Source organism: Amblyomma maculatum, chromosome 1, assembly GCF_055883805.1.
Source record: "Amblyomma maculatum isolate TAMU_Amacu chromosome 1, ASM5588380v1, whole genome shotgun sequence".
Classification (NCBI taxonomy): Eukaryota; Metazoa; Arthropoda; class Arachnida; order Ixodida; family Ixodidae; genus Amblyomma; species Amblyomma maculatum.
The window spans coordinates 189,137,177-189,281,355 of NC_139344.1; the positions used below are offsets into that span (position 1 = coordinate 189,137,177).

Here is a 144,179-nt window from a genome sequence, read left to right on the forward strand (position 1 = left end):
ATGAGTTGCTCGTATTATTTTTTTTGTTACAAATAACTAATGGCACTTAATTAGGACCTGCAATTAGTTCAATCGTAATTGAGATAAGGTATATACATCGATATATGACGTGAAACTGCAGCATAAAGTTCAGTATCAAATCACAAGTAACTTTTTTGGCAACTAATTAAAACTTATAGTTTGCCCGCAGCACTGATACTCAACAGAAGCTATCCAACATGACGATGTTGGGGCTTAAAGTTAAAGGAGTATAGACACCATTTTTTGAAGCGTCGGAAGGAATACGATTGCTTTCCTGGTTATACAGAGATGCTCCCCAAGCAATCCCAACCTTGCACGTTTCCGCGAAGATATTTTAATTTGATTTTAAAAACAAGCCAGGCAAGTACTCCGTTTTTCAAAACCCATTGGCATCGACATCTCTGTGACGAAAACGTGTACATAGGTAAACAACATGACGTCATCAAACAACTCTGACGTGGAGTCGGCAAAGCAAAGAGCAGTGACGACACATGGCCGGACTCGAACAGCGCCGCCGCCACTTCCGGCCGTGCCCTGAGAAAGAACTCCGCTTCTGCTCGCTTTAATCGTGACTGATAGTCATTTGTACAAATAGTTATGTAAGCGAATGAACAGCGATTAGCGATAGCTAGAGTACCGATAGCGGTTTGAGGCAGCTATGACTTGGGAGCCGATCGCGGCGGCCACGGCTTTACGCATCCAGATTGCCTTGACTGCGCCAGATGGCGCCACATGCTTGGACGGCGGCACGCATGCCTGCCGCGTCGGGACCAATCAGCGCGTGAACAGGCGTGAGCACGGGAGCCATCGGGAGAGCTTACGGGTTACGGTGGCTGATCGCGTCATTACTAAAACATTTTTTTTAGAACAGCTTGGCTCACAGAGTTGGTCAACCGGACTGATAAAGCAGCATCTTTACGGTTCCTTTGTTCAACATTCCTACCAGTTGACATTTCCTGCGCGTCAACCCACCAAGCTTTCGTGGCTGCTGCTGATTCCAGCTTCGTCAATTGAGTCGCATGCGAGCGCGTCAGGATTAAAGTGCCCGGCAATGTTAGCAACATCCACGCTATTGGGCGAAGCAACGTCGCAGTACTAATTATGCTACGCTGAAACGCTGCTCGACGACATTTTCGTGCACGTGCGACAGTAAGCAGACGAAAAACGCGACCCGAATGCGTCATCAGATTTTGTGTTTACGTGATCACCAACTTTGCCAGTAAGGGGCGCTCGTGTGGCGTTCTCGTATCTTTGACGTCATCGCGCGCTCGTGTCTGGAGAGATCGAAACCGAAACTGGCCTTGATAAATGCACTGATAACAAATTAATTGGTTTGTGCTGGGGCTTTTGGGTCGCAGTCCCTCTGTTTTGGACCACTGTGGATCGATTAAAGCAAAAATACCGGAACAGAAAATGTACGTGTCTATACTCCTTTAAGTATTTATTCCTAATTAACGAATTAAGCCTGCACTATAATACAATGATATATGACGATTGCATAGAAGAAAGTTCAGTTTTATTCACAATTATTAATTAACATATATATCCCAGACGGCCACTGACGTCCGACGGACAGCCGAACTCGGCCGCAACTCGGCGGCCGATTTCGGACGTCCGCCGGAATTCCGGCGTACGTACGAAAGCGGATGGTCGAATCTGTTCGCCCAGCGGACAGCCGCCGTACGTCCGCCACTGGATTTGCTTTTACACAGCTATGATATAGTTTGTAGTCGTCGTGCTCGTCTGAACTGCGTATAAATCAGTAATGCCGTCAAGTCTGCATTATATGATGCCAGAGCGAATCGATGCGATAGAAAGCGTTTCCATTAAACAGTTTTTTTTTTATTTTCCGCATGTTTCATCGTTGAATTCTTCCATCAAAAATTTTTGATTAAAAGTTAAATGACCATTAAACATTTTTCTATCATGATGCTTCGGTGAAATTTTAATCAGTGGCTGAACAGACGCAGCAAGCAGCAAGCTCAAAAAGAGTGAAACCGAATCTATCCTCAAAAAAATCTGAAATGAGCCAATCCAATCCACCTGACAAGTTGACGTTTAGTCATGGAAGATGGCTTCACGTTTCCGTGTTCTGCATTTTCTGCGCAGTTACAAATACCTACGGCTGTAATGCACTGCTAGCATTGTTTTTGCTGTGGCTTGGTGCGGCTGGCACACTTTGTTCACCCGCCGATTCCAAAGTAAGTATTTCACCCAACTTTTGTTTCTTTAGTGGAACTTTTCGATGCACCGATAGTGGTGAGCTTTTGGGCAGCCGAACGGTCGAGTGTTTTAGGCGAGACTGACAGGATGGCTCCGCGCCGACTAACTAAAGTGCAGCCTCAAGTCTGAGGGCCATCTTTCTCGGCATTACTGGACGCTGCGCCAGTAAGCCGCGCAACTTCTCTGTCTCTGATAAAGGAGTGCCTGCCCGAGCTTTAAATGAGTTAATTTGTTAACCATGCGCAACGTGCTGAGTTGTAAAAACTATACGAGAAAACTTTTGCACTCCTCGAGCCCATCGTGCGACATGCCTACACTTGTGAAAACGTCGCGAGGTTTTTTTTTTTTTTTTTTTTCTCTTTTTCTTTTTTTAATGGACAGCCGCTGATCTTTCTCTCTCGAGCTTTACGGCAACTACAGTTTCTAGAAGGAACGGCTGTAGCTACTAAATAACTAAAGGTTTAGTACTCTCCTTCAGCTTTGACAAACCAGGACAGCACCTTGCGCATGTTGGTTATGCATGTGGGACCGAACCGCGCAGAACAACCAAACAAGGAGATGAGAGAAAAAAAAAAAAAAAGTCAGCACTTGTCTTTTTCTTGACCCGTTGTTCTGCGCGGTTCTGGCAGGAATTTGACATACCGCCGCCGCGATACAGTTGGGCTGTGAGCTCTGGTGCCTGCAACGCCTTCTTTTATGCAAAACAGGCATACTGGGAGGCCATGCAAGCCGCGGGCTCAAAAAAACAAAACAAAAAAACAAACGAGTTGAGCAAAAGTGAGATGAAAACAAAATTGTTGTTGCTTTGTCCTTACAGATATTCAAAGGCTCCTCAGAACTTCATTGCATTATTGACAGCGAGATAATGCCAAAGCTACACTAGAGCCATGCAGCACCTTATAGTGCATGATACTGAGCTTATGTCTTGCACTGAAAGCTCTTACCATGTTCTTAGATTATCATATTAAAGTAGCTTTAAACCCATGCTTGTTAATACAGTGATAGCCATAAATTGAATCTAGGGCATCATGCTCACATACAAGGCTTCTGATAACTGCTGGTCACATGATGTGGGCTATAGCAGAAACCTGTACCTGGTCATCTTACAAGCATTTGTGCAATTGATGCTTTTAATGTGTTGTAAAAGTTTTTGTGTTCTGTTTCTGTATGGGAATGCTTTCCTTATTGAAGGCTAACATTTGGCTTGCTACAGCAAAACCTCTACCTAGTCATCCTAAAAACAGCACTGCAGTTGGTGCTTTTAGTGTGTTGTAAAAGTATTTGTGTTCTGCTTCTGTATGGCAATGCTTTTCTCGTTGAATACTAGCATGAGGCTTCCAAAAATTTTTCAGATGCCATTTGCTGTAGCCGATTTCGTAAGCCAACAGGAAGCAGCACTTTGAACATGGAAAACTGTCATCCACGGGGGAAAAACAGCAACATCCCTTTGCATTCTCATTTCTTTGGTATGGCTAAAAGTGAGTATTGTATCATTATCTATATTATTAATATTGAATCATGATTGTCAGTGTTGAAGTTGTTTGAGTGTGATGATTTTAAACACACAGGACATCCCTTCGACATTAAGGTTTTAGCTTGTTTACATGTAGGATGTAGAACTGGTTTCAACAAACTTTATGCAGCAAATTCTTTTTACATTGTCCACCATGTTACTTTTTGTCATTGTCCGTTGAAGTAAATAACCAGTATTTTACGTTTACACAGTCGTCCACTCTTAGCTTGAATGGGAATGTGTGGCATGCAGTTTGCAAAATAGCAATGCATCCGTCACAGCCATGCATCAAGGCTAAGGGCTTGTGCGTAGAGGGACTAGCCGCTCCAGCTTCACGTCATCTGCCTCTTTGCTCCGGTGTGCAGACGTGCATTGAGGCAAAGTGGTTTATGTGTAGAGAAACCAGGAGCTTCTTTGTCACATCTGGCTGTTTGTTACGGTGTGCAGATGCACATCGAGGCAAAATGGCTGATGTGTAGAGGGACCAGGAGCTGCTGCTTAACGTTCTTCGCCTCTTTACTACAGTGCACAGCCGTGCATTGATGCTAAGTGGCTGGTGCATGGAGGGCCCAGGAGCTGCAGCTTCACGTCTGCCTCTTCGCTCAGGTACGCAGGTGCGTATTGAGGCAAAATGGCTTATGCATAGAGGGACCAGAAGCTGCTGTGTGGTGTAGTCTGTATATTTGCTATGGTGCGTATTGAAGTACAGTGGGGGGGCTCATGTGTAAAGGTACCATGAGCTGGTGCGTCATGTCGTCTGCCTCTTTACTATGGTGCGCAGGCATGCATCAAGGCAAAGTGGCTTATGCATAGAAGGACCAGGAACTGTTGCTTCACATCTGCTATGATGCGCAGCTGCGTATTGTGGGTGGTGGTGGAAAACATTGCCATCAGATACAAATACAGGAGGTTACTCACTAGCTGACCCTGAGGGGGCCTGTCCTGACAAAAACAAGGGGTCCCTAGTTTGGGACCCCAGTGGTGGTAGAGGGACTAGAGGCTGGTACTTCACGCTGTCTGCCTCTTTGCTACGGTGTGCAGCTGTGATGGATGCAGTGGCATCTCAAAAAGTGCATGCCACGCACTCGCATGTTCAGCCTGAGTGGACGACTGTGTACCTGCTATAGCTTTGTTATTCATAGAATAAACCTAGGCCAAGTTGGATAAATTATAGCTCACCTCATATGTGGTCAGCAAAGAAAAGCCACTCCAGAAAATCTGATGCATTTACTGTCATAGGATTCTTATTCATATACATGCTACTGACAAGTCAGATTCTTCACCCTCAGAAATGCCAGAAAAATAACCAAGGGTGCGTCTGCAATAGTCTAGCTTGCTCTTTCCCTGCAGACTTGAGTCAGATGTGTGTTCCATTGCTGTGGGTGGGACAGGTGTGAATCTTTGATTTTAAGCTTGCAACAAGTATGTTATTGTAGTTTAAAGGCAAAACGGTACTAATAATCGCAGCCCCCCGTGGCCTTTATCCCCTTTTAATAGTGTTGCTAGACACTGAATTATTAGTTTACTCTGCACTGTTTCTGTCTAGTTAATGTGCGGAGATGTACATATATTTATATGACTTGGAGTTGTCGACTTTGCACTTAGAAACATTGTAGCGTTATCTGGTGTGTTGCTTTCATTTCTTTAATGATTTCTGTAAGGGATCGGTGGGTATGCTAGGCACCATTATTAGTCTGCTCTTTTTGGGTCACCTGTTCAATGCCCAGCTGCGGCCGTCTCCCACTTGCCCTCGGACAGGAAACGGAGAGACGCGCACAGAGAGGCAGCTACAGCAGCTACAGTGCTTAACGGAAACGTAGGCAGAGAGGGAAAGAAGTCCCCTCTACCGAGGACTTTGCTGTCGCACTCGAAGACGCGGGGACAGGCAGTTTGTTCTCGTTGCTGTGTCATGTAGGGGGCTCATTTTTATTTAAGGAGCTTTACGAACAGTATACAACTAAGGGGTCCTTAGTACTAAGCGTACTAAGGGGTCCTTAGTACGCTGACTGGACCCATGACCCGGAGGCAGCACAGCTTTGAAACGAGCACCTCTTTTGGAACTGCTTATCGTTCAAAGAAAAAACACTGTCAGGTTGAAGGGTGTAAGGCCCGCTTCCTTGTTGGGGAGCCCATAAAAGTGACAATTATTCAGTGCAGGCGCGCTGAGTGGGGTCTCGTTGAGGATTCCAACCCTGGATGTCAACAATGGTGGGAGATGGCGGCGTTGAAAAAGGGCAAGTGTGTAACAGTGACAGTATGATGCGGAGCGGGAGGATGTGGGTTGGCTCTTCTGATGTGGTCCGCAATGGTGCTGACTCGGACGCCAATAATTGCAATAATTGCCCTGTAAAAGGAGCTGCCAAGGATGCAAGCTTTGGGCAATGGTTGCGCACGTGGGACACCGTTTTGATGGGTTCTAATTTTTTTTTTTTCTTAGGGGAGAGAGTTTGGCATGTGACCTAGTGAGCCAATCATTTCGAGGTCCATTCCCTAAATTCTGTTTGTTGTGAAACGAATTTGTTGTCCCTTTTGCATTGCTTGTATTAGGGAGAGGGTGAAGAACTCATGAAAGTGGAAAGACATGCCAAAATGTTTGTTAGCCAGTCATGTGTGAGTTCGTTGTCATTGGGGATGAGAAATGTGGGCGGAGTCCCGAAGTTAATGAAACGGCCCCGCGGCCTGGAGAACTCGTTCTGAGCTAAATTTTGATCTCTTTCCTCTTCGGCATAGATCATGGTCATTGTTTCACCTGTTGTAAATACGTACATTCATGTATAAAATTTTCAGTTCATCTTCCTCTCCGTGTGCAAGTTGTTGTGGCCAGATGCAGTAAATTCACTATTTTCATTTCTATATAACGTGCCTTTCTGAAGATGGTGAGCTCTTTTGTCTAGTCCTGTAAGAAAGCAGCAAAGCGCTCCCAAATCTTCCACAAAACTGTGCGATATTTTTAATACTAACTGCGGCTTGGTGTCACTCAAAACATGTAGTTGAGGTAGATTTCTTCCCCCCCCCCCCCCCCCCCCCTGTTTTTGTTCGTTCAAATGAGGACCAGCAGACACTAACTCTTGCTTTTGTAATGCCCTAGGCCCCGCCTTAAGGCAGTACTCCAATGTCAATACCATTTTTATAGCTATGGCTGTCCAACAGCACTAATGTCTTTTATACACTTCTTTTACTAATCTCTTACCCAAGTGGTGGCTTATACTGCGGGGGTGAAAGTCTCTGGACAGTATGTGTAGATTTTGGACTAGAATCGCGATGTAAACGAATTGTGGCCTTATTTCTCTTGCACACATGAAAGAACTAACGTTCAACTTTCACATCGACAAGTATGGTCCGAGTTTCCTGGTTGATGTGAAAGTTATGTGCTTTGATTGCAGTTTGTGTAGTCCACACACTTGTCCCCGATATTACATAGGGGCAAATTAGGCGCCTTTACAAAGGCAGTTTCTTTGGCGCCCACTACCTTCCCCATAAATAAGCTACAGTGTTTCTTGTGAACAGCTGGCTGCATTTATAAATACCATTATTTTTTTTGTAATTTGTTGTGCGTCTTTGAGAAATCCATGACATACATGCGCAGCTGGTTGCCAGAATTGTGCAGCCATATTTCGGTAACTAACATCCATGCTGCATGCTGCCGGTAATACATCAGGAGCTTGTGGTTGTCAGCTTTTTGTGTTTTGTGTGACTATAAGCCTTGCTATTGTAATGTCACATATAGTGCTGTGGGTAAACAAATAACTTTACTTTTAACTTTACTTTTAACTCTTGTAGAAGCATGAACACTGCGCAATCGCTGCGGCGGGCTATGCTTCCACATTGGGCTTTAGCCACATGTCAAATGTCTATCTTTATTCTGCTGCAGCAGCTTGCATGTTATCAGATAAGTTACTTCGTCGCAGCTGCTCTAAGGAGACGCTTTCTAGACGCTTGTAGCCTAGATGTTGATGTCGATATACCCCCGACACGCCCAGGGAATGTCTTCGGTAGAGGGCACATGGAAACCAGCGAAATGTGCAGTTTACAGAACAAAAAGGTAACTATTTTAAATGATGTTATTATTGATCACTTCTTTTCAGAGCAGGAACAATGACTTTAGAAATCTGCCTGTTAAACCGCTCAAAATGCAGGTTTCTGCCGCCAATGCATACCTGTGTAATACTGCAATGCTCTGGCTGTGCTTTATGTTCATATACAGCATCCTTTATGCTTAGTTTCTCTGCATGTGCACTCCATGTCTTGGGCATTGCTGAGGGCGCATAGCAGCAAGCATAACATGCCATGTTTGGTCAGAGTGGCATGTTCAAAAAGACGACATAAAAACATTAAAATACTGAATGCCAGGTTCTGGTCAAACTACGTTTGTATCTTTTGTTATTCTGCATGGGTTTTGCTGCAGTTATATGACCTTTCTATATAGTATGTGACAGTTCTGAATGGAGATGCATGCGTACAGTGCCACCTGGAAAAAGCAATTGAGAGAAACTGGCAGTTGCCCTTGGAGATGTGTAATCAAAGTTCAGCACAGATAACTTGAATTTCATTTTCCCTTCTATTGCAGGAGGAGCCCAGCCTGCTCTTTCCATCTTAGGCCTGAAAGACCAGCAACAGCTGATCGAGCAAATGCACAGGATAGTAACTGCTTCTGGAATCCTGGCCTGCGGAGGCCGCCCACAGAGAACTCGATCATCTCCTCGCTAATTCCGAAATATTAGGTTTCAATAAATACCTTTTCCTCCACCACCTCCCCAAGGGAAGAGCTGTCACGGGCAAGGATAATTAAAAAAAAATTATTCAAGCAGATTCTTAATACTCCAGTTGGCCTGCATTTTACCATGCCATTCCTTAACATCGATATTTTTTTAGTGTAGACTATTTATGCATGCAGTTTTTGCAATAAAGCAAAAAAAAAAAGCTTTTTTACAACCTCGCATGCTGGTATGCCTATGCACTTAGCATGTTTTCAGGAATGGCGCATTTGTGTAAAGCTCAGCTAGCATATGTGCCTCTTTGATGGAAGTTTTAATTGCACACTACTGTTCAGTGCTTTGTGTGTGAAAGTAAAGCAGACAACAGGAAACTTGAACCTGTTGCATATTCTATTGTCTGCTTTACTTTCACGACAAAGGCATTGAGCACTAGTATGTGACTGAAATTTCCATGGCACATGCTTGCTGAGCTTTACACGAATGTTATTGGCAAGTTTTTACACCAATAGCGGGCCCTGCAAGCATGTTCCGGGAAACGTCCGAATGTCCGCCTCCGGCTGCCCGTCGGACGTCCGTGGGACGCGATCCGGATCCACGAACGATAGTCCGACGGACGTCCGCTGTACGTATATCGAACATAACCGGACTTCCGTCGGATGTCCGAAGGTCCGAAAAAGGACGTCCGTTGGTCGACCGTCGGACGTCGATGGCCGTCTGGATCTGTGCAGTGCAGTTGTACTTGACACGAGCTATTAAAAACTACATGACGATGCTGTAGCAAGTTGAATTTTTATTCACAGGTATGTAATTAATACTAATTTTAATTGCCTGCAATCAGTCCAGTGCAGTTGCACAAGTCCGGCAACATTTGCCTATATTTATCATCCGTCATTGATCCCTTGCAAATACAAGCTGCTTCGACATCCTGCAGTACAGCTGCAGCGTCACAACTGTTTTTCTGTGCATATCACTCAGCTTTGCCTCCGACAGGCTTGAAAACCACAGCTCGCTCATGCGTAATCACAAGATATTGCTTGCATTTTCAGACGTAGCAATAATAGAAGAAACGTTCGTCCTCGATGCGGCACCAGCTCGGCGAATGCCACGGAGCGCCTGAAGCGAGAAAGGCGATTATTCTGTAGCAGCCAGCTATCTCGGCTCTTGATATGTTCGTTTGTCAGCGCTGTTCACGTCCTGACACTGCTTCTTGCTTCGAGGTGGAATTGTTTCACAAGCAGATATTTTCCTTTCGTTCCTCCGTTTAAGTGTTTTAACTGAGAGCTAGGCTGGACACCCCGGAAGCAGCGTCGGTATAGCACCGGGAGATATAACGACTTCAATTGCTTCAACCCTCGATTACATGAACGTAGTCGCACAATATGAGGTGTGCTTCAGAACGGTGCTCACGCACTGCTGATAGTTCGAGACTCTCATCGTCCCTTCGCATGTTTCGCGTAGTTCCGCTCAAACTTTTCTCCCAACTCGTCGTCTCCTAGTGCGGAAAAAACAATGCTTTTGGCGCGCCCGGACCCGCCGGTGCGCCAGCCTGAAGCAAAACAGTGGGAATCAGTTCTTTTCGCCACAGCTTCGTTAAATTCCTTGTCACTGGTGCTACATAGTTTCTGCTCACTGCTATCACTACTTAACAGCAATATACGAAGGCTAAAGTGCAATTAATTTCGTGACAGCGCGCGCGTAAAGCGAGAAAAATTCCACACCGCATTGCTATGTACTGCTAACGCGCGCGCCGGAGGCTAGGAGAATAAAGGGGCGAGACTAAAACCCGCCATGAATAGGGTTTTTTCGGCTAAAAGTTTGTCCCTAGATTTCCCCAAACGCATTGAACGCCATGTTTTTACAAAGTACCTAAATGCTGACTATTATGTGCCTAGTTGAGTCTGAATTTGTCCCCAGATTCGTGGCGGGCTGGCGGGCTTTTCGGCTCTTTCCTCGTTGTCGCCGACGGCGTCCAGAGCTTTTGGATTGACGAGCTCTGGACGACGGTGTCGTCGGCGCATTCGGGCAGTGTTTGTAAAGTCTCTCAGTTTATTGGCGTGGGTTTGCTGCAGCGGAGGTAGTGCAACGCACCCTTAACATTAAACCATTCAACTGCAAAAGTCGGACGTTCGATTCATGGGTACCGAGCAAATTTGCGATGTCTGCGTCAACGATCTGACATCGGCCGTCGCTTCTCATGTAAGCCATTGTCATTGCTGTTGTGTTTTGACATAGTGCGCCGAGTGCAGCGGTAGGTGGGTGTCGTGTCCATTTTTGTCCTCGAAATCAATGCGGGAGATGTCATTCAGCAGTGAATTAAGCTAAACAGCAACCTGGTACTTAATTGTTTTTGAGCTTGCAGATATGACAGATCGAAATTAGCGTGCAATTTGTCAATTACTTATATCTCTGTGGCATGGATGCCACCTTCTAGCTTTGGAAAGCAATCTGGAGACGGTGCGAAACTCATGTGTTTTATCAGAACATGTATTGATATATAAGCAGTATAAAAAAATGACTTTGGAAGGAATGAAATTCTTTCCAACAAAGCTTTGCGCAAATACATTTTTTTTTTCTAACAGGAACTTGCAACAATGCTACACGACAACGTAGGCACTATACTGTGTCAGCTTGCTGCTTATCTGATTCTAATTTAAGATGATTAGCATTAGCAGCATTTGTTGTTTTAGTGGTTATTTTATTACATATACAAAAGGAAAGAAAAGATGTTTGCCAGCCCCGGTATCTGATATCTGAAGCACCTGAACAGGGGCGGTGGAATTGAAGGGATAGCGAGGAAGGGGTAGAGGAAATCAAAGAGGTGAACGATAGGGAGAAAGGACAGGGTAGGTAAAAATAAAAAAAATATATATACACTATGACACAATATACAGTAGTTCGCTTGAGGCCAAGAGTAACGAATGCAGCGAGCTGCCAAAATGCGGCCAGGGTAGCTTGCTTAACTTCCTTCAGGTCACTTGCAGCTGCCTTGTTACTGTATACGTGTTAGTAGACTATAAACTTGGACTGATATCTCATTATGCAATGCTGCTTGGTAGAGCACTCACTTCATTTCAGTGTTTACATGTGTCTATGCCATTTCTTGTTTTTACTGTCAGCAGTCTTGGAGACACAGCCGCTCGTTTATTCTGGACAACTTTCGCATCCTTGGCTCCCTACATATACAGTACATATGCAGTACTGAATATATGTGTATTATATTCAGTATTTTCATTTTATTTTTCAGTGCATGAGTATTGTTTCTGCTATGAATAGCAATTTGTTAAGTGACTGAAAAACATTTATAGCAGCAATTAAAACATATGAGTGTCAGTCTGTGAGGCCACATTGTTGCCATTGTCTTTGGTATCGTCTGGACATGCCACACCCTATACCCAATGAATTACCTGTATAGTCATTCCACCAAACTGAAATTGAATCTGGGTTGCAATACACACTTATACGCTATAATACCCCAGCACTCAACCCAACACTACGTCTCGTAACTGCCACACTTGTTGGCTGCTTACTGCACCGAGCTACTCCAGCACTTACTGTTAGCACTACACACCCATATTTATTTATTTATTTGTTTATTTATTTCAAATACCCTAAGGGCCTTTGCGGGCATTACATAGGGAGGGATTCATCAAATAAACACAAATAATTTACATTACAAGCAAAGAAAAAGCTGTAAGCAGAAATAGGTGCACAAAAAACCATGAACAATTTATGCAGTGACATCTAGATGCTAGAATCCAAGAAAGAAGACATCTAGAATGGGAGCAGTTAGGGATAAGAGTAGATGGAGAATACCTCAGTAATCTGCGATTCGCTGATGACATTGCCTTGCTAAGTAACTCAGGGGATGAATTGCAAAGAATGATGACCTAGACAGGAAAAGTAAAAAAGTAGGCTTGAAAATCAATATGCAGAAGACTAAGGTAATGTTTAATAGCCTATGGAAGGAAAAACAGTTTACGTTAGGTAGCGAAGTACTGCAAGTAGTAGGCGAATATATCTATTTAGGACAGGTAGTAACAGCAGATCCGGACCATGAAAAGGAAATAACAAGGAGAATAAGACTGGGATGGAGCACATTTGGCAAGTACTCCCAGATTATGACTAGCAGTTTATCGGTATCGCTCAAGAGGAAAGCATACAACAGCTGCATCTTACCTGTACTTACCTATGGGACTGAAACGTGGAAGCTAACAAAGAGGGTTCTACTAAAGTTGAGGACAACGCAGAGGGCTATGGAAAGAAAAATGGCAGGGATAACGTTAAGAGATAGGAAGCGTGCAGAGTGGGTCAGAGAAATAACTCAAGTCACTGACATTCTAACGGAAATCAAGAAGAAGAAATGGGCAGGACATGTAGCGCTAGGAAAGGATAAGTGATGGTCGCTTAGGGCAACAAACTGGATTCCAAGGGGAGGAAAGCGTAGCAGGGGGCGGCAGAAAATTAGGTGGGTGGATGAGATTAAGAAGTTTGCAGGGGTCAAGTGGATGCAGCTCGCACAGGACCGGGTTAATTGGAGGAATATGGGAGAGGCCTTTGCCCTGCAGTGGGTATAGTCAGGCTGAGGATGATGATGATGATCTAGATGCTTAAATTAGCATTACCTCATAGTATAGACATCCGCTCACTTGTCCTTGTTGTCATCCATGGCTTGGGCTTGCAACCTCCGACTGCTTGCGCCTTCACACCCTCGTAGGATAGTCGTGCATGGCGTGTGAGTGCCGTAGATATAAACCAGTATCCTTCAATGCTCTTACCTCACCCAGTATTATTGAGCACTAGACTGGCTTCAGCATTTTGCGCTGCCCTAGCTTAAGCATCTGTTGCGAAATTAAATATTAGCAGCCACATTCTCCTGATGTTATTCTTGCTTTAAATGGACATCAGCATACAGAACAACAGAATGATGATGGGAAATCGTATTTCCACAGATACAACACAAATGGAGTATTAGGCCTCAGGAAAGCTTTAGATAAATATTTAACTTGATCTCAAACAGTTCAGGCCTGCCATAGTCAAGCCCCCACTTCGCTAAAAAAAGAAAAGCAAACAAACGGCAACTGCATGCTAAAATGCAAATGCATATGGATACATTGACGTCATTTGAGAGGCTACACATTTCACATTTATGCGACGCAATCGTGCGCAGCCACTGTCACTTCCTTGATACTGTCCAGACCTGTACGTGCTCATTGTGCCTTACGTTCCCTATTCCTGTGAACTGTTTCAAAGCTTTCTCCTTGTCAGCGGCTTGTGTCACCTCCTTCCCACGCTTACAACCACTTTTGCCCTTGCATGCAACATGCTTGATTCCATGATCTTGAAAAGGCTATAACAAGTTCCTGCATGCACATGGAAGCAAATTTGTAAATATGTTGTAAGGCACAATGCTTTGGTGTTATACTGCTACACTTGTCTGTTTATTTGTTTATCTGTTATGTCTGGGCAAGTTCTGTTATGTCTTTTTTTTTTTTTCCTACTGTTATATGTGCTTGGTTTTTCCATAACCACTTCTCTTGATGTCATACGACTCGAGATGCTTGGGGCATTAAACCCCATAAACCAGTTACCAACCAACCGTCTCTTGGCACTAGCCTGATTTCTTTTATTCCGCAGTTTTTCAGTGGCAAGAAAGCATGCTGTCATCAGTCTCTCCTTCCTCCATCCTTTTGATCGCTATGTGGTTATTTCTTTCCCTGTATCATATAAGGGGGACACTCTCCTATGTATAGATAAATCAGCAACCGTGCGGTACCCGCTTATTGCAACATTCTTAACAAAACATATTCACTGCAGCTTAAATGTGGTGCTGTCATTATATCATATCATAAGTAGAACAGGCCTCTCGGCACCCCTGCTCCTGACCTGAAGCTCCGGATTCTACACGGCCCCGACGTGAAGCAACTTTGCTGTGCTGCCTGTGGGTTGGTGTAGCGTTCACAAATTCTCATTCGTTTGTGATAGGTATGGCTAAGCCCTGCATGTGCAACCTCTGGGTCTGACGAGACTATAGGCCACATTCTTTGCGAGTGGACCACATACAATGCGGAAAGACAGTTTCTCTGCCCTGCACTAGAGTGTCTATATGGACACCCGCTGACAGAAATCAAGATTATATGCCATTGGCTGCGGCGATCGTCTGCGGTGAAGACCTCCCAGGCACTGCTCTGCTTCATGAAAACCACGGGTCTGATCGGTAGACTGTTATTTTGCTGCGATGCGACGTGATATGGCTGTGATGTGACAGTACTGATTTCATATTTCTGTAACTTTCTTTTACACATCACTTTTATATCCACTTACCCCCTTCCCCCAGTGCAGAGCAGCAAACCGGTTTCTTCTTCGGTTAACCTCCCTGCCTTTCCTCCTCTTCCAACACCCCTGCCTATAGTTACACTCAGAACTTGCCTGTGCAATGAACCTAAACCTGAAATTGCAAATCAAGATGTGGTGAAAAGCAACATAAAGTACTGCAGTTCATGGTCAAGACTTTTATAGAGACTCCAATTATAGTTTGATTCAACGGCAAATATCCGAAGGCTGTTTGCTATGCAGCACGCACGGTGTGGATGTTCTTGATTGCATACAGCTTCCAAATTTATTAAACTGTCACCACATAGAAACGAAAAATTGCGTCATTCCAAGCATTTAGTCGAGTATCGAGCACACTGTGATACGTTCATGTTCTCCTTCTTTCCCCTGGCGGTCCGCGAATGGAATGGTTTAGCCGATGAAGTGGTTAATTGCTCATCACTAGATGGGTTCAGTTCACGGCTGGCAATTGTTCCTTGAGTACCCTATATATGTGTAGCCTGACCTCTGTACAAATATAGTGAAACATGTGTCTTCAGCGTGATTATATTGTATCATATCCTTCTTTTCCATTTCTTGTTCCACACTGCCATATAGAATTATATAAAAATTAGACAAGTGTGGATTGTCAGTATTCCTGTCATTTGCAGTTTCTATATTATGCCCCTAACCTGCAACAGCCTCCAAAAGGAGGCTAGCAGTATGTATGAAATAAAATAAACCAGTTTAGAAAGCTTGTGCCTTTCCTTGCTTTTTGAACGGAACACAAGTTCTCGGGCCATACAGGATCTGCAACTGCTATGGAGGGTCGCACGGACAAGCTAGGCGCTGCCCGATCAGTTCATGTTTCATTGTCAGTATATTTTATGTATATACTAAGGGATACCCCCCTTTTTTTTTTCTTTCTCACTGTAGCCAAGGCCAGACAGGAAAGGAAAGAGGACAGGCCATGGTCCTCTTGCCTTGTGGAAGGCGAGGGGACGGGTGAAAGGGATAAATTGAAGATAAAGTGTAAGGTCACTAGAGGTGAGTTGGCTCCTTTTCCAGGGCTAGGGAACAGTGGCCTATCTTACCTTTTCTGCCTAGTCTTGGCCACACTGCCATAAGTTGTCTCCGAGTGTAATTGAAGTCGAAAATTACTATTAGTGGGATTTGTTTTTATGCTATGTATGGCGTAAATTTTTTTCGTAGCTAAACTGAATCTCCCTTTCATGCCTGGCGTCTGCCTATAAACTCGTCGAATTTGCGCCTAATTTAAGCGAAAAACGCCACCCTTCCGCGCAAATTAAATTTTCAAAATTCGCGGCCATTATCATCATTATCGTTTTTGTAGCGTCTCGCGCCATCTGTTGTGTATGTACACCAAAAAGAGAAAAATAAAACATTCAAGATGGCTGCCTTCATGTTTTGCGCTGAGACGCATAAGTGACCGTCTTTTTTGAAGATTTCTCGTCCTGAAGGTTTACCCATAACCAAGTTTCACGGTACTCGCTAATAAATAACACGTCCCACATCCAAGGTGCTGCTTTTTCTTGCAGGTAAGGACATAAGACGTCAAAGGGCCGCCGCACGTCCTCGCGACGGCGCGATTGTTCCCGCTATACGCGATGTTGCGTTTTGTTGCGCCGGTTGTTTTGTGCTTTATGAAAGTTATATCTTTGTGCTTAGGTTCAGAAGTGTGCACCTAAGTGCTTGAGGAATGGGTGACGCCGGGACTAAGGAGGTTGAATCAGGACAAAAAATGTAGGCTTTTCTCTGGCTGTCCAAACTCTATTCTGATCTGCTTGCCGCTGTTTTTGCCCGAATTCCGTCGCTTTTAATATACTTTATTAACCTTTTTTCCTCGCCCAGCACATTGATGAGCACTGCGGCTACGTAGGGCCCATCGCGCGGTATTCGAGGGAACTGCTCTTGATGGCATAGAATGCCACCACGGTAGGGAAGATTTCTCCTTTGGCTACTACTCTTGTCTGCACCCCTCGCTCTGTTGATGACATTCGAAATGCCACCACATTTTCATTTACCTTATGGAATGAAAAACGCAAGCGGTTTAACTACTACCGAGGCACTTTTTTGTGCGACTTTTATGCTTCTGAGTGTTCTTTGCTAGAAGCTCTCCGGCACCGATGCTTGCTGCTTGTGCTAGTGGAACAGTAGAAGTAGTGGTGGTCACGGTTTACATTGCTTGAAAGCAGTTTGTCTAGTGAACACTTCGCAGACTTGCAGCTTGTGTCAGCAATACGGCTATTTAATGCAGCAAAATAGAAAAATATTAATGCCATTGTTATGAGGCGAGCCATTGCACCACCCCGGTGGGGAAAATTTTCAAAAAGGGCTTCACAAGTTTGGATCGACCGGCGGGAAGAGCGCCGGCCCGCGTGTCGTGCAAGATTGGATAAACGCTGTAGCTGCGACTTAATGAAGGCTTGTTATCTAGTGGTTGCATAGCGTTTGACCCAACAGTCAGACAGATGACTCCACAGGCTGAGAATATTTAGTCAGCCATTTCTTTTCCTGTCCTGTGTACGTACCCTCTCTCTATTTTGTAATGTTGGTAATTTCCTACACCTAGAATAAAGCAGCTTGTGCTCTGCCCTGTGAACCATTTAACATCTCCTATTCTAGACCTGCTCAGCACGAGTGCCAATGCTTTTTTGTGGATAGTGCACCAATCAGGCCAAGAATACTTTACTGCCAAACAGTGTCATAAGCTTGAGCTTATTGAAGGCACTGTGCAACTGAAAAAAGCCATTTAGCAATCGCCATTCCTTGCAACTTTCAGGCACCAGGGTGTTTCTGAAATGCAAATTTATTGAAGAACCCTGGCTAGTTTTGGTCAAGCTTGGTTGCGGGCTAGAGTGCATCATTTTAAATGATGCACATTAGCCAGCTGGCAAACTTGCACTGCAATAATTTGCACAATGCTAACAAATTAGGAACAGCCCAACAGCTTGAGTAAGCTTGAAGCATGCAATAAAAATGGATTCCTCACAGTTAAGCAAGGTGCGAAACTTCTGATTATCGGTTTTCAGATGGGCATCTTATGCTCAACAGCTGTGCAGGAAACATGGATTTCATGTTTGGCGAAAGGAATTTTGGCTTTGTACACATCTTTGAATGAAGCTGAGCATTGGGCTTTTCAAACTGCATCATTTCATTTTTTGCATGTGCAGCTTTGTGGCCAAGCTTTACCTTAGCTTTGGAAACAGGTGCCGGCTTTGTCACTGCAGCCTCCTTGCACACAGCGCAGGTTGTGCACAAATGTTGCTTGTTTGCAAGGCAAAATCTTGTAGAAAATGTTTCTACACCTGAACTTAAGCCTACAGGTACACCAGCTGGGAAAACTTTTCATGCCGTGGATCTGTTTTCAGCCATGTTCACTTGTACCCTGCTGCGGTGGCTCAGTGATAAGAGAGCTTGATTGCTGATCCCAAAGATACAGGTTTACTCTCAGCTGCGGTGGCAGCTGATGGAGGCGAAATGCAAGGCGGCTTTGTACTTTGCGATGTCAGTGCACATAAAAAACCCAGGTGGTCAGAATTTTCTGGAGCTGTCCACTACAGCATCCCTCATAGCCAATAGACATTAAACCCCATAAACCGAACAGAACACTTGTCAACTGTAAACTTCCATGAGGAGAAAACAATCTATGCAGCTCAAAAGCAGGCCCTGTGGCTGCATACAGTTCACCAAAATGTACATGCGAAATTAATTGCAAAATAAAGTACAATCCCTTTGTGCACGTTACATAAGGCATTGCAATCCAAGGAAAGCACAGATGGTGGAGGTAGGTGCAGCGTATGTCGTTATCAAAAGGCAGTATTTCTGTGCATATGAGCAAAGTATATGGGGTTTTATTTCCGGGCTGTTGGAGGGCCACAATTTTAGCCTCTTGGGAACCTTTATTGTGCACTACTAATACTGCTGCATATCATACGGGCATTTTCGCATATTGCCTCTATTGAAGCAGCATCACTTTTTTAGGTAAAAGTGAATATTCTAGTGTCTCATTGCAGGTCTGCAATAATCATTGTAAAAATGGTGAGAATCTTTCAGACGACTGTGTACAAACTTGACTAACTACACATAACTTTCTGCATCCACAAAACCATATGCTGGCTTAGTCCTTTATCTCAGAGCTTCATTTGTCATTGGCAATTGTGCCAGTATTGCCAGTGACAAGTGGCACTTGTCCAACCTGCTCTTACATTGCTTGCACTGCCAATGAAAAAGGAATAGATTTGGTAAATACATTGACTGCATTTTCAACTCTACAGAGCCATAGTTATCCATGGAAAAAAATGCGCATTTCAGTCTTTAGCACACATTTTTGGCATGACAAAAGTCATTTTATGATAGTGCCACACACAAAGAGTGCCGGTGGCACCTCAAAAAAAAAAGATCTCTTTCGTAAAGTAGTTCAGACAGCAGCTTCGCTGACAATCTAGAATTTGTACCCGACAGTTACTCGACCCCGTTTGCGATGTGCATAAACTGGTAAAAAAAGAAAAGATGGCGAAGTGACAGCATGCTTACTAATGAAGGAAACTTTTTAGAATTAGAATGGTATGAAAAACATTACAACTAAACCTGGCGATGTTAGTATGTTTTTCGGGAGCTAATTTGGCGGTTACAGGGTTAACGTGCAGCTAACTTCATATAATTAGCATCAATTAAATGCTGTGTATCTTGGGGACCATCATTAACAATATCATGCATGTGAGCCATCACATGCTTGAGTTCATTAAACATACAAAATACGTAGGCACCTTTTATTCAGATAGCATTTGTATACAAAATCAAAAGCACCATGGCAATGTCAGAAGCAGCTTAGGCATATAAGCACAGCCTATTTTGAACATGATGTGGAACAGGTTCCTTAGCCCTCATATTTTTCAAAGTCGGCTAACAAACAGATGTGCATTTGCAAAAACCTGCATGGTATGCAGATGAGCCATTCCTGCCACTAACAAAATGAGCCACTTCACAGATTTCCATATGGTCCTTCCAGGCTTTGAACTCTGCAAAAAGAAAGATTTTCCAAGTTGTCAAAAGTGAGTCTCAAAAAAAGACAGTAAGAAACAGAACTCTTGTAGACTGGAAAATACAAAATACAAAAAAAAAAGTACAGGTATTGCCAACACCAGCAAATTGCATAAGTAAACTGCATATGTTGACATCAATTTTTGGAAGCAGATTTCAGAGGCTAGGCTACACTGCCATGCAGTCAGCCATAACTACTGCTAGATGAATGTCAACATATCCAAAATGAGCTAGATAACTTGTCAAGTTGTCTTTTGTGTGCCTTTATAGACGCTCTGGCTAGGCTCAAACATGGCAAATAGACTTGTCCTCCGCACTCACCGGTTCTTCACGATGCCTGTCACTGGCAAGGCCTAAAGCTTTTCCCATTGGTTCATTGACTCGAACGAGAACATCTTCGGTGTAACTCCGCCTGGTTGGGTACTTGAAACAAAAGTTAAAGAAACACCATCACCAACCAAATTTTTTATTAGAACCAGACGTTTCGGGTCCAACTCGGTCCCTTCCTCAGGGGCGACTAAAGTTTGAGGCCCGCAGTAGCAGGCACACGTGGCGAAGTCCAATTGTGTAGCAGAGCCAGGGTAGCGTCCCCGGATTCCAGTTCACTGCTGCAGCTGTCAGCCGGATGGATGAACCGAAAAAAGACGTGACAACTTTTGAAAGGATTGGTCTCCACATCAAGTATGTTCACCTCGTCAAAGGCGATTTTGTGGTCGGCGCATTCGCAGTGCTCGGCGAGGGGGGTTGCTTTTCGAGTTCAATTGCCGGGCGTCATTTTTGTGCTGCAATATGCGCCGACAGAGATTTTTTGTTTCGCCGATATACGAGGCAGAGCACTCTGAGCACTAGAGATTTTATAAATAATGCCTGGTTATTTTTCTCTGGGAATACGATCTTTTGGTAGCGGCAGAAAATGGCAGACTGTTGAGGTAGGTTTGTGCGACATACAGACGTGTTTGCGCAGGATGCGTGCAAGCGCCTCACTGGTGCCCGCCACGTATGGGAGCACAATGCGAGGGCGCTTTGTCGTGTCCGTGCTGACTGACCCTCTTGTCCTGCTAGCTCGACGGCAGGAAGCACATCGGAATGAAGGCGCGTGTACAGCCATTCTTCTTCAGATCGGCTAAACATAGGCCGCTGCCTGCTACTGCGGGCCTCGAACTTTAGTCGCCCCTGAGGAAGGGACCGAGTTGGTCGCGAAACGTTGGGTTCTAATAAATAATCTGGTTGGTGATAGTGTTTCTTAAACTAGTGGTTCATCACACCGATTAACAAGCTAATGGCAGAAGGAGCACAGGTAACTTCTTCAAGAGCCTACATATGCTCTTTGCAACCATGTGTTCTTATCCCATCAATTACTATCAGCCAAAAAGAACTCAGTACTCTGTTTGACAGCATTATCTGCACACTGGATTCACTTTCAGAGTTTATTTTGTTCAACAAGGTGGCCAATCACGACAAAGGCACTGGTCATCAAACAACAGAAAGCCCAGTGCTCAGTTTAAAGGCAACAAGGAAACAGAGGTAAACCTGCCAAGTACAATGATCAAGAACAATGTAGAAGCAGTGTTGTGTTGTGGCAATTATTCGAGGTAAATCTCTGTGCATCATCATTGTACAACAAAAAAGAGTAAAAGCTGCGTCCAGGTGGCGTAAAGTGTGAAAAAAAAAAAAAAAAAAAAGCTTTGCGGTATGACTTCCCCCTCAAAGAAGCATCGGCCCAATGCTCTACATTGAATAGAAAGGTAGGCAAAAATAAACATCAAGCAAAATATAAACAGTGTCCATCAGTTATAATAGGGATAGGCACACAACATACAATTTCTGGACATGTATCACCCCTGGGGTGCTGTCAGCAGCATCTGGGGACAATTCCATAGCCCATTTCATCTAAATGAGTGAACTTGATTTGCGGAAACAGCAGCATAAAATTTATGGTTTTCATTAAATCCACGATGGCGATTCAGCATCCAAACCTAGAGTCTGTCTCCTGGCTTGAAATTTTCATTGTCATTGTAGGTTACGTTAGGCATTGGTGCCTTGCTGGCTTTTTATGCGCAGCTGGGCGAGTCGTCGGGCTGCTTCTGCACGTTGAAGGTAGGCAGTGACACTGAGGCTGTCCTTTTCCGTTACATGTGGCATCAGCATGACATCGAGTGCTGTATTAAGGCGAAAGCCTTTAAAGGGAAACTGCACCGGTTGTAGATCTTGATGAGTTTCAAGGAATCAAATGATTACAGCTTCCAGGTTAAGCATGCAAGATATCTTCGCGCTAGCATTTCAAACAATGGCGCAAATAGCGATTTAAACCGCTTCAGCTATCGAGCTTCTCCTCACCACACAGCGACGCGTGGGGGGCACATAATGACATCATTGACGGCACCGGTATGTTTCCCGCATAGAATGGCTTGCTTGGAAGAAGTAAAAACAAGGCTACCAAAATTGAAGGCCCAGAAACATTGTTTGATGGCATCAAAAAAGGCACCGCATGATGTGGGCGAAGGTAACGAAAAGAAAAAATATTACCGTCCGTGATGTCATCATTGAGCCTCTACGCAGTCCTTCAGTGCTGTGAGGAGAAGCTCGAATTGTAATCGTTGATTACTTCATCAGTTTTAAAGACAGCACAATTACCGACAGCTTCATCATCATCATCATCAGCCTGATTATACCCACTGCAGGGCGAAGGCCTCTCCCATATTTCTCCACTTAACCCGGTTCTGTGCTAGCTGCATCCACTTTACCCCTGCAAACTTCTTAATCTCATCCGCCCACCTAACCTTCTGCCGGCCCCTGCTACGCTTTCCTTCCCTTGGAATCCAGTTTGTTACCCTCAGCGACCATCGTTTATCCTTATGTTACCCTCAGCGACCATCGGTTACTGACAGCTTATGGAGAGTCAAATTCTTGAATGTCGCAGAATTCTCGAAAAATGATGCAGCTGCGCTTTAATGGCTCATACTGTCGGCGTTCGTTCGGTCACAATATAGCTTTCAATCAAATTACATCACCTGAAACCGAAACTAATGTCACTGGAAAGATAAAAATCCTGCATTTACCGGGAATCGAACCTGCATTCCTCGCATCGCCAGCCTAAGCTTTAACCAACTGCGCCACGCCCGGGATCGTGAACTACACATTAATCTCGTCTACAGTGATTTGGTTTGGTTTGGTTTGCGGGGTTTAACATCCTAAACTGACTCAGGCTATGATAGATGCCGTAGTGGAGGACTCCGGAAATTTTGACCACCTGGGGTTCTTTAACGTGCACTGACATTGCATAGAACACAGGCAGCCTTGCTTTCGTCTCCATCGAAAAGCCGCTTTCGTCTCCATTTTGCCGCCGAAGCCCGGTTACGATCCCGCATTCTTGGAAACAGTAGTCGAGCGCCGTAACCACGGCGCCACCCCGGCAGGCTCTTGTCTATCGTGAGGATGAGTTAAAACACACATCATAATTCTCCTTGTCTGCATGATGCTGATGCGGCCACTCCCCTTTGTAGCGAGGGATCACAGAGTTCTTCATTAGGCTAATATATAAAGGAGTAGAAAAAGAACAAAAACTCTACCAACTGCTGTGCATTGGTCAAAAGTCCAGAAAAAAGAAAAGGGGAAGGAAAAGAAGGGTGGAGTCCTTCAACAATCTGCTCGTTTACGCCACCAGTCAAGGCGGTGCTTTGTCACCTCTACTGTCCTACACAGGGTGTGCTCTTTGGGTGGTGACATAGACTGCAGACCAAGTGCTGTCGAAAGAGTCTCCATCAGTGCTGATATCGCAGTTGTAGGGGGGGAAAGCCACAGTTTCGGGCACTCGATCACAACATGCTGTATGGTTCTATTGGCTGCGTCGCACTTGGAGCACTTGTGCGCAGAAAACCACTCCGTGCCTCGCAGAGTAACCCGCTGCCGTCCGCTGTCTCGTGTGTTATAGATGTTCTCATTAGCGATCGTGTGTTTTGTGCTGGAGTCCACCGCCAGGGATGACTTCGCCCGTGCTTCGCTGTGCCATCTCTTCATTTCTGCTTCTCAAACCTGGTTATGGATCTGCTCTCTCCACGCAAGCTGGAATATCTCCAACAGGCCGGCTTGTGTTGTGTTGTGTTGTGTTGGGTTTTATGGCGCATAAGCAACTAAGGCTATCATGCGCCAAGAGCGAGGTTAATGTATGTTCTGGTTGCAAAAGAGGAAATGGATATGTTTAATCTATAGTTTATTTAAAAAGTTTCCTTCTTCTAGGAAACTGAGAACAGAGGCTAGGTTTACAAGTGCTCTTTCTCCTAAAAGCAAGGTGGGATGAAATGGGATGTTATGATTGTAAAATATAGTAAAATGTTTTCTCCGTAGTGTCTCAAGTTTTGAGCATGTAATTAGAATGTGGTTTACAGTGAGTATCTCGTCGCATTCTTCACAGGTCGGTTTGTTATGTTTCATTAGCAGAAAGTTATGTGTAAGATGAGTATGTCCAATACGAAGACGGCATACTATCACTTCCATAAAACGTTGTTGATGTGTGCTCGATTTCCATTCTCCTAGTACAGGCTTTATGAGACGCAACTTATTATTTTCTTGGTTGTTCCATCTGGACTGCCATTTATTGATCTGTTTATGTTTTATTAATTTCAAGCAATCACTATGTGGTATGTTTACTTTCTGAATCAATTTGTTGTGGGCAAGTGCAGCACATTTGTCTGCTCTTTCATTGCCGTCAATGCCTACGTGACTAGGGACCCAACAGAACACTATGTTGTGTCCTTGTGTCGTGATCATTTTTACATTATGTATTATGTCACCGATTAGAGGCATGGCAGCATTCCTGTGATTTAAAGCCATCAGTACACTCAACGAATCGGTGTAGATGACACTGTTCCCAATGCTTTCATTCACTATTTTTTCTACAGCTGTCAGGATAGCATAGGATTCAGCTGTAAAGATTGATGCGCACTGAGGAAGCCTAATTATTTGTTGCCAGTTCTCTTCAACTACGGCACAGCCAACATAAGTAGAAGTTTTTGATCCATCTGTATAAAACTCTGTATAATTACTGTACTTTTCTTTTATTGTGCGAAATTCTTGTATTATATGCTCTTTAGGAGTTTGGCTTTTGTTGAAGTGTGTTAGAGTGAGATCACAGACATTTGGAAGTTTGTACCATGGGGGTAGGGGGCTGTTTTTTGGTGCAGTGTCGGGCAAGGTGTCCAGAATTTCTAACTCACTGCAAATGTTTTCGAAACGCATTATCAGTGGCCTCGTCGCTTGTGGTTTATTTGTGAAAATTACTCGTGAGCGGCATGTTGAGACTATTGGATAGCAGAGGTGTTTTTTCTGTGACCTTATTCTAAGGACATAAGCACATGTAAGTGAAGCCCTTCTATCTTTCAGCGGAGGCTCATTCGTCTCTGCATACAGACTATCAACAGGGGAACAGGCCGGCTTGTGGAATTCCGTACTCCTCTGTCAACCTTCGCGTTCAAAGCATCCATCTGGTGTTGGAGCACTTGAGTACGATGTACTTGTATACCTCGCTGGACCATCTATGGTAAAGTGGTCAGCCGGCGCTGCAAGGCAAGCTTGACGGTTGTCTCACATGCGACGATAGTAGCGCTGACAATAAAGCTGCAATTAGTGATAATGACAATGAGAGCAAACGTGATGCACCGTGTGCACCAGCAACGCTCAGCCTTTCGCACTTCTGCAGTGTAGATTCCACAGTGCTCTTGGAATTTTCGGGCTCCCTGCCATACACAAGGTGGAATGGAGTTGACCTGCTTCTCCGCTCCTAGCCGGCAGCAACAGCGTGGCGGGCTACTGTGCTGACATTAAAGCGAGAAACTAGTTACATTGGCTTAACTTTCAGGCTGACTGACTGCTAATGCATGCAAGGAGGACAATGCCACGGACAACGAGAAGTGGGGTTTTTACACGACGGATATTATGATGTGCTTCTCGCTTTCTACAACGATAATTAGTCTGAAGAAGCCTTTGGCCCTTTGCTTCGGCGTTGCGAGTCAGGTAGTCAGTTGCTACTATTATCCACTTGTTGCTAGATGTCAATGTCGGGAAATGACCTAGTAAGTCCATGCCGATCTGTTGGAATGGCCTCGCAAGTGATTGGTTTGGTTGTATATCCTGCAGTCTTGTTAGCAGTGTTCGGTGGCGTTAGCAGTCGCAGCAACTCCTGACATAGTGCGTGACATTAGCAGATAGACGAGACCAATATGGGCCCATATTATTCAACCTGAATGCGAATGAGAGTAAAATAAAGTTTAGACGCCCAGCTGTGGGCTCATCATGAGGGGCCTGTAGGATTTCATCGAGAAGGCCCACAGGGACAAGTAAGTAGGCGGTCAGGGTGCGAACGCCATTATAAAGTGCAAGGGAGGCTAGTCCACGTTTGAACACTCTAAGCGGCAAGGATGACTTTCCTTCAAGGTAGTCGAAGTCTGAGTGCTGAAGTTGCGTGAAGTAGGCTCCAAAATAGCATCGTTATTGTCTTCTTCCAGCACTTTTGGACAGGGGTTTGTGAAAAGCAGTACCATGTGTGCGTGGCCAAAATAGGTGTTTAGAGCAGCTAAATGGAGCAGAAAGCAGGACAGACGTTCTGAAACAGCTAGGGAGCAGAAATGTTAATGTTTTATAGCAGAAATATTGGCTTTTTGAAGAAACTTCAGAGCACGTGGTCAATTAAATCTCCAATAAGTCATAAAGGCCTTTCTACCCTTCTTGGCAGCAGAAATTGTGCTGCTTACAAACAGGCCCGCTGTGTTCCGAAGATGTTTTTTACTGCGGACTGACTGTAACCAACATGTGACCAGCGTGCAGTTTAAAGGCCCATTCACGATTGAGGATTGCAAAGGGTGTGCGATTAAGGAACCGCTCAGATTGACCGATGTTCACACTTGTAAAGGCAAACCGTGGGTCGCTTTCCCAAACTGGCCTCGTTCAGAATGAGACTTGTCGACCTTGACTGCTCATCAAAACAGAAGCCGGATGTAAACCGAACATCGACTCATATCAACTGTGTTGCTGATTGGTAACCGATTTAAGATCAGGAAGGAAACGTTGGACATGTGCCTTTTCATATATAGGAGCGTTTGTTGCTAAACAAGCTAACTCTCAAAACGTAAGAATAATGTGCTTCAGATTGTATGTTTAAATAATGCAGCATGAGCACATCTATTTTAGCCTTCTCGACAATCTCTAGACAAGACAATCCCAAAACAAGTCCAAGGATCGCTAAGGTTGCACACTATAGTGAAGGCTTGCCAAAGTAAAAAAAATATGGGAATGAAATATTTTTGCTGAAGAAAGAAAAAGGCTCTCAGTGACCACAATCCATGGCATGCATGCAAGAGTGCCGCAGTCACCATGAATAGCAGAAAACATGGGGATGATATTGCCGGGAAACCTTCAAAACTGTATTTGTTTTTTAACAGCCGCCGGCATACAGGCATATCACTCTGATTCTGGATCGCGTATCAGTTCCGTAATCTTTGTTTGTTAATGCTTGATGTCGTGAGTCACACCTTTATCAGTTTTGTTGTAGCGCAAGATGCACAGAGATCTGTCTCGAAGGTTCCGGCCACTCGGGTGTCTTTCCACAATGTTCCAGCCCGTGCTGGTAGCTGTTTGCGACGTTATCTAGATTGTTCTGTGCAGCCTTTAAATTGATCGTTGACGAGTGTGACGAGCATTCTTTGTTCGACGATCGACGAGCACGTTTCTATCGCCGCCGCCGAGTTGCTTAGTTCTTTTGCGGGCGCAAGTCAGCCCAAATAATGAGTTTCTTTAGTGCAATTATCGACCCTTCATTTGTGTCGTCGACCTCGTCACCACTACGCGACATCTGGTGGTGGTGCTGCCTTTGATCCTTCAAGCGAAGACCCAAGCCGTGTTGCTGTCACCCTGGAAGACCAGCCTACAGGTCACCGAGCCAGCCGCCGACTTCAAGGCCTACAACCCGAACACGGTCTGCTGCCTGACCCCATTCGATCTCGGAAGGCATCGACGCTGACAATGGCCCAGCCTACAGCACCGGTTGTTTTCGTCCAACCCCGTGAGGCCCCCTGCTTCCATGGACGACCGGATGAGGATGCTGGAGACTGGATGGACCTTTTCGACCGTGTGACAGAATTCAACGGCTGGAACGACGCTGTGAAACTCAGGCAGGTCTACTTTGTTCTTCAAGGACATGCCCGAGTTTGGTTCGAGAATCATGAGGCAGCTATGAAGGATTGGGACATTTTCAAGGAAGCGTTTTTGACTGCCTTTTCAAGCGTCGTCCGAAAGGAAAGAGCCCAGGCCCTCCTTCAGTCAAGACTTCAACTTCCTAACGAGCCTGTCCTGGCGTACGTTGAAGAGATGAAGCGCCTCTTTCGCTACGCCGACCCTAACATGACTGAAGGTGAGAGAGTCAAATTTTTAATGCGAGGCGTCAAAGAATCGCTTTTTGCAAATCTGTACACCCGGATGCGCCACTACGAGCGACCACTTCAGCCAGACTATTCAAGCCACCACCCCAGCACATCTGCATGCGGAAAGAACGTTCGGGACCTCATCCGGGAGATCGTGCGAGAGGAGCTCCGCCGATTGATGCCATCATCGCAACAACCCCAGGTGGCGACGCTCGCGGACGTCGTCCGTGAAGAAGTCCAGCAGGCGCTGGGCGTTCCTCAAGCGACGGCTGCGGCTGTTCCAGCACAAGAGGCAACAGCAATGAACTACGCTGGTGCATTACGTCGCCCTGCGCCCCGACGTGATGACTTTCCGAGCCCGAACACACCCTCCTGGTGTGTTCAGGCGACATTTATCATCCTTCACGTTAAGCAATGGCCTCCTCGTGAAGAAGAACTTCGCACCCAACAAGACCGCGCAGCTTCTCGTAATGCCTAAAACCCTTCGGCAAGAAATTCTGCAGGCGTTGCACGATGAGCCCACAGCAGGCCACCTCGGATTTGCGCGCACGTTGCGTCGAATCCAGGAGTATTAACTGGCCGCGACTGCCTGCCGAAGTTGCCCACTATGTGAAGACGTATTGTGAGTGCCAACGACGCAAGACGCCACCGATCAGACCAGCAGGACTACTAAACCCAATTCCGCCCCCAATCCTTCCCTTTCAACAAATTAGGATGGATCTCCTCGGCCCCTTTCCATCTTCGTCTATGGGTAGCAAGTGGATCATCGTGGCCACTGACTACCTTACCCGTTACGCCGAAGCAAGAGCACTACCAAATGGTACCGCGGCAGAAGTCGCCAAATTTTTTGTCGAACAAATTCTCTTGCGACACGGCGTCCCAGAAGTGCTCATCACGGACAGGGGAACGGCGTTTACGGCAGAGTTGACGCAAGCCATCCTGGAATACAGTCACACAAGCCATCGACGAACAACTGCGTATCATCCCCAGACCAATGGCCTTACGGAGCGCCTGAACAAAACGATCGCGGACATGATCGCTATGCACGTCGACGCTGAACACAAGACCTGGGACGCCATCTTGCCGTACGTGATCTTCGCGTATAACACGGCAGTCCAGGAGTTGACCAGAGCGACCCCGTTTAAGCTTGTGTACGGCAGGGAGCCCACGACGACGCTCGACGCAATGCTGCCGCACGTAACCAGCGAAGACAACCTTGACGTCGCCGCCTACCTGCAGCGTGCAGAGGAAGCCCGACGACTCGCACGGCTGCGTATTAAAGACCAACAGCGCACCGACAGCCGACGATACAATTTACTACGACGCCACGCGGAGTACAAACCAGGAGACCAAGTGTGGGTTTGGACACCAATTCGCCGTCGCGGATTAAGCGAAAAGTTGTTGCGTCGATACTTTGGGCCGTACAAAATAATTCGCCGCGTCGGACCACTAGACTATGAAGTCATTCCCGACGGAACCTCAGCATCACAACGGCGATGCGAACGCCCAGAAATTGTACATGTTGTACGACTGAAGCCATATTACGCGCGTTAAAGAATCTGTGGTGTTTAAACTTTGCAGTGTTTAAGTTTCTTTGTTTTGGAACATCGAGGCGATGTTTTTTTTAAGGGGGGAGTAATGCCGCGAAACCTTCAAAACTGTATTTGTTGTTTTTTAACAGCCGCCGGCATACAGGCATATCACTCTGATTCTGGACCGCGTATCAGTTCCGTAATCTTTGTTTGTTAATGCTCGATGTCGCGAGTCACACCTTTATCAGTTTTGTTGTAGCGCAAGATGCACAGAGATCTGTCTCGAAGGTTCCGGCCACTCGGGTGTCTTTCCACAATGTTCCAGCCCGTGCTGGTAGCTGTTTGCGACGTTATCTAGATTGTTCTGTGCAGCCTTTAAATTGAGCGTTGACGAGTGTGACGAGCATTCTTTGTTCAACGATCGACGAGCACGTTTGTTCCTATCGCCGCCGCCGAGTTGCTTAGTTCTTTTGCGGGCGCAAGTCAGCCCAAATAAAGAGTTTCTTTAGTGCAATCATCGACCCCTCATTTGTGTCGTCGACCTCGTCACCACTACGTGACAATATCGTGTGACGTCAGCGCCCAAGGTTGCCAAACCATAAAGCTGCTTTCGCTATTAATAATAAAAATTTATTTTAAACTATCCACTGTACTGAAATCTCAAATTTCAAGGATTTATAATCAACGTGAATGGAGTGAAATGCAATAATCAGTTTATGCTCAAATTTTAGCTGTCATGACCCCTTTCATCATCATCATCAGCCTGATTATACCCACTGCAGGGCGAAGGCCTCTCCCATATTTCTCCACTTAACCCGGTTCTGTGCTAGCTGCATCCACTTGACCCCTGCGAACTTCTTAATCTCATCCGCCCACCTAACTTTCTGCCGCCCCCTGCTACGCTTTCCTTCCCTTGGAATCCAGTTTGTTACCCTCAGCGACCATCGGTTATCCTCTCTTCGCAATACATGTCCTGCCCATGTCCATTTCTTCTCCTTAATTTCCACTAGAATGTCGGTAACTTGAGTTATTTCTCTGACCCACTCTGCACGCTTTCTATCTCTTAATGTTACCCCTACCATTTTTCGTTCCATAGCCCTCTGGGTTGTCCTCAACTTAAGTAGAACTCTCTTGGTTAGCCTCCACGTTTCAGCCCCATAGGTGAGTACAGGCAAGATGCAACTGTTGTATACTTTCCTCTTGAGCGATACCGGTAAGCTGCTAGTCATAATCTGCGAGTGCTTGCCAAATGCGCTCCATCCCAATGTTATTCTTGTTATTTCCTTTTCATGGTCCGGATCTGCGGTTACTACCTGTCCTAAGTAGACATATTCGCCTACTACTTCCAATATTTCGCTACCTAATGTAAACTGCTGTTCCGTCCCGAGGCTGTTGAACATTACCCTAGTCTTCTGCATATTGATTTTCAAGCCTACCTTTCTACTTTTTCTGTCTAGGTCATCAATCATTATTTGCAGTTCATCCCCTGAGTTGCTTAGCAAGGCAATGTCATCAGCAAATCGCAGATTACTGAGTTATTCTCCATCTACCCTTATCCCTAACTGTTCCCATTCCAAGTCTCTGAATACTTCCTCTAAACAAGCCGTGAATAGTACTGGGGAGATTGTGTCTCCTTGCCTAACACCTTTCTTTATGGGAATTTTGTTACTTTCTTTATGCAGAACTATGGTTGCTGTGCAGCCACTATATATATCTTCCAGCACTTTCACGTACGGCTCGTCTACCCCCTGATTTCGCAATGCCTGCATCAATGACCCCTTTAAGTGAATATAAATAGTTCAAGCATATGGTACCAACCTAAGAAACACTACAGGATTATATGAAAATGTCACTGAACTACGAGCACGTGAATGAATTAAGCTGCTAAATTTGAAAATACACAAGATGCGGGCAGAGTCATTAAATAGAGCCCTAGAACATAATTTTTTCCAACTCCTCACCTTCAGGTGCATTATCTGCTCTGGTTTAGAGCTCTGCTGTTAGTCTTCACATAAAAACAGAACCTCATCTGGACGTAGAACTTCTCTATGCGAAGAGTAATTTTTCTGTCATGGGCAGAATATCCAGGCTCGGGAACCTCTGGGCTTTTCAAAAACATCGCAATATTATGAATGCTGCTTGTCTTAATCTCAATTATTGAAATGAAATAATTTAAGAAAATCGAAATTTCCAGCGTGTTTACGAGCTTTGCAAGCTCTGCAGACGTATAAAGAAGACCTTGGTGGTCAAAATTTGAGATGAATTCGTTTTCTTTTTTTTTTTTGCACACATAATTTGCTCAAAATTAGATACAGAATAAGTACTGCATTTTGATTTGTGCCTGAACTTTCGAGCCACATATCTTGCAATATACCGGGTGCAATGTTGGCTTCAGGCAGAGAATATCTCCAGCAAATATATATATATATTCACCAAACTTTAGGAGATATTTCTCTTACTGTTTATTTTCACATTACTCAATGAATGTGCCACTTGTAGCAGTAACCAATTCAATTCGGCTTCGGAAATGGCTGCGTGCACGGATCAGGTGGTTCTTAGAGGTACTGCCCATTGAGTTCGCAGTGGCGACCTTCAGTTTTTTGTATTATGTGGCCTTTTGTCGGCTTCTCTCTCAACGACGCCGAGTGGATTCAAATCTGGACAACTAGGAGGCCACAAGTTGGGAGTGATGTGGTTATTGGAAGTTGTTGGCTAGCCACTCGTGGATGACGCAGGCGGTGTGGGCGAGAGCCGAATGTTGCTGAAAGACACAAGGTTTTCCTTTCGAAACAGTATCAGTCCAGGGCTTCACAACGGTGGCAAGCACCTCTGCGTAGTCGGCAGCATTAACGCGGAGTCCTTCTGCAAAACAGTGTGGCAGCATGACATCACCCTTGTTGCTGACGGCTGCTGACACCATCACAGACAGAAATTTTGTGTGCAACGCTGTCGGCACCTCATTAGCGCTTCCGTAAAGCTATCTTTCATTATGGCAATTAGCTTTTTGGTCTTGATCGAAATTCTTTTCATCTGAAAGAAAAAAATGAGCGTTCCAGGCTCTTCAGCTTGCCTAGCAAGCGCTTGGACCAGAGCAGAAGATTCTCCTGAGCTTTACCAGAAAAGAATTGCGCCCTCCTCATGACACAGAAATGGTACCTCACGTCCTCGTGCACAGCAAGCCTGACAGCCGATTCTGCGACATTGAGCTCCTTTGCAATGGCCCGCATTGACTTCTCTGGGTTGTCACTCACGATGACTTGCAGCCTCTGAAGAAAATCAGGTGTTCTGACGACGTCTGACCGCTGACTGTGCTTTTTCCTTTTCGCCACAGATGCCACGTCACCGTCACAGCACATCAGTTCTGTCCGCACTTTGTTAACGAAACACTTCGCTACATTCAGAAAGTTGGCAATTTCCAAGTCGCTGTGGCGCGCGGCCAGTGCGATGAGGACTGCATGGCGTTTCATTTCCTGCGTCAACTTGTACGCTTCCATTATTCAATAAAACTGAGCAGTATAAATGATAAGGGGTCAACCAACAAGAAGCCGCATGCCTAGATACATATGCTGAGCCTGCTGGTGGCTATGCACCCAGTGAGCTACGAGACTGCTATAACTGTGCCTAGTGACGGGCAATCAAAGTAGCTTCAACGTCCTCGAGCCTTGCCTCGTGAAGCAAGTGGTCAAATTCATAATTCGCAAAGAACACGCAGTGAGCAAAAAAAAAAAAAAGAGAAATTACAGGCTCTCAATTTGTGTTTAAGTTTTCAGGTGCAATCAAATCCATTCACTACAACCCATCATGCTTCGAAAATCTTAATGAAAAGCATGGGTAAAAAATTGTTCAGAGTGCAATACGAAAGACCTGCAGTAGACCTGCAAGTAGTGCTAAAGGTACACTGAAAGAAAAAGTAGGCTTGCAGCTATGGTATACTGGCTCCTAATCACAAAAACACCACTTTCACTGAAAACAAGGCTCTTATAAGGTAGAAAAAAGAGAACAGAAATGCAGGCATTGCAGAAATACAGAAATCACAAATGCATGCACAATGACATGCAAGGGATCCCGTTGCATGTTTGAATTGTTAACTTTTGTTTCAAAAATGGCAAAAGGACAGGCTAAATATTGGAAGCCAAAAATAAATTTGTGCTTGGCAGTGCCATAGGCAGTCAGTTTCGTTTTGGTATGTTTTGGTTCTTTGAAGTCACAGCTATGCATTTGGCATGCCCACATGGTTTCATTTTTAATATACATGCTTTGGTTTACAAGTGCGGAGCAGCAGAGTTTTCCTCTGATGAAGTTCATGCCTCAGTAAGCGCTTCTCTATTGAAAAATCTGGTATGAAATGCACACAGGATTAAGTTATAACTTACTGGGCAGAATAAACCTGCACAGACCCGAGTGGAGCTGGGAAAGAAAAGAAAGGCTGGAAAAAGTAAGATTTAAAAAGGCATGGGTGCTTAAGTAAAAAAATTTAGTCTCGAACGGGATTTAATCCTAAGTCCTTTGGAGTTTTAACTGAATGTCTTAGCCATTGTGCCACACGAACAGCTGAGACCTCTCGCATTACATTACTTGTGTAGTGCAATTGCATTTTTTACACATATTTTTCACTCACCGCTAAACAATTGCATCCCAAGAGTGCTGAATGCTTTTGCTGGCTGTTAATAGTGTCACCGATGTCTCATATCTATGATAAGCATAGGAGTTTGCCAAACTATCTCGTAATATTTCTATTTCTCTATTTTCTGCTGTCCCAGCGTGCATGCACAGACCTTACTGGCACATCGGTTTGCCATCTGCAGGGCAGCGACGCTAGAGTACACCACATAAGGTGTAGACACGCAAGGAAGCATTGAACGAAAGGGAGCTCAGTTGGTTCATATTAAGAAATACAATTGTGAAGGAAACGAAATAAATTGAGCAAAACAGGCCCTGTGTACCCCTTTTTTCTTTTAACTTTCTGCCACAATGCATTGTTCACCCCTTGCTGCTATTCAAAAAAGACCGTCTGTAGCAGTCTTTACTCGTCACTCGTGATGGTAGCTCGGCAATGTCAGTGGCCGCATCCATAGCTTCGCTAGCTACAAACTTTGCCGCCACGTCGGCGCTCGTACATTCTATCCTGTTAGTCAAGTGACCTCAACTCTAAAAAGCGCCGCATGCTCTGTGGGTGCCAAGGTCAAGATTCACTGCGAGAACTTTGCAGTCAAGCTCAGGATCTATGCCTGGTGCAAACAAATAGACTGCTTTGACGAACTGCAGCTTTAATTTCAGCTGCTGCTAGATTGCACTGCTCGCTATGCATCAAGAATCATGGAGTCTATGTTTACACCATCATTTGCGTCATTTTCCCAAGTCTAAATCCCTCAGAAGGAAAACAGACCTCTTCAACTTCAAATCGAAATATCTCGGCAATAAATGTCTTGCTGCCGGACAAGTGACAAAAAAGTCACGAAACACTGCACTATTGGATTCTGGCAACAAAAAATATTGTGATGGGTCCCATACTGCAGAAAATCTGGCATCCATGAAAAATTATGGGCGTGTATCTAGCAAGTGGCAGGAAGGTGACGCAGCACTGCAATTACTGTCGGTAGGTTGTGTGACATCACAAGGCCACATGACATGACCAAGTCAGCAGGTGCTGCCACACAGGGTGCTTTTTATGGTATCAAGTTAAAAAGGAAAACAAAGAGACCATCGCTTGAAGCAATTACGTGCCACTATTTGTTTCTTGCAGGTGTATCCGTGACAAAGGTTTGTGCATGCAGGGCTACCTGGAATCACTTGAGGCAAATCCTTGAAGCCTTTGTTATGAAATATTAAAACTTTTAGGGGTTCAGCTCTCTTTGAACCAAGTCAAGAGCATTAGCCATCGGCCGGTGCCGCATTTGTAGCTGCCGCTTCAGTCTTGGCTTGATTCCGCATTTGGTAAGCTTCTCGGCAATAGGCTAGTCTGGCTTCTCGTTCGATGTCTTGGCAACCTGTCTGGCATGGTTGCAGTCTCTGTCTTTGGCACAAGTAGATTCCTCTACACCACACTGCCTCCTTTTGTCATGCCGCCTGGTGAATTCGCCCAACACTATGCTCGCGGTCTCGACTGCACTTACCCAGAAATGTTTTAAAGCAACGAACAGAATATGGGTGCACAAAACACAGACAAAAGAACATGTTGGTGCCGCTGCAAATGAATGAACAACGAAATAGCTATTAGAAATGACAGCAGTGCCCACTCTGCTGGCAGAAATCTTGAGCAAAAATTTCTCGTCAATTGGCCCTAATTGGCTATACAAGGCCATGCAACATTTTCCCATGAAAATAGCAGTGACTGAAATTTTTCATACTTTCACAATCATCTTTTAGCAAATAATGACCTCCTTTTGTTTCGCACTACATGCGCCATAGTGTCAGTAAATAAATTGCAATGCTGTTTGTACAGCAAGCGACTGCAGGCAAGGGACACGTCTGGGTGATATTTTTGAGGTAGTCGTGTAAGCCAGATATCACCCAAGTTTCCAAGGCAAAAAAGTTATGGCATGTAATTTCTTCCTAACAAAGATTACCAAAGTACTGCCTGCTGAGAACTTATTCTCGGCAAATAATTTCAAGTGTTTGGAGCAGAGCATGAATTCGGGCAGCCCGAAAACCTGGGCCGGGCTGGAAAATTGCCGTTTTTATGGGTCTGGACCTGGCTCGGGCTTGACATGCAGGCCTGGGCTCGCAGCTTGCAGTGGTGGAACCAGGCCAGGCTGGGTAAAGCTGTGTATGGCTTCTTTTGGAGATGGAATTCCAGCACTAAAATCATTCCAGTGGTTTATGAATAAACCACTACTAGTACATATGTTGACAGAGAATGAGAGAACGCTCGTTTGTAAACAGAGTTTAATCAGTGCCGCTCGGTGTTTTGTCCAAGTAATTTAGTATGAACATGCCGGGCTGCATTCAATGACACAAGTGAAAAAAGTTAAAAAGGAAAGGCTCAAAACTCGATAGCGAACTGTACTACAATGGAGGTGTTATGAAGTGCTGTAACCTGTCATGCATGACACAGCCCGTTTGCATACGCACGTGCCTACTGAAGTACTCAACACTATCAGCTTAGGATTTCTCGGCAATCAGTGAGCAAGAGGGTAGCTTCTAACCTTTGTGTTACCGCTAACGGCTGGACATTTGAAGCCTCATAACAGCCCCTGGACAAGGACCTTCAATTGACTGCTCGGCAGGCAGCCATCTGTTCATAAAAATTCTGACTGTCTGCTTTGCCCCCCCCCCCCCCCCCCCAAAGAATGTCTCTACGCTACAATAAATGCTTTAGGATAAGAGCTTATTGCTTTAGGAATCTTTACATATCCAATAACATATACATGCACAATAAACAGACACTACCGCTTTTCGTCTCCACAGAGATATGGCAATGTGGCTGTGATTTCTTCAATGAATATGTAAATTTTGGTTTTTTCTGCCCTTGCCCACTCATGTTCCTGGGGCAAAGTTGCCAGGGGCAGTCTTTTTGTAGGTGATTAAGCAAAGAACTTGCACCAAGAGCCAATTGCTTATAAGGAGTCATAGTTAAATGCCCGTAATCCATACCTTTTAAATGTACATTGTGCTAGATAGCTTTACATAAAATGTCTTCTCAAAATATTCTTCACCGAGCCTTTGCTTCTGTAGGTGCTTTAACTGTGTCCTTCTCTACCAAGAATATTTTGCAAGGTTTGTCTCTCATCTTGATTTATTGTTATGTGCTAGTTAAGCAATACATTTTTAAGGCGTCTGCTCAGACTTACTTTGCAGGTTTGGCACGGGTCCTGTCGTGGAAGCGCAGGCCGGGTCCGGGCCATGTAATCATTGCCGATGGGCTTGGAACCATGGGCCCGGGATGGTCTTCAAATGTGGGCCAGGGAAGGGGCAGGAAAACCCAACCCGTGCAGGGCTCTATTAAGGAGTGTAAGAAACTAAAGGTACAGGAAAAAAAAAAATCACACACACATAATGGGAGTTCAGTAGCGGGTTCATTACTTCGAAGCACCGCTACGTGGTCTCCGTGCTACAATGGAGTTGTCTAAACGGTATTTACGTTATCATTTCTGTTGTCTCAACAGAGCTTATCCTTTTGTCGTACCCGACGCAAACTAGGTAAAATTTCATCAAGGGTACGCAGAATATCATCCATATAGCTGCCGCTTTTGGCTGTAAAAGGTTCAGTGCTAGTTTCGAGCTTTTGGTGCTCAATATGTATCACTAGTTTCAAGCTAGTGATGCTCGAGCGATATCATAGGCAAGTACTTCACCCGGATGTGATCAAAACGAACAGCGTATGGAGAATCGGGGCCAAGAACGAAAAAAGCATAAAATGAGCTTCGTCGCCCTAAGCAGCTAATCACTGACGAGTGCCGTGAGTATCTGGTTGATAGAAGACAATGCATCAAGCGCCAGTTAGCAGCATCATAAGACAGTGCAGTGCTCGCCTTCAACCGTGCTAAATTGGCGCGTGCTGTAAGTGCATACCTTGGCACAAATCCCTGCAGTATGTGACAAATAAGAACGGTAAGCGGACAGCATATAAACACGAACATTGCACGCAAAAGGGGCAGCTAAAATTTGAACATGGCGGCACCTTCGTTGGCGTGCTTTGTCCACAACTAAACAAATCTTTTCACAGACCGGGCACTAACCTTTCTGTACCGAAGCCGCAGCAGATGTGCCAGGGTTGTTCATGGCGCGCACACCAGTCAGTTCGATCGCACCCGTCCGTGCAACAGGCACAGTCTCGTTTACTACAACAAAAGCCACGGCACCAAACCGCCGCCGCGTCACCGGCGGCACCCCCAAGCAGGGTGGGTGGTGGGTGGCGGGCAATGAGCGGTGGCCCGCCGGCACGCCGTGCCCCCAACTAGGGACAATCTGACCTAGGGATTGCTAGGGATTCAGGGCGGCTGTCCAGCAAAAATCCAGGCAACACTGGCATTATTCATGGCGAGTTTTAGCCGCTCCCGAATAAAGCCCCTCTATCCTTAGGAGAAGGCGCAGCGGCGCCCCTGCCGGCCGTCAGTGTCAACTCGCTTCACTCCAGCTGGCCCCAGCCGCCGCCGGTCGCGCCACTAGAAAGTATTCTAGTTCACTGTAATTCCGTGGTTTCGGCTGATGGCAATGGCAATCACCGAGGACTGGAGATCACCGTGCTGGAGATCAATCGATCATGTGTGGAGAACACGTAAGGTAGAGGAAAAAAAATCAAGGCATTTAAAGTTAAAACCAACGTATGGTTAAGACCAGCTGACTGGAAAAGGAAACCAACAGCATGGACAAGACGGCTAGCATAGAAAAAATAATTTCTATTTTTGTTGTATGCCGGCCTTAGAAAATGTAACCAGGCAACGGGATTTGTTTCCTAGACGTGTAGTGAATTTATGACAACTTGCAAGTGTTTACTTGGCAAACGCGGCCAACCTTGGTCGCCTTGGCGTCATAGAGTTCCGTCGTTCCGTTCCTTACACTAGGAAACTCTATGCTTGGCGTCGAAACAAAGCTCCCACTATCATCATCGGGCCGCGCAAACGCTCAAGCTACTCGAGCGCACTGATTGGCAGGAACTTTCTTGGCGCGTTCTTTTTGTGTGTTGGTTGTGTTTGTGCTGGTCGAGCGGCGGTTTTTTTTTCAGGCCTTCAGGATTAGAATTTTTAGGCTGATTGTGGACACCTTCTTTGAGAATGTCGGAGTGGGACTTCGACTGTCCCAAGTATGTTGATTTGCCGAAAGCCAGCGACGGAGAAAATGACTGTGCTCCAGAAAACTATTTCGGTTTGTTATATATTTCTTCCTCTGTGTTTCAGTATTTGTCGAGTGCTGTGCATGCAATGCTGGAACTTTATGGACTGATCGTTTCGCGAAATCCATTTTTATTCGAATGTGCACAGGTGACGGAATAGTACATACTTCGTTCGCTGTGCAGTATTTTCTATCTGGTAAGTCTGTAGTTCAGCTAGTTGTTGAATAGCAAACGCGACAGTTACAGATCACGTTCTTACGCGCTGTTTTCTGTCATGTTTTTTAACCGGTTTGCGATTTTGGTTTCTTGCAGACAACCGAAAAGAAGATGGCGTATTCAGGTGTGTAGACGGAAATGAGGCGTGTCTTCCCTGTACGCATGCATCTGGAGTGTCAGGGCGCGGTATGAAATGGCGGGCCTTTGTGGTCGAGCGTTTTGGAGGTAATCGTGAAGCGGACAAGGGGCTGAAATGGAGCTGGCTGGTTACGAATCTAGGGGATATGTTTGTGTTTGTCCTTCAACAACACCCCGCTTTGCATTTACACTAGACAAGCTGGGGGACAAAATTGCAGCATAGAGTTTATGCATAGTGAATGTCTGATTAAGTGCAGTCGACTGGACATGTTCTCTTATAAAGGTAACAGTGAAGCACAAAAAAGACTAAACGAGGATGAGAAACACCGCACAAAATTGATAGGCTCACTTGGCAAGCTTGACACCTCAAGGTTCATTCTTTTACAGTCTTTTTGTCGCATGTATCGCAAACTACCCTTCCCTAGTTGCTTCCATTTTCAATTGTCTTGACCATGTGAATTGAGATCCTTTAAGCTTTAAACTGTGAAGTTCTCAGCAGCTGATAAGAAATACAAGAACCCTACTGCCTGAACTACTGTTCCCTTCTAGAAACTGATGCTAACACACAGATGATATTTGCCAAGTATGGCTCCCTTAGTGGACTGGTCAGAGCAATATGATTTGAGTGACGACCTGTGCAAACAATGGAGATTCTGCCTACTCCCCTTTACCCCCATCCATGGCCATGAGCCTTCCTATTCAATAAAGGACGTTCAATCAATTACAAGAATAGCAAGGAAAGTGCCAGGTTAATGTGGTGCTTATCCCGCATGTTTTCTCTCTTACCTTTTCAACGTGCGCGCTGCCTTTTTGCCAGGTTCATAGACAGCTTTCCTTTTTTTTTTTTGTTTTCCTACGCGTCACATCCTTTGCCTCACAGCTGTGACTTCTCCTCACAGCTGATGTGGTGGTAAAGCCATCTCAAGGAAGTGCCAATTTATCGTTTTCTTTGAGAAGATAAAAATTTGCCTTGCAATCCTGTGTTGCATGCATTCAGGGATGTTATTTTGTGGGAAGTGTGTCACTGGCCGGATGCACTTTACTATAACAGTTCTTTATTAAAAATGTCTTTACTATAAACAAAAAAATATGTCGTCTATTGAAGACGAACTGAGACTGCAGTTGCACTTTACTATATTATCCGAATTTTCACGGTATTCTTTTCTATATTGGGGCTCTGCTGTACTAGGTTTGAACCTAAGTACCCTGGTCAGTAGGTAGGCGAGTGCCATACCACTGAGTCTCCATGGTAGGCTCATCCTGTCGGCCTGTGCTTGTGTTTTCTGTTTGTGCTGATTGGCTGAGTGAGTGTAATAACCCCCTCCCCCTCTTTTGCTTTATTTGCTGCACACTGTTAGGTAGATGTGTCGGGATCGATGAAATTGAGTGGTTTTCTTTGCTCAGAAGGATGACCAGAAGCGTGACGGCAGCGCTTGGCATTATGGCAGCATATGCTTCACGAGAAGTCCCAAGCAGTTCTGTAGTGAAGCCACTGTCAGATGCCTCAGCTGCGTCAACTCCTGCAGACTGCCCTCCTGCCAGAGCCTCCACCTTGCCATTCAAAGAGAATTGCCACCCTGAAGAAAAAAAGCCTACATACGAGCAGACGGTGAGCATCAGCCAGCTGAGGCATGCAACTTATCAATCGTGTATCAACACCTTATGTACTTCGTGCTCTGTATTCATAGTGTGCAACGCCTGAGAAGCCATGCCATTTCCTTGCATGACTACCATATTTATCTATCTAGTGAATCTAATGCAACCTCTAGTCCAAGCCGACACTCGAAAAATGAGAGCCAGGAAAAAAACTTCCTCGAGTGTAAGCCGAGTGAAAGGTGAAAAAAAAAAATCGAGGAAGTGGCAATTACGAAATGACAAAATGACATTTATTTTCCATGAATCTGCTCCTACCCGCTTGTCATCATAGTCTCTGATCTCTCTGTCTATTCCATCAAGTGCATTCGAAATGCAGCACATTCTTATCGAACATGCGGTCAAAGCTCCTGGCATGCCATTTCAGGCTGGAGTAATCAAGCTTGCTACTGCTACTAGTGACACGGGCTATATTGAAAATGCTTGTTGGGTTTAGCTGGTGTGTTTGAGTGAACCATCTACACAATAATTTCGCAGCTATTCTTTAGAAGGCTGGTTGATGCAGGCATCAGTAGGCTGCAGCTGGCTTGTAATTGTGCCACGTATGATCTACTAGCTTTGGCGAGCTCATCTTTCGCTCTGTAGGTCGGGTCACCATGTTTGCGAATTAGGGACAAAGAGGGAGGCGGGCGGGTGGCTTTTAACTTTACGCGTATCGATGGAAATAATTAAGTGCGGACTGTTGCGAAGTCCTTAAAGAATAAAATCCTTGTGCCCATGGCTCACAGACTTGCAAGCGCCTTTCATATTCAGCATGCAGGCTGCCAGGTCACGTGGCAGGAGGCAGTTTAACGACTTGTGGTATTCCTGCGTGAAGTCAGAGCCACGCCGTCATGTACTTTGGCTATACGGCTAAAAGTACTAATGAATGTAATGCTGCCTTCTGATGAAGTTTGATTTTGATGGACTTGATCACGATCGGAAGTGCCCGTGTGACAGCGGTATAATACAACAGGAATTTGTGCTACACCAGTTAACATGTACCTACCACAACATACTTGACGAGTTTGTGTTCAGTGAAATTTATATATATACATCTAGGTCTTTTTCTTCCTGTTGTCTTCTTCTTTCTTCAGACTTCTGGGTTTACAGATATTTGAGAGAGATCAATGGCAAACTATTTATAAGCAATAAATATGTTCAAGGTATTTATGATTTGCAATGCACAATCTTTCTGGCCATCCCCACGGACCCTCTCTGTGGCTGCTCGAGCATGGGGTCTGCTCACCTAGGTCCACACAGTTTAAAGGCAAACTGCAATTGAACTTTCTGGCTGCCTCACGAACTCTGAGCGTCTACTCAAGCGTGGGCACTGTCCGCCTAGCGCCAGACAAGTTAGCCATTTGCAGTGGTCAAACTTTCTGGCCGCCCCGCACGTATTGCGCAGCTACTAGAACATGGGGACCCCACCTAGCTCCATACAAGTTGACAATGAAAAACAGGTGGTGCTGATAGGCAAATATCTCCCACCCTCTCCGCACATAAAAGTAAATGATATTAACTAGAGCTCTCCATGACATCAGTTTGCAGATTTCAAATTCGTCAAAAGTGATTTCAGGGGTTTTTCAGTCTCCGTTGTATTTTCCATCCGATTATATAACATCGCGTAGCCCGCAACTATGCGTAAGGCAGACGCGATCAAACTGAGTCAAATCAAAGCAAACTAGATGCCAATCTCCAACATGAGAGAATTTGAAACCTCCACTGCTCTCAATGGCCTTAGTAGTCGTTCAGTTGCCATGCCCCAGCCGTTCACTGGACACGCTAGAAGAATGCTGTACATTTCTGCGCAGTGAAAAATGTCTTGTTTTCTGTGCTATTCGCAGACAATTTCCACAAAAAATGATGAGACGCATAAAAAAAAAAAACGCCGGTTCGAACCTTACAGTACGGCACTTAACTTCTTGAGCACAGATACTGTTTTATGAGGAACATGTGATGACAAATTGATAAATGTAGTTGTATGCATTAAGCTACTATTCTGAAATGCCTCTTCTCAGTAGAGTAAAACCATATCAGCCACTTTACAGTCTGCATTGTGAATACTGTGTAAGTGTATTGGGTATAATGCTCACCACTTGCAAATACCTTTAGCTGCTTTTGTTAACAGAGGTCGAGTCACTTCAATTTGGTCTGAGATAATAAAACAGTAGTTGCAAATTAAGGCCAACTAATGAATACTGGAGCTGTTTTGATGAAATTTCGAAGATTTCTAGCTGTATATGCTTGCCACTAATACATATCTCTTCACATAAGGCATAGCTATCCAGTCTCGTGTAATATTATTTATTCTGTGACGAGGGCTAATAAAGTAGAACACCACTATAATAAACTCCGATATAATAAAGTGAAACTCGAGTCCTTTCTCGCCTTCCATAGATGACTGTACAACGCAAGTGGTGCTCGCACCATTAATGCTTGCTGCGGACGCCAGAAGGAGTATGTACAATGTCGTAGCATATTGATTCCAATATACTACTGCAATGACATCCACTGCTAGCAAAGTTTGGCCACTTTGTCAGATTTGAAGCATATAGTAGTAAAATGAGTGAATCTGGCAGTTGCAATTACCATTGCAAAATTTTAGTATCCAGTGTGCCACAAAGGGTAGCAAATATTCAAACAAAGGTCCACTACTTGCATTCTCACTATGACTAAGTTGTTTTTCTACTTCCATCAATGAAGGAAATGTACAGGAACATGTACACTCACTGTGTAAGAGACTTTGTGTAACTGTGCCTTTTACACACAGCAGTTTTTGTTTTTAGTTTCCTGTAGCCTGCCTATTGTGCCTGTGCCTTTTTTTGGATTTATGGGTCCCTCATTGAGGTGGAATTGTGTTAAGGGAGGTCCCTTTTAATCATGTACTCAAGATTTTGGTAAAAAATTGGCAGATGATTATGATACTTAGTACTTAGTCAGAGGAAATGTTTGAATTAACAGAAAGTTCTAATTCCCCTCAGGGGGGCATCTGTTAAAGCAGGTTTTTGGTGTGCTATGCGACATCATGGACCCTGAGCACCCACGATTAGTTTTGCATGGGAGTGCTGTGTTTGAGGAAAAGGGGATCCTAGTGGTTGAGACGATGCTGAGTGCTTACACTGTTAAGGCCCCTCGGCGGAGGCAGCACACACCCCTTTGGCCCCAGCGTCCTGCAAATGGCACCTCTGGACTGACCCGATGGGGGGAAATTGACAGTCGCCTTCTCTTGTCCTCCTCTGCATCTTTACTTTTGTGAAAACTCTTCTGTGTTTTCCTTCCTTCTTGTTTTTTGAAGCGAAAGCTTCACTACACCAGGTAGTTAGTCTTCAGCGTGGTGCCGGTTTTCACCTTAAAGTGGCCTTGACGGCCTTTCCTTTCTTGTAAACCAGTTTATAATGGATGCGAAACCATCACTACGCTAGGTATAGCAGGTCTTCATGTGACACTAAATTTGCCCTTTAGATGACCTTGACCTAATTAAGTGTGGGTGTTCATGATTTCGCGATGTTCACCCAAATGTATACTGCCCCTTCCTTTCCCCAAAACCAGACTTAAACGGAGAGGCAGCCCTGGGTTGCGCAGTGTGACCTTGAACAACCTTGAAGGTCAAGGACAGATACTGTACCTTTCCTTTCTTATAAACATATGTACAATATACAAGAAAAAAATATGAAAACATGATCTTGACCAGGTTAGGTGTAGGTCTCCACAATCCATGACGTCCACTCAGAAGTATAAGGCTCTTTCCTTGCCCCAAAACCTAATTTGAATAAAAATGATGAAAAAACTGTGGATTGAAAAGCGGGTGTTGAAGAGGCTATCGCTGCAACACTCACAGCTTAAACCCCCGCAATTTTTCCCCATTTCCCCCTTTTTTTATCGGCAAGGGTTAATTTTGTGTGTCTAACTACCCTGAGTTACGCCATATTGGGTTATAGTTAGGGTGTACAGCTATCGTGGGCAGGACTTGCATATCAATTGGTGCCCCATTCCGTTGTTGGACTCCATGGTGAGTGGCTGGCACTGTAGCCGAAAAAACACAATTTTTTTATGGCTCTTCTTTCCCCACAAAAAGATCGCCTTAAAGGAACCCTGAAGAGAAAAATGAAATAGGCTTGCATCTATAGAATGCCAGTTCCTGGTTACAAAAAAAACACTCTTACTGAAAACAGAGCTGTTATAAGGCAGTAAAGAGGAAGAAGAGGAATACAGGTATCGCTGCCACAGCCGAAACGGCCGAGACTCGCAAAACAAATCGCGCCACGCTAGAGATCCCGGAAGCTGACAAATACGAATTATGTTGCCCGTTTGAATGCGGTAGTAGGTTTTGTCTCGAATGTGATAAAAACATAAACGACGGCGAAAGGACAACGCAAATGTTGCAAGGCAAATATAAAAATATAATTGGCAGCGCCACAGGCGTCCACTTCAGTTTCCGTTATGTTCCGGCTCAGGCACTTCGTGCGTGCTCGGATAGTTTTGTTTTGGACCTGCGGCGCCTGAAATATGAGCTCGGAGCAGCAGATGCGCCTACCCTAAGTGCGTATCGAATGAAGATCATGACTCAGCACACACCTGCAAAGCATTCTCTGCTCCCCATGCCAGCAATCATGGAGTCTCCTCTTGCGTCATAGTGTGCGTAATCCTACTCTACTACGTAGTAGAAGAAAACAGTTTGAATTCGACCGGCGGGAATAAAAAAAAAACCTCAACTTCTTTCGCAATATCTCAGCAATAATTCGATTTTTTGCTGCCGGATATGCGACGACAGTGTCACCAAATGCTGTTTATTAGATTTTGATAGCATATTTAGGTATCTTTAGTGTCCCTTTAAGCAGAAATCCTTTAACCTTCTGACAGTGTGCGCAAAGCGAAGCCCTTGACAAAACTGGGAAAAACTGTCATTTTCTCTTAGTTTTCATCTCAAATGCATATAGCTGTCATGCTGATAAAGTTACTGTAATGCAAACCGTTTTTGGAAGTTATTTTGAGCCCATTCGGTAATTTGAACTTTAGGTTAATTTGAACGTGTTTACTGCTCCATTGGAGGTGAAATTAAATAGAACTTACTGTAGCTGTGAACAGAAAAATGTGTTTGTCATTTAACGTCGTCAACTTGTTCCGAAATGCTCATAAAAAGCCCTTAAATTGCTTCAAACATGCTTCAAAATCAGACCTTTGCTGCTCCCATGCCTGCTCCACAAAACTAGAGCCTGCTTCCATCCCTGTAAGCTTCATAGTGTTATTTAGTACTTGAATACATACTTTTTTGGTTCTACTGGTTTTGGGATCTCTTTGGTATTGTAGGTATGATGAAGTAACTTCACACATGCTTACTATTAGTTTAGCATCAACATGTTGCCAACCAAATGGTTCCTAAAGTGCTTTTGTATTACCTGCTCATCATTATGCACCTAGGCTCTTGCTTTTTGTTCTGGCATCATACATATTCCAATGAAGTGACTGTCTGTTGTGCATTTCATGCATTTCAAAACTTTCAGCCTCTTTATTATACATGCACAGGTTGAACATCAGAGAAGGAGGCAGCCTCTTCGAGCACATAATGCCAATGGTTCACACTGCCGCACACCACAGACCGAACCTGTCATTTCTGTAGCAACAAAAACGCCTGATACTCTCATGACTGTAAAGAAGCCTGCCATTGTCTCTACAACAAAGAAGCGCCCGATTGCCTCAGTAGCAAAGAAGCCTCTCCATGCCACATCAGCAAATATCCTTCCCACTGCTTCAGCAGCAAAGAAACCTCCTCATGCCTCAGCGGCGAGGAAGCCTCCCACTGCCTCAACAGCGAAAAAGATTCTCACTGCCTCAGCAGCAAGGAAGCCTCCTTATAATGCAACTGCAAAGAAGCCTTCCACAGTTTCAGCAGCAAAGAAGTCTCCCCGTGTCCTGACAGCGAGGAAGCCTTTCACTGCCCCAACAACGAGGAAGCCTCCCACTGCAGCAAGGAAGCCTCCTTATGGCGCATCTGCAAAGAAGCCTCCCACTGCTTCAGCAGCAAAGAAGTCTCCCCATGCCTCATCAGTGAGGAAGCCTCCCATTGCCTCGACAGTAAAGAAGCCCCCCATTACCTTGGCAGGGAGGAAGCCTCCCACTGCCTCGGCAACAAGGAAGCCTCCTTATGACGCATCTGCAAAGAAGCTTCCCACTGCTTCAGCAGCAAAGAAGTCTCCCCATGCCTCGACAGCGAGGAAGTCTCCCCATGCCTCGACAGCGAGGAAGTCTCCCCATGCCTCGACAGCGAGGAAGTCTCCCCATGCCTCGACAGCGAGGAAGTCTCCCCATGCCTCGACAGCGAGGAAGCCTCCCATTGCCTCGACAGCGAGGAAGCCTCCCATTGCCTCGACAGCGAGGAAGCCTCCCATTGCCTCGACAGCGAGGAAGCCTCCCATTGCCTCGACAGCGAGGAAGCCTTCCACTTCCTCAATAGCAAGGAAGCCTCCCACTGCCTCAACAGCAAGGAAGTGTCCCACTGCCATGGCAGTGAAGAAGCCTGCTGCTGCTGCCTCAAGAACAAAGCCTGCAAGAAAACCAGCTGCTTCTTCAAAAATGAGGGAGCCTGGTCCTGCTCCAGCTGCTATGTGCCAGAGTTTGGCTGAATTTGTGGGAAAGTTTCAAACCAGGACACCAATAAGGTTTCGAAGGAATTTTATTGCTGAAGGTAAGTGGCATGCTGCACACAGTTTTTTTTTGTTTGTTTTTTTCCTTGAAGTATGTTTTTTAAAATATGCATAAAATTCACCTCAAGAATGAAGCAACAATCTTTCAAAGGAGGCCTTTACCTGAGTGGCATCAATATTTGGGATGACATCATGGTCAGCCACCTTGCACTTGCCGGCCACGTGCTAGGGGCAGTGACAGGTGCATAGAAGTTGGCCATTATGTCGTTATAATGGGCCAACTCATTGGTTGGAGGGCTTTCTTTGAGGGGATAGTTGCAATAAATATCATTGATCAGTTTCAACAGTCCTTAGTTCTGCCAGCTTTCTTACCTCTTTCACGTTGCAAAAATCTTTTCTCTTTTTCAATGTAATTTTATGGTGGGACTGCTAGATTCCTGCTAATCTGCTGACCATCCTGGTTAGCTCAGTCGGTAGAGTGACTGCCCCAGATAGGCGGTAGTCCTGAGTTCGATCCCCGGATCAGGACGAATTTTTATTTAGCTATGAAGTTTTTGAGAAAGCTGTATAACTTTCCCTTGTAGTCGTATGGCTGAGCTTGGGGGGATGTCAATGAGTAATTACTCCCTTATTACAAATCTACCTTGGTGGATTCTCCTAAATATTTGACCATCAATACACATACCATACAAAGATGATCGCGAAAACCCCAAGTACGAGAACGCTTCTCAGGTGGACATGTCGTGTGCCTGTGTGCGGTGCTAAATGTGAGCAGGCGCGAGCACGGTTTATAGTATTTGGCAGCTCGTGCCATGTCATTCCTCGTCTGAACTGTAAGCGACCTACTGGTTTTAGCACAGCCAGAGGATCATGTGGCTTCTGTGATTTACCATAGCGAATATGCTGCTCGTCTCCTTATGGTGCGTGAAAATCTCCGATCAAGCGTTCTGGCATGAGAAGGGAGTGGCCCAATACTGGCACATGAAGGTTCATGGCACTATTCGATGCCTGTTGCAGGGTTACATTGGACACGAAAATGTGGAGCGTGTATAATGCGAAATGTAGTGCAAATAAATACTTTTGTTGATATTTCCTTGCTCGCATTATACACAGATGAAAACTTTATTTTCGCTTTTGCTGTCCCGAAATTACAGCTTGCTTTATATGCAGGTCCTTATTGTACGGGGGTTTTTATGGTACAGTCAAACCCACTTGTAGCAATATTGAATTGCCATGGAAATATTATTGTTATAACCTATAATTATTATAACTGGGTTAGGCCGAAAAACAAAGAAAACATTGTAAACTGTACATTTAATGAGGACGAGGTAGCTTACACTTTTAATTCATAGCTGGAAGAAATCTGTATGCATTTTCTGTTTCGCGGCAATCTGGCCAACATCTTTCTATAGGGCATTCAACTGCTGAACATAGTACAGTGGAAGGCTCTTGGCAAAAAATTACAAGAGTTCAACGCTGCTGAACCAAATATTGAGCGAAAGCATTAGCTGCGGGTGACTGAGCGTTCTTCTTTTTCTTCTTCCTGAGCCCACATATAAAGCCCTGCTTTAACCAAGCCATATGATTGTGCCTTAGTGGCCTATAGAGATATTGTGAATGCCAGGGTCCTAGCAGGTTGATTCTGACATAACCGTCCCATGTGAAATGAGAGACCCAAGTTGGCAGCTCCTGCCAACTGAGCCGCGGCTCCGACCGCGCCACGCCGACCGCTTAAGTTGGCAGCCCATCTCTCTCTTTTGTGTCACGTGGGGTGTGATGTTACAGCGTCACGTGGGTAAGACTTGGCTACCGCCGCGCTACGCCAACCGCTTGAGTTGGTAGCCCAGCTCTCACCCTAGTGTCACGTGGGGTGACGTCACAGCGTCACGTGGGTGAGACGTGGTTACCGCCGCACTACGCTGAAAGCTCGAAACCTAGAGTAGTATTGCTTTCGCAATAAAACAAAGTCCCGCTGGGAGTCAATCATTCTCAAAGCCTCTTGATGAGACGCAACCTACACAGGTTCTGGTTCACCGTCGTCGTCGCTACTGTAACCGTCTTCTGCGCCAGTGACTGCTGCAACAATAACCTCGTCTGTCAGCTCTTCATCTGTCGCGACTGTATCGTTGGCATGTAAAAATTCCTCAAGTCCTGACGCGTCACCGTCACTACCACTTACTGTGGACCAAAGTTCGATCATCGCTGTGTCGGCAGGAGCTTTTCGACCTTCCGCATCGCTAGCATCTCTAGCGAAGTCCGCTTTCCTGGAGCGTTACATGATGGTGGAGGAGATTACTTCTGCCCATGTTCCAAAAATAAACTGCATTGCCATCAGGAGCGAGATCAAGTCTGGCGTTAGTCGGTGTTCTCGAACAAAAATGTTGAGGTTCAGCGCGAGCCTGCTCAAAACATGTTGGCGATACAGTGCCTTGAAGCAAGCAATCACGCCTGCATTCATAGGCTGCAAGCCTGCAGTGGTATTAGGTGGAAGGGAAAAAAACTTCCACATGCGAGAGCTTCTGAGCTGTTCGGTGTGCAGTGCAATTGTCGAGCACCAGTGACACCTTCCTGCCTTCGCGCTGCATCCGACGATCAAACTCGTGGAACTAGTCACTCGTGTAAAAGTACACGTGTCACCCATGCTTTCTCGTTACGATAGTAGCTAACCGGATCTTCGCGGCACCACGAAAACTGCGGGGATTCTTAGATTTCCCTATGAAGAAGGCAGGGCACTTGTCGCTGCCGTCCATGTTGGCACACAAAAAAACGGTGACGTGCAATTTGCTTTGCTTGCCTCCCTTACAGGGATCGCTTTTGACAGCGTGCGTCTTCGACGGTAGCATGTGGAAAAACAGCCCAGTCTCATCACCATTGTACAAGTCCCTGTCTGCGTATGCTTCTCAGATGCAGAGCAGTGCTTCAAGCCACTTCTGTCTAGCGTAGACATTGAGCGATCCTGCCTCGCCCACGACTGCCTTGTAGACGATTTCATGTCTCTCCTTGAACCGTTGAATACAACCATCACCAGGCTGAAAATCGGTGTACGAGAAGTATGCGATGTTCTTTGCCTTCTGTGCTAAAATCGAGCCACTAATCAGCAGGTTTGCTGTACGAGCATTCAAAAACCACTGGTAGAGCACCTGTTCTACGTCTTTGTAGGCCCCGTGTCGAACCCTTTTTTGGCCGTCTATTGCATGGACAGCGCTGGCATCACTTTCATTCTCAATCTTGAGTGAATTGCGGATGATTGTCAATACTGTCGGTTGCATCAGGCCGTACTTGCGCACCAAACTGAACATTTTTACGCAGTCTTTGTGCTCACATACAATGCTCCTCTTAACTTCTAGTGGTACAGTCGAACCTCGCTATAACGAACATGGACATAGCAAATTATCCAATACAATGAAATAAAGTTAAAGTTTGGTTGGTCTATGGTTTATTTCTATGGAAGTTCTTTCTGTATAACGAAAGAAAAATTTCAATATTTGACACTAGATTGGTTATACCGAAGCAATTCTTCTACATTAAAACAACAAAAATGCCTAAAGGAGCCTGAAAAATCGTCAAAAACGCAATTTTTCAATGAGTTAAATCGGCCGCCGGTCGGCGCAGAAGTTTGCTTAAATCACCTGCGCTTTCGCGTGCCGAGTCGTTTACCGGCGGCAGTAATAACTACCGCCAACGGCTTATCGTCTTCAAGATTTCACCCCCGCGCGCGGTGATCTCTGAGGTCATGAACGCCATGGTGCCATGGTCAGACTCAAGCGGCACCGCAGTGTTTAAATCGCCCGCGCGTTCTCGTGCCGCGCCATCTAGCGGCGGTGACAAAAACTATTGCCAACGGCCCATGGCCTTCGAGATCACACCTCCACGTGCGGTGATCTTGGAGGTCATGAGCGGCCATGCAACGGCTGACAGGCATGCCATCACCATTGCCTCGTCATGGCGTGAGCCCCTGCCGCGCGTTAGCCACTGTGACCGACCCGTGCGCGTGCGCTACACTCCCTGAGTCCTTTGGCTTCGTCGCGCAAATTGTGCACGGAGACAACATGGCAAATTGGCATTCATTTTTGCTCCCGGGATTTTGCGCTTGTACCCAGTTTTTAATTAAAAAATTGCGCGTTTTCGCTTTGTGTTGTCCATATTAGTACACATTTTGTTTTGTTTTATTACCAAACTTATTTACAGAAATTTGGGCGTGCACTTTTATAACGAGTATCAGATATAACGAACAAATTTTCATGCCCCGTATACTTCGTTATAACAAGGTTCGACTGTATTGCCGTTCGCTGCCGCTTCTGCGGCGATTGCGTCGCGCTTCCTAAAGGGGAGCCTCCACTGCTGTTCACGGAAAATCCAGGGCCAACAAGGTCATGGAAACGACGATGGCACACACCCGCCGGGGTTACGCAGTGGTTACGGCGCTCGACTACTGTTCCCAAGGATGCAGGATCGAATCCCGGCCTCGGCAGCCACTTTTCGATGGAGGCGAAAAGCAAGTCGCCCTTGCGCTGTGTGATGTCAGTGCACGTTAAAGAATCCCAGGTGGTCGAAATTTCCCGAGTCCTTCACTACGGCGTCTCTCATAGCCTGCGTCGCTTTGGGACGTTAAACCTCACAAACCATACCAACTGACGATGGTACACTAGGAGAACCACGGTAGAAAGACATGTGCTTGAACACTGCTGCATGCCTGCCACAAAACGTGCAACCATGAAGTGGGGGCCTGGACAAAGCAAATAGGGGAGGATAGTGCAAACCACGGTCAGCGCACTCTCAGAATGAACTGCTCCACCGTGCAGAGGCAGAGGGGAGCGCTCAAAGCTCTCCCTCAGAACGACAGTGCCTAGCAGCGCCTTACGCCTGCCCTCCTCTTCGACGTGAGGAAGCGCTCCGTTTTCCCTCGCATCTCCTTACCAATGCATTGGCTCGAGGCGCTCTGTCCCGACTTTTTTTTTTTGTCTGCTGCATCGGCGTTGCCGGTGTCTTTGCGTACGCACATGCTTTTGTGGTCGCCACATTTCGGCGTTTTTGTTGACCTTCAGTGACCATATTTGATTGTTAGACCAATAATGTAATATGACACCATTGTAATAAGCAGTTTATTTTACCATAGAACACATGGCAAATCTGTCGGTGCAGTGGCTGCCCATTGTTATATCCGATATATTGCTAAAACCATTGTTATAAGTGAGCTTGACTGTATATCATGTTCAAGCATTTTGAACAATGTTTTTGGTTGGAGGCATGTTTGTTTATAGCCCTGCGCTTAGAATTTCTTCTGCAGAAACTCTGGAGAATGACATTTTCCTTGCAACACACGTAGCTGTGACTGCAGCAAACTCTTCCCAGTGAGCACATAGTTATGGTCTTCTTGCCATAGCCAAGTGCACAAAAAATTCAAGACAGTGGACCAGTGCACTGATCTGCAACTTCAGTTGAAGAGAATGCACGGTGCAGTCCTGTTCACTCCCTATTCAGTTGCCGATTATAAACGGCTGTTGTTCTTGGTGACATAGTTAAGTTACTAAATGGTCTTTGTCTGACGAGACAAATTAATAGGGATGTGCGACTATTGAAATTTTTGAGTATGAATCAAATATGAGTATGGGAAGAAAATGTCTGAATATCCAATATTTGATCAGTTAAGTGGAGACCGGGTTAAGTGGAGAAATACGGGAGAGGCCTTCGCCCTGCAGTGGGTATAATCAGGCTGATGATGATGATGATGATGATGAAGCATTGTATGTCTTGTTTATTTTAGAATAGAGGCTTTACAAAAGTTAGCGCCATCTAGTGAAAGAAACAGAAACTGTGCTCGGCGGCCATGTTTTGTTCAGTCCGCCCGCGCCTCCCATCGAGTACGCTGTCAACGTGCGCCTTGGTAGAACCCGTGCATGCACCGAAAGGTGCATTGGAATGCTCACAAGCGATTGTTTGATTTTTTAACATCACTGCAGTCGCTGTTAGCTCCAAGCTCTATTCGGAATGATGCCAGCATGTTGTTGCGTGCCCTTCTGCAGCCAGCGCACCGTCGTAGACGCGCACGGAATCAAGGTGTACGCGTGTATGTGACCGTTCGTTTGCAGTCCTAATTGGCTTTACAAGGGCCACTTGCATCATGTAAAGCATTACTGCACATCCTTCTGACTGGGAGCTAGCTCACAGAATGTGCTATCACCTAAAACAGCAAGGTTGTTTTGCGTGCTATGGAGCCTAGTGAACTTGAAGGATACGCTTATGTTGCGATGGAGGACACGGGAGAAGGAGCAATGCATGTATAACGAACGCTATTGTGCAAATACGTTCTTTTAAACATTTTGTACGTAGGTTGCATTTACCATTGTGTATTGGATTTAAGACACGGGCATGATTACCGAAACTACTTTTCACAGTCGTACGAAATGGTAGCGCTTGGTGCAGAGAGCAATACGGTTGTCTAGTGCGCCCGAGGTGCGTGTTTCACGCTGCAAAAGCAAGCGGCTGCCAAACCCGCGGCGTCTAGAAAACCAGGAAAAGATGGCATCCCGCTAGTGTGTTGTAACATGCTCACGTGCAGCCCGTTTCGACCGGTCCACGTCCAGAGCGCGCAGCTCAGGTTTTATACCTGCCAGCGCGGCCGATAAAATAACGAAGCGTGCGCTTCACTTTTGTGTGTTTTTTTCGAGTCACCCGATGGTTCGCTAATTCACAGCTACCTGAAATTTACTGTAATTTTTAAATAAGTCGATTTCTTGTTTATTCCCTCTGTCAGAAAGTAAACATTTGAAGCCGTAATCTCATATGAAAGCGCTGACATTGGAAGCTTCGAGGAACTCTGAGAAGGAGGAACTCGGCTGAAACGAAAAGAAATTTGAAAAGTCAACTCACATTACTGCGAAGTGTCTGTGCTTGGTGCAACTGGCTGTGTTCATAAAATCAGATTTATATTATATCATATCGTTATAGAAAAATTAGGAGGTCACTTAAGCTCCGCCATTAAAGGTATAACGCGACAGTGTCTCTCTCATACACACACATGCACAATGTTTTCTTTCTTCACGTGTTATAGTTTAGCTCTTTTATTTATTTATTTTATTTACCAAATTACTGCAGGCTCTAACTGGGCCCTAGCAGGAGGGGCGAAAAGAATACATATTTCTATGTTATGTATGCTATGTTATATTTCTATCATTTCTTTATTTGACGTTTTATATTTTTATACACCAATACGCATGCGTCAGCAACAGTCGGCTTTCCATTCTGAGCAATTTGACACTTTTGAACACATTCTTCAATTATTTAAATAAATTAATCAATTACATATTCTAAATTTTCTTCCTTAGCATCACCAAACACTGGTTTTTCATTCTGACACCTTTAAACCCTCACTTTCCAACTTTTCCTGTTTTTTCGTTTCTTTATTTCATCAATTGATCAATTAATTACAAAGATTTTATTAACTCGTCATCGCCTATTGCACACCAATCAATATTCAATCACTGGAAGCACAAATTACCATGGCACTTTTTTTTACGCAGCCCCCGATTATTTCAGAGACCCGTGCCAACTACTGCGTCGACGGCATGGGAAGGAAAGTGCTAAGCGCCAGTCCAACTTACGTCAAATTACGCACGATCCTTTTATCATAAAATAAAATGCATCCTCGCTCATTTCACTAACCAAGTAGCTTCCAGTGGGATGAGCGACGGTGATTGCGCAAACCAAGCAAACAAACTCGCGATGATCTCTCATAGGCGTTTAAGTAAACAGCAAAGGCGCACAGACAAAAAAATCCACATTACAGAACTCTGGATACTGTACCTGGATAGGGATGACGCTGCGGATTGCCGAGAGGCCCATGCACGACTCGTAGAGCAATTTGTAAATGCGCTCGGCAGCGCGGCCGGTGGGCTCCGCCACGTCTCGGCTGTCAAAATACACTTCTAGGCGTCGCTAACAGAAACCGCCAGGGACCGAAGAGAGGTCCAAGCACAGCACACTAGGTTAAAATGTGAAAAGCGCAAACAGAACGGCGAGCGCTGACGGACGGACACGAAGCGAACGGATGGAGCGAACAAAATATGGCGGCCAGCGCGGGATCAGCATGCCGCTCACGGTTGCCAGACATACTTTTGCAAACCCTCTATTCACATTGTATTTGTCAATAAAATCAAACTAGAATTTCACTTCATCATGATGGTGCAGTAATTAGGGTGCTTGACTACTGTGCCCAAGGATGCCGGATCGAATCCTGGTCGCGGCAGCTGCTTCTTGATTGAGGTGAAAAGCAAGGTGCCCATGTGGTTGAAAACCCCAGGTGGTTGAAATTTCCGGAGCCGTCCACTTCGGCGTCTCTCATAGGCTGAGTTGCTTTGTGACGTTAAGCCTCCCAAACCAAACCAAACTAGAGTTTCACAGAAGTGTACACTCTGCTGTAAAATCCTGTATAAAATTTATACAGGATTCCATAAAATGAATGGTTTTTGACACAGAAAGGACCTGCATGAAACCAGATGGAGCTGTTATATTGTTGCTGAATACAGTAAACTCGTTGGTTCTGCCTTCAAGGGACCAGACAACGTTTGAATTAACTGAAAGCTCCAGTTATTGAATGGGACTTAAAAATATGCGAAAACCATTTGTGTCACAGTAATTTTAGTTGATGGACACCTGCACGATGGTTTTCTGCATTTTTGAGATGAAACCAAAGTGAGAGCAGTGTTTCTTCTCGATTTCATCAATTGCTTCGCTTTGTGCACACTGTTGGGAAGGCCCTCTTCACAAAATGGCCCAATTATGTTTTGAAGATGCTTCACTGTGCAGTCCACATGGTCAAGCATTGCTGTGAAGTGCGCAGTGCAGTCAAACTATGGCGAGTTCGAAAATTTTCGGTGTATTTGGTAACATCCAGATATTCGAAAAATTCCGGATATCAATTTCTCGAATATGAATCGAAAAGCAACCATATTCGGTTCGCATTTAAAATTTCAAATAGTCATACACATGCATACACGAGGAATAAACACTACAGCAACACAACACGCGACCGACCATGGCGTGGGGTGGGTGCCTCAGTGAGTGCGCTTGCCCACGCGCGCATCGGGCCAGCCTAGGTGGGTGGGGGTAAGTTGTGGCGCCACGGAGAGCAGCAGCGCTCCGGTGAACTAAACAAGCAACAACAAATCAGAGGCTATTAGCCTCATAGGCATTGGCGACAAAGAATACACTGCGCTCGAAGGGCCGTCTGGCATACTCTGACAGTGTGCTGATGGTATATGTCAATTTGATCGCAGACAATGACTTCCAGGTATTTGTACTTCGTGCCTATGTTCACAGGTTCCCCACAAAGCGACAGACTCATGTTATCTCTGGTGCCAGCCAGTTGTACAACTATTGATTTCAGAGTGCTGAAATGAAGCCCCAGATGGTGCTGACCAAGACGATAGCTCACAAACTCTCGAGATGAAACAGCAGATTCATCGGGATTTCCAGCAGGGTTTCAAGATTGAAAGCCTCACAAAAAATACTGGCATTCGCACTCTCGAATTTTTAATAATCATCAAGCCTGGAGATGTCCTGTAGTTCGTACATTCCGTGGTTGGTTTTGTGCATGCAAAAAAGGACTACCTCCAGCCTACGCGCTACTGGTAGCGATGCTCACAGCGATTGTCAAGCGGCACCTGCTGCTGAAGCGAGTGCTAATTTCCGACTTTTTTAAGCATGCTTAGGTTATTTTGTGGCTATTTATGTATCCTGTAATAAAATATTCAGTGCTCGCTGGCAAATGGGAAAGCCTGCATGCATGAGAAAATAGGTGGGCGTGCTTTCTTTTTTTTGCCAGTCTAGATACAATGCTAATCAGTTAAAGCGATCGGATTTTCCAGTTTTCTCAACATCGTTATAAGTGGACTGCACTGTACGTCAATGACAGCGCAGGGGTTAAACTACGTGCTACCACTAGCAGTGGCTGCTATCTCGTTGCAGTGTGAGCAATCCGTCAGAGCACTAGTCTTTCTTCTGCCATCGCTCTGAACGCGACAGTTGGCATCCTTTGATCTCGGCACCTATGACCAGGCATGGATAGATAGGAGGCTATGACACAACTGACATACCAAAGTAGTCAATGCTGTTCACAGAATGAGAAAAAAAAAGTCTTCATTGTCCACAGTAAGCTTTGCCATAGCAACAAAACACACTACCCAGCCAGCCACTGGCAGCCAACTAAAATCAAGCCATTTCCAGAGAGCGCGACCCGCAAAGTTGCCTTACGCGCTAACAAAAGACTAACCCTTCTTCTGCCTGGGTAGCTTTTGTGCCTGTCATCAAAAAGACCCTCGTGTTAGCAAATTGTAACACCTTTAATGCAATTTTTTTTTTACATGATTGGGCACTTCGTTGTAGTCTGTGTTTGATGCCATAATCTTTTTATGGGACAGTTTAGGAAGATAGAGTATATCACAGTGGCATAGATACTATCATCAACTTCATTACAATAAAAAGTTTAACTTGTGTATATAATAACCAGTTATCCCACTAAGTAACTAAAAAGGTGACAAAAAAATTCAACAAAAGCTTCTCAGTTGGGTTAATTTCACATTTAAATAAAAAGTGCTCGGAAGAGCACTGAACCCAGCTGGCATTCATACAGTCACTCATATGTTGCATAAGGTCTTGTCTAACTTCTCTGTAATTTATAACTTTTCTGGAAGTCCAAAAACAAAACTATGGCTGGGACAAGCACTAAGTTTTTTCATCAGTTATGTCAAGTCAGCTCTGTTATTGTCTATGACGCCTCGGTGGACATGAGCTATCGCCATGTTACAAAAGCATTCCCCCCTCATCAAACTCCGAAGCCGCGTCTTCAGACTTCTTAAGGCTCTTAAGGATTGTTCTGCTTCACATGAAATTGACATTGCATTGTCAGTATAATCTACCATGGTCTCCACTTCCTTAAAATACTACTAGTGATTTGATTTGTGTATTTTTCTGAGTATTTTCGCGATGGCCTCCATAGACTATAGACAGGGATAGTCTTTGTGTAGTAAGAGTCATCATCATCATCATCAGCCTGATTATACCCACTGCAGGGCGAAGGCCTCTCCCATATTTCTCCACTTAACCCGGTTCTGTGCTAGCTGCATCCACTTGACCCCTGCGAACTTCTTAATCTCATCCGCCCACCTAACTTTCTGCCGCCCCCTGCTACGCTTTCCTTCCCTTGGAATCCAGTTTGTTACCCTCAGTGACCATCGGTTATCCTCTCTTCGCACTACATGTCCTGCCCATGTCCATTTCTTCTTTTTAATTTGTAGTAAGAGTACCTGATCCATTACTTTGCCAGGATTGACTGTTCTGTAGAGGCAGGTTTTGTCTCTGCTGGCTTTCGGAGGCTCTTTTTTCAAAAGCAAGCTTTCAAGTGCTTATTATGATGTAGTATCCTTCGCAGCAGAGCCAAATCATCTTTCGATTCCATATTGACAATTGAAAAAAGAAAAAAAAAAATTAACCAAAAGTGTGCCTGAGTAATTCAAATCTCTTTCTTGGGATCTTGAGAGCTTGGGCATTATAAATCTAATATCTCTGCTCAAAGGGGAGCTCTCTCGCTATTTGAAAATGATTCTATATTTCTCACTGCTGTGCGAAGTGTCCTCACCTCGAAGCCAGAACGCCTGTTAATCAACTCCTCGACCTGCAAGCCTAATTAACCTTTTGATTGTCGAATATTCAAAAAAAAAAAAATCACCCCCAGTGTCAGATTTTTTTAAACACTATGCGTTTAGCGCAGTACCTGTACTGCAAAAACAATGCGGGACGGAATGCGTCCATAGTACCCGTACAGCAAAAACAGTCGGAGGGTTAAACCCTCAGCCCGCAACAATGTGCTTACAATGTGCTTGTGAGTGGAACAGGTTGCGCTTGTGCTAAAGCCATTGCTTTTAATGTTGCTTCCCCTGCCATTGTAAAAAATGGTATTCAGTACTGCTTTTATAACCCCATATTTTTTTTTTATTATTATATCCAGCTTGAGCAGGTGTTGCTGTTGCGATCCAGGGGTTGCATTTTTTGCCTCCTGCAGCTTTTTCAGCTGCTACACAGATTCTGTTTAGTGGCTTTTTTTTTCTTTTTTTTTTTTTTCTGCAAATGAGATGTATCGTCGTCAAAAGCAAATGGCTTGTGGCTTGCGTGGGCCCGACCAATTGTGCACTAATCCGAGCTAATCGTTAAAAATTGATAGAGGTATGTGGTAGTGTCCCTATCAAAGTGGTGGCGAGTAACGCCAAGCCCTGTCTAGGTACCAGCCAGTGCAGACTATTAGCACCGAGCGTAAAATTAATTTGTAGCTTCCATCAAATGTGGAGCCTGCATTTTGTCTATTAAGCATTCGAGTTCAGCAGTTGTGCTATTTCTGCAGCATTTAACAAGCAGCACTTTGTCACTATATATTCCCAGCCTCCTTGTTGTTTCATTTTTTGGCTCATAGGAGGGAGGGCATGGGTCCAAGATGGTTGCAAAGATATTCGAAATTTATCGATTGGACCGGCAGTTTTAAGAGACTGAAAATAATGGCAGTCAACATCACTTTGAGTGTTTTACTTATTTCCTATTTTAAATAAAGATGACCAGCTGAAATGAGGTACCTAGCTTTATCCATACCTCCAAGGCGAGAGTTTGCACCTGTTAGCACCTGTCTCGCGCACTGGTAAAATGTTCGCCAGGTCCGAACAAGGGAAAGTCCGGAGGGGTTTACGTGGTGCTGATTCTCAAACACACAAAGTCTAAGGGCCAAACTTTAGAAGGCTCCCTACCTCAGTAAGGATGCCTTAAGAAGGGTGTGCCCTCCTTCAGTCAGTTTTTAAATACGCCCTAAATAAAAGCGTTTAGTGATGTGCATTTAAAAATTCTCTGAAGTCAGGTCACCACTCTTGAGGCATCCTCACTAAGGTAAGTAAAGGAGCTTTCTAAAGTTGGGTCCTAAGTCTCAATCATTGATTGATTGACCCAATGCCAGAAAAACATAGGTCCGAGGCTAAATTCATGGCATGCTCTTTGGTCGTTGGCAGATTTAGAGATGCAAAATTTCAGGTAATATTGAATGGCTTGGAAATTTTGTAAAACGTGAAATGCATACCTAGAACAGCTTAGATTTATTCACTGAGCAGCACAAATATCAATAATGGCTTAGCTTTATCAGATCATTCATAAGCTAGCCTTAAGCCACATATCCAGTGCATGTGATATGCACAAATTGCACCAGTAGCACCGGCTGCTTGTGGGTTGCTGGTGTTGTCTGCGACTAACACCACTACCTTGTCGCTTTCAAGCGTTTCTGTCACTGCACATCTCGCCTGCAACATACACCACAGTGGACGATCCTTGCCCTGTTTCAACTAATCAGTAGATAACGATCTTGTTGTAGTCACAACCAATTCACGAGTTGCTCACTTTGAACATTAATCCATTCTTTTGTCAGAAGTGTCCAACATATTTTTCAAGGTCTTCACTTGCATGCACATTGAGTCGTGGAAAGCTTTACTCTGGATGTATTGAGAATCTTGAGCGGACACAGCATCAGTTTGGCTTTGCACCTCTGGAGTAATACAGTCCAGGAAAGCCCCCTTGATTTTTTTCAATAGTGAGTGCTGCTCTTTGCCTCTGCAAAGTACTGGCTTGTTTGACTTGATGACTGCGCTCATGTGCTGTGTACCCTCTCATAATCTAAAGGGTATCCCCCTCCCTCCACGATTTGCACCACTGATGGAGTGGTTGCGAAATCCTCCTGTAGTAGTGTAGTGCTTTGGAGATTTCCATATAGAGAAGCTCCTGAATACTGCCATAATATGGTTGTCCTTTTGGTAAATTGATCAGAAGGGCTGCCATATTAGGATGGGCTTCTACTCGTTCTTCTGTCCATCAAACACATCATTATTTACAAATGCAGCCGCACAAAGATATTAGCACCACTGTCTACCATTGTCATTTGATGTGGGAAGCTTAAATAAAATGGTCAGGGAAAACCTAAAAGATCACTGTCACGTTAAAGGTATACTGAATAAAGAAATTGCCACCGAGAATTCTAGCTTAAATGGTAGCTGTCGCATTGAGGGGGACCAAAACAACACACTATGAGCGGAAAGTAAGTATTTTAATCAATATTTCTCAAATCACCGCACCTAGTGGCCTCCTGTGAAAGCTCTGACAAAACCGGATATCACGTCACTTTTACCCGCCGGATATCACGTCATGCCTTCCTAGCCACCCCCATCGCGAGCGATCGCACCCGCCAAAGGCATCCGCTCATTTTTCCCTTCCTCCATGGCACTCACAAGACGCACAGGCGGACATTTTCTTTTTTCTTTTTTTAATGAAGTTGAACGCACTCTAAAACTCCTTCTCGTGTTCCTACGGGACAGTGGACTCAGCTTTCAGCCACGCTGCGCATTATTCATCCTTCCATATGCGCCCTTCGCACGCGTCCCCATCGACCTTCCTCATCAGCAGCATTCCACACTTTGCGTGCGCAAAGCTCGCAGAAAGAGCATATACAGGAACACTAGCATAAAGCCTTGTGCATCTCCCGCACAGGCCCTATCACTCGCACGCCAAGAACAACGCGCTCTCTCAAACAGCGAGCATCTTGCCCCCTCACCCCGGCTTCCTGCATCACTTGCGCAGGCCCTCTCTCAGGTGCGATGGCGGCGGCAGAGGGGCCGCGGGGCCACGACGTTGCTGAGGGTAAATTTGATGTCGTATATGTCGGGAACGCGCTGCCTGGGGTCCAGCGGCCGCTCAGTAAATGTCAAAAATAAAGCCATCCGTGCAAAACTAACCCAAATTATGTGTCTGTACTAGTGTAATCATGTCTTCTCATGTAATGCATTCATGTAATGCAATTGTGGTGTTTTCTCAATATTTTTGGATATTTATTCAGTATACCTTTAATAGTGGGCAACTGGACGGTTGGCCAGTGCTGAAATTATGATTATACGAGCCAACTTGCTCATCGTTGCACTCTCTGTACGTGGGAGGGGGTGGAGTGAGCAACTTTTTCTTGCGCATGCGAAAGAACAGATTCGGGCTGCTGACTGGCAGTAGGGGCCATGCCTGATTAGTTGTTGGCCGGAGGCATGAGGCGTACTCAAATTCAGTGGCAACATAATTTACTTACCTACACACAAAAAAGGAAAAATTACAAAGCACAGTAGCAATATAACAAAGGTGCGATGTAAGTATCAAACAGAATGATAACGCAGGGAAACTATTAGCATTAAGCGGGAAACAACAGGGAAATGACTCTACAGCTTTACTAGTGGGAAGGACTACAGCACTAAAGAGCAAGACAAGTAACCAAAGAGCGAAGAGATAGAGAATAGTTAAAGGGAGTGGCAGGAAACTGTCGCTGATGTGGGGCGGTCTGAAAGCAAGGTCCAATCGCAAGGAGTTACGGATGCCTGCTGCGGAGCCGAGGTAATGTCGTGGGCACAGGTGATCTGGGGCCACGGATTCTCCGGGCCGCCGTCACTGCATTCACTGTGGCAGACTCCCGCCTAAGGCTTGCTTGTCGACCACTGCCCTGGCTCACTTCGCACACCCCTACGCACGCACCAGTTTCTCCAAGCTAACTGGCACACGTTTTTGTTGCCGCCGCCTTGTGGTAAAGCCCACTGTAAACTGAGACCAGAGCCTCAAAAACGTAAACATGCACCCGCAAACCCCGTGGGCATCCTGACAGGAGGAAGTCTTATATTATCTCTCCGTGTAACCGACAGTTGCGGCAGCCCGCGTTTGAAACCAGGCAGCCGGGTCCGAGTTCCCCTCCCTCAAGGTCAAATCACATTATTACTACAAAAGCAGCTTTCCAGGCAAAACCAGCAGGAAACAGATGAGGAACACGGTCAAACAACTCAGCTCCACCACACCTGGGCCCCCACTGCCTCAAAAGTGAAGAAAGGAACAGGGCAGGCACAAACATTGGGGCAATTTGATTGTATGAAAATTTCATTTTGAAGGCACCCTTTCTTAATCCTGGTCTTTTGGTTTTTCTTTCACAGAATAAACATTGCAGAATTAAGGGATGTCCTGAACGTGGCTGATATATTGTGTTTTACCTTAGTGTGTCCTTGATATGTGGGCCTTTGTTTACACAGCCAGTTCGGTTTGCTCAAAATTAACTAAGTACTTGATATTTTTATTTGCCAGGTGGACAGCGCCGAAACATGGAACCTAGAAAGCCCACAATTCCAGTTACCCCAAATCTGATGACAAGATTGCGATCACGGGCAGCTTGTGGAAAAGACCAAGAGGAGCAGTAAAATAAATCTTTCAAATTTTAATTTTTACTCGATGCTGCATGCAGAACAAAATTGCAAAGAAAGGAAGTAGGGAGTTCTGGCATGTGATATAATTTTACATAGAACAATTCCTTTAGCACTTTCTGCAATATGTTATGTAAGCTTTTGTGAAGAGCTTCCAAGAAATTTCGCAGCAGGCACCTTGTTCAATTGCAAGCCACTTGTTTCTCTTGATGTCAAGGCATGCAACAATTGTAAAATTGTCAATCTACCTAAAGTAAAATTTCAATTATACAATATCGAAGGTTTCTCTTGAGAAACAGGAAAAGTTCATATTCCTGTTTCTGTAGTGGCAGCTTCAGTGTCTCAAGTTCTGCTATAAGTGTGATGATTTTGCTTTGATTGCATTCCTCGATCTCATGAGAAGCAAACGGAATTGATTTTAATGGGTTGCCTGCAGTGAAGTTTCTTGCAAGTTCTTTGCAAAAGAACACAGCATATTGCATATTGTGCAAACTATTCCTTTACGTAAAATTAACTGGCATATTTAAAATCGATTTACAAGAATATGTGTTCCCTGAGACTTCCGCGACAGTAACTTCACTAATTAAGCTTTGTAAGACCCAACTACTTCTTTAAAAATACTGGATGTTTAGCCTCCTAAACTTGTGGCTTTTATCATTTAGATGTTATTCTAGACGTTTGCAGTAGACATGACGATATAAATGGCATGTATTTTACCGAAATTGCAGTAGAACCATATGAATTGATACCTGCTGTATAATGTAAAATATATAAAATATACGGGTTAATCAGGTTTCCAGTTACTTTAGTCATTGTCATTAGTCATTTAGTCCAGTTACACTGCCATTGCACCAAGCAAAGCTTTGTTATGCTTGGGGTCAGTTCCTATGTTAGGAGCTAGTTTGTGTTTGTCTTGGTCACCATGCCACTGTTGGTTGCTCAAAATACTAATTCTAGCCTTTTGTCATTCATTGATGCTTTTATACTCCGTTGCTCTTGCCCAGTTAAACTTTAAGGACCACGTGCATAATGGCTTACAATAGGAGCAGTTGTCAGTTGAAAAGGAGCAATAAGAAGAGTTTGTGTGTGGTATATGCTGGGAATCTAGAGCTGGCACCATGCACTTTGCTTTGAGGAGTCTGGCACGTAAACGCTTCATGTTGGCATCGATGCAGTATGCTGGAGTCTGTCAAACGCATTGATCATGTATTTAATTACAGAGTAGCTGGCATAACACCAGTGTGCCATGCGCTAAGGCAGTGTCATCATAGTCTGCATAAGTGTGCAAGAAGTACTCAAGAGTCTGGTTATGCATTGCACTACTATTTGCGGGCTGACATGCCAATTATAAGCAACACAATACAGCATTATTGGTTGTACTTAGGCACACCCAACTTTGTCGCAAACTCCAGCATTCCCATACAGCATCGTGTATCAAATCTAGTGCAGGCTGGGGGCTTGAATTATTAGGTAAAATTTGCAGTCAAAGTATAGTACTGCAGACATTCCAGGAGTTATCCAAAATTTTCAGTTAATCGATACTGAAGTCTCAAGGTTTTATTGTAAATGCTTTAGTGATCACTGTTATTAAGCACTTCATTCTTGATCTTGTTTTTCTTCTCTCCAGTATATGCTGAAATAAACGACCAACAAACTTTCAGATCAACGCTTTCTTATCAGTGATATGCAAAGCATGCCTCTCTCTATGTTATTGGATACTGAGTGAAAAACTGTGCATAAGTACTCCTCTGTATGTTTTGTTTGTGTAGTGTTGATGTCAGCAAACCAAAGAAAAGAAAAGTAACTTCTGCTCAAGACGTGCCTTCGGCAACAGAACCAGCATCATCTATGAAGCCAGAATCCAGATCCATGGTTTCCATGCTCTTATTGGAGTCGCTGTCAACTAAATCTCTCAAGATTTCTGTTGTGAGCTTTTTTCTCTGCTGTCTTTATTTGTGTCTAGACAGCTGGATGTTTTGTTCATGTCAGCATTGTCACTTTTTTAATACCATCAGATTTTTTTTTTTTTATGCTGTTCCATATGGTGATGCTCTTAATTACTCACAAAGGGCAATGAATGTAGAACTGCACATGGCACTAGGAACGAACTGCCTCTCCTGTCTATTCATCTCTTTGTTTCCTTTTTATTTTTCCATATAATTCTTCTGGATGAAGAGAATTACTTCATTTTCCTGACTTTTTTCTGTTCTGCTATGTACCTGTTTGCTTTTACATCTTCAACTTATCCGCACATGTCCTCATTAATGGCTGTAAACAGCATGTCATGGCTCTGAAACATTCTGACTTCACTTTCAGCATTGTAGCCATACTTTTTCTACATGCTTCTTTCGTACCTCACTTTCTTAGGAAAAGTTGAAACTACCTAGGATAACAGTTGCCAGGTCTCCTGCATTTGCACTTAAGATGCGAAGTGAAACTTGGAAGCAAAGGAAAGAGAAGAATGCTCTGCGCCAGGTGAGTTCTACTTTTTATGCATTCTTTTGGTGTATGTTTATTGTAGGAGTTGGTTTATACATTTTGAGCCTAGTAGGGCCCCCTTGACTGCAAAATCATTGTGCTGGGTGGATATGCTCCTCTAAAACTTTTTTTTAATATTAATGCTACGACTTATAGAGCCAGAGCCGGATCTCCTGTTTTCAAATCTGCTTTCATTCTGATATTGCTCAATGCTTTCCACTTATAAAGGCCATGCATAAGTGAAAAACTGTGCATGCTTGTGCAGCTGCTGTACATGTTAGTAACGCGATAGAGCGGTGCAAAATCACGTACTCTCTTATGTGGAGTACACTCAGAGCCATCTTGTGGCTGAAGTCCGTACAAGGCCAACAATTGAGGCAGCCAGGAAAGGAACATAAAATAACAGAGGTGCACGGGAATAGGGAAAATAAAATAAGAAAAAAAAAATAGGTTATTGTTACTGACAGAGAGGTAAAGAAAAAAAACTTGAGGGAGCTGGCTTTCGCCCTTATTGTTCTCGTCTATTGCAGTCAGTAGTGTGTCAGGTTCATGAGGGATGTGATTGTTGACACAAGCATCTCGAGACGTTTATTCTACTCTTGCCTTGTTATCCTGTTCCTAGCTTTGAGCCTGGTGAGGCGCTGCAACTTGGAAGTGGAAGGGCTCTCCAAGAGTTGCCTTAGCCAAGAATTCTATGGGTGGCTGCAGAAACAAAATTAAAAAGAAATTGTATGCTTAAGCTCCACTTTTGAGGGTATGACATGACGCGATAGTTTTAATGGGTCCTGTCGGCAGCTTTCCTTGTGGATCTTTTTTCGCGTACATGCAGTTTCTGCTCATTTAATCACTAAATCCTTAAATTATACCTCATGAACACTTATTTGCTCACAGTTCTAAGCTACTTCATTATTCAGCTACCGCATGTAGGTAATCACCTGACATAAATATAAAGCCTCGCTTTAACTAAAACGTATGAACATGCCTGCGTGGCCTAGGAATAGTATGCCTGACTTCAGATCGGAGAGCCCTTGAAGGTTGATTTCTATCCCACCCTCCAGCATCAAGTGAGCAGCCAGAGTTCACAGCTCCTTCCAACTTTTTCGGTGGTGCAGTGATTACGACGCTCGACTACTGTGGCCAAGGGCGTGGGGTCGAATTCCGGCTGCAGCGGCCACTTTTCAGTGGAGGCGAAGAGTAAGGTTGTGCGATGTCAGTACGTGTTGAAGAACCCTGGGTGGTTGGAATTTCTGGAGCCCTCCACTACGGCGTTTCTCATAGCCTGAGTCGCTTTAGGATGTTAAAAACCCCATAAACAAACCATAAGCCAACCTTCCAATTTTGTGATATCATGTGGTCAGATTACATCTCACAACCCATCGAGAAATCAATGCTCGGCCATATCACCTTCCCACTACTGCCTGCCAGAGCCGTGCCTGTGATTTTTCACTCACATTGCCAACAATGCTTGATTTTCTGCAGAACGGAGTCTGTAATGCTCCCATGTAAAAAACCAGTGTATATGGATTTTGCAGCATCTGCTGTCCTTCAGTGTTATGGGTGTTGTGGAGCCATCAGAATGTTGGGAGGCTCGACATTGGCATCAACTAGGCCATGTCTTTTTTATTGACGAGCATCAAGCTGGTCGGCGACTTAGCAAGGCTGGTATGTGACACAATGGGGGCTGCAACTTTTCATTGTGTTGTGACTTGCTGGTTCTCGAAGATACTCTCTAGAATGCACAAATTTTGAATAATTAATTTCAGATGCAGTTTAATTATTTCAAATATTTGCCATACTAATCAAATGTTCAGAAATCCTGAAATTTCTTACTCATTTAAACTTGTGACCACCGTCTCGGCGATATGTTGGCGCTCACTGGTTGCACCTCACACTTGTGACGTCATTTAACTTTCTGTTCTGTCATGACTGGAATGACTGCTTGGAATGTCTGTCATGGAATGACTTCCAGCACACTACAATAAACAAAGCTTACGTGTGGTACTCCTAAGGCTTTTGTAAGAACCAATCCTTTTGTGCCACGCCGACAGCTTGAAAACCTACCGCAGTGTAGCTTTTGCTACAAAAACAATTCCAGGAACAAAAGCCATGATCCAGTATTCTCAACCACGTCTCATGCTGTGTGACTTCCGTATATACACTGTACAGCATAGTTTCATTTTCACGCCTTTGGTTTGCGACATCATATGGGTCCGTCTTGCGACTTGCAGTGTTGTGAAACCGTTACTCTGGGGCTAAGAACTTTGTCTCGTTGAGATCAGTGCGTTAAAAACTGCATTCCAAAGATCTCGCCAGGAGCATGTAAAAGGTGGATGCACTTGTGTTGTGCAAGGGACCAATCTGCATTTTCTTAAGTGACTCATTTGTTTTGCCAGCACTGTGGCACCCCTTGAGCCATCACTAAGGGTGAACTCGGTCTGAGGTCACTGGTGAAGGTGTCAGAAAAGCAAGATAAAAGAGCAGAGATGTCCGGCCATGAGGAAGAGAAAGACAGACGTAGGAATGCAAAATCAGACACACTCTGCAACAAAGAGATAGAAAAAAAGAGAGAAACAAAATAAAAACAAATCAGAAGCAAAATGCAATACAGCTTAGAGGTATGAAGGCTACCGAACCATCTATTCAGTAGGTCTTCTATCAAGAGACCTTTATTCTATGACGCTACAGTTTGGCTGCGCTCTAGGCTTTCTAGACTTGTCCAGGCTTGCTGCTTATCGTACATCACTTTATTGTGGTATAACGCCACTGGAATTTTGGTTGTGCTTCCAACACAGTTATCTCAGTATTCAAAGTAACTACAAATTTCTGAGAAAGCTTTACAGCTTTGTTTTGTAGCTGTATGGCTGCACTTAGGTGGATGCAAATGAGTAATTCCTCTCTTATTACAAGTTCTACTGCACCTTGGGAGTTTGCCGTAAACTTCGGACTAACACACTTCCCACTTCGGGTTTCTGATCAATTTGCTCTCGCCCTACCATCTGTTAGCCTTCCTGGTTAGCTCAGTTCATGTAGCGATTGCCCTGGATAGGCGGTGGTCCCGGGTTCAAACCTAGGACCAGGACAAATTTTTCCTTAACTATGAAGTTTCTGAGAAAGCTCTATAGGTTTCTTTTGTGGCCGTATGGCTGCACTTAGGTGGATGCTGCCAATGAGTAATCACTTGCTTATTACAAATTCTACTCCACCTTGTGGGCTTCCCCTAAACTTTCGACTAGTATTAGTCACGCTAGCAATGGGTCTCAATCATGAGAACAAGCATTTAGGCATCTTTTGGAAGTGATTTAAAATATATATATATTGAATGCTTGTTGTGTCGAATAATTGGCTGTGAGTGTCCTTGCATACAGAGGAAGCCCACAGCGGGCCTTTTATATCCTGAGATTTTGGTGTCTTAACCCATTTAGGACCACCTTGAAATGACAAGAAAATTTGTTTATTTTGTGAAATGTTTGAACTTTGTCAGGTCAGGTGCAGCTTTATTAAGCATAATTATGCCAAAACTTTATTACTATGTGCACTCAAAGCTGCACTGGATTACATGAAAAATTTATTGTGTGGACTTTTAACCCCTTCACCGTTCTTTTATATCAACGAAATTCTTAACAAAACTGCTTATTTTTTTTCTTGCTGATTTCGGTTATTATGCTGCCATACGTAAAAGACGTTTATGTGGTAGACAAAAACGAAGTTAACAGGTCAGTGCTGCCATCTGTCGAGCAAAATGCCATCTAAGCCACAAACGAGCGCTGCTCGTTCGAAACGCTGAAGGGAAGAACCTATTCAGCGAGGACGAGCTATAGTCGTCCAAAACGGTTTGGGGACGGCTTTGCAGGGACGAGCGCAGCTCGTCTGAAACGGTTAAGGGGTTAATGATCGCAATAAAAAAGCCTTAGTCAGAACACAAGCACGTTTTCTGTTCTAGGACAGTAATAATGCAGGTCGTCAAAGGACAGAAGGCCCACGTCGTAACCAGTGTCGGGAAATTATGGACAGCCAGAAAAGGGCAATTCAGCAGAAGGAAGCTGCAGCAGTGAAGCAGGTAGGAGCATTCATCCTGTACTGTAGAGCTTATTCTACATTGGTTTGGAGCGTTAATCATTTTTGTTTGAACTTCCATCATTGTGCTCATCAGGCAGCAGTCCTGCGCCGTCGGAGCCTGTCACAGCAATTTTTGGACAGGCAGAGAAGGACATTGCAACGTAAGAAGCCTACAGTAGAAGCTACTACAACAGTTAAGCAGGTAGGACCACACTGTGCACTAGGAGGATGTGTTTTAGCCGTTACCATATAGTCAGTTTTTTTTTAAACAGAACTCTTTGTTTGTTTTGTTCGTGTAAGGTTTAAGAGCATTGCCCAGGTGTGGAACTGCTGCTCCATTTAGCTCCAAATGGCTTTGCCTGCTCCACAGTGCATTATTGCACCAAATCTTCCTCCAATTGGCTGCCTCGACGTTTTGCCGTCACTTTAGTGAAACACTAGACTTTTGCTAGATTTTGCAGCATAGTGCAGAAATTAAAAATTAATTCCTGATGAGCATTTTTTTCTCTATTGTTTGGGCAGAGAGTGGCAGTAAATCTCTAATACCTTTAGAACTAATTGCCCTAGAAGATAATTTTTTGCATATTTGAAATCAGTAGAAAAAACTGAATAATTCTGCGAGGTTTCATAAAATTTGGGCAATAAATAACAAAACCAATTTTAAGACCCATGTCCCCCCTGAAGTAAACGAGCTGAAGGAATAAAAGGTTACCCCTCTGTGCTGTCTATCTTCCCTGAAGGCAGTTCTGACCAATGCCTAGGAATTTATCAGCACACGCATAGGATCAAAAAAGATATGCACAAGATAGAGTGGAAATATGCTTCTTGTTGATCTGAACTCCAAGCTAATGGCGGTGCTTGAATTGCTTGGATCTGTCAAGTGAAAATGGGCAAAAGCTTTTAGTCATATTTGTCATTATGTTATGATATGCCCAAGCAAGCATTCCGTTTGCTGCTAGCCTGTTCTGAATTGTTGCTCAGGTTAGCTGTGCTATTTTAAACATCTCTACATGTTTTATCCATTCTCTTGCCTGGTCGAAGATCAGTGCATAGTCAGCAAGGCATTGAACCTTGAATAAAAAGGGATCAAATCAGTTCTCTCTCTTTGTTTTTTTTAAGGGATAGAAAATTGCAATTATTCAAGCTGTTTCACCCTAGAAACATGTTCTAAACCATCAGAATTTTAGAATGCTCTGCAACTCCTCGCTTTATTGCTCTAAATCTGCTCCAAAATGGCATTATTACTGCTCCCTGAGCTGCTCCAAATTGCTTGAGCCTGCTTCCACCCCAATTGCCCTCTGTATGTCTAACTGTGCCTTTCATCACGAGTGCCTTGACTGAACAGTGCAGTAATTTGAGGGATAAAGGGAATGCTGCACTTGCTCTTTCATGGTAATCGGAACTTTTCTAATAGTGAGTCGAATAACCTTTTGTTTGATTCACATTCGAAGTAAGAAATTATTCTGAATACTAAAATATGTTTTGATGCATTTGTGTAGCTTAGGAATACAGTTAAAACACGATTTAGCGAAGTGATGAGCAGGCTCGTATTAGCTCGTAAAATTAAGAAAGGGATATTTTGGTTGTTCAAAATTTAAAATTGTATTGTTAAACCTCTATGTAACGAACCTCCGTGCATCGAATTTCTTGATGTTATGAAGTTTTTCAGTTCCATTGAAGTGTGTGTATTTGAAAGCTCCATGTAATGAACATGTTGCGGCAATTGACCTTGGTGTAACGAACTCGCTATGCTGGCTGTTTCTTAGCTAATGGTGAATTACTAGAAACTTGGTAGAACCGTGCAAGTTTGAGGATGATGAAACATGAACTGACACGAGAGGAGCGTCTACTGTCGCAATGAGCTGCCACTGTTGATACAATGCGCCACGTTTCAGTGCCAACAGCGCATTTACGTAGCAAATAAAACACTGCATATTGTCATGGAAATTTTTTCAGCTACTTTGAAAAGGTAGTGTGTCATCCAGGCTTTGGTGTTCAAGGTGTACTTCATGAAAATCGTGCGATATGCTTGGGAAAAGAAGAAACAAACCACCTATTTTTTTTTTTCGTGGAAACGTTGAACCCTATGGGTACCTGTTCGGGAATTAAAATGTGGTTGTTAGATCTGAAGCAGAGTAAAATTGGGCTTTATTAGATGAGTGTTGATTGTAATTCGAGCAGAAAAAGAAAATTTTCTACCGGTGTTTTGAAAATAGCCCATTTTGACGCCTCACACGTACTGGCTCATTCTGTCAGCAGTTGAACACAGATATATCAAACTCAAAGGGACTGCAAAATTTGCTTGTTTAAAGAGAAGTGTTCCTAAACAAAGATATGTGGCCACGCTGGGTGTAGGCAAATATGTTATATGACAACAGTCAATAAAATAAATTTCAAGGGAGCAAAAATTAAAATAAAATAAATTCAGACAGGATTTTGGCACTATAAATAGACTGAGAGCGAGAAACCAGCTCGTTACCCTACTTGAAAATGGCTTCGGTTTAGTTTTATTTTCCACCATCTTGTCTCATCCTCTTCACTGCATCTCTTATCTTAGCTTTCCGTCTTATTTCGTCCAGTTGGAAGGTGGCAAGCAGTGTAGCAGATGTCTCTTTGATAGCAGTCCATCTGCTGCATAGCTGTTATTATCTCCATGATCAGGCATGCACTTTTCCATTTACTGCAGGCATTGCACGTAGCCCATATGCTGGGCCATCTTTGTGCTACGATAATATGTACTGGAACACCATGTTGGCTGAAATGCGGTCCTGAGTTCATGCATGCACGCTTTTTTGTCTGGCATTATTTCAAGAGTAACCCCCATATTCTTGATTGGGGTTACTCTTGAAATAATGCGCTACAGGGAACTAGACGCTGCAGTCGCCTTCTAGCCTCGGCGTTCCAGCCCTAACAGACAACTGTGATCTCCAACCCGCGGTGCGAGAAGTCGCCAATGTGGTGGGTTCGGGCCAGAGGGGACAAACACCGAGTTACATACTCAAACAGGCTTTATTATGCCCGAGTACACGGCAAGACACAACACTCAAATGCAACTGCCATAGCGAGCGAACACCAAAGTGTTACGGTAAGCGCATGCGAAAGGGGGTGAGGAATGTTCTGCTCACCATGCGTGGCTTCGCGCTCACTGCCCATGGTGGTAGGTGCATACGATGGCCAAGCGACTCGGTGATGGCGGTGGTCTCCCTGGTGGAAAACAGAACCGCGCCCGTGTGCAATCAACCGCCGAAAGTCCCAAGAAAATAGCGAGAAGCATGCTTGTCTCAGACCGTGGAGAGAAGGTCTCCGGGTTATGCTGGGCGAAAAAAGGGAAACCCGCGGCAGTGTCGCTGCAGGAGACTGAGAGGCAGTGAGGGGGGTGCCCTCCTCGCCCATCCTCCCCAGCAGCGCATGCATAAACTCGCGTTATGCGCGGTCATTTTAATGGGACAGGGGATTCATGTGTATACCCACAAATGTTCGCGACTCTTTCATATTCTGAAATCACTTTGCAAACATGGAGGTGCTTTCAAAACAGGCCGCCTTGCTTTGAAGTCGAGGCATCATTTTTACTGTGTTTTTTGGCACTTTCATTGGTCATAAACAATCCACCGGGTATTAGTTCGGTCTCCTGTTACCTGCAGCAGCATCCATTAGTGTTAAATTCCTTTTGTTTTATTTTGGGTGACAATTTTGCCTTTCTCAGGCCTAAGCAAAAAAGTCGGTTAGTTGGCAAAAATGGTTTGTCCAGAGAACCAGATGGTGCCGCTCGGCTGAAGTTGCCACTGTGGCTTCGTTTGCATACCTTAAACTAAAGGTGTGGGTCTGACAAACAACGTAATCTCACTCAAAAAGCCATTCTGAAATTTCGGAATGTACTTTCAAGGTCTGCTATGTAGACAACGCCCATTTACACTCTCTTGCAACCATATCTGCATATGTCACAACCGGACAGTGCGCTGATGACGCAGTGGGGAGGTGCATGCATGACTAAAGAAGGCTCTTAGCTTCCACACTGCTGCAAGTAAGTGTTGAGATAAATTTATGCATGCAGTCATATTATGCAGTCAAATTTTTCAGACCAAAGAAGGGCCAGTCACTCTTGTAAAGTCCGTTTGTGAAAATCTAATGCAGCACGGCTGACAGTGAATACAATTTCTAGGCGCAATCTGACTGCTCAAATGAGTGCTGGAGCTGCTGTGTTTGCAATTCACCATTCTGTTCAGTTGTGCAACATGGTGACCCCAGCACTCTCTTGTTGTTTTAAAAAGTTGGAGAGGGCTTGCCCAAAATTTTGCACACTCCATGCAAAATTGCTATGGCTAACACAAGAGCCTGGTCATGACTGGCCTGTCTAACAAGGATATATTGGTGAGCTGATTGATTGCCTCTGCTTCTGGGAAACGTTGATGCACATAAAATGGGACTCAAATGGCTGACATAAAGGAAAAATATGAGAGGTTTTAATATCAAGGAGATTAAAAGTATAAAAAAAAAAAAAAAAAAGAAACTGAAAACCTACACATCAGCACATTTGAGCAACTGTGCTCGTAAATGTATGCAAAGCGTCTGCTTTTCAAGTTAACATTGTAGTATGATATTTATTCTCAGTGTCTCCTTTTTTAGGTTTGGTTTAATTTTGAGGTTTAACATCTCAAAGCAGCTAGGGTGAGACGCAGTAGTGGAGGACTTTGGAAACTTCGACCACCTGGTGTTCTTGAATGTGCACTGACATCGTACAGCACACGGGCACCTGGCTTTTCGCCTCCATTCGATCCCATATCCTTAGGCACAGAAGTCGCGCGCTCTAACAACTGCACTACTGCAGCGGGCGGTGTCTCCTTTTTAATTACACAGCATAATACTTACAATGGCACAGCACAGCTAGTCAGTTCTGTGTCAGTAATGGCAATCTGAATGGAAGTATAAAATAAAAAAAAAAGAAACTGCAAATCTACACATCAGCACATTTGAGCAACTGTGCTCGTAAATGTATGCAAAGCGTCTGCTTTTCAAGTTAACATTGTAGTATGATATTTATTCTCAGTGTCTCCTTTTTTAGGTTTGGTTTAATTTTGAGGTTTAACATCTCAAAACAGCTAAGGTGAGACGCAGTAGTGGAGGACTTTGGAAACTTCGACCACCTAGTGTTCTTGAATGTGCACTGACATCGTACAGCACATGGGCACCTGGCTTTTTGCCTCCATTCGATCCCATATCCTTAGGCACAGAAGTTGCGCGCTCTAACAACTGCACTACTGCAGCGGGCGGTGTCTCCTTTTTAATTACACAGCATAATACTTACAATTGCACAGCACAGGTAGTCAGTTCTGTGTCAGTAATGACAATCTGAATGGTTTTAGCACTCTTTGCATTGCATACTGACTTTTCCAGCATTGTTTGTCAACTGAAAATATTTGGAAACTAAAAAACCTCATGCTTCAGGGTTTCAAAATCAATTTTTGCTGAAAAACACGCAAGATTGAAAATGTTAGGGCTGCAAAAATATCTCTGAATTTCAATTTTTCAGTTGCATCACTGATAAAGCTATATTTTGTTACCCTTTATTCTGTGCTCCACAGGCTGGTTCTAATTGCTTTCATTACATTTTGCAGGTCGAGCCGCCAAAGTTTCGAGCACAACCAGCTCCTGACCCCAAGCGTGTCTTCCGCCCGCGGGGCTCATCAGCACAAGCAACAAAACCTAGGCCTTTCAGGCTAGCTTCTGTTGAGAGGCATGAGAAATGCCAAGAGGAATTTAGACGAAAGGTATGTGCCGCTTTTTGGTGAGAAAGCAGTTTCTCTAGGTAGATTTAGTCTCTGAATACAGATGAGTTATTTTAATGGTGTTTTACATTTTAATATGCTTGTATACTGGACCTGTGTATTTGAGTCAAAAATATTATATTTCATCATACTGAAATTGTTTTCTGCAGTCAATATTTTGTACCGCTACGCATTTCAAATTGGCACAAGCTTCATTTGTAGTAGAAGTAGTAGCAGTAGCACTCTAGTTCATTTCATACATCAGGTGCAACGCTGTCAAGGCTAGAGCCATGGAGGAAAAAAAAAATCTTTGGGGGAGCACGACATCACAAGTGCAGCCTCCGGAGACCAACCTCCTCTGATGCCGCTGCCTTCTCTCTCTTTTGTGCAATGTATCTTGGGAAGTTTGCCAACATAGTTGCCGGACGGTACACAGTGTTTTTTAGTGTTTTTGGATACCCCAGCAGAAAGCCTACTGGAGTTTTCTGCTGAAATTTGCACTGTTGTGCATCTTGTCATAACACATCAGTTGCTTTGTTTACAAATGCTGCGTTTTACTCCATGGTTATAGGCACGCTGGTAAGAACTGCAGGTAGATTCTAGTGGAAAGCAGCACGAGAAAACGGGACGCACGAAAAAGACACAACACAGGCGCTGACTCACAACTAATTTTATTAAAAGAAAACGGTCTTTAAATGCTTTCGTTTGCAGGAAACACCAAAATAAAAGAAGAAAACCAGTACTGCTTATCACACATGGCGGTGACAAGGCACACACACCATCGCCCTGGTGCATGCCCAAAACACAGTTAGATGTCTTAACATGATAAATAGAAGGTTTCGTTATTGTTGAGAGTGATAAAAGGGCATGTGATAAACTTGCATGGGCAAAGAAGGATGATAACCCAAAATGTAAAAAACAAGAAGGTTGTGGAAATGCCATACACTCATGGTATAGCGCATGGTTTAAAGAACGTTGCTGGGACGTACATTGACCTTGTTTTTTCAGCACAGAGGAAACTTCATGCTGTATGCAGGCTAGTGGAGATAAAAGCAAAGGCAAAAATCTATAAAAGATGTATGGTTGCCAGATCAATCATCAGATTTTCTTTGTACCATGCAGTGCGGGGGTGGTGTACAGGATACCTTGTACTTGCGGAGCCCTTTAAATAGGCCAGACACTGACTATGAGTTTTGAGTGGGCATTACAATATCCGTTTTAATGATTCTTCATCTAATCTTGGCCGCACTGCATGAAAGGCACATTTACTCCCCTTTTTTCTTACAACATCGCCCTTGCCAAAGATAAAGACCAGTTAACATGTAAAATTAAAGAGGCATTTCATATTCCCAATAACAATGATGCGTGCATTAGTGATCTTTGTATCACTCTCAACGATAAAGAAATTATCTATTTATCCGGTGAAGACATTTAACTGTCTTTCGCTCATGCACCACGACGATGGTAAGGAAAGCATTTAAAGACCGTTTCTTCTAATAAAATTCAGTTGCGACTGAGCGCTTGTGTTGTGTCTTTCTTCGTGTGTCCCGTTTTCCCACACTTTTTTCCACTATGAGTCGATAGCAGCTCGCTCAAATCGCAGCCTTAATTAACTGCAGGTAGCCTTTTCATCTATGGGTCCTTCAGGAAGACCACTAATTCGAGCTATTGTTGCATGCCTGGGAAACTGGCTGCAACAGTACATGATGGATATTGAGGTCTGCAATTCCTAAATGAAACAGGCGATCTTTGCCTCAAACAGTACATGCATATGCCCTGAATCGTCTAGCTTGCAGCGTCATGTTTCTAGCGCAGCCGTTGTGTAGTAGAGCCATTCCTCTATGAGTGTAGCGTGCAAAACAACAACCGAAATCATCTACCGCCCACTGCTTGCCATATCACATGACGGCCCATTTCCCATGATGCTTTCCACTATATTTTTTATAACCAGGCTGCAACCATTTCCCACGGCTCTCCCTCCTAGTTTTTCCACCATGGCTAGAGCTCTTGTTTGCGCCGCTTGTGTCTGCAACGAAAAACAATGCTTTGTTTGTGGTGAGTAAAAAATAATAATGCTTTGCATGCAGGCTCAATACAATGCATTTGTCATCAGCTTGACTAAAGTGTTCGAATTTCTGGAAAAACGACCAAAATCTGAATTTATATTTTGCCTTTGTCATCCTAGTTACCACAGATGATCTCTGCATGGAGAGTAGGGTCCATATTCCGAGTTTGTATTGGCAGCAACTTCGAGGTCACTTGTTCGTGTACTGATGTCGTGGCACGCTGTTATGATGTCATTGGCTGCGGTGTCACTTTGAAGTCTGGGCGCATGATCGTCGAGGATGTCATAAGGAGCGCTGGTAGAAAAGCAGCGTCGTCATGACGAGTCGTCGGCTGCGGAGGATCTTCATTTTTCCGCCGTACAGCAAACTCACCTCCAAAGGTTGCTGTCTTCATTTTCCCCTATAGGGGCTAGGGGACTTTACTTGCACGTAACTGCAGCCCGGCGACAGGAATCGTGCGCTGAACGGTGATGGGGATCGGTATTGGCTGGTTGACGAAGCATACTCTGCCCTGCTTAGGCCTTGCCCTGGGTGTTCACCAGGGCAAGGCCGTGGTGTGTCAATAGCAAAGCCGCTCAGGCCAATCCATCTGTACGGTCAGTGGCATAGAATGTTGCCAGTTTCCCCGCAGTGGAAGCATAGTGGGCGGTTGTTCGTTGTCCTCCAGGTGTTACATTTCCTGGGACTTGAATAATGCTCATATGCTGCGGCGGCATAGTTGAAGGTTGTTTTTTCAACCGCGTTTGTCGCTGTTGGCGTTGCACCGAGCGCCTGCTGCAGTTCTTCTCGGACTATGACTGAGAGGGGTGCTACTTGTGGCTGTTCTGATGATTGTAGCAACCGACGCAGTTCTTCTTGGACCTCAGATATAAGGTCCCGAAGCCTGTCACCGCTCGCAGATGTGCTGCTGTGGCTTGCGCTGGCCGGTTGAAGTGGTCGATTGTAATGGCGCATCCAAGTGTCCATTATATTCTCGATGGTTGACGGTTCGCTTTCACATTCTGCCACTGTTTTGGACGGACTTCTTACAAGTCCGGTAAAAAGCGACTCTTTAACCCCTTAAGTGTTTCTTTTTCTTTCTTTTTTTTTTTTTTTTTTTCAGACCAAAAGTGCTAATTGTTTTTATTACTGATTTTGAATGATATTGTAATAAAAATCAACTACTCTATGTCACCAGAACAACTGCACCACTGGACCACATTAAGTCAGATTAGCATAATGAAGTTTACTTGACAATGCTGCATGCAAAACCAGCTGCTTGCTGGTAATACCAGTAAAAAACCACTTAATAAATACAACATAAACATCTTAGTATCTACTTCGCTAGAAGAAGATGACGAAGAAAAACTTCTTTTTCGGGCTGACGGACCAGCTGAACATTCGTCGCCGCCACCGGGTGCCATGTTTTCACTCAACAACCATGCTCCTCATGAAGAAAAAAACAGAATCATTAAGCAAATGCTTTCATCTGGTGTAGAAAAACAAAATTATCAAGCAGGTGCTTCCATCTGGTGGCAGAAACCAAAAAGAAGCTGCGGACGAGTGCTTCTTGCCCTGGACACACAGGAGGAGAATTTGTTCAGGGAGAACGAGCTGGGCTTGTCCAAAACACTTTGGGGACGGCTTTGCTTGGACGAGCTGAGCTCATCCGAAACATTTAAGGTGTTAACACCTTGCATCAGAAGGTTCACTTTCTCCTCTTTGGTCATGTTAGGGTCGGCTATAGAGGCGCTTCATTTCATCAACATAAGCCAGGATGGACTCATTGGGGAGTTGAATTCTTGATTGAAGGTGTTCCATGAAGGCGGTACTGCGCTAAAAAACAGACAAAAGAAGAGGTGGTGGACAGGACTTGCGCAGACTCACTGAGTTGTGAGTCTGCGCACCTCCTGTCCATCACCTTTATTTTTGTCCGTGTGTTTTTTAGTGCAGTACCCCACTCGTGGAAAAGATGAACGTTAACCAACTAGCCCAGATTACCGCTCTACTACAGAGATGTAAGGAATTTACAGGGTCGCAGCGGAGCACCAGAACAAAACCACCAATGTGGCAGGCTTCTCGAACCAAACAACCCATGCTGTGTGTGCGCACTGAGCACGCACCGTTCAATTTTATTTTCTTCTTTCACCGGCTGGGAACGTCAATGTTAGCGCCTCCGCTTTACAGCGTCGCTGTGCGCTGCAGGGCCTCTCGCCTGGACGGAACGGCGAAATGTATGTGCCGACGGGGCAGAGAGGGGTGTGCCTCGGTGGCAGGCAGGTCAGCAGATAAGCCAGCAACATCCAAGGGGAGGTCCTGGGGAGGTGTCTCCATGTATGTGGGTTTGAGGCGATCCACGGAGACTATCTCTTCTCGACCATCCAGCAGGATAGTTGCCGGCTTTGTCATCCCACGATGCAGGATGCTTCATCCCACAAGGGGTGCGGTTAAGTATCCTCAATATGTGGAGGTCCAGTGTCTTCAAAAAGCAGAGGAAATAAGTGGATGCAAAGGAGAGAAGGATGCGTAGGCATTAGAACGATGCAATACCATCCTGGAGTAAAACGAAAGGACCAGTGACGTGCACAAGCGGTATCCGAAACGGCATGACTGGTCAATGTACGCACTTGATGGCAGTGGCTGGATGATGTGAATGTAGGGAAGCAAAACTAAAACTGTGCTGCTGGGCTATATTTTGACAATGGAGGACTTCCAATTTTCATTGCACCTGCCATAGTGCACTTGCCTAGGGTGAGCGGCCCCTCTGCTCCATGCGAATCAGGTTTGGGAGGCCTATTTGAACCATCGTTGGCTTCACAGGTCATACCTCGTCATGCCCTCCTGTCAAAATTAGCAAGCATCCGATGCCATAAACTTATATGGGCTCTGACCCAGATCACATATCTAGTTCAAATTATCTGAATTTTTCAAATTGAAGGAGGTCGAATTAATGATTTTATTGTACAATATCCAAAAGAACTTGAGGTAATATAGGCCAGTTGTGTGCGTATAACTGCCAAAACAGTGGATGGTCGATGACAGCACTGACTGTGCACTGGTAGTAGCTTTGGAGCACTCATCATGCTCTTTTAGGCTGTCCTTTTTCTCACATTACGAGTCTGTAGATCAATTTACTTTGACTTTCACCTGCAACAAATATCGCTCATACGGCGGTCCTTGGCCAGCAGGATCATAGCTAGAAACACATTTTTCATTTTTGTCAACTTCTTTATTATTATAACCATTAGGTGTTTCTCAGTGTTTATCAGTTAAATCTGAAAAGTCCACCCCTAAGTTAGTTATACAAGCCAGCACTAAATAGCACGACGGACGGGACTAAAGAAAGAGGGACAATACTATGAAGGACAAATAACTTTCATCACCAAGCCCATCAGTGTAGTGATGACGTTCTATTTGAAGCCACTTTGTGCTACTTGTGGTTGGACAGTATAGATACAGCCTTGTTCAGTTTTAACGCTTTCTCCTAGATGTGCAGATATGACCCCATCTCCAACGCCATTTTTGCAGGCCAAGCTGTTGGAGACTGAGCGTGTGAAGATGGTGCAGTTTGTTGCTAAGCCAGCTCCTGCGTTTTTAAAAGGTGAGTGACAAAAATTACTGTCTTTTCAATATGAAGCTGTCTCGTTATAGTAAAACCTCACTAATTTTGATTTAATGGGAGCAAGAAAAATGTGTGAATTATTTCAAAGGGTGAATTAATGAATAGCATCCAGAAAATTAAAATGCAATAAATGCATTTGGTGAAAATGAAGGGTGTATAAATATTTGAAACTTGCAATAGGGTTTGTTTAGTATTAACTATTAGTTTTGCTTCACATAGCATTTTTACTATTTGAGCATCCCATACAATTAGAATTACCAGTTTATTGTTCATTAAAACTTGCTGCCAAACATAATGTTTTCAAATGACAGTATCTTGCACAGGTCATATCGGTTAACTTGCTCATTCCTTATAGAATCGACTACCAGCATATAGCAAAGGCCTATGCGCAATAATGCTAGGCTCTGCCTGACTTTCATCGAAAGCCACAGCTGCTGGCTTGCAGATTGGAAAATGAAGTCCTGTACCACTCTGTGGTTGACTAAATCGTGCTGGGATTTGCAGTTGGCAACGGGCCATAAAACCAACTGGCAGTGATGTTCTCATTTTAGATCATTACGATAGGAGAGGCGCAAGCACGGCAGCACTGGCTGTGGCGACCGACCATGCTGGAGAAACGCAAACTCGTGTCTTCACTCTGTACCTCCCAATAAGTTGCTTTTGCCCATGCTAGAATGGTTTTCGTGAAACTGGTATCGTGGAATCCGCAGCTTCATCATAATCACTATCATGGAGGAAAAAAAACTAGGAGGGAGTGTGATGTCATATGCACGGCCTCCGCTAGCTGTCCTCCTCTAATGCTAATACTGTTTCCTTCTCACCATCGGGGTCCTTGCGCACACTGAATCTCTGGAATTCTAGCATAGCTTCAAGACTGAAAACCAGCCCTGTATGCGGTGTTTTCTGGAGCATGCGAAGCCGAAGCTGGGTCAGAGCTGTTGCATACTGCTTGCTATGTCACGTGATGGCCAATTTCCCATGATGCTCATATTTTTTATGACGTGCTTCAGTGATGTTTCATGATGCTCCCTCCATGTTTTTTCCTTCATTGACAATCGGTCATGCAGCCAATCAAGGCCAAATCAAGCCAAAAATTTTATGTTTGCTGTTGCAGTTTTGTATGTTTACGGTTAGATATGCCACATAGGTGTGGTGCATGCTAAAGTCAAAATTATCATGTGTTTAAAGTCATGGTGCTCTCATAGCCCAAGAAATGTTTGCAGAAGTTTTTGCGCTTATACTGCTGAATTTCTGTGGCTCGTGTGCGAATGGTTTGTATTTTGCAAATGGGTACAGAAATCTCATTGTGACCATTTGCCGGCCAATTTGTCAGTTTTGCAAATGGCCAGTGGGCCAGAGGTCAGAGATGAAATTATTATTTTTTTTTTCCTTTAAGAACTTATGGTGTCCACTGGTCCAAGCACATGCCATTTGCAAAAATGTGTTTTCATTTCATAATGACACGGTGCAGTCTTTGTCTTCGCTCTGCACTGATCACAAGCGTGTGTCTCCTCAAGGCGAAGAAACCGAAGTTCTTCCTTTGAGGCGCTGGTCCTGCCCAGTTTGCTGCTGCTCTGTGCACTGTGACTTCTGTGTCCTGCGGTGACTTCTGACCAGACTTTTACTTCATGACAATATATAAAAGGTCTCAGTCAAACCTTGACGCATATCTTCAGGAAGAAAAGACTGAAATTGTCTCATAATCCTGCTTCTACCGACGTTTCCTACCCTGCCCAAAAGGCCGCCACCTGAAAGAGAAGACTCAAGGCGTGGTTTACAAGATCCTCTGCTCTGTATGCATGGATTCTTACATTGCCAAAGTTAAGAACTTCCCAAAATAATGAAAGAGCGCAGCGAACATCAGACAAACGAACAGCGACCATAGCACGGTGATTGATCTTTGCAAACCATTCGACCACAAGATTGCCTTCGAAAAAATATTTATGCATGCTTATACCGTCTATGCGGGAAAACGTAAACTGGTCCCGAGGATCCCTACCCCCCTTTACATCCACGGGTTACATTGTCACTTGGTGGATGGCTAATCGAGGGATTAAAAAGGCAAGCTGCAATTCTCCCGAGGTCGTCACACCTGATGAAGGAACTGAGTAGGTTCTGTAATGTAATGTTTTTTCTTTTTGGTTAACGTTCCTGTTAATCTTAGGTTGTATTCCTTTCTGAACCAAGCAGACTTCTGTTGAATGTGTTCCCCCCCCGGCATTTTGGAAGCTGAAGCTGACGCTAATATATCGGGAACCGTGGCCATGGAAGTAAAAAATCTGTTATGTGTAACAACTCACCTGCCGAAGCAACTAGCCCCGAAAAAAATGGATGGCACTCTAGCACCGCGCCTATCCCCAGCCGTCGCTGGCGAAGTAGCATGAACTGTGGGGGTGCTAAGCCACGACGAGTAGAAAGGCTGCAGTGGTGTGCATTGAAGGTGTCGGGCATGAGCCTACCTGGAGTCGCCGCTGGTGCAGATCTTGGTGGTAGTAGCAAATACTCAAGTGAGAACCTTAAGGACAGAAGTGGAGGAGGGTTCCATGTGAACAGCATTTGAACATGGGTCAGTCTGTCCTTTGAGAAAGGAGAAATAATTTCAGAAGTGGCCGCGTTTATGCAACTCTGTCTGTCGAATTGGAGACACCCCGCTGCAACCGAAAGGGAATCGAGTTAACAGTCCCGAACCCGGCTACGGAGATCGGGTCCTTCGGGGCCCAGTGTGGCAACGCAAACCAGCTCGGAGACGCCGATGGGAGCCCCTGGAAGAGTTTTCTTTTCTCTGTAAGGAGATAACGTCCCTGGAATGGGTTCACCCCGAGGTAGGGACGGTGGCTTCGTAGAGCAGTGCGGCTCTTGCGCTGTCTGGTGCGTTCCTGTCGGCCCTTGAAAATCCCAGTGAGGGAGTGTGATTTTCATGCTGGACCATACCCACATCCGCAGCTGTCCAGTTGTGGCAATTATGTAGGCATGTGCAAAGACATTTTGAGTTCAAAGCTAATATGAATCTCTATGTTCTTGTTGAAATAATTTTAAAATGAAGCATATAGTGTGCGAGTTGTGACTGGAAACGTGGTACTTAAAACAAGAAGCATTTCATTAGAGCACAGTAGCATGCGCCGAAAGGTGTAGTGACCTTAAAAAAGAATCACTGTGCAGCAAAAAAAAAAGTGGCTTCAAAAATTGTGAGCTTCATTGTTTTCTGCATTTCATTTTCAAACAATAATACAAGGCAGCTACAAGCTTTTGTCGTGTCCACACCACCTCCTGTCTCCAATTCCAGGCTGTGTGACGCGGCCGTGAATGCAGCGTGCAAAGTGAGAACAATGTTTTTCGAGCAGTGACGCTTGCGAAGAGCAAGAGAGGAGAACCCACTGGAAGGGAGACAAAACTAGCACAACTGGCTGCAGCCTTCCCCAAAGTCAAGCCACAGCAGATGTTCCCGTTTCCTTGTTTTTAGTGCAATTGCACGCTCTTCTTTGTAGGACTCCTGGATGCCACTGAAGAGCTTCTTATTAACTAAGTGGTAATAGTGAGGAATAATAAGCCATCCTGGCTAACCCAGTCTGCCCGATTGCCTCCATATAATTCCAAGATGGCACTGTCGTGGCATCTAAGGGTTGGTAGTTTGTGATGGTGACATCCGAGTTTATGTTGGAACGAAAAAATGATTGCCACAGCACTGCTAGCGTATGTTTCAGGGGTAAAAAATGGAACTTTTGAACCTCATAAGATTAAAATTTCTGTCACAAATAGGTTCATGTGCCTCTGAGGTGTCCAATGGTTTCTTAGTCGAGTTTTAAGTATTGTTAAGACCATATTATGGGAGGTCGAGAAATCTGTCGGCTACTGCAGTGTTAAACCTTTGCCATGAAATTCTTCATGTATGGTTCATTTTTAACAAAAAATTTTCAACAGATCTTGTAATTAGTTGTGGTCAAATTTTTAGCTGGTTGTGAAACTTGATTCTACTAGCAACCTGTAATTAGCACAAACGTCTAAATAACTTTTTCTCCCTCTTTTCACAAGGGCGCAGGAAGAGTGCTAACGGAGCAGAGCCAGCCACATCAGGCCATGTTAGCCGACCACGTCGCCGATGAAAAAAAAATGAAGTTCTTGTATTCTTTTACACTTGACAACTTGCATGAGACTTCACGATAAAGTGGATGCCAGTAATAAAGGGCAACTCATACAAATGTCTGAATTTCTCAATGGGCTTGTTGTTTTGTAATCATCCTAATGTAGTACTACTGTGGTAGTCGCTCAATGCATGCTGGATCGTTTTTTTTTTTTGCCTTTGTTTGTGCCACTAGTTTTGCAGCCTACATTTTCCGTGTAATCAGTTGTTTGATCTCATCAAAGTATGTACTTCAGTATACATTGCAGTGCATAAACTAAAATGCGTATGCAATAAAATCATTTGCTGGATTAAAATTACTTGCAGTAATCCTCTGATCATGCCGGTTGCGTCTGTCGCGCCATCTTTAGTGCATTGAATCAAAACGAATAAGGGCGCATTTAAAGACCGCACTACCCGTCGCTTCTGTGGCGCAATGGATTAACACCATGTACAGGGTGATCCACTTCTAGCTATAACATGGTCACTGCTTTCAAAGCAGCATTGCGTCGGATGCAGGCGCTTATCGAAACACGACATATGCACAGTGGGACGCGGAGGTGATGCTTCGCATGGCTTGCCGCCTAGCTTTATGGAATGGCCGGGTCGTACGCAATGATGCTTTGAAAGCAGTGGCCGTGTTATAGCTAGAAGTGGATCACCCTGTACCTGATTGTAGGACATATGTTCGATTCCTGTAGGTACAATTTTTTATTTTTTTAAATTCACAAGATTCAAATAAATTACGACCATATTTCCTGGGGTATGTTCCTCTTTAGGTTGCATAATACCATATTTTTTGTTCTTAACTGCACCAAAACCAGCTGCGAACGCAGCCAGGATGTGATGGTATGACAACGATTACACTATTCAATTACCTTCACCGTAATCAGTTCCTGTCTTCAGTGAGTGTATGTTACCTTTAGGTTGCGTTCAGAGACAGCTCTCAGCAACAATCGCCTTTTAACATTTTTTTACGGATTTACGCTGCAGCAATTTTTTAAGTTAGCTTATTCAACGTCGCACAGATGGCGCAACGGACGCCACCGATGTATTACGCTCTTTACAGTAAGTGATTTTGATCTATAAAACTATTCTATTAATATTGCATTTCAGTTTCCGTACTGCGCTTCATGCTCGAACAAAACGTAAGGTTAATTTATTTTTGAGTGGCGCACCTGGCACTTCCGTTGCTGCAGTTCTCAGGGAATGGCAGTATGCGGTCATCTGATGGCTTGGTCGAATATTTAGGGTAATCCCCCAAGGTGGAGTAGATTTGTATAAAGGGAGTAATTACTCATTGACATCCACCCAAGTGCAGTCATACCGCTACAAAGGAAAGCTCTACAGCTTTCTCAGAAACTTCGTAGTTAAAGAAGCTACAAGTTGTATATCGTTGGATCGCTTATACAGAGTAGAACAGCACTGGACTAGTTGCACATCTCACCTTTTTAATTATTTAGCTAATCTTAATTATGACATGCAGTTCAGTGAAATTGTACTCGGCGTAAGCTATCCATCGATATACGACTTGTAGCCAAAGCATATATTTATTTATTCACAATTATCTAATTAGCAGTAATTAATTAGGACCTAAAATAAGCACAGTGCAATTATACTCGACATATGCTATCTTATGACATATGACTCGATGTCGCATAAAATCCAGTTTATTAGCAGTTCATTAATTCACTATGTTTGACTTGTAATTAATGCAGTGCTGTTATACTCGCTCGCTCAAGCAACTATGTAATACTAACGTTGCTACGGCTTCACTCAAAGGTCTGAAATCGATGTTGAGCTGAGACTTCTGCACTAAGTAGAGCAGGAAAAAAAGCCAATACTTGGATATCATCGAAATGTTTAAAAATCCAGGTGGTTGAAATCGATTTCGAGACGTCCAATACGGCTCACCTGATGGTCCAAAGCATTGCATCAGACCTTAAAAATCCTTTAAGCACTTGAAACACACTGGCGATCCGCCTTTTTCACAAGATGTGGCGCTCTCTGGGAGTGGTTGAAAATTCGTCTGCTACTGGTTGAAAAAACGTTCTTGGGAGATGCAGCCGCCAGCGAAATAACGGCATGTGTTCTTGACAGCTACCGCCATCTATCACATACGCCTGTCACAAACTACACATGACCTCCGAGATAAGCTACGGCTGCGCCAATCACAGAGGCCAAGAAATGCTTATGTGCAGCTTGGGTTGGTGGTTTGTTTTCAACCAGGGGAGAGGCGTGCATGCGCAAAGCGGCCTTGTGAAAAAGGCGGATGCCCGCGAACAGCGCTTCCAAGCGCTTGGCAGGCCACTTTTTGCCCACCACAAGATAGCCGTTTCGAACTTCACCCCATCCCATTGGCCGGTATAGGGGACTTCCACTCCAGCAAGCAGTTTTTTTATATCCTCCTTGATGGAACCTCATAGCTATTGACACAGCTGATTACCCCACTATCACATTGCCCTCTTAAGGTGCGTTAAAGGTGAGAAATGGTTTGACTAATGGACTTTGCAAACTCCCAAAATATGGGCAGCCCGACCCAAAAATCGCATTGACCCTCGTTCAGAACAGACTAGCCGAAACCCAAAATTCAAGTGGCCTATGCATTCAGCAGGTTTAACGCAATGGCACTGGTTGGCACAGAATTTTCACCACTAGTGATGTCATGAGCTCCAGACCCATAGGTTTTCGCTCCCTTGCTGACAAAAAAAAAATTGTACTTGGTTACTTCAGACAAATAATGATCGAAAGGTTGCACGTCAGCTATTGGCAATACACGAGGTTTTGTTACAGTGTGTACAATATGTTTTGGTGTCCTGGTTTCAGCTACTGTATAATTCTTTTCCTCATTACTTTAAAAAACTATTCATCAGAACTAAGATTCGTAGGTGTATGAAGAATACAGTCGTGCCCTGCTATTATGACCCCCGCTAATATGGACAACCTGAATTATGGACAGTTTTTCTGGGGACGAAAATTTTTCAATGTATTTATGCCTCAATATGGAAACTCGCTGTCTGGACAATGGACAGAGGAAGAATGCACACAGCCCACTTGGGCCCATGTATTTTTGTCTCGTTAATATGGACATCGTTTGAAAAAAAAAAAAAAAAAGTAGGGGAGTCCGAACGAAAGTTACAGAAGAGCGAAAGGAACGTACACAGCAAACCGAGGGTCAGCTAAGAAAGACCCCGAATGGAGGGAACAGGGAACTTCTGGATGCAGCAGCAGCGCCCCGAGAGGCTGCAGTCGAGAAAACGGCAACATGTGGTCACAATAAATTCTGCTGAACGTAAACAGAGGCGCCGGTAAAAGCTTAAGAAAGAAAGAAGAAACAAGCGCCTAAAGTGGCAGCGGGAATTGAAGTTTTTCTTTCCCAAAGCACAATGTGTGTTCCAAGAAGCCGTTAACACTTTTAGGTCAGAGTTGACACACTCACGAAGTAGAGCGACAAAAAAAAATAAAAAGGTGACGACACCCTTCCTTCTCATGCGCCTTTGTTGCACACATGCACATTCTCATGCACATTTTGTACCCCAGGCGGTCTGCATGTCGGCTTTACTTTGAGTCAACGATGCGGCCTTGACAAAGTCTGAGCTCTTCGTAGTCGGCTAGCCATTGTTCTAATCTGTACTTCAGCTTATAGTGTTTTTTTAATAGAAACACATTCAAACGGTGCAGGAAAGGGCTGTTCGATAGCTCTCTGCATAGCATGCCAACTTGACTCCCTCGTTTCCTTATAGAAACAGTACAAGGCAAAAACAGAGAATCAGAAAAACGGAAAGGCAGGGAGGTTAACTAGGCAAAAAGAGTGCAAAGAATTGGGAGCCTGTAACCCTCAACATTACTTTTGGCATGGCGGGAGTAAATCAATGGTAAAAGAACGCAGCTGAACGTAGGCGTGAAGCGACCTGTGAATACAGGCGGCAAAAGCCATCTCGGTCAATCCAAGGCGTGACGGACTGGACCCAAGTTAAACTACAGGCCTCAACCTTGCCAGGTCGACGGTAGCATCGATACTACAGGACTCCCGATAAATAGCTCAATGTCGGCATCGCAGCGTCAGCCACAGTCAGACTGCGCAGCACAGTTCAAAGAAATGGAGTCAGCCTTGTTACTGTGGTTCGGGAATGTGCGCGCGAATGGTGCTGTTGTGAGCGACGAAATGCTTCAAGAGAAGGTTCGCTGCCTCAGCAACATTATGGGTACGTACCGTTCCTTCTCGTCAGTCTTGATAGGTTTTAGCCAATTACTTATGGAATATTTTGTTCAGTAAAACAGGGTGATCTTTACCGAAAAAAATTATTCTACGCTCTGTCTAGGCATTACTGACTTCAGCTACTCAAGAAGATGGTTGAGGTCGACGGATTCATGGAGCAGGAGGTAGCATCGACAGCTCGGCTGTTTTTAATTACAATTCTAATTACAAAAGCAGTCATTAATTACAATTTCTTTCTCAATAAAATACTTTTCGTTTTTATTTATGACTCATTATTATGGACGACTCTTTTTTTAGACAGTTTTTGTCGGAAACCAAAGTGTCCACATTAACGAGGCACGACTGTATAGGATAGCCAACTTGAAATCTTAAAAACTCCTCCAAAGTCTCCTTTCAACTAAATATTGATAGAACTTATGTGTGCTCTGTTTCAAGCACAAAAATGAAAGCTGAAATGGAATGTCTAACCTCAGAGGCAATGAAGTATATGCATGGTCATGATCAGTTCTTGCAACTGCTGCCTCCAAATTTATCTTGAGCAAGACAAGCATCAATTTCATGATTGAACTACTGCACATCCTTCTATAGAGTGGTTAGTCTTCTTCCATGCCATCTGGGTCCAATTAATAACCATAATTCTGCAAAGGTTTTATGACTCAGCACTACTCCAAGCTTGTAACCAAATATTTAAAACAAGCTATTGAAGAAAAAATTGCATAAGAAATTCAGTAGCACCTTGATACTTGGCATTTGTAGTGTGCCATGAGAAAAAAAGGCCAAAGAAACCAATGCGGATCTTCGTTCAGTGCTAATTAACAGTGCATTGCCAAACGACAGTGCATTTTTAAAATTGTAAAGGTCACAGCACATTTTTTCCTATTTTATTTTATTATACATAACACTTGGGCTGAAAAGGTTTTGTAACATACAACCAAAAACCAAACCAAAGCTTTATGGGCATCAATCAATAAAAAGGACAAAGAGTTACAGGGTGCAGGGCCTCTGGAAATATGCCGTCAGGTGGTTCATATTTTACAAACAGTCTGTGTAAATATAAAAGACAGACATGCAAAATTGCATAAGGTTTGCAATACAGTGAAAGACATTTTGTCCCACCAAGTTTGGAAGTGTCTACACAATAAGCACCAATAACAACACAATGGAAAGCAGCACTCCAGAGCATTTTGGAAAGGGCTACATGCAGCCACATCATGCAGTTCCACCAAATACATTAATTACTGATGTGATGAAAACTAGGGTAAAGACTGTGAATATCTTGCAGCGGAAAAACAAGGCACGAGCCAAGAAAGAACACACTCGAAGTTCTGCTGCAGCAAAAGCTGATAGGAAAAAAAAAAAAAAACAGACCTGTACATTACATAACAGTGTTGTTTCCATAGGATACTAAAAAGCACAAAGTGAATATAGATACAAATACAAAACTTCTCTGTCTTGTTTGATCAAAGTCCCTTTCCCATTATTTCAATGGGAGAAAAAAAAAAACTGTGCCCTATCACCATGCCTAAAGTTCACAAAAACAACACATGCAACAAGTTTCCATCACAAAGAACTAATAGCGGCAATGAAAAAAAAGGAAGCATTGCTTTGTTCCAAACAGTTTCACTTCCAAGAGAATCACAAGAGCTATCACAACACGAGTGGGAATGTAATGCACAGAAGAAGATTAACATGACACATATTAAAGCCAACTACCATGGGCAAAACATCCGCAGCCTTGTTAAGAAACTGTATCCAAACATAATGCACACCTTATATGAGCATCCACAACCAAAAGTGGCCAACAGGTCATAAACAACCCAACAATAGTACAAGGTAATAGCAGCAAACCGTTGGAATAACATTTTAGAAGAAACAACAAAGCAAAAGCTTTGTGTATTTGCTTTAAAAGGGAACAAGTCAATTGCAGCACAAAGGCAAAAGAACACAGGCTCTATAACGTACTGAAATATCAAGTAGCCAGAAATATATAGTATAAAAAAAAAAGGAAAACAGTAAGAAGTGCTGAACCTAGAAGAAATTAAATGTAGACCCTTGGTACCCTTCTGTGGCATGAGTAAAATTGTCACCTGACTTTAGAGCTATGCAAAAATTAATGTGCAGTGAAGAAAATGGATCCAAAAGCACAGGCTGTAAAAAAACTGTCCTCGTACAATGGAGCTGAGTAACGTCAAAAACGTGCATGACGTTGCTTGTTTTTGGTTAGTGGGAGCGACTATGAAAACAAAATCAGCACTGGTGGTGCTCAGCATCAGGTTTAAGTAGTAAGAATTAGACACGGACAGAAGACTTCAACAAATTAAAATTAAGTGTACAAGTACAGCATGCGTAGTACTTATACAATAATGCCTCAAACAAAACACATACTAAACAAAAAAGCTGTTGACTACTTGTGCAAAAGACGCTACAAGCAGACACCTAGAGTCCTTCACAAAAAGTTTTCATTGGAAACCAGTAGAAAATAGGGTAGAGTGTAATAAGCAGTAACAACTGCAGCATAAAAGCACAACAAAAAAGAAATCATGGATGCTAACAAAACAGTGGCCATGGTATATAAGCTGCACGCACACAGTCACACATAGTCACAATCCTGCAAGCAGAAGTAGACAACACTGCCAGACCCTACCATCTATGCTGCCTACACTCTGAAATCCTTGGCGCCATCTGGACATACTGCAGGAATGTATTTGGTGCAGTTGTGACGCCAACAGATAACTGCATATGTACATACAACTACTTAAGCTAGGCTTAAATAATGCTGGAAATCTCGTACAGCGCTCATGCAAAATAAACAAGAATTTAGGGATTTGTCTTAATTAGCAAAAAGAAAAAACAAGCTGTCATTTTTATTGGTGCCTCTGTAAATGCCCTATTGCACTGTGTCTTCACAATTAAGAACTTCCAAGAGGCTTTATGCAGCAAAAGCTTATTTACAAAGTTTTGTATCAGAATGAAGAAGAAGAATGAAAACGGAACTGTGAACATGCAAACTGAAGAGAAAAGAAAAAAAAAAGGTAGTGAGGAGGAGGACATTCACTGCTACAATGTATAGAAAGGTAAAAGAATGCTGGCTTGGAAATGCCCAAAATAAATGATCTAACAAACCTGGTGTTTGGGAAGGAAGTGCAGATAAATACAAATGAAAGTTTGTTTTTGTGGTGCGCATGCTTGTATTTAGTAGACAGAATACCTTTTTTGCATTCTCCCTTCAATATAATTGGAAAGAGAATTTGATGGTTTGGAATGTCCTCTTTTATACAGCCACAAAGTTCACCTTGGGTAATGCAAACAATGGAGTCTTCACGAAAGTCTTCGCTTATTCCTTATGCAGCCATACTGCATGAAAAAACGAAAGGACAAAACCTGGTGGCTTAATATCTTGCTAAATAAAAAAAAGAAAAAAGAGAAGGTTATAATATATGAAAAAGTACAGTGTATTTACCTAAGCACCTATTGTCAACTGCAATCAAGCTTCATACCAAACAGGCTTTAAATGAACGTCTAAAATTTTGGCGGTTTTGTAAAAACAGGCATCAGAAAAATACAGTCCAGTTACCCACACGTCGGTGCATATGGCAGAAAAACTGGCTCCACTAAACTATACCAGTTACACCTGTATGACTACTTAAAGCTGCTGCTTTTAACAGCAATGTTCAAAAAGCTAGACAGCTTGTGTAAATCAGGTGCATGTCCAGTGGCAAGAGCGGGGTTCCTAAACATTTCCATAAAACTGCTCAGCTCCTCTGACCATGGTTTCCCAAGGCTAATGTAGACTTAAAACCACCTACAAGAGAGAAAGGATAAAGAGTCACTGGTATTCTACATTCATGACTTTGTGTCGTGTTGAGCAGAGGCACTGGCCCCAGGGCCCATAACTCGCATGCACACAAATATATATGTATATATAAAAAATCATATTTGCCCTGTTTCTACAAACAAAAAAGATTGCTTTCACACACAACTACATCAGGTGTTGAAGTAAAATCCCAGTTATGTACAACTTTTCACAGGTAACTGTCATGTGAGAACAGGTTTAAGTATTTCTATAAAAGCAAGGGCTCAAATCCTAGCATTTTTATCTTTCTCGCTAATAAACACATGACTACTGTAAAAAGGATGCTCCAACATGCAAACTAAAAAACCCTAAAGATCTTGTTACAATCATTTTGCATGTAAAGGATAACTGATTTAGTAATTATTGCAACAGCATAGTTAGACAAATACATGGAATAACTCACCAGTACTGTCAAACACGGTTTGATATTGTACATACATCCTTTTGACACACTGAAACACATTGAAGACCATATGACAAGAAGCGCACATTAGCAAAGGGAAAAAAAAAACACTCTTCTTGTCACAACTTCACCAGCACCCAATCAATCAGACGTCGACAATGTCATCAGAAGGTGGAGCTGAAGGCACGACTTCCAGCTCTCCTTCCACCTTCTCTTTGGCCCCAGATGAGGCAGCCATGCCTGATGCCCGCAGCGACGAACCCGCAAAAAAGGCAGCCCTGCTGGCAGCAGTGGATGCTGAAGACGATGCTAGGGATGCATCTGGGGAATCTTTACTGTACACCGTTGCTCGTTTCCATGAAGCTCCTTCAGAAGCTGGAAGAAAAAAATGCACCAACCAGTTCTCAGAAGGTCCATTATTCCTGACAGCCCTATCCAAGTCCAAGGAACATACAAAGCAAAGATAATTAAAAAGGGGTTTATTTAAATCACAAAGCAAGCTTTCATACAGGCATGGCTGAAAGCTAGACACGCCACCTCTTCCAGCTGAGATGCCCCTCAGAAGACTATCAACACAAATAAGAAGCAAAGCTGAATATTACCTAGAGAAGAATTTTCCATTCTGCCAACTAAATAAAAAAACTGCAATGAGCTAGAATAGCGACTTTTATCTGTTTTTATTACAAAATGCAAAATGCATTTTCATCCATTGCAGTGCTTCAGTGGTTATAAGTTTTCCTGCTAAGCATGGTTTCATGGGTTCATTTTCGGCTCTGGTAGCCATATTTCAACAAGAGTTGTTGTCGGGCTAGTTGGCTTGAATCATGTAATGCCATTAAGGCTATGCGCAAAAAAGACAACACAAAAAATAGAGGCAATGACAGGACGAGCGCAAACTAACAACTAGTTTATTAGTTGTTAGTTTGCGCTCGTCCTGTCGTTGCCTCTGTTTTTTGTGTTGTCTTTTTTGCGCATAGCCTTAATGGCATTACATGAGCCATATTTCAACTGGGGTGAAATGTTAAAGACATCAGCATACTGAGATTTAAGGGCACACTAAAGAACCCCAGGTGGTTAGTCTCTCAATATAAAGCCTCCCACCATGAAATGCCTCACAGCCCAATGTTCCTTTGCATCCATATATTTATCCAGCAAAATTTATGCTCTGCCTCAACTGATATACACCCCCAGGGCTAGTTGTTTGCTGGAATTGGACACAGTGGCTAGTGCACAAGTAAGACGCACAAGAAGGTAGGTAGGGGGACTGGATATACGCTATCTTCCCTGTCCGAATGACATATACCAAGCATGAAAAGTGGTAAAATTGATATGTGCAATAAGGTTATCAATAACACTGATAATCCACTATTTTTACCCACCAAACGTTTTATCAAAGAGAACATGAAACCCTTTTGGCCAGTCAAGAGGAACTCGCCAAGGTCATTCTAGAGCCTGAAGAGTGATCGTTACAAAATTTTATTTAGATGTGCCACAACAGCAGAGAAATTCAAGGCACAATATTTATCTTTTGTTGTTTCCAAATTATCTCCTCAACTCTGCCTTCAGCTGCACCTCTGGGAGTATTGCTTCACCTCACAAGGTGGAAAAGTTGGCAGCAAAGCAAAGGAGCACTTGGTGCTCATGGGATGCTCTGAGAGCATAAATTAGAAGAAAAAGCCATTACAAGAGCACTGTACACGATGTAGAAGTGTCTAATTAAGCAAGGTATTGATAACACTGTAGGCTGTCTGCTGATCGTATTAACGCTTCTATGCAACATGTTGCAGAAGCTTTCATGCTAGGCTTAGGCCCATTAGACTTAGCAACAGCAATTAGGCTTAGGAGAGTGTAATTATCGAAACCGAAAATCGGCAAAATGTATCGCGCCAGGCTAAGTCGTTTACATGCAGTCGTTTTCAGGATTGGTGTACATATTCAAACGCAGGTTATTAACCCTTAAAGAAGCAGAATCATCTTCCCTCTTCTTGCAAGGTCTCGATATGGAAATATGGAAATGCCAAAAGTGTTTCATTTCCCATTTCCTTTAGAAACTATGTCTGGCATTAGAGATGCGTCATATTATAGTAAACTCAAATTCAAACCTCAGCAGACCGTAGACTTCTGTTTGAATTACTAGATGTGCTAGGGTTCAAAACCAAATGTGGTTTGCTTTATGGATACATATATCTAGGCATACAAATAGTACTTCATGTTTATGGGAAATTAAGCGTTATTATTCAATGGACGGCAGATAACTGATTAGAAAGTAGAACAGTTCCTGCATGAAGGCCGCCACTTGCAGATCTCCAAAGGTCCTGGAATGCTTCATTCTGATCTTGCCTTCCCACCACAAGGGCGAAACTCGAGTTAGCAGTGCCTGTCCATTCGACCATGTCATGTGGTTGCACTCTCGAATTCACCTTTGAGGTGGGAAGGTGAGATCAAAATCCAGCTGTTAGGTTAGTAGCCCACAGTGCTAACGACTTACAGGCCACTCGATCCTCCACCTCTCTAGTCTTGCGCATCCATCAGCGCACCCCGCAGTGACAAAACGACCATCATTTTAGTGCTGTGTGCAGAAGTGTATGCTACTGAGGTGACAATGGTTAGCCAGTGGCAAAGGCTTTCAGGGTTTTGAAGAAGGATGTAGCTGACTCCTGTTTGGAGGCGCGCCGTGCGAGGTAGAACAGATGCCCCAGAAACAGACAGGGAAGAGGGTGCGGCTGCTACTGAACTTGCAGTCCCAGCTACGCACTCACTGTTTGGAGAAGTGCTCTTCCATGCTGGTCCAAGGGGCTGTAGAAGTGTTTAATGGTTTTGTGAAATGTGCACGATGCTCGCATATAAACAACCTCGTTACCACTGGTGCACCATTGGCCCATTGAATTTAAGCTAAAATTAGAGCTAAGCCTCTAAGAAGCCGAATTCTGATTGCTTAGTAGAATGGTCAGTAGAATCCTGGGCAAATGGATTTGAGAGGATGTTTTAGCATAAAGGGGGAGGCACGCCAATTCTCGACCGCGTCTGGTCGACCTTTTTGAACTAACCACCTTGCTGTCCAACCGGTAACGCGTTACCGGACGAGCGGGTGAAGAAGCCAAGCACTCTTCAAATGATGCTGATCCAATGTTCCCCTGGCCATCTTAATTCCAGCCTTCCTGGTCCCTTTGATCTCGAGTTGGACATGCTACCCCTAGGCCATGCAAGCATGTTCGTACGGCTTGGTTAAATTGGGGATTTATATCTATGGCAGGTAATCTTTCACATAATGAGGTATCTTATGACTGTATGCTAATGAATACGCGCGGGATAAATGAGGCACAAGAAACTGAGCGAGTAGCAAAGGGAATGGACACAAACGAGGGTCCGCAAGAGGAGCCGCAAAATGGGAGCCACTAACATTGTCATGTTACGCCCTTAAAGGCAGAGTTCAAGTGTCCCCAATTTTTATTTTCTTCGCCTTTCTGATTAAATACCTTTCATCTATTAAATAATTTTACTAATTTCCTACAAACATCACACATGAAAAAAGTACTGTGCTTGCCTCGGTTTCTCCCCCCCCCCCCCCCCCCCTCCCCTAAACTTTTACTTATTGCAAAAGCATGAAGCCTGTTCCTAAGGCAACACAACACAACACAAGTAAGAAAAAGAAAACATTTTCATTTCCAGCATGAGCGAAAGAAAGAATTAAGGAGATGCCGTTATGTCACATTTTGTTGCATCACGCCTGTCATAGACAGACATGAAAGCTTCACTCCACCAGTTGGTCACAAGTCTGCAGCGTTTCAGTATGTTTGCACATACAACTCTAGTGCTGCGACTAAGCAGACAATCTTGCGCTGCACCAGGCCGCCACCAACTGTTGCGGGCTTTTAAAACCGCTTGCGACAGCATGCTGAATGACCTAAGCTCCCAACAGTAAAGAGCAGCCCTCACTGTAGGCCTCCAAACCTCATGACATCCGCAAAATGCAAAGACTGCATAAAAATGCGAGTTCCCAACTCTAACTAGCCAGTTTTGTCAACAAAACAGTCAACATAACTGTCAATATGGGCGATGTAGGCGATCCATGAGAGGAAGCTTGACCAAGGAATCTGAGTAGACCTTGTGAAAGCGTGTGATCTCGGCTACAATTTTGTTATGCAGCTCAGATAGTGAGAGCCTCTCTCATGCTTTCCTTCCTCCATGCTCTCCACGAAGTCCCAGGTGTATATAGACATTCAAGCAGCGTATGCAATGTTTTGATGTTCAAAGTGACATTCTGACCTTGGTCAACATTTCTGAGAGTAGCCCACGATCCACAAAACAAACCAAACCAGCTGCGCTGTTTTACAGTGACAGCTGCTTGCTCATATTGTTCTCTTCAGCCAACAAGAGCACATGACGGCTCGCATGGTTGCCTGACACCATTAACAGACCGCAGCTCTGCTTGGTTTCATATTCAGTGAAAGTATCCACTCTATGGCAGTCAACATGATGCACCACGCAGCAGAGCAGGCGACGATACACAGGAGAGGCACACAGTACACACACAATACACACATACATAAACAAGGATAATGCTGCACTGACAACTGATTAATTGAACACAAACATCCCCTTCCTTCTCCACTTCTAAGCACACACACCACTTCCAACATCATTCAAGGAAGAGGATGTTGGTGTTCAATTAATCAGTTGTCAGTGCAGCATTGTCCTTGTTTTTTGTATGTGTGCCTCTCCTGTGTGTAGTCGCCTACTCTGCTATGTGGTGCATCATGTCGTCTGACCAACTAGCTCGACTTTCTACTGTACTATGGCAGTCGCCCCAAGGTGCAAAACTCAAGAAAATATTAGGTGGTGGCATTTATACTTTTAGCCATCAATAAAGATATTTAGATATCCTCAATTTATTCAGAAAATACTTCGAGGGCTGTAAACAAATGCACAGCACCAGTCGGGGAGCTCCTCGGCTCTGCGGAAAATCTGGACTGAGGTGATATTTTGAAGAGATTTCGAGTTAAAAAAGCCTAACTGCACTACTCTCACCGCCCCATCTTGCTTGATGCTGCTTCTAAAATTGCCAGTGTTAGCTTCACGTAGGCAAAAAGAGTAGAACAGAAAGGTTTCATGAATGCGAGACAATTTGTGCTACTGAAAAACAAAAATGCCGAAGCAACAAAGTTTGCGATATAACGAAGCTTTTTCGGAATGTATGACTTCGTTATATTTAGACTCAACTGTAATATGTTTTAATGTTTAATGCCCATGAGAATGCTATCAAGGAGATTCCACTGTAGTTGGTATATTTGGTTTTAAACCACCTAAGCAGCTGAGGGGCTATCATGCGCCAAACACAGAGTTGGAGGGATGCTTCAACTAGGTGAACACACTTTTACTGTACAAAGTTCAAACTTACATTTATTGCTGTTGTCCAAAGAGTCTGCTTCATCTGGCGTCCTAGCTCTTGTCCTCAGGCCTTCATCACCTGAAAATTCCCCTTCAAGGCACCATACCAGAAAAGACAGGTCAAGTGTTATGTATACACAAAAGAGATCACTAAAAGGATTTTAATTTTTAAGGTCTCACACTACATTTGCTACAATGTATGGCATTTGTTTTACAAAAGGCTTTTGATGATAAGGATGAAACAATGCTAGAATGATGGGGTAAGAGAGTGAGACAGACACTAGCGCTGACTATAGTAACCAAATGATTTTATTGCTACAAGTCAGGTAGCACATAAAGAAACAAGACAAGCATTCAAAACAACAAAAAAAAAAATGTTAAAAGCACAACCACACAACCAGGTTGAAATTATTCAATATCAATGGCTAGGATACACACATTCTCGTATGAAGAAAGTGGTATCAATGGACAGCTGATGCACATGTTACTTGGTTTTTGTATACTGTAGGCCTTGTAAATGAGCTGCAAAGTCTCCTCTGTATACCGGGAAATGGTAGTGGTCCGATTGACAACCACTTGACAATTTCCGCAATCTGCACAACATATGGCTAGATAGTTTCCCTATAGTTTCTCTATCTTTGGCATGTTCACACAGTTGATTGCCGATGCAGAGTTCCATCTCATCAATGTAAAAACGGGTGCATGACGTCGGAATGTTATGTACAACACCAACACAATCAACAAACTAGTCTAGCGCTTTTTTTCTTGCAGCCTTTTTTCCTCATTCTTCTTTGACAAAACTAGGTTATGTGCTTTTTACGTTTTATTTACTGTATTGCTTGTCTTGTTTCTTTATCTACTGCCTCACTTGTAGCAGTAATATCAATTGGTTGCTAGTAAGTGCAAGTGTGTGTGTAGCTTTCTTGTCCTGCCGTCTTAGCGCCGTTTCTTCCTTACCGTCAACATGTACTGACCAGCCTACGATCAACCCCTTTTGGAATACAATTTTTATATGAAGCAAAACTCTAGCTTAGAATTTTTGAATGATAGATTTGCAAGTTATTGCATGGCTGGTTGGCTTTTTTGGTAGGGGTGTGCAAATATTGAAAACTTTGAATAGTTTTCTACAGTATTCACTATTCAATTTGATTTGCACTGTACCCTCAGTATTCAAACTACTTCTGAATAGTTCAAAAAGTGAAAGTGCAGTTTGTGAACCTCCTAAACATCGAGAAATTACGAATTTGAAATTAACCTAAATTGGCAGCAAAATGTCGCGGCTTACAAGCAGCAGCAGCATCTTACACTTGTTAACTGGCTTAACTTGCTCTTTCCTTAAAGAAGCAACTGCCAGCACATGGCAAAAGAGCACATGGTAAGTGCTGACAGCCTCGACTGAAGCACGCTTGCAGGTTGTAAAATGAAGCGCAGCACTACGTGGAACGTGTCTAGCCACAATACAGTTGACACCTGGCTGTGAGCAGAGCTGGCACCAGTCATCAAATTCTTGTTTTAAGTCACCGAATGCACGTGTATGGAAGCGATCCGGCTTGTGGAAAACGGCGCAGCGGGACAAAGCTGCAGCTCATATGTGCTGCGGTGACTTTTTTCGAACTGACCACTTTGATCATTTTCAACCCCACATCAATGCACCATGTGGAAACATTAGCTGCTGCCTAACATTGCTTTTTATTGCCTGCTGCATACTGCTTGAGCATTTTGCACGAATTCAATGCTGACAGCAATTTTTTTTTTTTTATCACTGCCATGTAGGAAATTTAAGTTGGCTGCTGTGAATGACTAACCTGACAAACGGGATTCCATAGGGCCAACCATGGATTTGGGCCGTGGCTTTGGCGCCACAGGTGGTGGTGGGCGACCACTTTTTAGGGCTGTGACTGTCTTGGGTGAACTGCCTGGGGTACTGAACTGCGGGGATGAGGGAACATTCTCAGATGGGCTGGTGCAGGTCTTCTCTCGAGGGTAATATTCAGTAGGAGAGCGCAGGGATTCAGCCAGCCCTGTTGGCTTTAGTCGAACAGCAGGAAAAGGGCCTGTATCCTTGGGTGACTCAATGGGACCAGGGCCTCTGTCCTCGGAGACCTATAGGTGAAGTGTAGCCACACAGCAGACTTAATATTTTGTTAAGGGATTAAGGAAGGGTGAAAACAGTATTTCTCCTCACTCAGTAATACCAAATTACAGTGCAGCTGTTTTAAGCAACATTACTAGAACCAGCTTTAGTTTGAACCAGTTGATGGCTACTTTTAAAAACCATCTGTGTGCACCAATTTTAATTAAAACCAGTATTTCTATAGGGAGCTTGCATGAAGCGATTCATGCTGAGTAATACGCCCTGTTGTCATTGGCAGCAGATGACATGCAGCGCAGCTAGGCTTCAGCCAAGAAAACATGCGGCTATTCGTGCACTGCCCTACGTGCGTGCAAGATGTCAGCAGATTCCCGAGGAACATATGCGTTGATGCTGTGCCCGAAAGATCGGGTTCACTATGAAGAAAAGGCACAGCAGTGCAGTGTAGACCTGTTCATGGTACACACGAATCACGGCACTATGGGTCTGGACTTATGGCCCCCCGTCGACATCGCAGACATTAATAATTCTAGTTCTAGCAACTCTTTGCTACTTGCCCGGATCGGCGTCGATATCATGTCTGTTGGCCCGTACGAACCATTAGTGTCGGCGTCGCTCAGAGGGATCGTTTGCCTTCTCACACTCGAGCAGGTATATTTTGGGATTGTGAAGATATCCTAATCAGTCTGTCCGATTGCACCAGCATCGTCTACGTGCATTTTACGCCGCCATGTAAACCCGGCTGTGCTGAAATGCGGTGCCGCCTCGTCTGCTGACGATGACAACATGGCAGACTACCCAGCATGCGTCACTGCATGAAAGCTCCATATATGTTGTTCAAGAAGCTTCGAGAGCAAGCTTTGCAATTCAATGACGTTTGCCCTGCAACATTTGGCAGTGCATGAATGAAGTGACTGGAATAGTGAAATACAACAATAGTGGTATGAGGAACTGCCAATCATGAAATTTTGCAAAGTCATTAGGGGTTACTCCGAGTTGTTTAAGTAATATTGACTTAACATTGCGTTTCAAAATGAAATGAGCATGCATGCATATTAATCAATGGCCAATTTTAATGTGCAGCTGTACTTAGTACTTGTGTGCCGTGTACGGAATGTGTGTACAAAATGTGTCCGCAGTGGCTGTGTACCTTACGCCGAGTAAGATTGCACCGGGCTAATTGCAGGTGTTTATTTATTACTGCTAAGTCAGTTAACTGTGATCAAATTTGAACGTTATGTTATGGCATCATCACAGATAGCTGGATAGCTTGCACAGAGCACAAACACAATACAATAATTGCAGGTCTTATTTAGTAACCATTAATTCCTTAACTGTGATTACCAACTGAACTTTAGCCTACAACAAAAGGTCTCGACGAGTAGGATAAAAAAATCAAATACTAAAACATGCAAAAACCATGTGAAACTTAGTGTTAACTAAGCTAATGCTCGTCTTACTTGGTTAAAAAGATACGGAACAGAAGCGTGACAGCAGTACTTACAGCTTACATATTCATAGCATGTAATGAGACTCAAGTGCCCCACTAGTTTATTTTTTTTCATTTACATATTCGCGTAAGCCAGACATACTTCCGTATGTCCGCGCTGCTTCGTTTCACTAAAACGACCGCCATAGCTTAGTGGTGATAATTATTGGGCTGGCTAAGAACAAGGCAGACAGCTAGTTGCTTTCTTCAGACAGTTGTTTAATTCCAGCCAGCAACTGCGTTAAAGATCTCGAAAGAATGCTTCAGGGTATGGCATGCTGCAAGCACACACGTGCTGACTGGTCCAGACACAACCAGCATGCCAGCCACCATCCATGTAGCATGTGGCATCAGCTGCCGCCCTCCAAATCGAGCGAACTAAGCACGATAAGTTACACAAGAATCAAGCATGCACAGTGGTGCTGCACAGAACCAGGTCCTGGCAGTGGACTGCAGATCGCGCTATGCCATAAGTCTGTAATATGTGTCGAGTGCATAATGGTTGCAATAAGAACGGAAGTAGAAGGGTAGAGGGGCGCTCTCTCGTGCCAAGGAAGGGGGGGGGGGGGGGGGCACACTAGGAGGCATTTTAACTTTAGAATTAGAATTCACAGAAACCCAGATAGAAGGCGAGCTAGTATACTTAAAAGAAAACTGAAAACCCAGTATAATGAAATAGAATGAATGCATTCTGTAAAGCAGAAAATTTTTCCACTGGTGCCTCAGCAAGAATGATCAGAGAGAATGCAAAATGCTGTATTTACAAAGCAAACTGACTGGCACTTTGTAAATATCTCCCATGAATTTGTACAGTCGAAAAACACAAGAGCGCTGCTTCCCTTTCGCATTCTCGGGCTCTCCAGGGAACCGTTGACAGCCGTACACTTATAAAATGCAGAAAATATACATGTGCACAAAACAAACATTGACAGAGCTGCACACGTACGCTGCCTTCTGGTTCTGGAGAACATATGCTGCCAGGAAATTTGGTATTGCATTTCGCTGTAAACCGATTAGCGCAACAACTTGGAGACTGATGGAAGCAAGGGCAAAAGCAGACAAGCACACTGTGTACGTCTTTCTTTCTCTTCCAGTTGTCATGCCGAATTCTTCACACAGTGCATTGCCTTGTTTTCTTGTTTCAAAATTTTTGGAAAGTAATGGGCCCGGCAGTGCGGACCGGGCCTTTTAGCGTGCACTTTAGCTACTGACTGACTGTACATTGTACCACGGAGAGGGGCCTTCAAGCACGAAAGGAACTTCTCTTACACATGGACATGCGCATGCTTTCAAAATTAACTTGTAGGCAGGCAAAATAAAGCAATTTGTTTCCTATTCTTCTCGCTACCGTTATGAGGTGCAGTAGCAACTTTGCATACCACGCTGCCCCCGTGAATGGAATCTGTTACTCAACACGGCAAACTATGAGGAAGAAGAAAATTAAAACAAAATAAATATATTAAATTTATAATACACCCGGAGCCACCAGACTCCATGGCATCAAGTCATTGCTTCAAATTCTCGCGCGTGCCACTGAAACCCCTGCAGCCGCTGGAAAATAGGTGGCACGCTGTGGCCTGGTTCAACTACAGCACCGAGTGGAGCTCCAGAGTTTTTAAACTGAAGCTGGTTCTAGTATTGTTGGTTTTAAGCTCAAAGGACTAATTACCATACTCAATAAACATAACAATACACACATCACCCACACAGAAACATTGTGCTTGCGCTGCCAAGTCAGGAACAGAAACAGAGTTGACATAAACAAGAGCTAGCTGTAAAAGCAGCTTTAATATAGGAATTTGCTCAAAAAATATATATTTACAACAAAACTCCAACACTAAAATGCAGAAATTGCCTACAACAGATTCGGTGCAATACAGTCGAACCCGGTTATATCGAACCCGGATATATCGAATTTTGGTTATATCGAACTCGCCGAGTATCCCCTTGAAAATCCCATGTAAAAGTATAGGAAAGCTGCGTCATATATCGAACTTAATTTCACCGGTCGTTCGATATATCAAACTCCGCACCACGCACTGGAAAGTGTGCCTTCCCCAAAGACGATCGCATCACCCTTGGCCGTTTGCCGCGTGACGTTTTCAAGCCACGTGTGGAAGGAATGAGAGGGGACAGTTTGGTGGCGGCTGGTCTGGGCAGCGCCGTGCCCATTCCCCAAAGGCGCGCGCATCTGCAGTTATCGTTTCTCGCGCGCCAACACATGACGTTTGCAAGCCATGTGCGTGGGTGTGCCCATTCTTTTGCCGAGCTATCTCTCTCTTTCAGCACTCGCTAGCTACGCATGCACCAAGCCAGCTCAGCCCGTTTTCAGACAGGCGTCGGACGCTTTCTCAAGCGTGCTGCGAACCCTCTGCGTGCGGCGGCTGACGTGGTTATGGCATAGCTATGGTGCCTGCGGACGTTAAAAAGCAGCAGCTCTCTGTTTTTATTTATTTATTATTCTTTTTTGCGAGTCATCCTTTCTTATCGTTGTGCTGTTCGGACGTTAAAAAGCGGCAGTTTCTTTTTTTTTTTTTTTTTTTTTTTTTTGCGGGAGTCGTTTATTCTTGCATGTATGAATTAACGAAAACACGCGGTCAGCTGCTACGGTCATGACGCCCGCCCCAAGCGCGGCGTGATAAATCGAACCAGGCTTGTGCAATCAAGCCACCACGGGCACTCTGCCAAGTTCGCTCCCTGCCACCGCAGGAGCTATAAGAAGATAAACGCGCCCTGACCTTTCGCTGCCGTTATCGCTGCGCAGCATCTTGGCACGCTGCCAAGAAATGAGCTGTGGATGAGACCACCGAAACGGAGTGACGTGCGCCATCGACATGCAAGGGAAAAAGCGAAAACGCTGGCGATTTCTGCCGCGGCGACACAGAAATCTTGTTTTGAACTGCTGCATTGGGGTGGCTCGAGCAGCGAGAGGGTTCCAACAAGCTTGTGCGAGCTGGCCTTAGCGCATATTTTTTTTTTTTTCAAATTCTTGGTGCAAAAGTGGAGGGTGGGTTCATTATGTGAGTGGGTTGATTACGCGACAAATACGATATCGTTTTTTTTGCATCGTAAGTGCCGTCACAAGCCGATTTCAGTATATCGAATTATCGATATATCGAACTATTTTGCGATCCCATTCGAGTTCAATATATCCTGGTTCGACTGTATAGCATTACCAAGTGCCATAACCAAACTGCATTTTTTTTTTTAATTTCTCAAACGTTGGGAGGCTGAACTACTACATAAAGCATGAACTAATCTGTGAGTAAATAGAGAGAACTGTCATTACATTCAAGTAAATAAACGAGCTCTGTAGAGGCATACATTTCCTTTTGATGAAGCACCTCCAGAGGTACGTTTCCCTTGCAATGCCTTCATTTCTGCCAGTATCACTGACCCAGGCCCCACACCAAACTTCTCCATTCCAGAAACCCTTGTTGTTTCTGACACTCTGATTTCAGTGACCATCTCTGCAAACAGACAAAAAGAAAAGTGAAGAAAGTAAGACACCAAACCTTATAATAATAGACCCAATTTAATTCATGCGATTACTACAAACTTTCCCCATAAAACTGTGCAATGAGGCGATGTACTAGGAAAAGAAGACTGCAATGATAAACTAAGAAAGAATGGACACAAAAACGTCTCGCTTTCAGACAAAAGACAATTAGTCCTGCCGCAGTGGCTCAGTGCTTAGCGCTTTGTCCTGTCACTGTCCAGTTCATACTATTTCGTGCAGTTTAACACATCAATAAGCAGCATGTATAACCAACTAGGCCCAGTTCTCGCTCTCTTGTCAGTGGTTAAAGTGCTTGACTACTGAGCCAATCAGGGTTTAATCCTGGCTGTCATGGCTGTATTTCAATGGAGGTGAAACACAAGGCACCCATGTGCTGTGTGATGCCAGTGCACATTAAAGAGCCACAGGTAATATGAATTATAGTAAACCCTCACTACAGCAGCCCTCCTTGCCTGGGTCACTCTGGAACACTATTTTCTCCCAAAACAGACCAAACCAAAAGATAATTATTGCAACCAATATAGTGACAGCACAAAGAAGAAAAACAAATCAAATTTATGCAAACGTAATCAGAGCCCACGCTTTTGTTAATAGCTTTTAGGATAAACTAACCTCCATTTTCCTTCTCATGGACATCTATGTCATGCCTTGATTTCACAGATGTGTAAGCAGACATGGAAGAAGACATGATGCTACTGGCTGTGTCTTTTGATTCCTGTTTTGATTTCTGAACGACCACAGATTCTGATGATGACGATGACGTTCGGCTGAACAAGCTGCTGATGCCCTTCATGAAGCTGCGCTTTTCAGTGTCCTTGGTGTCTGGAGGGGACTTTTCCAGGGGCTTCGATTCAGTAATAAGGATGGAACTGCTGGCAGACGTGCTGCTGTCACTCTTCAACCTGAGCATAACAAACACAAAGGTTCTGGACAAACAAGAAGAGACCACAACCAATGTGAACATGCATGCACTCAAAAGGCTACAAAATGTACCAAAACCGATAGCAATGGTCAACATAACACAGTGAAACAGCACGTTATGGGCAGCTTTAGAAACAAGCTTAATAAGCACAAATGTCTAAGACACTGACGTATGAATAGCTAGTTTCAGTTTCCCTACCCAGCATCTTCAGAGTCTGGAGAAAGCGTAGGTGTTGAGGTAGATGGATGCCGCTTGAAGAAGCAGTCGAGACCTTCAGCAAGGGGTGGTTCCCGGCATTCCGGGGCCTGCAGGCACGGTCGCGTTGGTGCATGTGTCTTTGGCCGCTTGGGCCTTGCCTTGCCCAGGTGCTCCAGTTTCTCAGATGTTGGAGACAAGTTTGGCAGGCTATCTGCTGCACAGCCAGAACACATTTATGCTCACAGGGCTGCCTATAAGCTCAACACACATGGCTTGTATAAGGAAACCTAAAGAAGAATGTGTAAGCAACACATAAAGACCCACTTTTGTAAATCAGAGCTTCACTGCCCCTGCCAGTAGAAAAGAGCAATCATTACATTAAACACGTCACTTGTTTACAAACACTGATATAAATTGGTGCCTGACCTGGGAAAGGAAAAGAAAATCCTACTTTAGACGCATTTTAAAATAGTGAATGACAAAAATGTCTCCACCTCTGAAAACCACATAGCACATATATAGCTCTTCAAAGCCACTGAGGGCGTGGCGAATACTATGCTCTAAGCATTACTGAAAAAAGTAGTGCAATGTGGATTTTCATGTGCATGGCAGGCAGCAGTAAGTGTTAAGTGAGATCACTGAAGCTGCAGTTGATTTTTAGATAATGCAACAACTACAGTAAATTTCTCACAGCTGATGTTCTGTACATGCGTACACAAATGCACATGCCAGTTTCCCATGCAACAATTTCCATATTTACGCAACTGGGGAGAGTGCTGGCATAGCCATGGATGAGTTTTAATGGGCTTTTCATTCTCATGAAACTCAATCGCAGCCGTGGTGCAATTGCTTTCCTTCAAACCAATGGGGAGATTCATGGTATTGTGTCAGGTGTATTCACATGGGTGCCGGCAGCAAAAGAAAAAAACTGGCAAACATGCGCAACTCTGCATGTTTCCGGGTGTATGTTACATGTGAAAGTACTCGCAGCAACATGTTATTGTGCCACATTTTTTTGTTATAGCCGCACCATGTAGAAGTATCCTCCCAAATAGTACTTGTTTGCTTTTTGTGCTTAGTACAAAAAGTTGAACAACACTTCACCATTACAAACAAGTAAGAAAAGTATGACATGACAAGCGTTACAAGGCAAAAACACTGCTGAATTATCTTTGTTCTGTAAGTGTAAGTAATAGTATGTTCAGATATTGATTTGCTGGCAGAATGACTCCTAAATTGGTTATCAGAGGCACATTTAAAGACAAAACATGACAAGGCTGCCACACACACACACAAAAAAAAAGCACCTTCACCAGCAATGCAAGCAGGATGCCAGGCAAAGACGTCCAGAGCAATGGATGAGAGGACAGCAACTTCAGCTACAATGAAACTGATACGCTGATTCCATTTTTATCATATTTCCTCGGCAGTTCCTGAAGACAACGCACAGGCTGTGGTGCACCCACTACCCACTTTCTTGGAAGGTGCCTTGCGTATCAACTTTACTGCACCACAAACTCTGCAGTAAGTAATTTCGACAAGAATCAGCAGAGTGATACTCAAAGTTCCTTCACAGTGGAAGAAAACCAGTCGACTGATTCAAACCCTTAATTTGCAGACACATTTTAGTATTGATTTAGGTAAGTAGTCCACGAGAGTGCTTGCTATATACTAACATGGTGATTGAAGCACACTTTCACAATTGGCACATGCCACTTTCGTTCTAAGTTTCTTAAACTGATGCAGCCCTTTAAGCTGCTCCTGTTAAGAGAAAATTCTTAGAAAAAGCTCCAAATGTCATTCATAGTAGTTTGTGGGTGTCTACAAATTTCGCTATGACAGTGGCTAATCGGTTAGGGCACTCAGCTAATGAGCTGGAGTATCAGAGTTTGAATCCATCCGCGGCAGCAGTGTTTGGATGGAGGTGAAACACAAAAGGCGCCCATATGCTGTGTGATATCAGCGCCAGTTAAAAATCCCCAGGTCATAAAAATTATTCCACAGCCCTCTACTACAGCACCTTAATTATTCCCTCTGTTTTTGTTTTCCTGCTCCTTTCCTCAAGCGACTAAAGTTTCAACCTGGAAAAGAGACAGTTACTGTGCCTTTCATTTCCTCAAAATCAATCTTCACTTTAGCTGAGTGCTAGAGCAAGGCAGCATTAATTATAGGTGTGAGAACAAGGCTATATGCTGCAACCCCTCAGCACTACACAAAGCTGTACTAAACAAGATGCTGATACAGAGGTTCTTTCGGTGGTCCCTAGCAAATTTTGTGCCATCTATTACCTTTACCACACCTCATGGCATGAAACACGTAACTCCTAGATTATACTGGCAAAATTTGTGCTGGGTGAAAGCGGTCCTTGCAAAAACACACTATAACACCCACTCTTCACTGTGTTTACATAATCAGAATTTAATTCATCTGTTTTATCTACAGCAATTAGGCTCTTCAATGATCTCCCTGACAGCATACCTTCTTTACCTCATCCTAAAAAGTTCAAACAGCACCTACCTAAGCACTTATCACCTTAGTAATGCTCCAAATGTTGTACCACATATTCAATTGCTTCTAATATTGTTTTCTGATATAACATTGTTTCAGTTGCACCTGGTTAGCTCTTTTTCGCATATTAACGTTTCTCTCTTTCATTGTATTTTCTATTTTTGAGTTCAGTTTCATTTTTACCCTGGTTTAGGATAACCTTGTGTCCCTTTCATGTATTTGTCTTCTAGTGTGTCAGTTGTACCGTTATAGTAGTTTATTATTTCTGCATATTCCTTTTTACACACACCCACCTCACCCGATGCTGTTCTGGGCCTGTGAGGTACAAAAAAATAAAGAATAAATAAATAGATAAATAAATAAATAAAGATAACTTTATTATAAATGACAACTTATTATTCATGAGCTCGAAATTTTGCAAAGCAAGAGTGGCTTCACCATTGATACTCAGCTGTTACCTGGGAGGTGAGTAAGCTTTTGAACACTGTACACAGAAACACAGCTACATCGTGCCGCACAAGACTGAGTATAAAAGGAAGTCATCAGTAGACAGAAAATAACCTCTTCTAAAAAAATGTCTCCTAGAGACATTTTTCAAAGTAATTACTCCCTTCTTTAAAAATGCATCGGGAACAACACAGAATCAGACTCGAAGTTGCAAAAAGACCTAATGATTTTTGTACTCTTGCTTTCTTCTATACACTTCACAAAGGAGACAGGAGTTGGAGAGAGTTTTATTTGTTTAAGTAATGAAACTTTACGCAAATTATTTGTGAAGCCAAATTTTTGTGAGCTGTATGCATTTTTCAAGGAATCAGGGGCTTGCAAAAAATAAAGTTGATTATGATGCGGTTTTTTTGCTATCATTTACTTATTTATGTGGAAACTCGCGTCTTCTATTATGGCAGCACTAGTGGCCATTTTTTTTCCCTAAACATGAGTTCACTATGGGTGTCCACAAGTGGTCAACTGTGCCTTGGCATTTCCTATTGTGAGCACATGGCACAGGAACATGCGAGCACATGGCAAATAGCCTTGAAACCAACGTGGGGTGATACGCTGCAGCTGCTGTAGAAAACAAAGTGGAAAGAGTGCTATAGCTCCGCTTATTATTTATTAAGCATCACTTGCGTTTCAGTCACGCAGAGCTAAATAAAATTTGTATCAAGCATATTGACAGAAATGAAAGTTATTAAAAGTGCAGCCTCAGCCTGCCATATATATTTAGGGCCCTTCACTTTCATCTTTCATTTTTTTTCCCCAAAAATTCTGGAGATGAAAATTAGGACACATTTCATAACCTTTCAAAATGGGTTCAAATAGACCTATTCAGAAGGAGTTCCATTATTCGGGGCTTTCAGTGTCATTTTTTCTTGGAGTGAAAGACTATAATACGCACTTCCCTTTGTGTGGGACAAAAATGCTACATGTTTTGCCCACCACATTCAGCATGTTGAAATGGCTGATTGCACTAAAGAACTTAGGCACATTAGATGTTTTCTGTTTCTCAGTTTTGACAATGATTTTGTTTCGTATATCACAATTTCCTATGCAGCACTTTTGCATCCATGCAAGTATCGTCTGCTTTTCTGCATTGAGAGAACTTTCAATGTCACACAAACCCTTACAAACTCTTAAAAGTCCTGCAGCAGGACGTAATTAGTGTTGGTAACATTTGATACTGAAGTTTGTGTGGGCAATTGAAAAGAAATAAAAATAATGTTGCCCTGTGATGACAATGAGATATCTGGTCACTACTTGTCTCGGTCTCCCACTTTCAAAACGCATTTTTAAAAATTTAGCTGTGTCATGAAATATAAAAATTAGAAAATTCTTAAAATTCCATGTTAACTGAAAACGTGCCCTGTGGAAGAGCACAACATATTCAATTATTTTCATGCCGTTGCCTCCGGGTTTGTGCACTGGAAAACTATGTACTCTAGATGATGCAGTTTTGAGCAAAAAAAAAAATGGTTTCAATCTGTTCGGGGTGGAGAAGTCACGCGAAACCTGGTTTAATCCAAAACAGAAGGGGCCTATATAAAAGTTGCTTAAACATATATTTTGCTCCTTTTCTCATTGCAACTTACTTTCTGATCCTTTTGGTAGAAGGTCAGGAATGTCATCAGCTGCAATTCCTTCCACACTATCTGCGAAGCAGAGTTGATGAAAATCAATCCACACCACAAGAAGCAGTACAGCACAGAAAAAGGAGGACGTAGGTTAACTGCCACCAATAAATGCCTCATGATAATATGAGCATGCTGCCATAGATAACATCAGCAGTCAGAATAAGAAGTATCTGCAAATGCATGCTGAAATGCATCAGTGCTGCAGCAAGTGCCAAAACACCTGGTGTCAAGACCAATGCAATGCGCACGACATGGCAGTGCATTTTCTGTTCTACACTGTACCTACAATACCTGCATGGTGAACGACGGCTTAGATTACTTAGGGAGCGGCCATACATCAAGCATGGCTTGGTTGCACTGCATCATTACGTGGTCTGCAACACCACTGGGGCAGGAGACAATGATATCATTTAGAACAGCTCAAACGCTGTCACCATGACATACCAGAACAATGCTGACCCATGCCCGATGCATCAGGGCAAAATAATCAAGCGTTGTGCACACTACTAGATCACAAAGTTCATACATTACACCCTAAGCTGAGATGTTAGGTGGCACCCCAATACAGTTGATCATTTGTTTGCACAGGAGCCCTTGACTTCACACATGACAGAAGGTGCTTCACCATTTCACGATGTACGGAAAACTATTTCTGCATGAGTAGTATGACACATGAAAGTAAAGCTGCGTGGTGTATAAGTGTGCGCGCATGTGTTCTGCATGAACATTTTGCACAATGCAGACCGTGCATTCTTGTGATTCGTGTTCTTCATACTGACCTCAAGAGCCTGGTGATAGATGCGCAGCTGTATTGCCAAGAATGGTGAGCTGGGCTAGGCGGCAAGGATCCATTACAGGAGGAAATACAGCGAACAAGGTAAGATGAAGTAAAAAGTAGCAACACACACAATGCTAAATTAGCAGACGTTTGTCTGTGTGTGTTGCTTCTTGCTTTGTCCCCGCTTGTGCACTGTATTGCTTTCTGTGACCTCTCATGTTGGCTGGACAGTGCTCACCATAACCAATGGCTAAAGACAAAAAGCAACGAACCAAAACAGAGCCACATGGGTTGAAGCACAGCGAAATAAAAAACAAAGAACAAAACAAAACACTTGAGTGCTACTGCCTGGCACTCAGGAGCATAGCTCTGTATTTTCACCACACGCGCATCACACACACTTGCAGCCACACAGAACAGCCTGCCAACAGGAGCCAAGGCTTCACAATGAGAAACGTCACTCACCCACAACAGACTGTGGCCTCAATTTTCTGCAGTTAATGCTTTTCCGCTTGATTGGAAGCTTCGGTGTTGCCTGCAAGACAAAGCAGAAAATGAATTTTTGGCCTACATTCTAGGAATTTCAAAGAAAAGCTCGATAAGTAAACAAGCAATAGCAACCCACACTGCACTGAAGCCTACGAAGAAGATACTGTAACAAAAATGGTTATATGTCTTGAAACCCCTGCCTTACTTCAGTTGCTACCAAAACATCTCTCCGTGGCTGATTTCTGGTGTGGCTGTTGCTCAAATCAGTAAAGAAATCCTTTGCTACCTCAAACTAGTCTACACAATTCACTAGCATTATCACAATTTTGGTCTCAGCAGAATTCTGACTTATGCTTGTGCCAGATTCCTCTTAGACACAAGCTTCCTTCATGCTTTAGGCCTTTCTACTTCCTCCACATCAGTTTGGATGCCACATATTTATGCTCATGCTGCCTTGCCTATGGGTCTTTGGGCAACTCTAATGAAGGGCCCTTGTTTCATAGAAGAGCCTAGCAGTGCTCCTTCAACTATTTTGCAGACCTAATTCTCCATAACAGTTTTCCTATCCTTTCATCTCAAACCTCATTATTCCACAGTTATTACACCAAATCTCATGGTACACCTCTTCGTCATGTACAAATGTTGGGATCTGCCCTCAACACAAGCTATTTCACATTTGGTATCTGCCACTTAGAGTTTTTCTATTCTTCCCTTCCTGTTCTTACATTTAAAATGGAAGCATTCATGACTCTTAAGTTAAATATTTCTGCATCATAACTTTCTACAAACATATTTGAGAAGTGTGTGATGAGAGGCTAGTTGGTAAGGCATTGTGAAGACATAAAACATATGTTTCACTTTTGCAATACAGTAACCAATAAACTGCATTCTACTACACTGCTTCTTTTCATCTTTGCAAATTCAACACCTTTAAAGAATTTTTTTTCCTCTTCTTATATAAACACTGTCACAAATGTACTCCTTGATTAGACTGGGCAAAAGAAATTACCAGCTAAGCACCAATTATTAAAAGGACTAAAATTAAAAGCTTGCAGAAGCATAATACCCTAGCCTTTAGGCAAAAAGTGAAACATTGTTGATAAACAGCTGCTAACAATCAGTTGAGGTTGAATTTTGAGGCAGTCACGAACAGCATATTTTTTTTCATACTTACAAGGTTCAACCAAGCCAACTGCTGCAGTGTGAAGTAAAAGGAAGTCGACAAATAACAGTTGAGAGCATTACGCAAGTGCTACAAATAAGCACAAGTAAAATGCCACAAACAGGTCTTATGATAACAGTACAATAGTATCACAGTTTTTACATGACACAACTTGTAAATAGGATGTTTCATCCAAGACTGTCAGCAATTTTAAAAAAATGGGCTTTTTATTTAGGAAATGCTTTTCTGGCACATCACTGTCAGCAGTGCAGTGCATCAGAATACACCTGAGATGTACTATCAGGCTAGTTAACTAGTACTGAAAAATAAACTTCTATCTATTATTGTCAGGCTCCTTATTATCTTAGAGGTGTGTGGCCCACAGCAAGTAATATACGTATCACCTTTTAGAATTTCGGAAGTGCTGATGATATAAATATTACAGTAGGCTCCCCTGTAAGATCAAACTGAAGGGACCAGAAAATTTATTTGTTCTTAACAGAAGTGCCCCTAACAACAACAAAAGAAATGGTGGGACACTTAAGCCCTGCCTTTAAGGACACGACAGTGTTATTGGCTACCGTTTGCTGGCTACCACATCATATAAAAGATTACCTGACATAGATATAATGCCCCGCTTTTAACCAAGCCGAACAAACATCCCTGTATGGCCTAGAGCGTGCGTCTAACCCGGGATTTAAAAACTTCTTGCATTCTGATCTCACCTTCCTATCTCAGAGGTGGCAGCACCAGCCAACTGAGTCATGTCATAAGTTCCTTTGACATCACACAATCCCATGACTAGTCAGTGCATGGCCATGGCAGCTACCAACAACCACCTGCCAGAGACTTGCCAGCGATTTTTTGCCCTCGATAGTGATGCTGACAATGCTGCTGCCAGATTTTATTCAAAACAGGGCCTTTAATGCTATCACGTTTAAAAATATGTGAGCATGCTAGGTGCATTACGTGAGAGAGAATGATCGCAAATAGAGCATTTATTGCATAATGGTTTGGTTTGGTTTGTGGGGTTTAATGTCCCAAAGCGACTCAGGCTATGAGAGACGCCGTAGTGGAGGACTCCGGAAATTTGGACCACCTGGGGTTCCTTACCATGCACTGACATCGATTTATTGCACAATGCATGAAGTGAGCTGAAGGCAGAGCACAAAACCAGCTCATACTGTTGTACATGAAAATGGCATGGGCCTAATTTTCTTCTTTTGCCATCCCTTCTTTTTCACCATATCTTGCAGTGCCTGGTACTGCTGTTTTTCTTTTTCTAACTTTTTCTTTCCATCACACTGCTCCAAGCATTTTAAGATACCCAGCCAGGAAACCATGCACCTCTTTTGTATCTCGTGTCTTCTAATAGCATAGATGTTACTAACGTCACCAGCAGGCACACCATGCGACTTACAGTAAGTTGTAGGAATTGTACATGATGCCGGTATCTGGATCTGTTATATTGTGTTGAAAAGCAATGCCTTAAGTCAACAAACAGGTACACTTTGCACGTACGCACCTTTTAGTCACAGCATATCATGCACATATGATGTCAAGATGTGACCATGTCAGGTCTCTGCCAGCGCAGGCACAATGGTGGCCTCCCTTTCCCCTTCAAAAAGTGTGCTTACGCAAGACAGCACCCCCGCAGTTCTCTACAATGGTGCACTGAAGCCATCTTGTAAGGTTGCACTCGCTTGTACAGAACCATGTACATTTTTTTTTTTCTTGACAGTGCGGCGCAGAACCCCATTGAGTGCTGCTGCGTATGGCAATCACTGCAAAAGTTGACCTTAATAGAAGAACATACAAAATAGTTCGTATCGAGCAGAATGTCTATGGGGAATCAATCAATGGTCTCACACCTTTCACCTCATGTGAACCTCCAAATATGTCATCCGAATTCGTCTTAGCAGGAGTATACTATACTTGCAGTGCTCTCTGTGGATAATGAGCCAAACAGTAATAGGTAAAAGTTTACTATTCAATATTAGTTAGCCAGCTTCTGCTAGCACACGCATGTCAATTGTATTCTGATGCACTACACAGCTGACAACTTATGGCGAAAAAAGTGCCAACTCAAAAAGGCTATTTTTAAATATTGCTGAAACAGCCTATACGATAGAGTTTTAGTGTACCGCGATCCGTTAAAGTGATCAGTCACCGCGCTTTCCATTGTGCATGCCCAGGTCCCCTTGATGCCAACAGATGGCGCCGCATACTGGCAGTCAGCACACACATCTGCCGTGTTGGGGCCATTCAGTGTGTGCGCACTGGTCGCGCACGATAAAGGATCACGGTGATGAATCGCGTATCACGCTGTACTAAATTTTTCTAGTGATAACAAAGCCAGCAAATCCGACTTATTTACAGTTCAAAACATTCAGTGCTTATCATTATAAAGTAAGAAGTAGCCACAAATTTTCATCCCATGCCTTCAAATTAGGTCAGAACTTTTTGACCATTACTAATTGTTTAGAAGTGTTCACTGAACTTTTCAGTTAATACACATATGCATATGTTTAAAAAAAAAGTAAATAAAGGTTATTAGAATTCAATAATGCAGATGGCACATGTCTAAGTATAAAAAAAGACACCTTCAAGACCCAGAGTAACGGCAGAAAAGTGCAATGCAGAGAGTGGCTATAGTTTTTAAGAAAGTTAGCAAGTTATTAATAGGTGATGCAATCAAAAACATGTTAAACTCAGCTACTTCATGAATTACATAAATTTGAACACCGCACGCATCTTCTTTTTTAGAAGAGAAACATATAAAGCAGCTCAGACAGCCAGTTCCACTCAAAAGCGACAAAGTGCAGCTTCCAAGACAGTAGTAAATGTGTATATTTCGATTGCCTTTTGTCAATTTCTTCAAAACTAATGATTCTGATAAAAATCTATTAATGCTGCACATACTCCAGTAGATGCAAGATCACTTGATCTGCAACTGTTCTCAGATAGCAGCCTCATAGGAGCATGAGATAGTGAGAAAGCTAAACAAATGCTCTAGATTTTAATCATGTTCAAAAATATTCTTCTCTGTAGCATTGTTAAACATCGAACTGAAAGCCTTTCAGAGTTTCTACTCAAGTGATTTGATACTACCGCAAGCAACAAATCAAGTACTGAATCAAAACAGTTTGCTAAACAATGTTACCATTTTTCATTAGATTAAGTACTTTCAACAAGTCTTTTGATATATCTTTCAAACCTTTCAACCATTGGTCATTAGATTTTAAGTGTTTTCCAGTAAAGGTTCTCTGTACAATCAGATATAGTATGTCCGTATGCCCCAACTCCAAGTCATGGAAAAAAAAAAAAGATATATATATATATATATATATATATATATATATATATATATATTTAAGAGTGAAGTTTCGAGATAAGAAAAGCAGCCAGAATTTACAATGCTAATCATATCTTATATTTATTTAAGTCTTTTTGTTACATTTTAGTTGAACACAAACTCCACTATAGAAGAGTGCAACTGAGCTATGTAGCAGCATGGCAACACACAAAATACAGTAAATTCTTGCTAATTCATCCTTCAAATGACCCCAAGAAAATGTTAGATTTAACCAAAAGTTTGAGTTATAAAATGGGCCCAAAAAAGAACTGAGAGCTGTTTGCATCCCAGTAATTTTTTGTAATGAACCCTTGTATGGTAAATTTGTCTGCTTTTGAGATGAAACCAAAGTGACAACGATGTTTTTTCCCCGTTCCTTTAAGTGCTTTACTTTTGCACACACTGTCGGGAATGCTCAAAAGCTCCAAGATCGTAAAGGCCTCTGCTACTGTTTTCGCACTGTGACGCACTAGCAGTGGTGCCTTTTCACAAAACAGCCCCATCGCGTTTTCAGGATTTTTCACCAGTGTTGGAGCATCGCGGTGAAGCACGCAGTGCAGTGAAACAGCATATCCAACGTGCAGTTTTAGTGATTTCAGTGCACCGGAAGCAGCATGTAGATGCACGGGGGAGGATAAATGCACAGGCATTAGATCAGTGTTGTGGCATTCCAAAAAAATTAAATAAAAGATCACACGACAGGCAGCGTCCGACTGGCCAGCCCATGCACCCAATTGCAGCTGCGGGATGCCGTGACGCTAAAGGCGAAGCTGAAACTATACGACTGAAATGAGGAACGCCTGATTCATGCCTGCACTGCTTTTCTGTGCAATTGAGGTTCATGGAGGTCTACTTCGGCAATAGCTGGCTGTGCGGATGATGCCTAGACGCAATCCACTGTCCGAATTAACCGGAGAAAGCCTGCCCATTGTTCGAATTAACGACCGTCCGACACCATAGATTTACATGAGCGTCAGCCAGGACCACGTCTCTAGGTCGAATTTCCGAATTAACGAGAGTTGAATTAAAGATATTTCAAAGTATAACCAATAATGAGAAGCGCACGAGCTGTAAGCATTCAGTCGCGCTGGTAATGTGACAGCAGCAGCAGGTGTGGAGTGTCAGAGGCACCTACTTATTCACACATGGACTTCTTTCAGTCTGCATTGCTGCTAGACTGGGAAATCAATGAAGCCCTTGCATATCCAGGTTTCAAATGTAGGATCAGCAGTGACATGTACAGTACAGTCCACTGGTAAATGGAACAGAAGATCGCTTGGCCTTAACACTTTGAAAAGTGCTGCCGCCAACCACTTACAAGAATCATCATCATCATCATCATCATCATCATCATCATCAGCCTGATTATACCCACTGCAGGGCGAAGGCCTCTCCCATATTTCTCCACTTAACCCGGTTCTGTGCTAGCTGCATCCACTTGACCCCTGCGAACTTCTTAATCTCATCCGCCCACCTAACTTTCTGCCACCCCCTGCTATGCTTTCCTTCCCTTGGAATCCAGTTTGTTACCCTCAGCGACCATCGGTTATCCTCTCTTCGCACTACATGTCCTGCCCATGTCCATTTCTTCTTCTTAATTTCTGCTAGAATGTCGGTAACTTGAGTTATTTCTCTGACCCACTCTGCACGCTTTCTTTCTCTTAATGTTACCCCTACCATTTTTCGTTCCATAGCCCTCTGGGTTGTCCTCAACTTAAGTAGAACTTTCTTGGTTAGCCTCCACGTTTCAGCCCCATAGGTGGTACAGGCAAGATGCAACTGTTGTATACTTTCCTCTTGAGCGATACCGGTAAGCTGCTAGTCATAATCTGCGAGTGCTTGCCAAATGCGCTCCATCCCAATCTTATTCTTCTTGTTATTTCCTTTTCATGGTCCGGATCTGCGGTTACTACCTGTCCTAAGTAGACATATTCGCCTACTACTTCCAGTATTTCGCTACCTAATGTAAACTGCTGTTCCTTCCCGAGGCTGTTGAACATTACCTTAGTCTTCTGCATATTGATTTTCAAGCCTACCTTTCTACTTTTTCTGTCTAGGTCATCAATCATTATTTGCAGTTCATCCCCCGAGTTGCTTAGCAAGGCAATGTCATCAGCAAATCGCAGATTACTGAGGTATTCTCCATCTACCCTATCCCTAACTGCTCCCATTCCAAGTCTCTGAATACTTCCTCTAAACAAGCTGTGAATAGTACTGGGGAGATTGCGTCTCCTTGCCTAACACCTTCCTTTATGGTGTACCTAAATACCTTATACATATAAGGTATTTACTAAGGTAATCACTAATAGAATCAGGACAACCTTAGACTGCAATCAAGCAAAGGATCAAGCAGGGTTTCGGAAACAGTACTCTACTATCGATCATATCCATACCATCAATCAGGTGATATAAAAATGCTTACAAGAATGGACGGCACCAAGTGCATGCTCGGGAAGCGCTGTCGGCCGTGCTTCATGCGCATGCACCATGTGCGATTGTTTGTCGCTGCCTCTCTCAGGAGTGCTATGTAAAAAGTGGCAGCAATGCGGCCTCATGTTCCCTTTAACAATGGACTGTACTGTACAAGAACCACATGAAGTACAGAACAGTGCTTGCTGATTGGTGCAGACTTGCACACTGGCTCACAGCATAGTTCCTGGAGCAACCATGCAAACTGCTGGCAATGATTCCATCCCCAAATTTTTACAGGCCAGGTTTCAGGACACGTGAATTTTGCCATAAAAGCCTTTTGAAACAGAAGTGACTAACAGATGGAGCCTGTGTGAGTTTACTGTGGGGCTAGAGAAACTTGACTGATATTTGAATATATGCAATTCAAGTTATCAAGACATAACAGTGGAGCATGGTTTTCATTTCAGACTTTGTTTACAAATATATGGCAGTGTTCAGATAAGAACGGTAATAGAGGTCCCATGAACGTTTTTTTTTCCAATGAAATTTTTATATGTTATAGACGAATGTGTTGACACAAAGGAATGAACCTTAGTTTTGCACGATACGCTTTACGTTTTCCAGAAAAGGATTGTATGTCAACAAGTGGAAAACAGTGATTTTGCCATTTCAAAAAATTGCAAGTTTGAAGCCCTCCTGCTTATGCATTAAAACTGTGTTATACATCATTTTTTTACTCAATAATGCAACTTTTCATTTCAGAAAGGCTATAAGCAATGTTTTTTGTTGGCACAGTTTTTTTACGAAAAAAATCACAAACATTGCTTCAGGAACGGCACTGCAAACATTTGATTTTCAGCCCTACATTCTAGCACGGTGCAGTAAGGTGTTGCCACTTAAGGCTTTTTTGCTGTACTACGCCGGTTATGTTCTTTATTTCAGGCAAAATCTGTGCCTCTAGACTAGTAGGTTTTTTCTCCACACCACTTCAAATTTGGCCGAATTTCTAAAACATCAAAATCAAGGTTGTCCATTTTTTTGTTTTTGAATCTTGGCCTGCTACTAGTCTAGAGGCACAAGTTCGGACGAATTAAAGAACATAACCTTTATAGTACAGAAAAATAGACAGCAGCAGCAACACCTTAATGCACTGTGCCAGAATGAATAACTAAAAAATTGACTTTTTTGCAGTGCGTCCCCATTCCTGGAAGAATATACTGTGGCAACATATAATGTTCTTTGTTTTTCCAAAAGTAAAAGTTGACTAGATTTACTGCGCAAAAAATCATGCATGACAGAATTTCAGTGCGCAAACAGCAGGGCAAAACGGTGTTTTCTACCTCTCGTGATATTTACGATTTTTTTCCAGGAAAACTAGAGCGTATCCAGCAAAGCTAAGGCTCGTTGTGTCGAGGAATTTGCCCGTCAATTATAAAAATTTCATTGAAAACAAAAAATGGTCACGGGACCTTGATTAGGTTATCGTTCGTATATGAAAACACCCACATGTTTTCATTTTGTGGCTGCATCTATGAGAGAATTATTACTCAAAGCCCATCACGAATGCTGCTTAACTTTGCACGTAGCTGACAGGGTGAGAAACAACTCGGCTGCATCATACAATAAACTGATATAAATATTACTGTTTAAATGGATTGCTCTGCATTCCAAACTGGAACTGGCAGCTAGATGACTATACTATACCTGCTTCACGTGGCAGTGTGAAAGTCAAAGGGCAAACACAAAAAGTGTAACACAGCTATGGAGGTGAAAATTATTACTCATGACATGCACAAACACAAACGTGTGCATACGCATGCGCGAGTGTGTGTACGTGCATGTATGTGCACTCATGTGTAAAGACTGTGAAAAGTGACAGCAGGCAAGCTGTCTGGGCTTGCTGGGCTAGTTGGTGTGACATTGTGTTTAACCATATTGTGTTTAACCATAAGCGCCTGTTCCGTTCGTCTTTCTGTGTGGTTCGTCAAATATTTCCTTTGGTTAAACACAAAGGCAAGCTGTTACTTTCACATTTACACCCAACTGTCAAAATTAGGAATGCAGTATTAAGTAAAAAAAAATTTTTTCATCAAAGCTGTGCCATGCATTTAGGAATAGATTTATGCAACCTAACTGCCATTTTGCTAATTACATAGTGCACCTTAAATTGTCAAGTCGCATGATTTGGATTTGAATAAATAAATGTATTAGATGAAGTCGCCCTACACAAAAAACTTTTAACAGTCGGTGGTACTGCCGGCTTAAAGGCGGTACAGCTCAAGCTTCAAAGGAAGCTTCGCAGCTGCAGCAATGAGAAAAGTGATCTTGCAACGTCCATCACATAAAATGTAGCTGCTGCCATGGACATTTTCTGAGTGCCAATTGTGATTTTGTTGCAAACCCTCCTTTCCGAGTACAGCTACTGTGACTGCGAGTAGAATCAAGCAAACAACTAGGTTTCAGTAGCACAACCCCTTTACCCTTCTACTATACTACTATACTAGCCATTTTGACAACAAACAGGCAGATCCATTTTGTAGTCAACACTGCAGCAGCCACATTGATGCATCTTTCACTTTCAAGGGCAGTGCAATTGCATGCTCACTGACCAGCTACAGTCAAATGACCTGATCAAGACAATATTCAGAAGGAAAATAATGAAAGGTATTAGTACACCCAGAAAAGCATGGCCACCACTTGAGCCTTTGGCAGACCAAATAAATCAAAAACCAATTTAACCAGGGTGAATTCAATAAAGTCAACTTATATTGCCCACGGCTTAATATATGGGATCAATAAACCACCTAGAAAGCAAAGAAACATTCATATGCATAAAATTTTGAGATAGGCACAGTGCTCTGCTGCAACACGCTTTTCATCCATTGTGTAAAAGCACAATTCAAACTTTTTAGGTTTAAGAAAGAAAACTAACAACAGAACTGCAGTGTCCAAGATGCAAAAAAAAAAAGTTGAATGCAAAATGATATTGAACAGCACATCTGTAAAAAGCGAGCACAGATATGCAGGAGACTTGGTGAAATATGTGAGCTAATAAGCAGGCTGCTACTAAGTGCCAAATGAAATAGGAAGAAAACTGAAACATGAACAGAAAAACTAAAGAACCTTGGCTGAGGTGAACTGAACACTTGCTCAGCTGAATGCCACTTTGAAGGCACAAAGACTGTGCACTAAAAGTGTTAAAGGACCTCCTCTTAGCTTCCTCTAATGCAGCTAATATTTCTGCATTCTTGTTCAATTTGTCCTGCTCATTCTTCATTTGAAACTTGAGGTACAAAGCAAGTAGTATCTAAAACTAACTAATATATAAAACGTAGTCTTGGACCGCTTTCCGAATTTCGGGAAGCACTAGATAGATCTTCAAGAAGAAACCGTGCTGTCCTAGAGCGTTCTCTTTCAAACGACGCTCGTACATGTTTGCGAGGTGTTCGGCAACCTGGGCTAACACAATCACCGACAGCGTTTTGTGTGCACTGCCTCCCATCTGAATCGAGATGTTCAAGGCACCTCTGCTATCATAAAATAAAAACACCTTCAGAAAGTAAAAAATTCACCGCTATCCGCACTGCCAGCTGGAATCAAACTGCTTATATTATCCACAACTTAAACAAGAAGATTCCAAGGGCAGGCTGGCAGCATTCACAGGTCAAAAGCATCTTGGCAGACACATCTTACAAGCTTAGCACACGAACACTCAAAAAGGATTTTGTGGACAAAAGACAGCAAGCAGGACAGAACCACCGCACACAGAGCAAGTAGAAATAAAAGGATCAGGAATATGCAAGAGTATTGTGGGCACTGTAACTGAGCTATTAAGAAGGAGAAAAAAACAATAAGATGTGGCAAGCAGAAGAGAGAGAGAAATAAAGCACCTGTGGTCAAGACGCTCCGCCACCAAAGCGGCCAGACCTGGGCAAATCCCTTTGGTCCACCTTTAAAGACAAGCCATTAGAGGCGTCTCCATCAAGGGCCACGTGCTGAACGTACCCAAAGTTGACCACCATCACATAACATACAAAGAGGGCAGCTCAGTGCTCACAAAAGCTGCCCCTGATGAGGCTTTTTTCTACTGGAGCAAAAGCAAAAAGCACACTTACCAGCGGCGAGTCGGAGCTTTCACTGACACTATCCTGGTCACAGTGGGTCTCCCCACTGTGACTATCTGGTCGCAAACCACTACGCAGAACATCTGGAGTCGAGCTACGCTGGCGATTGAGTTTATCCACCTGCATTTGAGAAGTTTATTAACTCACACTACATAAGGGAAGGTGCTTGCAGAGTTTCCCAAGACCCAATTTCCTTCCCAAGCTTGTGACAATACAGCCTACCAAAATGTGTTTTGCATACAATGCTACATTAGGAAAATGAGATATTTAAAAACAAACCTATAACAAAACTGACTCACATTAGACTAATCTAACCAAAGCATTTCTCCATTTAGCGAGAAACTGTGCGACATTTACAAAGCAATATACAGTAGAACCCCTTTATAGTAAAGTCACTGGGACCTGTAAAAATCTTTACTACATCAGGGTCTTTACTATGCTGTTGGTGATAACATGGTTCTGAAGATGCTGTCTGGCAGTTAAATAGGCACTTACTAAAAGCTTCTTATTGTTGCTTAATGAAAAAAAAAAACTGAAATACCTTCCATCTCACTCTTATCATCTCTTCGTACAATTTTGTTCTGTTATAAGAATTTTCTACATCTTGTGGAAGTACCTCTTATGCATGAGGACGTGGCTACGAATGCAACCAAGTTTGATTTCATGTGAAAACCAAAGCCTTGCATGAACATGGTGTCATTTGTTGCCATTTCTGTCATTTAAAAAGCAATAAATGCGCGTGGCAGTCAAGTGCTGCAAGGCCGCACACGCTGCACTTCCACTTCTTGCCTCCGCTGCCTCATGCTTCGTGCTGCACAGTGCTGTGAATGTTTGCTCGTTTCTTCCCCTTCCCTATTTCTTGCCGCACTTTTACTATCCTTTACTTTCTACTGGCCCGGTATGTTTACTAAAAGCTGAACTTACCAAATCACGATGACTGCGGGGCAAGCTTTCAATCACTTCATCCACAATTCGGTCAGACACATGAGCAGCTATTGTCAGATTAATTTCACTGCAAGAAAAAGGAATAAAGTGAAGACAGATATCAAAAGAAGACAGCCATAGCTATAAAATTCAAGACAAAAGTTAAAAGGTACTCGTAGAGATTAAAAACAATATGACAATCACAGTGACAGAAAAACAAGTGGAAAAACATAATTTGCAACAGGAGCATTTTTAATAAACACTTTTGTCCCAGCAGTTAAGCAGGTGAACTAAAATAACGAAGTATATACGCACATACTGTTTTAGAAGTAATTTCTATAAGGCTTTTTCAGTGCATTTTATAAGTTATCAGATACAAAAATTTCACTGCAGCCTGATAACATTGAAGTACAACCTTGGAATTTTAAATAATATATTGTTTCATAAGCGTCAACTAGTTGATGGTGCTTGAAAGAGGAGAGGCTAAGGTTTTTGGATGTGCACAAAGCAACCTTCCAGTTCGAGTATCAGCAGCCATGTTCTCTTTAAATGATACACGCCTTTTCATTGATGCCGTCGCCCTTGTGGACAGCTGGACACACTAAACGATATGGTTATTACACTTTTTGCTCATAGAGCATTTTATTCCGGCATACTGTGCCAACGCCACCAATGAAAGAACACCAGCGGTCCTCACTAAGCACTGTGTCCTGACAGCATAGCAGGTGAAAGTGCCACCCATAGATCATTTTGGGAGTTGTTGAGCTACAAACTATTAAAAGCAGTCACCTGATTCCCATAATTACCTACCCTATTGTTAAATAATTATATACACTTATGGTATGGCTTTGGGGTTTAATGTCCCAAAGCGACTCAGGCTATGAGAGATGTCATAACGGAGGGCTCCAAAAATTTCGACCACCTGGGGTTTTTTTTAACGTGCACTGACATCGCACAGCACACGGGCGCCTTGCTCTTCGCCTCTATCAAAAAGGGCCGCGGTGGCCAAGATTCGATCCCAAATCCTTGGGCAAAGAAGTCAAGTGCCCTAACCACTGCACCACCATAGTGGGGCGCCTGATTTTTATTTGAGAGCGTTTATATGAAGGAATGCAAATTTTTTTTGTCAGAAGTTGATCCTTAAAATTTGGGTTCGCGTTTTATAAAGGATGATTTCATTCAGATAAATGGTGGGATCAGCTTGCAGCTCTTGTTTAAGTCCTAAAATGAAGCCCAAGTTCTTTATAGGAAAGCTGAAACAATTTTCAAATTGCATAAAGTTCGGTGGTTGGAAAAAAGGGATTTTGTTTTTTATATCTGTCATTTTTACTGAATTCTGTCGATAAGAAAAGCCGAAATTGCTTGTTAAAAACGCACCACGATCATGCCCACGTCACTGCCCCGCCGAGGCACCAAAAAGGGGAACAGGAGAACGTAACGTCGATCTCGGAATGCCGGCCAGCTGGCTAGGCCGGTCGCGTGTTTTGCACGCTTGCTTTGCTCCATCCCGTGCTTTAGTGATTGAAGGATTAGCACAATCTGCTGCTGGTGCAGTTTGTTTTCTCCATCTGCGCTGAAGGTTCCGCATGTTCAAAGATCTCATGAGGTCAACCGATAAGCAGCTGTTGCGGAGTGGCGCACTGTGCGCTTCGATGCCCTTCGACTAGTGAGCCTCTTTTGCTCAGTTGTAAAATAAACGTTGTTCGATATCCAAAAATTACTTTCCTCGTGTCATTAAAAAACAAATATTTTTGTGAGTGCGTGAAGCGAATAGTGGCTATCGGCGCGGCTTTCCGTTGTATGAACATCAATGGTCCAGGCAACATGGTGCTTTATAGTTTCCAGAGAATAAGACTTTTTCGGCGCAATGAGTCTCTGTCATAAAAAGAAAACATTTTTTGCCTTTGGAATCAGCTGTGTTCTGCACTGATGGTTTTCGTGCTGATGACGATAATCGAACCTTGGCAGTGAGTGCAGCCACTTGGGATTCCAATTAAACCACTGCAACTGAAGTTTGATGCCATTCTGTAATTGTTCCCACACCTAATTAGGTTAGTACCATTGTTGCACGGCTGGCTTCACTGTCGTCACGCTTAACCGAGGATAATGAACTTAAAACGCGATAGTTAGGTACAGCAAACAAAATGCATGATCAGTAGAACGAAGCTGCATTTGCAATAGTCATTTATAATGCAGTGTCTGGAATGCTGTGCTGCTCGAGCGGCAACAGCACACTCAAGCATCGTCCGAACGCTGCACTGCATGCACATGCAGTGCCGGCTGCACCTTCCGCAAGCTGCACGTGGGCCCCTTGCACTAGAGTCAAGAAAGCGTGCTCGAATTTATTGTTATCTTAAATAATAAGCCCAGAAATAACGGCATGTCAATTAAGTGGCAAAATTAACCCTTAATGAGGAATGTTGACCTGTACCGAGATGCTGGTAGGAGTAATAACTGCAATACAAGAAAGTTTCCCTTCACAGCTGTGTAGCGGCAGTCGCCGGTGCGTAGCGGCTCATCCGATCTCCTCGTATACTTAGCTCCTCTGCGAAGGTGGTGCCGTAATTATTCATATCTTCATTTCATTGTGAGTAGGCAGTTCTATGAGTAGCCCATTTACTACAGCGCTGCTCAATCTCCAAGCGTCGTCTGCTGTGGCGCCGATGCGAAATAACATAGGCTTAGCGAAGACCAGAGAGTGCGCTTGGCCAGAGCGTCCTTCTGCCGCGCTCGCTGCCGGCCCCGTTCGGTAAGCTCGCTTCATCTGGCACTGCAGGTGCTGCAAACCAGGTGCTGCAAACTTGTCTGACTTCATGATGCGGCTGAAGTCAAGCCATTTTCAGCGTTGCGTTGAACAACGCACCGCACAAACTAAGCTACAAAGACTTAACGGGCAGCAGCTGCAGTATGCCTGTGTTTGTCGTTGCACCATTGGGCAATACTCAAAGGTTGTATAAACGCGTTGTGGACAAGGATTGCACCTACACAATGCTTATTCCATTTGTTGCTACTGAAACGGGATTTAGTTGTGCAAAGGGCAGTTGTTAAAGCGAGCTAGCTCGTGCGCTATTCGCACCAGGGGGGGGGGGGGATTTCAGACTCTTGCAAATATGCTGACTTCGCTGTAGACGTACTCCATAGCGTCTTCCTAGCGCCATTTTTTTTAACTGTTGTTTGGTCGAATGCGCACGGTAAGTATTCAAGGTGTTTTACATTGTTCAAATAATCAATAACATTTTTAATCAAGCTTTCAAGTCATTTGAAGCAACCAGTACGCAGCAATGCCACCGGCGTCGGCCTGGCATACCAAGCATGACATCACGATGGGCCCTGCCAATTACGGACAACAGCAGCGTTTGCTTGGAAGGTGCTCATGCTCGTTTTCTTGTAAAAACTGCCGTTTGCGTTCAAATCTGCCATTTTTAAGTATGATAGTCTTGTTCAGCAGACAAAAAACTATAAAATACTGCTCAGAACTCATTTTTTGTGAAAAATGTTTCAGCTTACCTTTAAGAACCTATGCAAACCCTTAAAAAAAAAGGAAGAGAATGACATATTATGACAATTACCTGATGCGGTTAAGAATGTCAGTACCCGCTTGGTCCAGTATAGCGCGCTGTAGCACTTCTTGGGGGAAATGCTGCCGGCTTCGGCAGATGTCTTCAATCTCCTTTCGAACTTTCTAATAAGTGAAAAACAAGTTTAGCTGAAGTAAATCTACCTGTCATTATTTGCAAGCAGGCATTTTACAATGATTAAAAAGCCACACTGCAAAAGCAAAAGGGTGTGTACATAATATTTTATCCCTCAGGAGAACAGAGCCTACTACACATTACGGCTAAGTGTAGAGTATGTTGCTCGTGCAGAATTCTACTGCAATGCAGCAAACACTGGCAAGTGCGCCAAAGAAGGCACTGTGCCATGAAATCGTACAATTTAAGCAATTAAAAGTGAACTCTAAATTTTTGTTTAATTTGTCACAGAAATAGAAAGTTTAACCAACATGTAAGAACTTTAACATGACACATGTAATTTGTCATGTTAAAGTCACAAATTTTCCACGGGTAACAATGGTTCCGAAAACCACAAGATGGCACTCACAGAAAGAAAGTGATGAATTCACAAATGCTTTCTTCCCCCTCCCTCCGCCTTGCACCCAGCATTGTCGTCGAAGTCGTGGCAGATGCTGCTCATGTTCTGTTTTCAATCCGATCGCATACTCTTTGTAAGCCAACCTCGTCAACTACAAAATGTAACGTTAGTGCCCCCACTTCAAATGGCAACAACAAACAAATAGCTAAGCTAGTCCATCCGAACGAATCCGTTTAAATTTAAGATGGTGGCTGCGACGACCACGAAGAGCCTGCTGGTTGCGACAGCGATACCCAGTTGAGTCCATATCATGCAGAAAAAGCAAGCTCTTGGCTGAAAATGATCTCCACAATAATGTTGCTGCCTGTTTTAATCCAAAAAATCGAACTTTAGGACTCCACAGAGCAAAAAATATTGGTCGTGCAAAATTACACGCTCCTTGGGGTGTGTGACGGTTCCTGAATGAAGACCAAAATATTGCACAAGTCCAAATTATTGGAGTCCAAAAATATCAGTACACTATACTTATTCACTGCCAGTGATATCTGAGCAGAAAAATATGCAATGTTTGCTTTAACAAATTCAGGCTCATCAATGAGTCACGCAGCACAATCCAGGCATTCTACATCAAATATTCATATCTTTCTTGCTGTGTGACAGCAATATGCTTGAGCAAACGTGTAAATATGTATTTTCAAATTATCTGACATATGGCGGTACAAGTAAACCTAGTGGCTATATTTCTTCTGCAATGCATAAGCACCTAGCAACAAGTGCAGTGACCACGCATGAATTTCACGGCTGCAATATGCCTGGTTATAAAGTCGGCTGCTATCAGGAGTCGATGCAACAACTGTTCCAGCTATGTGCTTGAGTCTTGTATGTGGCCTCTGCCCCCCAATGCAAAATAGACTTCACCAATGACAGAAATATTACAGTCAGTGGTGAGCCAGTGCATGTGGTAATGCTATCATAAACTTGGGGACCTTTTTATTTTTATCCTGTGACTGGTCACTTGCTGCTTTCATCTGATACTGCCATCACATTGACATCACACCAAATTAAAAAGACAAATGAATGATAGATCGTTAAAATATACGGTCCCAGGTATGACACTGTCCTTATCAGTACATGGCGCAATGTGAATCGCACGACTTTCAGCGACAGAATACAAGCTGAAAGTAGACTGCAGAATGTATGAACAAAAGTGTTATGTCACGCTGCACCCGAGAGGAACAACTGGTGGCCAACCAATGGGCCAACATGCACATTAACCAAAGCTTCGAAAATGAACACCGCAGTGAGCATATTAACCCTCATTGATCAGAAGGCCAAAGCTGTAAGTTTTTTGGTGTATATAAAACTTGCATGATAGTAACGGTAATAAGCATAAACTGCCTGTACACCTAGAACTGTGCATTATGAAAAATACTGCTTTCACTGCTATTAAACCTTCGTGTAACACAATATACTCTCATCATATCATTATGAAGACAATAATTACATGACAACATGAAACCAGTCTATGCAATGGTTCAAGTGGGAAAAAAATGTTAGCAAAATAGAGAAGAAAATTACAAATGACATGAAAAAGCTACATTTTATGGTCAGCAGAAAGCATTCATAAAATGTTGTTTGACTAGTAGGAAAAGCACAATTACGCAGTTATTTTTGACACCATTACATTACAATAATGCAAATTTTTATAGTGTGTGGGAATTCAACATTTCCCTCGCCCGCACGACGCGGCGAACACCCTCTCTCTCTCTCGGGGAGCCCTCATCTTTCCCCTCTGGCCTCTTTCCTCCGGTGCTGTGGCGGAGAGCGCAGGGGTGAGAGAACGGCCTCTCCTTCCCCTCCCCTCTCATCTCAGCGGACAGCTTCACCCAGAGAGACGACGCCGTAGCGCGCGGATGCTGCTCTGACACCGAGGAAGAACATTGGGCGTTCCCAATAAACAACTTGGCCCGCTGGCTATGTTTGCCTCGGTGTGTCGTTCTTCACGGCCACCGCTGTGGTCAGAGCTAGCGGTATGGCCTCGGTTCTCAGAGCGGAGCCGCAGCCCCGTGAGAATCCCCACAAGTGCAAGCAGCTTTACCAAGCCCCTCAAGTCAAGCCTCTGGGTAATCCAACAACACAGATGGCGCTATGCTAGAGCATCACTAGGATGAAGTTAGAACTAAGAGAAAGGGTTGTGCCTTATGCAACATGATGTCACAACGATGCTATATAGGTATATAAAAAGAAAACAAGCACAAAGAAGCTCTTGCATATTATTATGCTCAACAGCGAGAAAGTCATCATCACCACCTTGCTGTGCATGCAGATGCCTGGTTGGCGCCAAAACAGGATTGAGCATTGGTTTTGAATGAACGATGCTGAAAGCAGCATAGCACGCAGGGAAATTGCTTGCAATGAAAATTTATGCACTATACAGAGAAGCTGGTTTTATATTATCCTGGCTTCAAATAAAACACTGCATAAAAAAGTAGGCCCCCCAAAACAAATGCTATTGCAGCAGTATGTAGCAAATATGCACAAAATAAATCTGAAATCCAGAGCAAAAGGCAAATGTATCCTGTTCTAACAAATGCACTAACTCACTGCAGCAATGTCTGAATGCAACATGCATGAAGGTTTCAGGCACCAGCAGCATTACATACCTCATCAGACATTATAGTTGGACATTGGTCTTCAATGCACTTTAACATATTTGAAGCAGTACCCTGGAATTTAGAAGAAAGAAAGAAAGAAATAGCATACATGTTGAATGCAGCAAACCAAAGAAGACAGATTCGTATTTTCTTCTCTGGCCACACTAAGTTAGTGAAGAGAGTAATTACAATCGTATACTTATTAATGTCCCTCAAGAAACACTTTAAGTATAAAGCCTTAAATTTCTAAGTATGGATGTTGTTTCTGCATACATGAGCAAAACAGTCAAGCAAACGAAGATATTATGAATTATTAAACTCTTCTTGAACAACTTTAACAAACACGTAATTTCTTTATACAGTAAAAGCTCGTTAATACGAACTTCACGGGACCGGGCAAAAAGTCCGAATTATCCGATGTTCGAATTATCGAATGGCCTCGAAACAACTGACAAGAACCATCTGCATTACTGTAAATCTACCCTATTTACTCACGTAAACAACCCACTTTCATAATGAACCCGCCCACCCGCAATTTTCACCTTAGAATTCGAAAAAAAAAAAAAAAAAAAAAAAAAAACCCTTTAGCAGTTAAAGTGTCCCTCCCTTTTGCGTCATCATGGTCCACAACATTTTTTGGCAGTGCGCCAAGATGCTGTACGGCGATAACATAGTGATGTGTTTTTCTTTTGATGTTGGCTCTAACAAGGGAGAAAGCGAACTTGACAGGGTGCCAGCGCTTGTCCGGTTGTCATTTTCAATACGTTCGCATTATCATGCCATAGGCGATTGGGGCAGGCACTGTCTACTACCAGGCACGAGTTGACGGCCGACAGATGAAAGCGTGAACGACTCTCGCAAAAAAGAAAAAAAAAAAAAGCGTAACCCATAGCGCCCATCCGAAGTCATAGCTTCTTGTGGGCGTTTGCTGGGACCGCACCGACAGTGCTTATGCGCATTTCCGAATTAACAGGGCTCGAATTAAAGAGTATTTAATTGCGAGTTTCGGAGGTTGCACGGAAGAGAGATTAGGCAGCCGCGGCCGCCAGCCCCTGCCCTCCGGCGTCACCGCGCCGGTCATGGCGCCATCTAGGCTTCACTCACTCATTCATGGTTCTATCCGGTTTCATCTTCTGTCCCCGTTTTGGAAGCACGCAGCCTCTACCTACGCCACTCTTTCTCTAAGGCATTTTCTTTTTTTTTTCTTTTTGCCACGTGCTGTGCGTCAAGCCGCCCATACGAGGCGGCACGTACTTCAAATTATCCATTGCGGAACTGGCTCGCGTTTGAATTAGCGGGCTTTTTTGTACACAGATCTCTGTGGAGCTTGGCCGCACCAAGTAGTGTAGTTCGAATTATCGAGGTTCGAATTAACGAGCTTTCACTGTATATTGAATGCAGTTCACTATGAAACAAACACATCGAACTAAAAACATCAAGCAATGCTTGTTCGGATTGCAGGCTGCAGATGTCGCTGCAGTACAGAAGGGAAGTCATGGTGCGGCAAGCATTTGCACTTTATAGAGCTTACATCCTGCATTTGCCAGCAGCACTGCAGAAGATACAATGACATGGATGGTTGTTAACCTGGTGGTCAACACTAGTTCGTGCCTTCTGGATCAGTCTACAGTACCATGGAAGCAGCAGTGTGGATGGCTGCAGACAAGTACAGTCAAACCTCGATATAACGAACACGCATACACCGAATTATTGAATATATCAAACTTTTCCGAAATATTTTTGTCAAACACATGTATTTTTACCTTCCCATAGCGAACTTGGTTCGGCATAAAACAGATATTACGAACTTCGCGACGCCAAGCACTACCTTACTTTAATACCAGGAGGTAGGTTTCGTTGCACTACATGTGTGTTGTGCGACGTAGCAACGTTCAGAACTACCTCGCAGGCGCTGACAGCGCCACAGATGCCACGATGGCATTGGGAGTTGAGAGCCAAAGAAATCCATGGCCTCTGAGATCACCCCCGCGCGCAGAGGTAATCTCAGAGGCCATGAGAAATTGTTCGCATTTCACAATCGCTGACAGCACCGCTTCAGCAGCAGCGGAAGCGGCGCGATCGAATGTTGCTTTTGCATTTTTGGTTTTTGCGTCTTTTGCGTTTTTCCGTTTTAGTGTTAGCAGCGGCGTGGCCGTCGTAGCGTTCGGCGGAGGCTGCCGTCGGTCGTCGTGTCAAGTGTGGTGCGCGGGTGTGCATAGTGCTGTGATGGCGGTGAACGTGAAAAAAAGAGCAGCACTGACATTAAAGACCAAGCTCAAGATAAAATCAGGGCCTTCAAGACAGTTTACAAGAGGAGACTGATTGACACTCTTTTCGTGAAGCTTCTTATGAAGCAGGACTTGAAGATCGACTTGCTGGGAGCATTAAAGCGGCATGGGACAGCGTGAAAGGTGAAAAGATTGCCAACTGCTTTCAGCACGCAGGTTTTGTTCCAGCAGAGGCCCGTGCATCAAGTGATGACGGGGACGACTCCGACGAAGCAGAAGCAGAGCTCCACGAGCTCGATGAGGCCTGGAACGATTTTGCGCGTTTTGTTGGTGACATGCCTGCAACGATGACTGTAGAGGACTTTGTAGGCGACGACGACATCGAGGCGACCATGGCTGTACTGACGGACGCCGAAATCGCTGTGGAAGTTTCTGAACATCTCGCAGACAAAGCTCAGGCTGACCATGGAGACGATGAGAACCTTCCGACTTCACAAGAAGCGTTCGCTGCATTGGATTTACTGCGCCGCCACTGCAGTGCTATTGAGAGCAGTGGGCTTGCCCTTGTTGAGTGTTTGCAAACTGAGGAACAGAGCGTGATACGAAATGCGATCAACATAAAAAAGCAGGCAGCGATAACGCAGTTCTTTGCGCGTAAATAAATGAACGTGACCCAAGTAGGCACCCTCAGAGTTGCTGTGCCTTCTCCGATTGAATTTTGCTGCTCTTGCATGTATTTTCTACGAAACTTTATATTGCGAATTATGGATAGAGTGAACTATTTTCTTATTTTTTAGCTGTTCATTATAACGAGGTTTCACTGTAGCTACAGTAGAATCTTGGTGATACGAATCCGGTTGATACGAATTTCGGGATGATACGAATTCGCGAAATTCCCCGGCCAAAGGCATTGCGTACAATATGCAAAATTTCAGATGGTCCGAACACTCTCCCACACCCCAACAGATGATACAATGCGCGAACTGCGGCCGCAACCTTGAGCACTACGCACCGCCCGCGCATCGTTGACTCCGCGATCGCCAGCTGCGCTGTACGTACACATCACAAGCAGTTTGCGGTGATGCGTGGTCCGCACCTCGCCAACGTTGCAATTTTCATGACGGGCCCACGCCGTGAAAAGCTTTCAGCAGCGCGTGGCCGACAAACCGTAGATGTCGCAACTGCCGTAGCTGGCGGCGGCGTACACGGCAGGTGCGCACGGACTGGACATCACTGGCTCCACAATCGTGATTCGCGACCAGTTTTCGGCGCCATGCGGCCCGCAGGTCGTCATCACCATTAATGCTGTACGCACCGCGAGAAGTACGCGGAGACGGGCAGATCGCATATCGCCGGCAGCACGATCATTTTCCACGCCGCGAAAGGTTTGCAGCGGCGCGCGGCCATGAGTAGTAGTCAAGAGGCCACACATCGTAAACTTCGCGACCGCTAGTCGCGCTGTACGCATCGCGAGCAGTCTGCGGCACCATGTGGCTGGCACGTCGCCATCTCTTGACGTGCTGTACGCGCCGCGAGACGTCCGCGGAGGCACGCGTCCGTGCGTCGCCGACGTCGCGATCACCTGTTGCACTGTGTGCGCCGCGAGTGCCGAGCTGTGACCGCGCGACCGTAATAAACCTTCTTGGACTTAAACAGATCTGCGCGACTGCCTTTCCCATGCTTCTGCATACTTATTTTCGTTTGTTTTTATGATACGAATTTTCGGATGATACCAATTTTTTCGTGACCCCGTGAGATTTGTATCACCGAGGCTTTATTGTATCATGCACTCATGTCAGCTGTCATGAGGGCATGAAAACAGCGATGTTTTTCACTTTGATGTACAGTTTTTTACCTCACATAGAAAAGTCACTTTAGCTGGCGAAGTGCCAGCTAAAGTGACCAACTAATTTATTTTTTTCAGATTCTAAGGGATGAAAGTGAGGGGTGGGTTCAATACATGAGTAAATATGGTATTCCAGAATATGGCTTTAGGAAAATTTGCTTCAATGCTGTATTCGCTTTGTGGCAAACTACGTTAAATGTCTGAAGTAGAAGTTACATTTGTTTGTTAACAATATTCAAGATAAGTTCGATATACCCAACAATTTGTAATATCACTGTTCTTTACATCAAAGTTTGACTGTATATGAGACTACACAAAGTGCAGTGTGAATTTCGCATCCTCAAAGTAAAGAGCCTTGCTTCTCAAACACAGAAATTCTGAAGCTAATACATAACAATGCATGAGAAGGTCATGATCGTCCCGCATGTTCATAATAATAATCAGTTCAGTTCAGTTCAGTCGTTCAGCCGTGTCCGACTCTTCGTGACCCTATGGACCATGTCACGCCACGCTTTCCAGTCTCTCACTATCTTCCTAACATCACATAACTTCATCTGCAGTGCCTCGAGGATGCCATCTAACCATCGCGTTCGCTGCCTACCCCTTCTCCGGCGACCCTCAACCTTTCCCAACATCAAATCTTTCTCCAGCGACTCCTCTCTTCTCATCAGATGACCAAAGTAGCTGAGCTTTAACTTTAGAATTTGACCCTCCAATGAGCAGTCAGGGTTTATGGTCGACAATATCGACTGATTTGATCTTCTGGCAGTCCAAGGAACTCTCAAGAGTCTTCGCCAGCACCACAATTCAAACGCGTCAATTCTTCGGCGGTCAGCCTTTTTCACAGTCCAACTCTCGATCCAAATATGGTTAAGAATTAACGTTCGTAACGTGCCTAACACTGTCAGCATGCAACATGCAGCATCTCCCTCGCCAAAACCTTTCAAGCCTGGACATACACACTGAGCACCGTCACAAACACGTCGTGTACACTTAGATGATAGCCAATGCGAACAAGAACGCCACCTATCACATACTGCGTGTAACATCGTCCAAGTCAAAAAAGCTGAGTAAACTCATGGACCCCCTGACACCCCATATGCAAGCCGTGGGAATAATGCCAGTGGCAGCACTTACGTATTACAAAAATTCCGAGATCATTGTGGAATCTACACTGAAGAAATGTGAAAGCCTAAGCGTTGCTGGTACAGTCGAACCCGGATATATCGAACTCGAAGGGGATCGTGAAATAGTTCGATATATCGATAATTCGATATACAGAAATCTGCCTGTGACGGCATTTACGATGCGAAAAAACGATATCGTATTTGTCGCGTAATCAACCCCCTCGCATAATGAACCCAACCTCCACTTTTGCACCCGAGAATTTAAAAAAAAAAAAAATTGTGTTAAGGCCAACTCACTCACATGCAAGCGACTGAGCGATCTCAGCGACGAGCGGCAGCGACAGAGCGAAAATTTTCAAACTTGTTGGAACTGCGTCCTTCTCGCCGCTCGAGCCACTGCGGCAGCTTCAAAACAAGGTTTCTGTGCCGCCGCAGCGGCAGAAATCGCGAGCATTTTTCTTGCATGTCGATGGCACGCGCCACTCCTCCGTTTCAGTGTCTGATCCACAGCTCATTGGCAGCGTGCCAAGATGCTGCGCAGCGATAAGTCAGGGGGCGTTTATCTTTTGATAGCTCCTGCGGTGGCGGGGAGCGAACTTGGCAGAGTGCCCATGATGGCTTGATTGCACAAGCCTGGTTCGATTTATCACGCCGCGCTTGGGGCGGGCGTCATGATCGCAGCAGCTGACCGCGTGCTTTCGCTGATTCATACATGCAAGGATAAAAAAAAAATAATAATAATAAATAAATAAAATAAACATCACCGCAAAAAAAATAAAAAAAAAATACCTGTTGCTTCTTAACAGAAATCGGCTTGTGATGGCACTTACGATGCGAAAAAACGATACCGTATTTGTCGCGTAATCAACCCACTCGCATAATGAACCCACCCTCCACTTTTGCACCCGAGAATTTGAAAAACAAAAATGCGTAAAGGCCAGCTCGCTCACATGCAAGCGATTGAGCGATCTCAGCGACGAGCGGCAGCGACAGAGCGAAAAATTTCAAACTTGTTGGAACTGCGTCTCTTGCCGCTCGAGCCACCGCGGCAGCTCAAAACAAGGTTTCTGTGTCGCGGCGGCAGAAATCGCGAGCGTTTTCGCTTGTATGTCGATGGCGCGCGTCAGTCCGTTTCGGTCGTCTCATCCACAGCTCATTGGCAGCGTGCCAAGATGCGTCGGGGCGCGTTTATCTCTTGATAGCTCCTGCGGTGGCAGGGAGCGAACTTGGCAGCGTGCCCGTGATGGCTTTACTACACAAGCGAGCCGCGCTTGGGGCGGGCGTCATGATCGCAGCAGCTGACCGCGTGCTTTCGTTGATTCATACATGCAGAATAAACGACTCCCGCAAAAAAAAAAAAAAAGAAAAAAAAAGAAAAAAAAAATCTGCCGCCGTTTAACGTTTAGCGGCACAACGATAAGAAAGGATGACTCTCAAAAAAAAAAAAAAATATGCCGCCGTTTAACGGCCGAGCAGCACAACAATAAGAAAGGATGACTCTCAAAAAAAAAAAAAAGAAAAAAGAAAAGGAAAGAAAAAGAGAGAGCTGCCGCTGCTTAACGTCCGCAGGCGCCACAGCCACGTCAGCCACCGCGCGCAGAGGGTCTGTCTGAAAACGGCTTAGCTGGCTTGGCGCATGTGTAGCGCGTGCTGGAGAGAAATAGCTCGGCAAAAGAATGGTCACACCCACGCACATGGCTTGCAAACGTCATGTGTTGGCGCGCCGGAAACGATAACTGCAGATGCGCGCGCCTTTGCCTTTGGGGAATGGGCGCGGCGCTGCCCAGACCAGCCGGCGCCGAACTGTTCCTTCTCATTCCTTCCGCGCATGGCTTGAAAACGTCACACGGCAAACGGTCAAGGGTGATGCGATCGTCTTTGGGGAAAGCACACTTTCCAGTGCGTGGTTCAGAGTTCGATATATCGAACGACCACTGAAATTAAGTTCGATATATGACGTGGCTTTCCTATACTTTTACATGGGATTTTCAAGGGGATATTCCGTGAGTTCGATATAACCAAAATTCGATATATCCGGGTTCGACTGTATAACGAAGCAAAAATTTCAAAATCTGACGCTAGACCAGTTATATCGAAGCAGTTTTGTTGCATTAAAACGGCAAAAAATGCGTAAAGGAGCTGGAAAAAAACTCAAGAAACGCAATATTTCAATCAATCGAATCATCTGCTGCAGAAGTCTGTTTAAATTGCCCGCGCGATCGTGTGCCACGTCATTTAGCGGCGGCAACAAAAACTGCCGCCAACGGCTTATGGCCTCCGAGATCACACCCCCACATGCGGTGATCTCGGAGGTCATGAACGGCCATGGCTGGACTTGAGCGTCGCCGCCGCCGCTGTTCGAGTCCGATCATGCAACGGCTGACAGGCATGTTACTGGCATGCCACCACCATTGCCTTGTCATGGCGTTATCCCCTGCCATACCTCTGCCACTGCGATCGACCCGTGCGTGCGCGCTACACTTATAGAGTCAGTTGTCTCCATCACACAAATTGTGTGCGGAGGCAACATCCCTTCTTAGAATTCACTTTTGCTCTCCAACACGGAACAAAAAGTGAAATTTCAGGTTTATACCAAGCTTTTAATTAAAAAATTGTGCATTTTCGCACCTTTGTGTTGTTCATATTAGTGCACATTTTATTTTGTTTTATTAGCAAACTTATCTACAGATATTTGGCGCGCATTTTTATAAGAATATCGGACATACCGAACAAATTTTCGCACCCTGTACTAGATCGTTCTAACGAGGTTCAACTGTATCATCCTCATGGTAGACAAGGAGAATTATAATGTGCGTTTCACAATCCTGGGTGTGGCACAGCTGGTTAAAGCGCTAGGCTGGAAATCCAAGGGATGGAGGTTCGAATGAGCATTGCAAAGTTAGAGCGCAAAAAAAAACAGCCACACACAGACAGACTAACGACACAGCACAGTGCTGTGTCGTTAGTCTGTGTGTGGTTGTTTTTCTTGCGCTCTAACTTTATAATGCTCAATATGCACCAACTTTCCCAGGTAGAAGTTATACTGGAGGTTCGATTCCCGGTGGAGATGGGATTTTTACTTTTCTGATGACATCATCATAGCAACATTCGATTGACCGCTATAGTGTGACCAAACGAATGGCGACAGTATGAGCCATTAAAGGCTTTCGCCTTATTGTACTGTAATCTGGCACACTCTGGCAAGATTGGCTATGGTGATGGAACCAAATCTGATTTGACTTCACTTCAAGCATAAGGAAGATAATGTCCTTAAAATCTCTTACGGTTCTTAAGGAAAAACGAACTTAGTGTGACCAATTATTGAGAAGCCATATTTTGTGGCCAGTTTCGCTTTCAGTCAGTACCAGCACAGGGCTCCTGCGTGATGGCACATTTGAGTTTGTGCAGCATCACTGGGGGCCTCCTTGCAAACTTCGCAGATAATAAAAGTCACTCTCTCATCCCTTATCCTGCAGCCTCTGATATCTCATGTTAGGCGAGGTTCAGCTGCTCACACACCTCCACCACATGTCAATAAGCAGCTTCTTAAGTTCCACATCGCAGATTGTTGACTAACTGGCAGAGGAATCAACAATATAATACTCTGCCTGGGAGGCCCACCACATAGTATCAAATGTGGTGCAGATGAAAATGTCGAAGGCACTCAGCAGCTAACATTAAAGATGTATTCAAAATATACATTCCTCTCAATGCCTGCGATTACAACTTGCTGAAAGGCACCTGATGAAGCAAACAAACCTTTCACTGGTGTTCAAAATTTGCACACAACGAGAAAAGAAATCAGCCTCTTCGTTTATATTAGAAATTTCATCTGTTACTTCCAACACTTAAGTGCCAGGCTTTGTACAATTTTCCATTAAGTCAGCCTGGTACACAAGGTCACAAGATGGCTTCCAAGCCACCATTTGGTGTAAATGCTGCAGAACTGCTACTCTCCATCGCAGCTGATAACAAAAGCCAAGAAGAAAATGCACGAGCAGTCCCACCTTAAGGTACGCATTGACTGTCTTCTCCAGCTCATCTACACAGCCTTGCAGCTTTATCTCAATTGGGTTGCCTGCTTCCTCCTGTTGCAGGACGACATCATGTAGACGGGTCAAAAGCTGAAAAGGTAGTAAAAACAAAAACACATCAGACTAAACGCAAGGTATAGACAAGGACACACCTGGGAAATGAACAAGCTTGGATGAAAAAAGGTCACCTTTAAAGAAAGATGAGAAATACTTCTTCCAACAAGGTGCACATGTTTACACGAAAATAGCATTTAGGTTAGAGAACTCTATCTTCCTAATACTATAACCGTACCATGGCTTCTCAATCTTTATCAATACAGTGGATTCTCAATAATTCAAATGTGCCTAAATCAATCATCTAATTAGCTCAAGCTGATGCTTTTAAGACACCAAACACTGAATTTTAAGCATCCAATTTTTTTCAGCACAATGCCTAAAGTGGTCGATTTCACAATGGTTTTGTTAGAAAGATTGTACAAAATTTTTACCGAGAATTCATCAGCGCATGCACCTGCTGTTATGTAGTCTGATGTTGGAAACCATGATGAGCAAGCGCAATCGAGACTACGCGGTGGAAGAAGCCATTTACAGAAAACTAATACGAACCTCACCTGCCAGACACTAATCAGACACATTTAGTATGGAGCAGTGTCCATTTCAGTTTTCACAGCTGAAACCTTTACTACACAGATATGTGCACTTTGTCAACAAAAGCTTTAGTGGACTATGGTTACTGCTTTACGTGAAAAAATTCACAACGTTGTCATGCCATTTAGTGACCAAAGAAAAAAGTTAATTTTTCCTGACAACAGCAGTGTTTCACCACAAGACAGCACTTCAGTTTGTTTTATGCAATTTTTAATGGTAAAGTAAAATTCTTAGATCCTCATTCCTCGCAAATTAGAGCACTGAATTTATAATAAACATATATGTATGTATGTATGTATGTATGTATGTATGTATGTATGTATGTATGTATGTATGTATGTATGTATGTATGTATGTATGTATGCGTGTGTGTAGGGAGGGGGGGGGGGGGGGCGCTTTTGCTGGAGCTCGGTTAAGACGTTTGTGGATAAAAACATTTTAATGACGTTTCGGCTGCTGGACCGGGCTTCGTCAGAAAAAGCGCGAATTCTTAGCAGCGTGGCACACGCACACACACACACACACATCTTGTGGGAATGGACCTTCCATGAGGTCTGTTTTTCGGCATGTATGGTGGAGAGGTGTTCGCTACGTCCTTTAAAGCTCAGTTGCGGGCGTAAAAATATGGCAGCGCAACAGCGCAGTCGCGTGTTCTTTTTTTTATATATATATCTGGCTAGCTTTCATTAAATGCTGCAAGAACAGATCACGGAGGGGGTAAGTTAGGAAAAAAAAAAGAGTATTTAGCTTTTTCTAAACCCTCTTAGAATTCACGCAGTGCGCTTGTGCTTTAAAGAAAATTACTTTTTGTGTTATTTACCTTAACTGAATATCTAATTAGTCGAAGTTTAAAAAACTTACTGGGTTGTGTCACACGACGCCAAACAATATGTATTTGGTTTGATGTGTCTGTGGCGCGTCACGTTTATTTTGGTTAAAATTACAGGAAGCGCCCCGTCTATGTTGAGTACTGGGAGCGTGTTAGGTCATTGATGACCAAACCTTTCTAGGACCGGT

At 43.8% G+C, this 144,179-nt stretch overlaps 2 protein-coding genes and 2 long non-coding RNA genes across 16 annotated transcripts in view; 2 read left to right on the forward strand and 2 right to left on the reverse strand.

The window, feature by feature from the left end:
* Nucleotides 1-2,080: 2,080 nt before the first annotated feature.
* Nucleotides 2,081-8,567, forward strand: LOC146205195 (uncharacterized). Of its 2 annotated transcripts, none has more exons than XR_014704149.1 (3): nucleotides 2,081-2,222; nucleotides 3,597-3,722; nucleotides 8,325-8,567. It is a non-coding gene; the product is annotated as an uncharacterized LOC146205195 (long non-coding RNA). The 2 variants fall into 2 exon arrangements; XR_014704150.1 differs by lacking the exon at nucleotides 8,325-8,567 and adding an exon at nucleotides 4,205-4,378.
* Nucleotides 8,568-19,560: 10,993 nt separating this feature from the next.
* Nucleotides 19,561-38,793, reverse strand: LOC146205196 (uncharacterized). 5 transcript variants are annotated; one of them, XR_014704154.1, is made up of 4 exons: nucleotides 38,467-38,793; nucleotides 37,579-37,675; nucleotides 20,167-20,268; nucleotides 19,561-19,823 (listed from the first exon to the last, which is right to left on the reverse strand). It is a non-coding gene; the product is annotated as an uncharacterized LOC146205196 (long non-coding RNA). The 5 variants fall into 5 exon arrangements; XR_014704152.1 differs by having other exon boundaries at nucleotides 37,579-37,726; XR_014704151.1 differs by having other exon boundaries at nucleotides 37,579-37,746.
* Nucleotides 38,794-39,343: 550 nt separating this feature from the next.
* On the forward strand, nucleotides 39,344-86,644 carry LOC146205197 (uncharacterized). Of its 4 annotated transcripts, none has more exons than XM_084589895.1 (13): nucleotides 39,344-39,592; nucleotides 39,709-39,756; nucleotides 39,873-39,900; nucleotides 41,322-41,523; nucleotides 47,073-48,231; nucleotides 64,370-64,478; nucleotides 66,255-66,411; nucleotides 66,853-66,960; nucleotides 70,904-71,020; nucleotides 71,114-71,221; nucleotides 76,632-76,784; nucleotides 82,355-82,427; nucleotides 86,478-86,644. In XM_084589895.1, the coding sequence occupies exons 1-13, from the start codon at nucleotides 39,502-39,504 to the stop codon at nucleotides 86,546-86,548; spliced, it is 2,424 nt and encodes an 807-aa protein (XP_084446021.1). In that variant the 5' UTR covers nucleotides 39,344-39,501; the 3' UTR covers nucleotides 86,549-86,644. The 4 variants fall into 4 exon arrangements, with proteins under 4 accessions (XP_084446021.1, XP_084446022.1, XP_084446023.1 ...); XM_084589894.1 differs by having other exon boundaries at nucleotides 39,345-39,592; nucleotides 41,319-41,523; XM_084589896.1 differs by lacking the exon at nucleotides 39,709-39,756 and having other exon boundaries at nucleotides 41,319-41,523.
* A 5,006-nt stretch (nucleotides 86,645-91,650) lies between these two features.
* LOC146205198 (F-actin-uncapping protein LRRC16A-like) overlaps nucleotides 91,651-144,179 on the reverse strand; it is a 137,177-nt gene continuing 84,648 nt past the window's right edge. For 2 of the 5 annotated variants that reach the window (XM_084589901.1, XM_084589898.1), the window contains 13 exons: nucleotides 142,488-142,604; nucleotides 133,289-133,351; nucleotides 130,103-130,215; nucleotides 126,534-126,621; nucleotides 125,601-125,729; nucleotides 114,533-114,602; nucleotides 113,248-113,307; nucleotides 108,650-108,863; nucleotides 108,142-108,431; nucleotides 107,334-107,479; nucleotides 102,234-102,531; nucleotides 100,439-100,519; nucleotides 91,651-95,415 (listed from right to left, as the gene is read on the reverse strand). In XM_084589901.1, coding sequence (XP_084446027.1) covers nucleotides 95,186-95,415; nucleotides 100,439-100,519; nucleotides 102,234-102,531; nucleotides 107,334-107,479; nucleotides 108,142-108,431; nucleotides 108,650-108,863; nucleotides 113,248-113,307; nucleotides 114,533-114,602; nucleotides 125,601-125,729; nucleotides 126,534-126,621; nucleotides 130,103-130,215; nucleotides 133,289-133,351; nucleotides 142,488-142,604 — 1,899 coding nt within the window. In that variant the 3' untranslated portion in view covers nucleotides 91,651-95,185. The remainder of the gene's footprint in view (nucleotides 95,416-100,438; nucleotides 100,520-102,233; nucleotides 102,532-107,333; nucleotides 107,480-108,141; nucleotides 108,432-108,649; nucleotides 108,864-113,247; nucleotides 113,308-114,532; nucleotides 114,603-125,600; nucleotides 125,730-126,533; nucleotides 126,622-130,102; nucleotides 130,216-133,288; nucleotides 133,352-142,487; nucleotides 142,605-144,179) is intronic. The other 3 variants (XM_084589900.1, XM_084589903.1, XM_084589902.1) reach the window with 3 other exon arrangements.

What these genes read in the sequence shown, in the direction of transcription:
- LOC146205197 (XM_084589894.1), top strand. Translation starts at nt 39,502, where the DNA reads ATGTCGGAGTGGGACTTCGACTGTCCCAAGTATGTTGATTTGCCGAAA. An exon ending in TGCTCCAGAAAACTATTTCG is followed by an intron (nt 39,593 to 39,708) that starts GTTTGTTATATA and finishes GAATGTGCACAG; the next exon opens with GTGACGGAATAGTACATACT. An exon ending in AGCTCCTGCGTTTTTAAAAG is followed by an intron (nt 82,428 to 86,477) that starts GTGAGTGACAAA and finishes TCTTTTCACAAG; the next exon opens with GGCGCAGGAAGAGTGCTAAC.